The sequence below is a fragment of the Tauraco erythrolophus genome, chromosome 3, assembly GCF_009769465.1.
Source record: "Tauraco erythrolophus isolate bTauEry1 chromosome 3, bTauEry1.pri, whole genome shotgun sequence".
NCBI lineage: Eukaryota > Metazoa > Chordata > Aves > Musophagiformes > Musophagidae > Tauraco > Tauraco erythrolophus.
In genome coordinates this window covers 11,776,090-11,920,268 of record NC_141467.1, presented here as the reverse complement: position 1 = coordinate 11,920,268, position 144,179 = coordinate 11,776,090, and the positions used below count along the sequence as shown (strand labels likewise).

At 43.4% G+C, this 144,179-nt stretch overlaps 1 protein-coding gene across 1 annotated transcript; it reads left to right on the top strand.

Annotated features, from left to right (window-relative positions):
* The first annotated feature begins 27,260 nt into the window (after positions 1-27,260).
* MBOAT1 (membrane bound glycerophospholipid O-acyltransferase 1) lies at positions 27,261-85,633 on the top strand. Its single transcript, XM_086609007.1, has 13 exons — positions 27,261-27,350; positions 50,650-50,795; positions 51,323-51,400; positions 55,079-55,174; positions 65,631-65,686; positions 67,988-68,042; positions 70,787-70,970; positions 72,332-72,524; positions 76,488-76,591; positions 79,373-79,437; positions 81,952-82,084; positions 83,288-83,439; positions 85,501-85,633. The coding sequence occupies exons 1-13, from the start codon at positions 27,261-27,263 to the stop codon at positions 85,631-85,633; spliced, it is 1,485 nt and encodes a 494-aa protein (XP_086465133.1).
* The last annotated feature ends 58,546 nt before the right edge of the window (positions 85,634-144,179 follow it).

The window sequence follows — 144,179 nt, the reverse complement described above, 5'->3', positions numbered from 1 at the left end:
GAGGTTCCGCTTAAACATGAGGAAGAACTTCTTCCCAGTAAGGGTAACAGAACACTGGAACAGGCTGCCCAGAGAGGTTGTGGGTATCCATCTCCTTCTCTGGAAATGTTCAAAACCTGTATGGAAGCTTTCTCATGTGATGTGATCTAGGTGGTCCGGCTCAGGCAGGGGGATTGGACTAGATGATCCTTTGAGGTCCCTTCCAATCCTTAACATTCTGCGATTATCTTCTTTTCAGGACAATCTTCCATGGGATTCTTTCAGGCAGATACCTGAAAAAGCCAAAGTCTCCTCTTTTCCAGTCTGAGTTTTGATCTTTTTGCCTTGCTCCACTCATGATTGCCGTCTTGGGTTCACCTCTTCTGAAGCAGCTACTAAGCGTTAGTGAACCTCTGCTAAACAATTGCAAGCTGTGATGTTTCAAATGTCTTTTCAGAAAAATTTCACTTTCAGAAAAACTGTATTAGAGCTATCCTTGACCAAATTTCAAGTCTTTGCTTCAAAAAAAAAGCTTACCATAATGTTTAAAGACAGGCTGTGCTCCTTTGCCTTGTTTCTCAAGTAGTTTAATAGTTCTGCCCAAAAAAAGCCACGTTGAGGTCATCATTGTGGAATTTCAGACCAAATGATTTAGCTTTTAGAAGGTGACAGATGATTGAAAAACTGGGTCTGAGAATGAGAAATGCTGGATAATCTTAAACATAGGCACGCCTACCCTCTTGAACAGTAATATATAGACATTCCTTATGGAAAGCGATTTGAGACTAAACATGATGGATTGCAGTAAAGTAACAGCAGATTCTGCTTTTGTGCAGGGAATACACATTTGGGACATTACTGGAAATAATCTAAAATGATTCTCCAAGCTTCAAATACAGTTTGTGTCCTGTATTTCGCCTTTTTCGTCTTAGTTGAATTACTATTTACTCAGAGTTAAAAGCAAAAAAACACCCAACTAAGTAACTGAAAGGAATCAACCTTTTTAATCTAAATGCCTAAAATCTGGGCAAATTCATTAACCATGTTTACACTTAAAAAATTTACAGGCATTATAATGATATTTTATAGAATGGAGATCAAATTTTAAAATCAGAGAAATGAAACTAAACTGACTTCCTTATTCCGTAATGTCTACTAATAAGGTGATCTGAGAATTTAGGAGTGAAATGACTCCTATGAGCAGCGTGTGATCTAGTTATCGGGTGTATTTACTCAACAGTTTCTGGAACCATTTACAGGACCATCACCTCTTAATTTATAAAAGGCATCAACCTTGAAATGTCACTTTGCCTTAAAAAAATTGTTAGATATGAGCACAATCTTTTTTACCAATGAGCCATCCCTCCTATTTCAGTGGTTACAGGTAAAGCAATAGATCACCTAACTAGACAGGGCATACAAGTAACATAGCATAGTTCTGTACCATCTTCTCCTTATACCTGTGTAGCATCCAGTAATACTAGTTATCAAAAGAATTTTGTGGTGAAGTGATTGCTTTGGTCATATGAGCTTATTTTTTCAACATTAACGATTATTTGTTTTCTTAAACTGTTGGCAGGTTCATCACAGTCTGTTGAAATCCCACAAGATTCTCGATTTTTTGCATGCAGTCACGTATTTATGTTACAAAAACCTCCTGTATATATCTCTACACTTGTTAATGTGTTCCACTTCTATACTTCACTACCTACACTGGTAAACATGTAATTTTGATTTGCAGCAAATGATACAACAACCATCATGCATACATTATAGATTTTGTATGTCAGCACAGTTTTGCTTCAGGGAGGATTTTGGTGAGAAACGTCAAGTCTGACTATCTACTTGAGGAGATGGAAGTGTGCTACGCCCCATCATGGAAAGACAAAAATATATACTTGATCTTATGCAGAGTAGTTATCAAAAGGTGACTTCAATCACCCATGCTTTGCAGGATTAGGGGATTGCCTACTCGCTGGACTGTTGGCCCTTCTGTTGCAAGTTTCTGTCCCTTCCTTTTGTGAGATTATAGCACACCTCACTGTTCTCGCCCACTGAGAATATGGCCCAGTGCAAGGGATTTCACTAGGATTGAGAAGATATGTGCTCTCTTCCTCTATGGCCAGTTCTGATCCCTTCTGTCAATTCAGTCCAACTTTTTACACAAAGAGTTAATATTAGCCTCCTGCACCATATTCTCACACAGCAATTGAAACCTTGTTCATCTTCATCAAATGCTATTTAAAACACAAAGCAACCTAAAAGAAAGCTGCTCTCAAGCATCTAACCCTAAGTCTACTACTCAGACCTTCAATCTTTAAGTTCTTCCAGCCTTCGTACAACTGAACCAACTACCTTCCAAAAGACAAAGCAATCCTCTTGCAATACTCAAGCCTAAACAACTGTGAAGAGACTCTGCATCCAGAGGGGATTGCTTGCCTGAGCTCCCGGCCTTCGGAGAATGCAGAAATCCAACGCACGCAGCATGGGAAATAGGATGAGCTAGAGATGCGCGCACATGAGCAGGGCTACGACATTATTGGCATCACGGAGACGTGGTGGGATGACTCCTATGACTGGAGTGTCAACATGGAGGGGTATAAGCTTTTTAGAAAGGACAGGAAGGGGAGACGAGGAGGGCGTGTTGCTCTCTACGTCAGCAACCGGCTGGAGTGCGTGGAGCTTCGCCTGGGGTCGGAGGAGGAGCTGACAGAGAGCTTATGGGTCAAGATTAGAGGACGGGGACGGATAGGGGATGTTGCGGTAGGGGTCTGTTACAGGCCACCTGGCCAGGAGGACAGAGCAGATGAGGCGCTTTATAGCCAGATGGGAGCAGCCTTGCGGTCACAAGCCCTGGTCCTCATGGGGGACTTCAACCACCCAGACATCTGTTGGAGAGACAATACAGCAGGGCACAGGCAGTCCAGGAGGTTCCTGGAATGCGTGGACGACAACTTCCTCCTGCAGGTGATAGAGGAGCCGACAAGGAGGGGTGCCATGCTCGACCATGTGCTCACCAACAGGGAGGGACTGGTGGGCGATGTGAAACTTAAGGACAGCCTTGGCTGGAGTGACCATGACACGGTGGAGTTCAAGATCCACAGGGCAGCAAGGAAACTATACAGCAAGCTCTGTGCCCTAGACTTCAAGAAGGCGGACTTCGGCCTCTTCAAGGACCTGATGGGCAAAGTGCCGTGGGAGGCGGCCCTGGAGGGACGAGGGGCCCAGGAAAGTTGGTCCACATTCAAGGAGCACCTCCTCCAAGCTCAGCAAAGGTGCATCCCGATGAAAAACAAGTCGGGCAAAAAGACCAGGAAGCCCGCGTGGATGAGCAAGGAGCTCCTGGACCAACTGAAAATGAAGAGGATAGCCTATAGAGGGTGGAAGTGGAGACAGATAGCCTGGGAGGAATACAGAGAAGCTGTACGAGTGACCAGGGATCAGGTGAGGAAGGCTAAAGCCCTGAAGCAATTGAATTTGGCAAGGGATATAAAAAGCAATAAGAAAAGCTTCTATAGGTATGTAGGGGACAAAAGGAAGTCCAAGGAGAATGTAGGCCCCCTCCGGAAGGATACTGGTGCTCTGGTTACCCGGGACATAGAGAAGGCTGAGGTACTCAATGATTTGCCTCAGTCTTCACTGATAAAGCCTCTTGTCTTACCACTCAAGCAGTGGAAAGAACTAGCAGGGACTGTGAGGATGAACCACCGCCCATTGTACTTGAAGAGCAGGTTCGGGAACATCCGAGGAACTTGAAGGTGCACATGTCCATGGGACCTGATGAGATCCATCTGCGGGTCCTGAAGGAACTGGCGGATGAAGTTGCCAAGTCACTGGCCATTGTATCTGAGAAGTCGTGGCGGTCTGGCGAGGTCCCCGATGACTGGAAGAGAGGGAACATAACCCCCATGTTTAAAAAGGGGAACAAGGAGGACCCGGGCAACTACAGGCCGGTCAGCCTCACCTCTGTGCCTGGCAAGGTCATGGAGCAGATTCTCCTGGGAACCATGCTAAGGCACATGGAGAGCAAGGAGGTGGTGGGTGACAGCCAACATGGCTTCACCAAAGGCAGATCGTGCCTGACCAACTTGGTGGCCTTTTACGATGGGGTGACAGCACTGGTGGACAAGGGTCAACCAACGGATATCATCTACCTGGACTTGTGCAAAGCTTTTGACACTGTCCCGCACGACATTCTTCTCTCTAAACTAGAGAGGCATGGGTTTGATGGATGGACTACTCGGTGGATAAGGAATTGGCTCAATGGCCGCACTCAGAGAGTAGTGGTCAACGGCTCGATGTCCAAGTGGAGACCGGTCACGAGTGGCGTCCCTCAGGGGTCCGTGTTGGGCCCGGCCCTCTTCAACATCTTTGTCGGTGACGTGGACAGTGGCATGGAGTGCACCCTCAGCAAGTTCGCCGATGACACCAAGCTGTGTGGTGCCATTGACACGCTGGAAGGGTGGGATGCCATCCAGAGGGACTTCGAAAGGCTGGAGAGGTGGGCTCTTGCCAAACGCATGAAGTTCAACCAGGCCAAATGCAAGGTCCTACATCTGGGTCGTGGCAATCCCAGGCACAAATACAGACTGGGCGGAGAATGGATCGAGAGCAGCCCTGAGGAGAAGGACTTGGGAGTACTGGTGGACGAGAAGCTCAAAATGAGCCGGCAATGTGCTCTTGCGGCCCAGAAGGCCAACCGCATCCTGGGCTGCATCAAGAGAAGAGTGGCCAGCAGGTCGAGGGAGGTGATACGCCCCCTCTACTCTGCCCTCGTGAACCTCACTTGGAGTACTGCGTCCAGTTCTGGAGCCCCCAACATAAGAAGAACATGGGCCAGTTGGAGAGGGTCCAGAGGAGGGCCACGAAGATGATAAGAGGGCTGGAGCACCTTTCCTATGAGGACAGCCTGAAAGAGTTGGGGCTGTTCAGCCTGGAGAAGAGGAGGCTCCGGGGTGACCTTATAGCGGTCTTCCAGTACCTCAAGGGGGCCTACAAGAAAGATGGGGAGAGGCTGTTCAGGAGGGCCTGTTGTGATAGGACAAGGGGTAAGGGTTTTAAAATAGAGGGAGGTAGATTCAGGTTGGATATTAGGAAAAAATTTTTTACCATGAGAGTTGTAGAACACTGGAACACGTTCCCCAGAGAGATGGTGGATGCTCCATCCCTGGAGACTTTCAAGGCCAGGTTGGACGAGGCCCTAAGCAATCTGATCTAGTTGGAGATATCCCTGTTCCTTGCAGGGAGGTTGGACTAGATGACCTTTGAATGTCCCTTCGAGCCCTAACCATTCTATGATTCTATGAACTTCTGCTCAGGAAGCAATTTTCTGTGAAGAACTGGAGTAGGGACCCCAGTGATGCTTCCTGCTCATTTTGTGCTTTATTTTTGTTTGGTTTTGAGAGTGGAAGGCCAGTTCTTAATCTTGGGTGCCTGTTTGTCTCTACACAATTAATAGGAAGAGCTGGGGTGTTTTGTTCACAACATAGATTTCACTGGGTGGCACAGGAATGGCTTCTGAGCACACAGCTACATGGCCGGTGTCTAGGCTGAGGATGAGTTTGTGCAGGTAGGAGGACCCAAGGAACTTTTTTTAGTTTTAAGAGGCAAAAAGGCCCATTCCAAAACATGCAAAGGATCTCGCCAATCAGAATTCCACTGCGCTAGCATTGCAAAAGGTATCAGATCATCTATCAAAACACTTGCACTGATACAGTTAAATCAATTCTCCATACATGTTTTTGCATGATTGCCTGTTCTACTTCTTCAATTACCTTTTTTGCTTCTGGAGTAGAATGCGTGGTGCAGAAATGTTTGAGTCCCCTTTTAACAACTCCAGAAGTGGTTGTAATTTGGAAGATGTCAATCTCAAACCCAATTAATCATTCCTGCTTAGTTTTGGGACATCATTCAGGGTTTTTACTTCAATTTTCAACTGAATTGGTTGTGGCATTATTGTTCGATCTAGCACTTTCAGGCCTAAGTACAACCATGGCTGTTGATGTACGTTCTCTGGAGCAGTTACCAGGCCGTGGTATTGTAATGACTTTTGTGCTTCAGTCTCCTTCTCAGTTAGCCTTGTCTGGGGAGATGCAGCTAATAAGATGTCATCCATATAATGGTAACAATAACCTGATGGAAATGCAGCTCGAACAGAGCTCAAGGTTTTTGCCACTAACCACTGACAAATAGTAGGTGAATTTTTCATACCTTGTGGTAAAACTTTCCAATGATAGCTTTTGGCTGGTTCACTGAATGCACTGTGAATGCAAATGCACTCCATGTACTGGTTAGCAAGAGGCATAGTAAAAACACCAGTCTTTTAAATTCCTGACTACAATTTCCCATTGCTTTGGACTCATAGTTGGTGAAGGCAACCCTGGTTGCAAAGCCCCCATTGTTGCCATCACTTCATTGATCTTTTTTAAATCATGTAGCAATCGCCATTTTCCTGATTTCTTTTTGATCACGAACACAAGTGTGTTCCAAGGACTGTGAGAGGCTTCTATATGTACTGCTGCCAATTGCTCTTTAACCAGGAGGTGCTGGGCTGTGAGTTTTTCTTGATTGACGGGTCACTGCTCTACCCAAACAGGCTTTTCTGTTAACCATGTTAATGCCAGTGTGGGCTGTGTTACGCCCTGCAACACAGTGACCCCTATCAAAAATCCATTGTAATTTTCACTCCCCATTTTCCGAGACAGTCCCTCCCCCACAAATTTAAGGGTGCTGTTGTCACATAGGGTCTAATAGTAGCCTTTTTTCCCCTCAGGATTATTAATGAGAACACTTTTGGCAGTGTATCCTGTCACGAGTATGTGTAATAAAACATGTTATATATAAGTTTCCGGAAACTTCAGTAATTGACACAGAGGATACAAGGGATTTGTGCTAGTGCGCTGCTTGTGCTTCCTTGGGAAAGGGGCAGACTGGTCAAATTGACAAAGGCTCGAGGTAGCCCCCCGTTATAACGGATTTGTGCTGGTGCGCTGACTGTGAGGGTCCCTGCTTGGGAAAGGGGCAGACTGGCCAAATTGAGAAAGGCTCGAGGTAGCCCCCTGTGTCCTCTATCGACACAATATCATGTCTTAATGTGACACCCTGTCAGAGGTTAGGTGCTAACAGAGCACGATGCTAATGGAGATATTCAGGGAATTCCTGTTTTCTTACTTGTAGCCTCCTGTTTTCTCCAAAACTCTTCAGAGTAGGTACCTCTGCGAGACACATAGGGTAACAGGAAGAGCAATACATCATCCATAGCTAATTCAAGCTTGAGCATTGACCGTAAAAGTCTCTGTCCTTAGGCTGCAGTTGCATGCACAACTTGAGCAGGCAGATGCTGTCATTGCCACCAGAAGAAGCAGTCCTGCCTTTCACTTATCATTTGTTCCTGTCCCTGTGCTACTCCCCCCTCTGCTTGTGGCCAGGGAACTGATCTGCCTTAGAGCCAACTGTTATTTGATCTGTTTCACTGCAGGGCTGCACAGAATTTTTTTGTTTCAACACAAGGGAGAGAACAATGTGGAGGCAGCGATGATTCAGGTGCCTGGAAAAAAGGGAGCTCAGAGACCATCAGCTCAAAGAGTTCATGAAATTCCAGCCTTTTTCTTGACGGTGCTTCACTGGAGTTCAGTTAATGATGTCAGTTGAATTTTTGCTATGTTTTGCCATGTTTCAATTGTTCCTCATCTACGGGTGATCTACACTTCTTCCCAACCCTCTGGGCTTTTCTTACTACTCCTGCTTTCCAAGGTGAGACCCGCAAGAGCACTGAGTTTAGGAGGACGTGGCTGTCACAGCTGCCTACATCCCAGACAGGACAGTGGAGTTTGCTAGTCAAAGAGAAAATTGCAACTAATGAGATCTCACCTTCCACCAGTGAGAGCTCCAGCAAGCAGCCTTAGCTTTACGGCTTCTGCCCCATCTGCACAACCAGCTCACACAGGCTTCCTCTTGGCTGAACCACACCTGAACAAATTGTTTAACGCTGCATGTCTCTATTGTGGTGACTATAGATGGGATCTTAACAGGGCTGATGTATCTCCTTGTTGTGGCTCTGGGCTGTGCTTAGCTTGCTAGAGTGCAGCTGAAGATCCAAGTTTCCTCAGGGTTAGTGGTAAGAGCTGAACTAGGAGAGACCAGCTGGCATTGTCCCACTCTTCAGGACTCCTCTGCATAAAATGTGCCTACGGGTGATGACTCGAGGGAAGAATCAGCTCCAAGTGCAGCTGGGACAAGCAGCTACAGGAGCAGCTGTTGGTTAGGCTCTTAATCTCAGTTTTAATGCACACTTATCTTTTTCCTACATTTCTTCTTATTATTTACTCAGGTTGGTCTTTCTCCAAAACTCTTCTCACCAAACCATGCCATTTCCTGCCACCACTTCATTGCAGCTGACTTTGCTTTGATCTCACCAGTCTTTGTCTCTTTAAAATAAAAATAATCTCTTTTTAACTGAGTGTCATTGCACTCTGTGGACACTATCACAAGGGCAAGGATTACAAATATTAGAATAGTTGACTGTTCAGGTTGTGAGTGATAGTGGTGAGATGGGAGGGACTTGGACAAAGATGACAAATATGACAAAGATGAGCAAATCTTTCGCCAATCCTCTGGAAAACTTTCATATGCAAAAGCAGGGGAGCTACGATGTGATTGTCGAGGTCTTAGAAAATGATCATGCTTGGGGAACAGACTGTTGTGAGATAAGACATTAATGTAAACCTCTCTGCACTCCGAGTAGGGAACAGTGTCTATTGTGATGCAGTCTTTGCCCACAAGGAAAACCTCTTTTCAGGTTTTCTGGTCCCTATGTTCCCAGGTTTGAACACAATCTGGTCATGCTTATAGATTTTAGAGTTCGGTTCTCAAAATGATCAGTCTTGCTATGCATCTTTTACAAAACCAAGGAAGGCATTTCAAGCCCATGAAAATCCTCACTAGCCAGACATCAATATTCTGAGTTCGAAGAGGGTAGCTGTTGAAAGAAGCATATACTTGCAAAGTATATTATTATTTTGTCAAGGTCAACAAAAGGGAAATGCTTCTCTGATTCTAGATTTTTTTTTTAAATTTTGTATAAAATATCTTTCTTATTGTAATCAGAACAAAGATAAATAGTGTCTCAGATTTAAATTCTAAACTTGGCACAATAGAAAATAGAGGCTCGTGCTCTGTTTTTCATAAATAATTCAGCATTTCAATTTCAGAAAATGTATGATGCAAGTTGAGTTAGCTGTGCTGGGGTTTTGCATTCTTGTTTTGGTCCTCAATTCACTTTTATGTCTGACTCATCTGGGAAGATCTTGTCTTTCTGGGAAAGAGCAGCAAATCCCTTGGGAAACAGCAGATTTCCTCAGATCTCACCTTCATCTGATTTTGCAGTATACTGTTTCTAAGCTTGTGAGACAGATGGGAAACCTTAGGAGCTTGGAAACTTTGGAGAGTGTTGTACTGAGATTAGTGAGATCTTCACAAACTAGTCAACAACTTCATCAATGTTGTATCAAATGTTACGTCTCTTTGCATTCCAGGAAATACCACAGGTAAATAACGCAGTCTCTCAGAGATACAAGAAATCTCATTTTTGAGGAAAAGGGCAGCAAAGACAACAGGATAATTGCATACCCCTGATTTACTCCATGGAGTAGCACTACTAAAACACACAAAAAGCCTGAGGACCATTATAAAACGTGCTCTCTGAAGATTGCTTTTTTGGTCTAAGGACAGCCAGAAGCCTCTGAAAGTGTGCCATGCTGCAGAACAAAGAGCCAAGCATCGTGTGTGTGTACCTGACAGGTTCACATGTTACTGATGGAGGATACTGGCATTCACTTAGCAGAGAGTTGCCGAAGCAGAGAAGGCTGCCAGGACATGAGATGTTTATACACGTCAGTCTCCTGCTTGAAGCTGAACTATTGCCTTACTAGATCAAGTCAGACATGACCTTGAAATGGAAGGGTCATGACAGATGGCAAGAACAATTCCCTGTCAACAAATAGTAGATTTTGGTTTTCTTCCAGAGGCACTGATCATAACCTTATGTCAAGGAATGACAGAGTATCTGAACAATAGAGGTCAGTTCAATAAAAGTCAGGAGCAATTCAACCAGTCTACCAGTTTTCCAAGAAAAAAGACTCTAGTATCCGACCCGCCTGCCCACCCTGGACAGCCCGCTAAATTGGAGGGTGTTTGCTTAACCTCTTCAGGGACCTCGCCGGCAGCACAATGAGTCATCCTCCCTTATATTAAAGTTTCCAGAAACTTGTATTAAAGCAATAAATTTTAATACTGATGCTCATGACAGGATACAGATTCAAAGATAGCCGGTGATAGGGACTGACTGCAAAAATAGATTTGATTTAAAACAATATAAAACTAGAACTGATCAGTAATAATCCTAAATAGCTCACAAAATGTTAGTACATAAATGCGCATAACACAGAGCTCTCACCCAATAGGCGTTCCAATTGGGGGAGTGGAGGAGAGGTCCAGCCCGTCGACTGATCCCAGACGTTTCAATGGAAGTCTTCGCCCCTAACATCCTCCTTCTCTTTAATCATTTTATACTATTTCATTACTTTAAGGTGGAGCTTTGAGTGAATCTAGTCATACATATTACAATGACATTATAATGAGCAAAGTTCAGCTTTAGGGCACGATCCCACCATTGTTGTCGAGGAGGCAGTCGCAATGCGTCTTTCTTGACAGCAGTTGTGCTGTTATCTTCCTCTTTATCTCTGATAACAGGGACAAGCCGTGGTGCTTCCGAGCCACTCTCCTCCCCATTTCAGGGATATTGCACGTTCCATCCAGCCAGATGCAGGCCTTATCCATTCCCACATCTGTTCCCGTGCACTCCGTTCCTGGGAATAGCAACTGTGTGTCACCTCAAAGCTGCTCTAATATTACAGCTCATTGTTTAAGATGTAAGCTGAACTTTGGGGGACAATATTCTCCCATTCCCCCAATTCCTGTTATTTTTCTACACCTTACCCACACACGCTTCCTCACTTCACTGCCAGTTTAATTTTTGTATGCTACCGTGGTGATGCACCTTAGTTCCTCTAGGCCTGGAATTAAAAATGGGCTAATTTGTGCTTTTTTCTGTAAGAAAGAGAGAAATAAACAAAGAAACCTAGAAGCAAAAAATTTCAAGTAAGGTTATCTGTCCAGAGACTTAAATGTTAATAAGAAATTAAATTATATCAGGGGACACTTCTGGACATGGTTTGGTTTTGGGTTTTTTGGGGGTTTTTTTACCTCTTAAATTTTTAGATCTGTTGCTGGCATAGTTTTGATCCAGAATAACTACTATTCTCCCAAAGCATTTCTGGGCATAGTTCAAGAGTCACTGTGGGCCCAAGCCCATTCCTGATAAATTATTTGAATGTGGCCACCCTGTTTTGGAGGGCATTACAGAATCCAAATCCCACATATCCTACTAGTTCACTCAATGACTTGTGTTTTATTAGAATGCTAAACTGCAATTCCTGGAAAGAAATTAAAACTTGATATTAATACCAAGAGAGATGGAACATTCCCCATTTCTTTTAAGAATTTATTTCTTTTAATCATTTGAACATGCTATCTGTTTCAAAGTACACCACTCCAATTTCCAGTCACTGATTGGTTTTTTTTCTGTTAGCCTACGATCATTCAGTACTGCCTTCTTCAGAAGATTCTTATACACTATAATCAAACCTGACTTTTATAACAGATTGTGTTATTCAGGTATCTGTTCATAAGGCATTTTCTACAGCTCTGTGATCAATACCACTGCTTTCTTCTGTATCAATACCCATTTTCAATATCCTTTTAAATAAGGAGAGCTAACGCAGTTATGCATACTTCTAGTGTAGTCTTAGTTCTCAACTCCCTCCTTCCTACCATTTCTCTCTGCATTATTTTCCAAGCAGTGCCAATTCTCAGCATTGCACTTGGAGACTTTGTTCAGCTACTGTCGCCTGCAGTTCCTACAGAGTCCCTGCTCTCCAGCCTCCCATGCTGTAGGCAGAACCTCTGTTTCTTATGCAATTGTATGTTTGGCTACAATTTGTTTGAAAATGTCGATGCAATCCTTGAATGACACACGGCACTCTGCACAAATGCTCTGTCTGCTCAAGTAACTCAGGCAAATCTGTCTTGTCCACAAATGTTACGGGAAGTGATATTTACAGCCTTGAAACAATTTTATTATTTTCATTTAATAATAATCACAAATATAATAAAGATGTCAGACTAACAAGGCCCTGCAAAAGTATCTTTCTCTCCACAGCAATTCGTTGACCATTATTTTCTTTTTTTTTTTGATTTATTGAATTTTTATTCTACACTGGGTTGCTATCTCTTCATCCATTTTCCAATTATTAAGCATTTCTTTGAATTGTGTCCATTTTGTTGTTAATATGGGATTTTTTCTTTAAAAATAAATAAATAATTCAGCATATCTTTAAGGAGCTGCTACAAATCAGGTGCTTAGTGATGACAGTATGGAAAAGAGAGGGCTTCAGGGAGAACTTATAGCAGTCTTCCAGTACCCAAAGGGGCCTACAAAAAAGCTGGACAGCGGCTTTTTACAAGGGCGTGTAGTGATGGGACAAGGGGCAATGGCTTTAAACTGAAAGAGGGGAGATTTAGATGAGATCTAAGGAAGAAATCCTTTACAGTAAGGGTGATGATGTACAGGTTGCCCAGAGGAGTTGTGGCTGCCCCATCCCTGGCAGTGTTCAAGGCCAGGTTGGATGAGGCTTTGAGCAACCTGCTGTAGTGGAGGGTGTCCCTGCCCATAGCAGGGCGGGGTGGAACCAGATGATCTTTAAGGTCCCTTCCAACTGTGATGTGGGGGGGGGAGGTTCTGGTGGCAGGAGCTGGCCACCAGATCAGACTCCCATCCCCCTCGGGGTTCGAGCCAATCAGTGCCTCTGCGAATTGCCCTATTTAAGTTGGGACAAAGGAACCAGAAAAGGGTGCCTTTGCCCAGGAGCGAGGAGAAGGGAGGGGGGTGCTGCCCCCGCTTCCTGGCACCTGGCCAGGCGGCTGCCCACACCGGGCTGGCACCACCTGCTGAGGATGGCAGTGGCGGAGCTTCTTGGGGAACTCGGGGAGAGCCCCGCTCCCGGGCTGCCCACCAGGCTGAGTTCACCCAGAGAGGACTGAGATTTGAGAGAAACAGTCACACAGACACCAGATCAGTGAAGATGGAATGGGACGAGGTGTGCCAGAGCTGAGTTTCCCCTGCAACGGGTGGTGAGACGGCAGGTGGCCTCCCCTGCAGCCACGACGGTCTTTGGTGGAGCAGAGACTCACTCACAGTCCGTGGAGAACCCACATCGGAGAAGAGATGCCTGGGCTTGAGGATGGTATGCATCTAGAGTCAATGGGACAACCCCCATTAGTGGGGTATTCTGTTTAGAGGAGATGCCTGAGCCTGAGGACAGTCATGAAGCATGGGCACAGGTAGAGATGCATTTAGAGTCTGTATAGAGATGCATTTAGAGTCTATATGACAACCCACACCAGAGCGAGTGGCAACAACTCCTTAAGAATCCGAGACTGTGGTAAAGCCCACACCAGAGCAATCCTATGGGAAGGATTGCATTCTGTGGGTAGGACTCACTCTGGAGAAGTTTGTGGATTTTCCTCGTGAGTAGGAGATCCACTGGAGCAAGCGAAAATGGTGTAAGGACTCCTTCTCCTTTAAGAAAGGAGTGGCAGTAACAACATAGGATGAACTGACCTGCGCTCCCCCATTCCCTGTCCCCCTGCGCCGCTGAGGGGAGGACATAGAGCCGGGAAGGAAAGGAAAGGGGGGTGGAAAGGTGTTGTTTTTAAGATCTGGCTTTGTTTTCTTTTTATCCTCTTAAGTAACTGGTTTTGCTTGTCTTTATTCTTTTAAGTAACTGTTAATAAATTGTTTTACTTTAAGAAAGTCGAGTCTGTTTTGCCCGGGACCATGGTTGGTGGGTGCTCCCTCTGTTCTTGTCTTGACCTCAGTTCTTTTATTATATTTTTCTCCTCTTCACTTTACTGGAGAAGGAGTGAGAGAGCAGCTGTGTGGAGTTTAGTTGCTGGATCAGCCTAAAACCACGACACCAACCTAAACCATTCTACGATTCTATGACTTTCAAGGTTCAGCATCATCTTCTTTGGGACAGATTTCTGTGAGTATGGAGTGGTTTCTCAAGATTAGAAAAGCCTTAATAAAGGAATGTCTTGAGCAAGTTTCACTGTAAACTACAAGGGGATAATGTTAAATTGAGCTATCTGGCAACAAAAATAGTATTTGAAAATGCAGATATTATTGAGGAGAAGCTTTGCCTGGCAAGTTCTGTATTCTCACCGAAGTCTTTTATAAAGTATCCATCTAATTCTAAAAAGCAATGTATTAGAAAGAAAAAAAAAACACATTTTAACCTAAGTAGCAGTTGATGAATATGACCGGTTGTAATTCTGGAGTAAAGCCTGATTGTAAGTCTGGAGTAAAGTAGAAGTCAAAACTTTTATCTTCATCTGTTCTGATATATCAAACACTGAGCAGAGCCCTCCATGAAGTTCAAGGTTCTCAAGTTTCCTTAGGCCAAAGACATACACATAGTTTATAAAATCAAAATAAACAATTAGCACAAACCGCTTTAAAAAATGGCCAATCCATTTCCATTTGTTATTAGCCCAGCTGGTCAACTATTTGCTTCTCAACATGCCTGCTAACCATCTAGAAGTTTCTACTGTTATACTCCTGACCATGTATAACATAAAACATTCACTTCTAACTATTTACAATAGACTTTCCTCTATACACTTTAGCTGTTAAATAGACTCTTGAAATATTTGCTTGGAGTAATAAGTATTTTCAAGTATGTAGTTTCTTGCTTTTCCCATTCACAGTCTTGAATTGAGAAATGAACTTCAAGAGCTAAAAGCTGGTCAATTTTACTTTTCCGCAGTGAGTCACTTAGGCTAACTCCTAAGTTACAGAACTTGCATACATGGGGATTTGGGACTGGAGTCCTGAGTGTTGCTCTTTTTCAGATACTGTGCCACTGCCTCCTTGTTTCAATGGTCCCACAGCTTGAGTGTGAAGAAGATGCTTCCCATTGGTAGGCACAGTGGAACAGCCGAGCTGGAACCACTCTTTGCATTTTTCAAAACAACACTTGGATGCATCTCTCTGTTTACATGGCAGACATAAACTGCAATCCTCTAAGGTCTGAATTTAAATCAAAATCATTACGCTGCTTGGTTTCCAGACATCAGGGACCTCTCCCTAAAAATCTCAGGCCCTAAAATCAGTAGCAGCATTTGAAAAAACTCACACAGCTAGAACATAAGTTGTCCATAGTGGCACTCGGCAGTGAGCTAGAGCAGTAATCTATGAGACATAACTGCAGCCTACCTAAAGAAGATAAATTCAGGTTAGATCAGGAGCCTGAATGCTTCCTTACAGGGATAACTCAGGCAAGCAGTAGACTTCAATAGAAACTACAGGAGCTCAGTTACTATGTAATGGCCATCACCCTTATTGTCGACCTTGGCTACGCATGGGATGAAAAAGGAGATCTTTCATTAACTGTATAGGAAGAAGGCTGTCGCTATAGCAGATCCATATCATACTCTGTCAGGTAGAATGCAATTTGTCAGTTCCTATGTAGCAAATTATGATGATATTGGTTTAAGAACATGTTTGCAAGCAGTCAGCTGGGAAAGTGCATTGTACACTGGCCCATCTGTTACCACAGTAATTGGGTCATCCAATTCAGAAGAAGTTGTTTTGCCTGTACAAGTGACAGAAGCAGTGACCTCCTATGAATAAAGCCTGTATCTGACCAGGGATTCTAACAGTGGGGTAGAGGAAAAAAAATATTCCTACGGAACCAACTGGCATGTGTTCAGCTGAGGCTCTGGAGCAGGTCTAATTGCACCTCAGAAATGATGCTGAAGGAAAACAAGGAAAAAGGTTCTGACAGTTATTGCTACAGAGAGGACTGCAACCTACTTAAAGGGAAAGTTGCCAGGACTAGCTGTCTTCCTGTCCAGCACTACAGATCACCAGCTTCAGCACCTTCTGGTAACAACAGGTACTGTCCATGTGAAAAAATAATACTGAGAAGGTACTGGTGTATTTCAAATTTTTAGGGTGGCAATTTTTATTTGGAGTTTCCATTTTAAGAAGATTTAATTACAGAGTTGGTTTCTGATTTCAAGATAATCAGACTTTTGGTTATAAAAATTATGAAGTTAAAACATCCATTTTACCTGTTCATGGGAGAAGAGTCAGGCCTTCTTGTACATTAAGCATTCATTATCTCAGGGCAATTACCCATTAGAATAAATTTGCTAGGATTATAATTCTTCTCTATCCCTAGCAATTTTAAGAGCTAGAGTACATGCCTTTCTTAAAGTTAGGCACTAGTCCGAACAAGAAATAATTGCTACAAAAACCTTATGCTACCTTATCAGAGTAGACTTTTTTCTGTCTTTAACCTCTAAACCTTTTGATTTTCTCTTCTGAGACAAGCCCCATTACTACATGTACAGAATAAGTTTCTGAGAGTTAGATGTCCATGATGCCTTGGCCGCCTCTGCAGTACCAAGTCAGGCAAGAACTTTTTGTAGTGAAACTCAACAGCTTCTCATTGACATAGACATACGGATAATATGTAAAACAAACTGAGAAACTTCCCCTCGAATGTAAGGCAACTTATAGCCTAGTTTGACATTAAGCACCAAAAATACATACTTATTCTCTGAATGAGGTCCAAAACTGATTTAGTGGAAAGAAAGCCAAAATAGGAAGACAAAAGGAAAGTTGAATCCTCCTAAAATGAAGCTTCATCGTACTTTCCTAGTAGTTCAGACTTTGTGACCATCAGGGTCACTTCTGGCCTTATAGCCACTGCCAGCAATGCGTAAGTGGAATTTTCAGCTACATCAGCCATTTCCATCAGTTCTTTCACACTGGACTTTAAACTTCCCTGAAGTAATTAACAGTCATCACTTGAACAAGAAAACAGTTGCTGAAAATCATTAAAGTTTGACTTAATCTAGCAGACTACATCACTACTGATCAATCCTTTCCTTAGATGAGCCTGTAAAATGTGCAGTGAACAACGTCCAGCACATTTCTGCCAACTTGTGCAAAGGGCTGGGCATTCATTGCTAGAGATGAGTGAGCTGACTTTTGAAAGAGGAGCTAAATGATAGGACTGAGGCAGACAGGGTAACATTCAAACATCTTTTCAATACATGGGATCACATTATCCATGTAACATCAAGCTCCTCCATGCAAATAATCTTTGTGTACTCTTCTGTTGCACCGTTTCGATGGCACTTGGAGGCCCACCTTTCCAGGCATCCACACCATCTTAGCCCTATGGGAAACGCATGCTGTCTGTTATGAGATTGGTCTAGTTGAACCACTAATAAAACTAAATATTTATTTGGATGCCCAGCTTTATAGTAGGGCAGATGACTGCTTTTTTTTTTATTTTCCTGTGCTGCTTAGAAACCTGGAATTTGTTCATGTACAGTCACTTAATACTGCAGGGACAGTACTCTCTCCGAGCAGCTGCTAAAGTAGACACTGCTCAACATCTAAATTGTTTTCCTTAACCAGGTCTCCATCTTCCTACAGAAGTAGCCTCGCACTTCTGGGACAGCCAGAAGGTGTGCCAACATCCATGGTAACTTTATAAAATATCTGCAGAGAGATGTGATTGAAAGGAGACTTTGAAGGTGAAGGTCTCAGCTTCTCTTCCTTGTAGTAGCCACAACCTTTCTTTGATGATCCTGGCTTGAGGTAGCGACACGAACTGATCCACCCAGGAGGGTCTGGTGACTGCCTTTAAAACATGTTTTACGGATCAGCCAGCAGGGGTCCTGCCTTTGCCAGTGACGAAAATACACATAGAATCATAGAATGGTTAGGGCTGGAAGGGACCTTCAAAGGTCATCTAGTCCAATCCCCCTGCAAGGAACAGGGATATCTCCAACTAGATCAGGTTGCTCAGGGCCTTGTCCAATCTGGCCTTGAACGTCTCCAGGGATGGAGCATCCACCACCTCTCTGGGCAACCTGTTCCACTTAAAAAGGTCTCATTGTTAATTGAGTCATGTTCTTTCTGGTGGGGCTCACTGGGCATTGAATTCACTCCTTTCCCCCATGCATATAAATATTATACTCATAATAATAATCACAGCAGTAATACATTTATTATGTTTATTATCACTGCATCAAGCAGCTGTATTCATGGAGGAAGACCCTATTTTGCTGGATATTACACAAGCACAGAATAAAGCAGGTGGCCTTGGCTTAAGGACCTAATGATCTAAGTAGGAGGCAGGATTCAAAGCTGGATATAGACCAGCTGGCATAGGAGGCCAAGGAAACAATAAGACAGCACTAATCAGTGAATATGCCGTGATCTCAGCATAACAACTCAACTGTTGACAAGCTTTCAGTAGAAAAGTGTTTTTCCCCCTTTGGAAGAAAAAAAAGTTTTAAGCAGCAATTGAAAAGAGGATGGTATATTAATCTTGCATGTTTACTGGGGTCAACTCCTAATTGTAAAAGGGCAAGTTCAGAAGAAAACCCAAGAGTCCTCATTTGAAAATCTAACATAAGGGCTAACACTTGTCTTAGCGTGGACAGATAGACAATGGGGAACCTAGAAAAGGAAGAATGACACAAGGCGGAGCAAAATAGAACGTGCAAAAATAGGAGTGACATGTTCAAAGAGGTGAGTTCAGGAAATACGCTTTGCAGTAACATTCTGATTGGCCAAGGGCAAATTTAGCAATGCTGCAGAAACAAACATTTCAGTAATCATACAAGAGACAATGAGAGCCTGGATGAGATTTTAGCTGAGCATGTGTTGACTAGATCTCCACAGGTATTCACTCAAATAGAGTAATGAAGTATCGATTTAAAGTAGAAAAAGGCAATTTCTATGAAACAGAGAGATTAGCAAACCTTTACCACCCATAATTTCTTGTACTTACATAATTAATACCTTGGTCATCCTGAATAACTCTCATCAACTTCAAATCATATTTATCCCTAATTTCTTTTTTCCTTCGGACATTATTTGAAAAAATCCTGACTATCCACAACTAGAATAGTAGCACACACAATTAGACCTCTTGAACCGTGTACTGTAGGACAAAGTGTTAAGTTAACACTAGTGTTACTAGAGATCCTATACATGGTGCAGAGCAGTGGAGTTAGCTAACTGTGTTATTTGATAGCATTAGTGGACAAAAAACTTTGTAGATCTTGGCTCTCTAAATGCATGCATCAGTACTGAATGATTCCCGCAATGTAATTTAATCTTTTTCATGAGACTTTTAAGTAAGGGCTTCTTTGCTTATATAAATTTAATTTTTCTTTATATAAAATTGTAGTATTACACCTACAGCTTTAAAAACACAATAGCTTTCTGCTATTGCTTTACAATAGCTTTCTGCTAACTGTAAGTCTTGACTGGTTTCAACATCTTTTTTTCCCACCTATTATATTTACTGAAAAAAAGGATTTCTGGGAAATAATTACAATATAAGGAATTGGAACTATTTCTTTAACTTTCTGGCAAAGTTAAAATTACTTTTCTCTGTGTCCTACAGTTTTTCCTCTAGATGGTAGAAGAGAACAAACTTCAGATACTCACACTGTAACGACTGAGATGAACTAACGAAAAACAAAGTTGTCAGTGAAGTACAATGCAAAGAAGCTAAGAAATCATGCTATATTAAATTATCTTTGTGTTCTGTTTTCATTTGACATAAGTAAGAAGAGTTATGCTGGATACACTGATGGTTCCTAGTAAACTTAAACCTGGAATTTTGAAGGAGCATTACTATCAAAAACTTTCAGGCACTACAATTTGCCTTTACATGACTGTTCTGAAAATCCTTTCTTAAGAACACAAACATCATTATTTAATATTTTTTTAGTATAAAACATTATTTCAATACTCCTGGACATCTTCTGTCTTCTTTATAAAATCTGTCTCTTGATTTCCTTAAACGTAGTTGAACTGAAATTTCCACATGTCCAATAGTTACTGCCTGGATCCTGAACTATTTCCATGAACCTTTACGTTTTCCATATTAGTTATGAGTAATTCTTATTAAACTTCAATTTTCGGTTTCTCATCTTGTAGAGAACAAAATACCCTTCCAGGTTTTTAGTTTCAAGATATATTACACAGATTCTTCTACATCTCAAAACGTTCCTGAATGAAGAGTAGTAGAGCTCACAAAAAGATCCAGTATAAACCATCTTCTTTTCAACCCACTAGTAAAGGGAAAACATAATTCTTCGATATTTACATGTGCCTGCCTTATGACCACTGGTTTTATTAAAGTCAAGAGACTCCTCTCAGCAGCAGAAAAAGAAACTAGGCTGCACAATTATCTCAAGTCTAGACGCAGAAGGCCTCATGTCAGTAGAATGAATCACAAGCTGTAAAGTGATTTGTAAACCTGTTTGTTGTTTTCTGTTGTCTTAAATTTTGCATCAATAGATCCTAATTCACTATTATTCGAAAATATTAAAAATCATTATCTCGTGATCTCTGAAGGAGGATAAATGAGCAGATAACATGATCCAGGGGCTGGAGCACCTTTGCTACGAGGACAGGTTGTGGGAGCTGGGATTGTTCAGCCTTGAAAAGAGAAGACTTCGGGGGGACCTAATAGCTGCCTTCCAATACCTGAAGGGAACTTACAGGAAGGCTGGGGAGGGACTTTTTACAAAAGTGTCCACTGATAGGACAAGGGGAAATGGGTTTAAGTTGCAAGAGAACAGATTTAGATTAGATCTTAGGAAGAAATTCGTCAGTACAAGGGTGGTAAGACTTTGGAATAAATTGCCCAGAGAAGTTGTGGATGCCCCCTCCCTGGAGGTGTTCAAGGCCAGGCTGGACGGAGCCTTGAGTAGCCTGATCTAGTTGAGAGGCGTCCCTGCCCATGACAGGGAGGTTGGATTAGATGATCTCTGAGGTCCCTTCCAGCCTATGCCATTCTATGATTCTATGATTTTCTTTTGATGATGGTGAAGGCTATCAGTGCCTTCAAAACTTTAAAGACACGTGGATATATAGATGTTATCTAGAAAAAAATAACCCAACCACTTTCTCAGTTGCTTAGATTGTGTTTCTTGCAATGTCACGTATCTTCTAGATTTGCAGTTCATCCACATGCCACCACAGTCCCTATGCTTGAGTTTCAAATGTCAAAAGGAATCAGGATTTGAAAACAAACCCATTCCCCTTCACTCTGAAGCAAAAGGAGCACAGGAGTAATTTCTAGCTCAGCTCTGGTGAGTTTGATTCACGCACACAAGATACCTTATAGGCACTTCTACATCATTGTTTCCTTAACTGTGGAATCAAATTCTTGGTTTTTCCCCCTTCCTCCCCACCTTTTTCCAACCTTTTCTGGATTCTTCCAAAATTAGTGTTGGCAAGGCCAGAGTTTAAAACACCTGTGCAAAGACCAAAGGGACTTTTTAGTGGCAGACTAACATTTCTATTGATGAGATCATTCTAGATGTCTTACAACATTGCCACGCTGTGCTTGGGTGCTGCACAGGCAATCTTCATTCCTATGTTTCCTAACTACTGCATGACTGTCTTTGTGACTTCTCTGCAATGTCCACTGAATTGTCTTGTACTGTTTAAATCATAAACCAAAACCTTCCACTGAAGAATAACACTCACCATATGGAACCGTATCAATCAGGCAGGGTCAGAAAACCACAGACTGGTAGAAACTGTACAGCAAACCATGAAATGAGTGGACACCTAGGTAACTATGATATAATGGAGAAACTATAGCTATTGTACAGAAGCTATACATAACAAATCCATTAGAGTTCTCTGAACACTAAGGATGATCCGGTCAACAAAGTATATCTGTATTTCCAGATTATTGGGGGTAAGGTTTCACACTCACAGAAATTAAATAATCACAGAATAGTAGAGAATACTCCATCCTGGATTAATAGCTGTTTAAAAGGAAATCAATAAATGATGAGAATAAATTTCGAGTTTGAAATTGATACGAAGGAATCTGTCCTGTTGAACACATTGAGTTTTTTGAAAAGGAGAGGAGAAGACAAAGCTAGCAAGGATATGACATAATTCAGGATAATCAAAGCTTCATTATAGAGTTGCAACAGATTTCACAATGTTGTATTGGGCAATTTAAAGACTGTTAATATTTAATATTGATAACTGTAAACAGGAAAAAGCAACTCTTAATTATACATACACGTTAGGCTGCAAATTACCTAGTACCTTTAAGAATATAGACTTTGAAATCACTGGAGATGGTTAGGAATTCTTGGTAAAGGAATACAGAACAAAACACATAAATCTATAGTCTCTCCCTTTCAAAAATACAAACAGAAAAGGGTGAAAAGGAAGAACAAAGACACCGGTAACTTCCATATAATGAGAGATTAACTAGACTCCTCAGTGAGGACAGGAGACAACTCAGGGTGTATGAAGTTATGAATAGCATGGGCAAGGTGACTAAGTAATGATTACTCACTTATTTCTCACAGCACAAGAACAAGACAGCACCCAATGAAATTACAAGGCAGCTGCTTTAAAACAAACCAAAGGAAGTACTTTTTCATACAGCACATAATTAAATAGCGGATCTCATGGGATATTGTGGAGGTCAAAAATACAAGTGAATTCAAAAAGTATTAGATATGTAACATAGGCCCATCAGTGGCTATTAAACATGATACCCCAGATGAAATTTCCATCTTGGGCAGTCCTGACAGCTAGAAACTGGGAGAGTACAAAGTAAAAGGATTGCTCTGTATTTGCCATGTTTCTTCTATACCTTGTCTAAGCATCCACAATTGTCACTGTCAGAGAAAAGAGGCCTAAATGACCTTTTGCTCTGACAGGTTATGGCTACTTTTACACCTTGTAGGTGTCCAAGGGGACAACAGACAGTGACATACAATTTCCATGTGCAAATTAGTTTATAAATCAAATAGGGCAGTGGTGCAAAGATGCTCAAGATGGGTCCATTCGAGCATGGTAGAGTGTAGGAGAGTTTTCAAGTCTAAGCGCAGTGTATCATGAATGTACCTTTAGTGAGTCAGTTTGGGTCCAGGAGTGTGCTCTCAGTTGGATTTAGCCCTTGGCTCCATGCAGTGCCAGTTCAAGTGTCTCTTATAGCAGGGCTTCCCTTTCCAGGGGGACGGACTCTCCATAACGCACTGCACTGCTGGCTCCATACATCTGTACTACCCTGCGACCCAGCTAGTAAAGCTCCCCCGGAAGGAGGTGCACCAAGACTGCGTTGAGAAGACATCAAGCCAAGCTCTTCTGCTGACAGCTCAGGTTTGAAGGCAGAACCTATCTTCTCCTTCTTCTGGGATTGTACCAGCCTTCCATGACTATAAGCTGCAGAGCTGACAGTATTTTGCTTATGTGTTTCAAAGCTACTAGCTAAACAAGAAAAGGAGCACCAAAATTCAGGAATAGTAGTTTTCAACAGCAATCATTTTTCTAATAATAATTCCACTTTGCTTTCCCCCTGTGTCGCCACTCACAGCTTCTCCTAGAATCATAGAATCATAGAATCGTCTGGTTGGAAGAGACCTTCAAGATCATTGAGTCCAACCATTCACCCTGCACTGTCAGGGTCCCTAAACCATATTGCTCAACACCAAATCTACATGGTTTTTAAACACCTCCAGGGATGGGGACTCCACCACCTCCCTGGGCAGCCTGTTCCAACACTTCACAACCCTCTCTGTAAAGAAATTGTTCCTGATATCTAACCTAAATTTCCCCTGGTGCAACTTGAGGCCATTCCCTCTCGTCCTGTCATTCATAACGTGGGAGAAGAGACCGACCCCCATCTCCCTACAACTTCCTTTCAGGTAATTGTAGAGAGCGATAAGGTCCCCCCTGAGTCTCCTCTTCTCCAGACTAAACAGTCCCAGCTCCCTCAGCCGCTCCTCATAGGACAAGTTCTCTAAACCCTTCACTAGTTTTGTTGCCCTTCTCTGAACCCGCTCCAACACCTCAACGTCCTTCTTGAAGTGAGGGGCCCAAAACTGGACACAGTACTCAAGGTGTGGCCTCACCAGTGCTGAGTGTAGGGGGACAATCACTTCCCTGCTCCTGCTGGTCACACTGTTTTTGATACATGCCAGGATTCCGTTGGCTTTCTTGGCTGCTTGGGCACACTGCTGGCTCATGTTCAATCGTCTGTCGACCAGCACCCCCAGGTCCTTCTCTGCTGTGCAGCTTTCCAGCCACACTTCCCCAAGCCTGTAATGCTGCAGGGGGTTGTTGTGGCCCAAGTGCAGGACCCGGCACTTGGTCTTGTTGAATTTCATACAGTTGGCCTCGGACCATCGATCCAGTCTGTCCAGGTCCCTCTGTAGAACCTCCCGACCCTCAGGCAGATCAACACTACCTCCCAATTTAGTGTCATCTGCAAACTTGCTGAGGGTGCACTCGATCCCCTCATCCAGATCATTGATAAAGATGCTAAAGAGAATAGGCCCCAACACTGAGCCCTGCGGAACACCACTGGTGACCAGCTGCCAGCTGGATTTAACTCCATTCACCACCACTCTCTGGGCCTGGCCGTCCAGCCAGTTTTTGATCCAGCGAAGCATACACCCGTCCAAGCCATAGGCAGCCAGCTTCTGCAGAAGAATATGATGGGAAACAGTGTCAAAGGCCTTGCTAAATCGAGGTAAACAACATCCACAGTTCTTTCCTCATCCACTAAACGGGTCATTTTATCATAGAAGGAGACTAGGTTGGTCAAACAAGACCCGCCCTTTATAAATCCATGTTGACCGGGCCTCATCATCTGACTGTCTTGTTCATGACGCATGATAACACTAGGGACGATCTGTTCCTATTTCTCTCCCCAGTGCTTTCATCTTAATACTATCTTGCCTTTCTTCTCAAACTTCTGTCCCACCTCCTTCTTGCTGATACACTTCCCTCACCAATTCTGTCTTCCTAACCAAAGCTCCCTTTGCTTCTGTTCCTTTATATCTGCAGCCAACTTTGCTCTAGTTCCCTTCACCAGGTTTCCTGTGGTAACCCACTTCAGAATTGTCATCTTCCTCCTTCTTGTGCTCTTACTCCTGGCTTTTTCCATCTGTCCTTTTCTCTTTCCAGCTGTTTTCTGGAGCAGCTGTTTCCACCACCGCTCAAAGCCCAGATGGCTGAGTACTGACTGTAGAGAGACAGGCATGCTCTTCTCAGTTCCTGTGCCGGAAGCCATGTGATATCCCACTTTGCTCCTATGGTGGCAGCAATTAGATAGAGTCCAGTCACTTGGAGGAAATGTGAAGGGCCGAAGAATGCTTATGGTCTTCAGAGATATTATATATTGACCTCCTGAGTCTCCACATGGGTTATGTATGGCTTTTCCCCCAGAACTCTTGCAGTTGGTCACTCCTGAGTAGTTTATCAAGGACAATGAAAGGCATGTCCTTGATTCCAGCAAAACTACTACATCTAAAATTGAAGCCACCATCTCAGAGGTATAAGGTTTCTACAGTGAAAAAGCTTTGAGAATATCTGTAGTGTGTGTGTAACAAATCTCTTTTATTCTATTCCCAAAAGCAGGTCAATGGTTTTAGCCGAAGCTCAACCAGCAGCCTGACTGTGGCAGGCACAGCCAATGGAAAGTTCCATCCAGACAGTTTCAGGCTGGCAAATTTTAAACAACTGGAAAGAAAGACTTCTAATGGAAAATGTTAGGAACTCTTATGCATGGCTACCCAGTCCTTCCAAACTGCTTACTTTCCCTACTTAAAGTACGTGTGTGCTTGTATGTATATACATTCATATATACATATTCAAATCGGCATCACTAAAACAATACTATTAAGAGAACGTTGTTGCTGTAAAACTTCCCTGCCGAACAATTTTTGCCTGGGTTTTCCAGCACAGCACTTGCTTGCACAGTATAAGCAGGACACCTTGAACACGTCACACTACCGTTTTTTAAGCCACTACTACAGTTTCAGCTACCACAGTTGGCAATTATTTGAAGAAGAGAAAATGATGGGCCTATCAAAGAGCCTGAAACTGAACCTGCAAAGAACCTTTGAGGTATTTCAGGTTCGGAGCATGTCAGCAGCATGAGCTGGACAGAAAGCTTTGCGATGTTGCCTGAGCTTTCCTTGCAGCACAACACTACACTGTCTGTGGCAAGTGTAAGAACAACCCTTCTGCAGATAGGTGATCTTGGCAGAAGTACCTTTTTAATGGCCATATTTCACTTAAAAGACAAACATGTAACTTAAAACTCCTACTCCTTTTTCCTTATTTCCCCTATCAAGGAAAAGTCACTATTTCTCCAAATCACGTGCATCTTTGCTTCTAGCAATGCGAACTACAGGCTGAACGCTTGGTAGTTGTCCATTAAAAACATCAGTACTTCTATGAACAATGACTGAAAAGAACTTATCGGTGTTAAAAAAAAATAAAAACCTACAACTGTTTCAGTTGTGAAACTGCAGCACTCCTCTGCTTGGGGCACTTGTGAACTTGTGCTCGGCCCTGCAGCTGTCACAGAGGTTAGCGCTCCTGAGAAGCTGGGTCAGGGAGGCTGGTTTCGGCGGTGCCTGTCGGTGCGCACTGGGCTGAAGGAGCTCACCTGGCGCACGGTACCGGTACCGCATCAGGCGGGTGCTCCGCGCCCGCGCCGGGCCCGCTCGCCGCCGCCACACCCCCCCGCCGAGCCACCCGTGCTGCTCCCCGCCCCGGGGCCGAGCGCTGCCACTGCGGCGTTAACCGTTCTGCCCTTCTCCCGGCCGGGGCTGCCGGGGCGGGGCCGGGGGGATCCCCGGGAGGGGACGCGCAGGATGTTTTTCACTTCCCGTAACAAACGCGCCGCCGCAGGGAGGGCGGTCGGGACTCCCTCGGGATGGAGCAGTTGCCTTCCAAATCCGAATGCGTTATCACTGAACAACGTCACGCGCGGGCTTGGCCGCCTGTCCGTCCCCCCCAGCCTTCTCCCGGGGGCGACGGGAGGCGGCAGCTCAAGCCCCAGGAGTGGCGAGAAGCTCCCGGCCCGCGAGGCCCGGCCGGCGCGCGCCCCGCCCCCGACCGTTGGCGGCGGCCCCCGCCCCTCCGAGCGCACCCTGCGGCCCGGCGGCCGGCGCGCGCGGAGTGGAACGGGGTGGGCGGCACACGCAGGTGCACGCGCGCCGAGGTCGAGGGGGAACGCGTGGCCGGCGAGAGGGGCGGTGTGGGGTGGAGGGGGGGATGCAGCATGGCCGGGCTGCCCGGCGTCCCACCCCGCCCCACCGGCTCCACCGTGCTGCAGCCGCTGAGCGGGCTGCTGGGCATCCCGCTGGACCAGGTGAGGCGCCGCGCCGGGGGGGCGGCTCTCGTGTGTGTCCCGAAGCGGGGTCTGCCGGTGCGGGGAGGCTTCTCTGGCGGAGACGAGGTCGCTGTTCCTCCTTCCATCTGCCAAAGGGCCTCGGGGGGGGGGGGGGGGGGCGCGGTGCAGCGCAGAGGCACCGTCCCCCGCGGAAAACCTCGGCGTAGAACCGCGTTTCGGCGAGGGGAGGGCGCGCGGCGGGGCGCGGCGGGGCGAGGCGGGGTGGCGGGAGGGTCGAGCCGCGCAGCCCGGCCGGGCGGGCTGGTTGGTGTCACTGGGAAAGCCTGTTGTTTCTCCCGGCAATGCCCGGCGCTTTCCTTGCTCTTGCTAGAAGTCGCTGCTGCTGGATGCTGTAAGCCGCGGTGTTGAGTGAACTGCGGCGAAGTTTGAAACGTTTCAGTAGTTCAGGTGGTGCCTGCCGCTGGTTAACTGTCTGGGAATGGCACTGTGCGGGAGGGCGGGTGCAATGTGGCCTGTTAGAAATCATTGCGTTCAGGCTGCTTTTTTGGCTATAGGTCTGCAGAAGGGAGGCATAGAACCTCTTTCAGCCGAGTACGAGTGCCTGATGAAGTTGCAGAGCGCGTATATGGAGATGCACAAACTGCACAGGCACGCATACCTCTTATGGGCAATTGAATTTGCATGAAACGCTTGACAGCATACTGTATTTTTTGGCTCTGGAGTTGTCTGGTTGTTTATGGGCTCCTGGATAAGCTGACCCCTAACAGGCAAAAAACGTTGCTCCCCCACCGCTGCCGTTTCTTGTCTCTCAAGCCTGCGCGCACCTGCTGCCTTCCTGCGTTCTTTCGGCAAGGAGGAAGTTAGGTCTGGAAGTTTGTGCCGACCAGAAGAAGTCTCCGCCAAACTATTAGGAGGTTGGACTGTGCCCTAAGAAACCAGGGCAGCAGAGACGTGCTGGTAAACATCAACAGAAGATTGAGATTTATTTGCTTTCCTCTGTTTGCAGTGTTAGCTGTAATTTTTTACTACTGTTTGTTTTTAAAGTTGAGTAAGAAATACATCATTTTATGGATTAAACCCCTACACCTAACCATGCCAGTTTTTCCTGTTTTAATAGAAAACAGGGTTTTTTAATGCAAAAAAAGACTTCTGTTGCTCAACACTAAACCAGTCAAATAATAAAGGCCTATAATTATGTATAAGCTAATAATTTAGGAGAAGGTACATGAATAGTGATAGCTTCTGTTTTGAGATATTCCATGCCATGATTGATGAATATGGGAACACCAAAGGAACCAGGAATAGCAAACGTTTACTGTTCCAGCTTGTTTGTGACAGCATGGTGTACATAGAGCTTTATGCTCACTGGGTCACCGAACAATGAAGACTTGACAGACTGCACTTTGTCTTTCTGAGCTTTCTAAATCTTGTCCTTCTGTTCAGCCAAGGTGATACAAAGATGATGTTTTCCATGGAGGAAATTCTCCCTGTGCTTTTCTGGGCTGGTAGGAGTTGGTAGGGATGGGGAACTGGGATGCTTATGAGTCACCCAGGATGTTTCGCTGCATCTGGTTACATGCTGTGTTTGTCCCAGGGCCCCGGTCTCGTGGGTGCTGATAACAGGCATTTGTGTGCCTGTTGGTTTTCCGCTTGAGCCCACACCAGTAAACAGAGGAGGCATGCTCCAGGCTTGGAGGTGTGGCTGGGCTGCGTTAGTGGGTGTGCAGATATAGGTGCTGTCCCTGTGAATGACCTCACTGGCTCCTGTGACATGGAGCAGTGCCAGGCAGCAGGAAACCCCCTTTCTGTGTTTCATTTCAGAACTGCAGTGCAGCTGTGCTGAAATGCAGGTTTCCTAACCTGAAAATCACCTTCCCACCCCTGGGTTCCTGCTTAATTGTCCCTGTGAGATTATGCTATCAGTCATTTAAAAATCTTCCCCACCCCTCTTGCCCCACTGCAATGTGCTGGACCATGCCAAGCATCAGGGATCTCTGCTGCCCCGGGGTCGGAAATACCCAGATTGCTGCGCAGAAGCGTTGCACCACCACTGTGCCCTCAAGTGACATGAGTTTCAACTCCAACCTTTAGTGCTTACACCCTTGGAAACAAAATAAAACCACTTTCAATGCTTTCCCAGAGCTCTTTTGCCAGGTGGGTTGGTTACCTTCCTCCTTTGAATGAGAGGGAGCTTTTGCTGAGGGGGGAAAAGAAAAGTTCACTCACTCCTCTGTGCAGAACGGAGCTCTACATAGGAAAGACTATTTCGCTACATACGAATCCCACGTATCCCTTATTGCGATGCTAACAGGCTGCCTATGCCTTCCACTCAGTGGGTGGGCTGCAACAGGGGAGATAGTCTCTGGTTTGTTGCTGTATGTCAGAGTCATCGTGCTCAGCCTGTTGGATGGTGACAGCCTAAATCTCCCTCCGGTTCATGTGGCTCTTGGTTATGCATGGCTGGCCCTGAGCCTTCAAAAGTGCCAAGAAGTGCCCGGAAAGCTGGAAACCGAGGTGCACAGGTGGAGCTTAGACCATCCAGATTGCCGTTATATGTGAAAGTTATGTGTGTCTGCCTCTAAGTGCACAGAGGACTTTTCCCTTCTTTTACAGAGGTGTTTTTCCATGAGGTCTGTGCCATCAGAGAGATTTTAGTCTATGAGAAAGACCAGCAAAAAATGTTGAGCTGCAGATCTGAAAAATAAACGTCGTAATAGTTACCCTTTCATAGCAGGGGCAGAAAAGCTGTAGCAACAGTAGGTGGAAAATGTTTGTCATCTAATAAGCAGCTATTGTATCACTCTTTATGGGAAGCATAGATGAATGTGAAAATATTATTTTTCACATTAGTTGTTTTCTTCATTTAAAAAAAATTACAACTTAGGTTTAAAACCAGCACAGGATTACAGAGAGTGCAATTCCTAGCTGCCTTGTGTACCTGGCACACTGTTCATGTTTTATTTAGTAGATAGTGTACTACATGAGAACATAGTGACGTTTTCTGCTTTAGATGTTAAAATAATCCTGATGTGTCTGTGTATTTGCATGTCTCTCTAATGGATGATTTATCTTTGAATTTAGCTTTGAAATATTATTTTTTAAGAAGTTCTTTATTAAGTAACAAGATTAATAAGCTTGAAAGAGGATGAAAAGGCTCTGTGTTCAGTTCATCCTCATGTCCCAGGAAAGCAGACTTCGAAGTTTAGCTGACTTGCATTCTAAAAATATCTGGCTAGGTAAATGACACGCCTCCAGTAGCACTTGGAAAAGAGTTTTGGGGTGTTGTTTTTTTTCACGTATGCCCCTAATCACTGATTCTGGAATGTCATCCATCCAGTATGCTTATACAGTAATGTTTGGCAAAGTATATATTTTCTTTTGTAATATATGCCCTAAATCACTGATTTTGAGACATCAAAACCCTTGGTATCCCACATTACCTATTGCCTTGGAAGTAGCAGTCTAAACGCAAATCCTCAACTGCCGTATAGCAAATCTTACATTTTTACAGGCCTTACCCTGACCTATGTCAGACAGTACCAAGTTTGTTGACTTTCAGGGAAATATGTTTTGTGTTCAAGGGCACTCTCAAAAAAATAAAAGTAGTATCAGCATCTTCTCATGTTTATGTAGCAGAGTTTCTAACTTCAGTGTTTTCATTGATGAGGCCAGCTGTGTTTCCCCAAAGGGTTAAAAATGTGCATTTAAACTTAATTTTGCATGCTTTGGCTGCTGGTTGTACACCTTGTTTTTAATTTTAATCCTTTCATTGGAGCTGGTCTGCACGTTTATGTTTTGGCAGCAGTTTAAATCAAGCGCGAACTCTAGGGGGGGACTGTGGGACATGCCTCTGAGTCTTGGGATAGTTGAAGTATTAGAGCTGTCTTCCCACCATTCCTTGAGTTTGAATAGCTCTCTGCCCAAAGCATGCTGATGAATTAGTTTAAAAAGGAGAAAGAAGAATATGTATATTTTTCCTTTTACAAAAATCAGCATGGATTCTGATCCCAAAATCAGAGGTTGTTTTGTTAAATTTCACATTTTTCAGCTCTTTTGCTGTTCGACTTCAGTTTTACTTCTCCATTTTCTGGCTTAGTTAGTCCGCAGGTGTGTTAGTCTCAAGCCTGTTTGCATGACTTCTCTAATCCCCTTTTTGGGCAGTGGAAAGCCAAATAAATATTAGTTTTCTAGGAACTCAACAGTCTTACGCTGGGAGCTTTGAGATTCCTTTAATAGTTGTCAGTAGAGGCATTAGAATATGTAATGCTGGGGAAGAAAGGTAATTTGTTACAGATTGAGTGAGATGACTGAAGATGGAAGTTCATCGAAGATGTAAGTGGGGTCAGTATCTGATTTTTACCTCAAAAAAACTACTCTAAGGCAAAGCAACAAGTGTCCATGTTTGGTATGAACTATGCTACATTTTAATTTCCTAATGCCAGTCATTTTGCCATTGCAAATTCTATGTTTTCATTTTAAATTGCAGCAGTACTTCTCAGATTTAATGCCTCCCTGCTTGACACCCTCAACTGCAAAAAAATAAAGCTGTGTAACTTAGTTATTTGAGAAATAGAAAAACTGAATTTTGAAATCAACATCTTAAAACACATTTATAGAGAGATACTACTTTGGTTGCCAAAACCAACTTTAATTTTTATATTTTCTGACTTTTGAGTACCCAGATTTTGTAAAACTATGGTACTTAAAAGAAATCTTTAGCTTTTTACTATAATGCCATGAAGGACATAGCACTTCATTTAAAGAACAGAGGCATAGTCTTGCTGATGCTGTTTTGGGTCCCCAGTTAAACAGGTGCCTGCAAGCAGGGCAGTTCATAGTGCTCATGGGCAACTCAGCATTTCTGTGCATTTAGAGCAAATCCACTCTCTAACTTGTTGCGCCTGCTTGTGCAGGGCTCAAGATTCTGTACAGTCCTGAGACAGAGGTATAGTACTTTCTAAAGATTAAGATTGTCTCCAAAGCATTTCTTTCTGTTCAGGTCAGCTATTACTAACAATTGCAGTAATACACATTTTGTTCTGCCTTGGAAATGCATGCTGCCCTTTTCAACGTATTCTCACTCAGTTTGGCACTGCAGTCTTGAACCTCATAGCTGATGTCTTCGATACCACAGGTGTAAATATTTCCACATCCCTCATGCCTTGAAAACAAAGTCTGGCCTATTAAGTTTTTCATTTGGCAAGGGACAAAAGTGCAACTGGAATCAGCTGCTTGCAATTTTCCCCCTTTTAATCACTTTCCTTCTCAATTGTGTTAAATGAGATCTGGAAAAATAAACGTTGAAGTGCTGCATAAAGTTTCCTGAAACCTCTCTGCACATTAATCACACCAGCACTGATTCAGTGGTGCTCTGCAGCGATTTTGAGACAATATAAAGTAGTGACAGAGTCTCTCGGGCTTCAGCCTCGGGATCTGGGCACTGAGCAGAGATGGCTCTGTGCTTTCAGGGAAGCCCCTGATGCTTAAGATTTGCTGCACGTTGGCCAGTCTGGCACGGTATTTAATGCCCTGGCTGCTCCTTGGCTACTCTTACGGCATTGCTCGAGGTAGACTTGCCAAACCGCCAACAGTGCTGGTAATCCCTGGGCAGGGGAGGCTGCAGCGCTGAGCTTGGCATCAGCGCAGAGGTGAATCTGGCCCTCTGTGCTGGGCAAAACCAAGTAACAAGTCTGATGTCAATGGGCTGCATTTCTCTTTGAAGTGAAAAAATCCCTCTGTATGTGACCTAGTAGTTGCAGTTAACCTTGAGGGTAGCAAACCTCATCTCCTGCATGCTGGGGTAGTCTAGTGAGGTTACTTAAGGAGGGCTTCTTAAAAGTACAGCCTCATGCATAAATTTCTACAGTCCTTTACTAACAGTGGGAGTGTTGATGCTAATATGCAGTTTGGATCAGTAGCGAGCTTTGGGAATGAATCTCCTGACTGTCCCTGCTTAGCATGCTTTGTGCATGAAGCAGCCGCAGAGCATCTGTGCAGGGTGGCTTTCTGAGGATACGGAGCCGAAGGATGTGCCCTGGGAGCCTGCGGTGCTTCAGCTGCTGGAGGGCATGGAGCTCGCAGCAGCTTAGCTCTTCTGGAGTGGTACCCTCCAGACAATGAGTCGAATGGCTGTGGGGTCCTCATGCTCAGCTGTTTTGCTCTTCAGACCCGCTTCTGCTGCACCACGGCACTTGGTAAGATAGGCGTAGTGGAAATCTGACCTTCATTTGGTAGGTTTTTTCAGAGCATAGCGCTGGTCAGGATTGTTTGGTCACTTCTAACAGTGTAGAATCCAGCCTGTTCTGTGCGGGCCTCAGCTGGGTCAGCCTGTCCTGCCTCTGCCAATGGGTAAGGAAATTTCAAGCTTAAAAAAAAAAAAATCTCAATATAGGTGCAGGAAAAAAAACTTCTAAAAGTATTTTTGAATCAAACAAATTGAAGCACTTACAAATTTCCAAGGAGTTTGTTCTCAGTCATTCCTCTAAGTTGTAGTAAAATACCCAAATGAAAAATAATTTTTAAACCAAAAGTCAAAATATTAACTAGACAACTTTACCAGCTTTGAACAGGAAAAGGTAGTCCTTACTCTGAAAACTAGTAAGAAAATTAGTCAGTCTATAGCATGATTGTTGCTGTGCTACCTAGCCCTATACAAAACAAATACTAAATATTAGAACAGTTCTTCATTTTTGATTTCCCTCTGTACGGATGCTTTGTCCAGGTGGAGTTTGAGGACGCTGAACATGTACCTGGTGTTCCTGGGTGGCTGGATAATGGAAATTTTGCCAATGTCTTCCTGTGCATAAAGTCTGCAGCATAGTGGGTGGGATGCTGTCTGGAAGCATGTGACCTGCCTATCTAGATGACTTATGCAAAGGGCAGATGTACCTGAGTAGGTGTATCTACGTGGTAAGTCCCAGACAAAAATTTGGCAATCCTATGGAATAGCGACTTTAAAAATTATCAATCAGTATCAGATTATATTCTGCGGTCTTCTGGTTCAGTGAGTGAGTAAGACTGGAAAAATACTCCTTTGGATCAGTCTTTTGGATTGCATGCAGAATACTAAAAAATTAAATAATGATTTTGGGCCAAGAAGGAAACTTCAGCTGCTGGCTGTCATGCACAGGTTGAGTGTTTGCTCTGCAGGCCCTGGTCTTGTGACAAAAGCTCTAATTGGACTTGAGCAATTTCTTTGTGGTTTCTTGTTCAAGTGCAGTTTGGTACTGGTATGCAGATAGGGCAGGAATGGGGAAGGCAAAATAACAAGGCAGAACTCAAGACATTTGGGGACCCCTGACTCCCAGCATTTCTCAGATAACTTCCATGCTGGTTTTCATGCTCATGCATCAGTTTAAAATAAAACTTTAATTTTTAAAGGACTGCTGAGTAGGAAAGATTTAATTATTAATCCTTACACCTAGCTTAAATGACATTACAAACAGGTGAAAGTAGGTTTTCTTCCTGTTATCAGTGCAAGGGAGTGTTAAAGAGTAGCACAGTATTGACTTTATCTTGTGCACACACACACGGAGGGCAGGTTCGAATCACTGACTCCTACAATTAGCAGTAAGTATTTATACCGGCAAATTCTAGCTGATAGATCAATGATCAATCTGTTTGAGAGAGAGTTTTGGCATTATTTTGTTTGCTCACAAGCAGAGTTTAAGTTGTCTTACATTTATACTTCCTATGCTGCAGGGTGTCTCAGAGTTCTTTGCCAACTGTGCTGTTGGCATGGTTGCTGTTTCACCTATTGAAGGTGAAAAAACAAGTGTAGACCAACGGTTTGGAGACAGTAAGTGGGAAGTTAAAGGACTTAACTCTGAATTAAATCCAGCTTTTGATGGCAGCGTTATGCATCCACAGGGAGTTGTAGGCACTGTTAACACCCGCAGCTGTTTATGCCTTTGTGTATGTTTGTGTTTATGCTAATTCTCTTGAGGCAAAAAATTGTGGTCTGTAGTTGCCACAGCAACAATAACACTGTGCTAAGTGTATGGGTGGTTTTTGCCTATTTTATACAAGTATGTTGAAAGTGTAGGCATATTGCTGTGGTACATTGTGAAATATGATAGACTCTTAAGAGAGGAAACATTTGCTTGTTTTTTATTCAGAGAATGTGACTTTGATTTAGTGTTACCTTTATTGCTACTTCTCTGCTAGGGCACTGATTCCCAATTGCAAACGTAATGTTGCAGAGAGGAAAATGGACTCGGCAGTTTGGAAAAAGAAAGTTTTAGAGATGTTCTGCTGATGCTAACCAGTAAATAAAATGAGGATTAGAACAAAGAATGGTCCGGTGTAGAAGGGAAATGAGTGACATAATTATATTTCTGTCCCATTGTAGGTGCTCTTGTGAATTGAAAGATGACTGTGGCTCTTCTTTGCTGTGAAACTAGAATGAAAATGCGAACAAGATAAAAACTACAGGGTAGACTTCTTAAACATGCAAAAGCAAAGTGAAGGAATTGAGTTATTTGCTTTAGAAACATGACTGTTAAGAGGGATCATGGTGAAAGTATGCGTGAGCAGCATAAATTAAATAGGTCTGGGACGACTTCGCTTCTGTCTCCTGGTGTTTCTCCGTGTGAAGAGAGAAATGTGATAACATTGGAAGGCTGCAGATTCAACAGTGATTAAAATGAAGGTCTCTTTGATGCAGTTCACAACTGGACTGTGAAACCTATTTCAACAGAATGCTAAGGCCGAGAACTTGGCCAGAGCCAGCAAGGTCTTGGATGTTTATATGAAAACATGAGTAAGACACTTAATAGCTTAAAAGGGAAAGCGTTTGGAAGTAGGTATTCTTTTGCCAAATCCTTTCAGGGCCCATCCCCTCTGCAGGCGCTGGTTTCTTGCAGCTCTGCAGCTGGTGTTGCTGATGGGTTGGGGATCTGAAGTTGCTGCTGGCAGTCCCAAGCGTGGCTGCTCCTGTTACAGGTGAGTGGCTCTGCTACAGTCATTGTCCACTCCCAGGGCTTGACTCAGTGCGGGATTTATTGCTGGAATTTCTTCACACTGTGATACAACAGAAAGCAGTTCTCTGTAGGGAAGATCAGCCAACACCCAAGAGAGGTCACTTCTCCAGCATCCCACTTTCAAGGAGCCCAAGCTACAGCTATCCTTGTGTCGGTTTATATAGAAAGTAACTGCCCCCCTATATACCTTGCAATGTATTTCCTTCTTGGTTATCCTCTTACTTCTTTGTTCTGATTTTTAACTGATGGGTATTTTTTTGTCCATATGCTGAGCTTTTCCTCTTCAGTTCATGCTGTGTATCTTTAATGCTGTATTTGGGGGTTTCATCACCTGCATGTTCTCTTTGAAGAGACTAAACCAGCAGGTGTCTGGTGTAGTCTGCCTCCATCCTTTGAAAGGATTCTGCTATCAGTAGTCTGTTATCTTACTGTTTATCAGTCATACATTTTACGTGCACTATTACCTCAATTGCCTAACTATCTCAGTCCAGCTCCCTTTTTGTTTTTGGCCTGGATAGAATTGAGTCAGGGTTTAAATTATTATTAGGAGAAAATTGATTCTGTATCTGCTGCCTCTTTTTTATTTTTCTCTAATGTGTCAGTTTTTGAGCGTAGTCACCAATAAGGGCAATGTACCAGACCACTTTAGAATACCTTAAATGGCAGGTGTGCCTCTGTTTCCTGTGTCTAGGATCGGGACTTTGCAATTGCCTGAACTGTTTTTGCCTATGAGATGGTGGTCTCGTTTATTTGCTGGCAGGTGGAATTACTGGCTTGTGCGCTGGAGAGGCTTTGAGCAGTCAGTGGGGACCCAGGTCCCTGGTCAACCCCTTGGAAATCTCCTCTCCCTCGTCCTGTATAAAGTACGTGCTGTTCATTTCTCAGGTGCCTTCCAGCGTCAGGAATGCTGGTGTACTACCACTATCTGTGCTTTAGTGATGCAGTAGCAGTGGGAAAAAGTCCATCTGCGTTTTGAGATATCTTAAGTTTGCTAAACATCAAACCTGAAATGCTTTCTCAAAGTGCTTCTGAGATAGCTGGATGTTAGTGGTACAAAACCTCGTGACAGAAGGAGGGATGGAAGTAAATTTTGCAGGCTAGCTGTGCAGATCCTGCAATGCCCTAGTTCTTTTAAAGCATGTTTTTTTAGGCTTTAAGTGTAAAGGGCTTGTTTGAAAGGAAAGTTATAATTATTTATGCAACTTAAAGGATTGTTGAATTTCTTTTTCTTTGGCTGTGTTTAAGTTCATGGGTTATTTTGAGAAGAGCTTGGAGTTTCTGGAAGTTTGTTGCTCTACTTTGTTTCTTGGACAATAAGTTGTCTGTCACCACATAGTAGGAACATTACTGTAATCATTCTAAAATGTAAAAGCGTTCTTTTCTTTTTTTTTTTCCCAAGATGTTAAAGGGGAAAAATGAGACTTATTCCTGTTGCCTAATGATTGCTGTCCTTTGTAAAGGAAAGCAAGTTCAGGTTCTGCTATTGCTGACTCATAAGCGTGGCAAGAATACACCTGGAGAAAAATATAATACTGTGGCCTAAGTAATACAAACATGGGTGGTTTTTTGTTTTTTGTTTTTTTTCTCCTGATATGGCAGTTATCTTTGGAGAATATCAGCATTATAATGCAAAGTTCTGCTGTACTGCATGCAAATAGAAGTATGGAACTCTAGTGGGAGATATATAAAGAAGGCAGCATGTTTTTAATAAGGCAAGCAAGTTAAATCTTTTTTCTTCAAATATAGTATAGTGCAAATGAAATTAATTTATAGCAAAATCCAAGTATCTATTCTCTTTTTTTTTATTGTTTACTTTACTTTACTTTTCTTTATGCTTTATGTCAGTTGGTGAACTGACACTTGCTCATGCTCTGGGTTTTCCTGTTAGCTTTTGTTTTGATTTGGTTGCTAAGTTTGGAAACCAGGAAATCTTTTTTTTTGTTTTGGTTTTTTTTGAGGAGGTAACCCCTGAAATTCATTCAGCACATGACTTTTTGGAAAGATACTAATGATATCCAGATATTTTAGTTAAGTGATTCTGTGAGATGTTTGGCTTGTGCCGAATCTTGAGCGTGTGCTTGTTATCTCAGAGTTAGTTGTTTTCAATAGTGTCTGAAGTCGAGTGCCTAAAATTAGACATGCTCTGAAGTTCAACTTCAGAGGTATTTGCTGTAGACATAAGGCGCTTGTAACACACACATAACTAAACAGCTGGGGCTATGTTCTTGTCTTTTTTCATGGTTCAAGATCTAAAATAATTGAGCATGAATTGAGCATGCTGCAAATTCTGAGCAGAAATAAGGAAGGAAAGACCAGCCACAACAGGATATTGTAGCTGTACACGTTTTATTGGTGGTTTCTCTTCCTGCCATGGTTCTAAAGGGATTAAAAATAAGTCTGCAGCCCACATGAATGAAGGCTAGATAAGCGGATTTTTATATTAAACAGCATAGAGCAATAATTTGACTTTTAAACTGTGGAAAAATAGGGAAGAACAGTATTTTATGACACTGAAATCTCATGATTGTAAAAGTGAGTATCTGAAGTTGGCAGTTACGGAGGCTTGCTAATTCTACACAGTCACTGGTATACCAAAGGAATGAAACAAAGATAATTGTGCTTGATTTGCAAAAAAAAAAAAAAAAAAAAAAATAAATAAATCATACACAGCTCTTTGGAAGTAGGCTAAAAAATGAAGGAAAAAAGCTATCTAGAAAATTTGCTTGCCAGCAGAATCAGGGGCCATGGTGGAAATGGGGGACTTTGCAAGCAACTGAAGAATATAAAGTTTTCATTGTTTATGGAAACAGAGTGAGTTACTAACTGTTATGTTTGCAAAGATAATTGCCAAAATATAAACTGAAAATGTGATTTTTCCAGTCAAATAGATGGCTCTGACTAAAGTTTACTACTAAAAAGGGTGGTTCTGTGTATATTCCCTACCCTTGTGCCATGCTTCTTTTTCTTCTTTTGTGAAAAAATTCATTTGTTCATCTGCATGTGTTGAGCTGACTGAAAATTAACTCTACAAAAAAAAATCTGAGCAGATTCACTGCGGATTTTCCCTGGCCCTTACATAAATATTTTGGGAACCTATCTGTATCTTCTTCTGCCTGTGAGGGAGTTCCATGTTGAAAGTTAGCTGGGAATGTTTCTGTACCTCTTTTAGCAAATTCTGTAGTGCCACGGTGTTGGAAAAGGTATGGTGGTATCTGAGATCTGTGCCCCCAAAATTGCTAGGTTGGAGCATGGACAGAAGAACATAAATCTTCACCTCTCCATGTTGATGTATCCTGTACTTACTGTTTTTAAGCTCAACTGAAAGCATTTTCATTGTCATTCACAAAGGTTTTCCTTCCCTTCTTCTGCAAGTACCATTACTGGGTGTTTCAGAGATGCAAAGCTGCTTAGAGAAGGAAGAGGACAGGAAGAACTGAGGTTTGCAGCTCGTGCTTGCGGAAGCAGGAAATTGGGTGTGTTTGACTATACCCATCGCGTAGGAGCATTATTACCCTAAAACTTTTCCACACATATCTGGCAATATATATTTTTTTTAATTTGTATTTTATTTCAGTGGCTTGAGGTAGGCTTAGTTTAGTGCAGAATACGAGCTTCTGGAATATGATACCATTTTACGGTGTCTATAAGTGGTAAAGACAAAAAGTGGAGCACCAGGAACTGTGGGTCATTTTTAAAAATGTAATCTCTTGCAACCAAATGGAAGTCCAGTCTCACAGTCCAGAGATATTTTTTTTGCTTCTGTTAAAGTTACTGCGTGTAATATGGCTACCGTTCATTTTTGCGAGTCTGCAGTGTACATTTCTACATCTAAACCTACTTATCTAGATTACTTTTATAGTAGAAGTACCTGTTTTAGACTTGTGACTTAGGATTAGGTGAATTGCAACCTGGAATTGCTTTTTTTTTTTCCCCTATTGACAATAAAAGAAATTTAGATGGACTAGCTCAGGTATCAACATCAGTGTTAGGACAGATAAATTCTACCCCTTCCTCTGGCAAAGTCCTTGCATGAATTAAGGCATATCTTAATATGCTAATTTTTACAGTGCCCTTCTTTTAAGTTACTATGAGTATGACTGAGCGTTTAAATACAGGATGTTCCAGATTTTCAATGTGTAAGGGCCTAATAAGTTTTTACATAATACCATTGTGATGTCTGAAAGGTTTAGTCTTTGATCAAGCCACTTAATTCCAAGGATAATGTGCCTAAATTTAACACAATCCTGACAGTTTCTATAGCAGGGGAAAAAAGCCCACCTTTCTTTTGGTTTAGAATAGCTTGTGAAGTTGGAACTTTTTTTTCCCTTACTGATGTTTGTTTCTGTTGTGTGCTTTTACTGGGATATCACTGGGATAATGGGAACAAAAGCGCTCTCTTTGTATTGGTGTGTATTTTTAAAGACCACTGACACTTTTTTCTATAGAAAAGGAACTTAAAATAGAATTGCACAGACACTGCAACAGCAATAATGGGGCAAATTATTTTACAAGAGCCGGTTCCCATACTAGTGAAGGATTACACTTTAAGCCTACTGTTTTATTTTCAAATTGATGAATATGTTCAGGCACAAGGCTTTCATCTAGCCTGAAAGTTAAGCGTGTTTCTGAATAGGGGCTTTAGAAATGTTGCTATAAGGATCCTGCTGTTCCTACATTCATGCAACTCCCATTGATATTTGGGGAATATAATTTACATTGAAGCCACAGAAAGACATGCCAGGAGGGTGAATGGGTATGCACACATATATCTTCATTGTCTTCCTTCTTTGCATTTTGAATAAATCAGTTACATACTTGTGTTGACTATGCAGACAAAGTGAAAAAGGTGCTTGACTTGCTGTGCTGCGTTCTAAGTTTTAAAAATAAAACCTTTAAATCTAGGGGGAAAATGCAGATCTGTGGTGATGCTACTCTTAGTGCTGCTACTTTGAAGTTACTTAGTGAAGAATACAAAAGTAGAAAGTGGACTGAAGTATCCGGAGCAGTTAGTGCTTGGGGCTGGTGAACTGGAGCTGGATCATGCCTGATGAAACCTGTCTTTGTCCTGCTTCTTTTTTGTTGCTGACCCACTGTCTGTGATGGATGAGATGACGGTGTTGGAGAGCAGGGGCTAGACAATGCTCTTGAGAGGGTGCGTAAAAATAATTGTTTGGGAGCACGCATCAGGTCTGAAAAGACCAGTTGGGAACAATATGTGTTATCCAGGAGAAAAAGATGGGTAACTGTTGTATTTAACTAAAGATTATGAAAACTAAGGATCCAAGCTCCAGTTAGTTGCATGAGCCTTACAGGTAGCGAAGAGGAGAAGCAGGGCTGTGGTGTCCCCACCATGGGAGGTTCCTAGAGTTCTAGGGACTTTCAGAGGAGGCTTTGCAAGTACTCAAGTCTCTGCTTTGTTGTATTTTACTCTCCTGGAGTTGCTGAGTTCCTTGTTTCTGTTCATTTTCACTTCAGCATCCATCTCCTAACTTTACATACGCTTGAATTGAGTCATCTGAGTGAGAAGAGCTGGAGTGATGGAATTGTGCGATGATAAGGTCAGGCTGTCCCCTCTGCATCAGTATGAATCTACCCATAAGCAAGGTACAAGGTGCCATCTCTCCTACAAGAAGTACAAGATCCCAGTGACTTCCTACTTCCTCTGGAAGCCTTTGGAAAAGCAAGGCTGGTAGTCCTGGTGTTCATTGTTGGTTTTTTTTCTGTCAAAATTCCCATTTAGATAACGACATTTCACTCTTCTTTTTCCTTTTCTCATTAAAATGTCCTCTGTACTCTGACCTGCTGGTTGTAGTTCTGCATCAGACGTGTCTGCCATGTTATGCTATATAATGCTATATAATGCTATACCTGCACAGAGGTATGTCAAATTACTCTTTTTAAAGTACTCTCTTTGGGTTAAAGGTACTGTAATAACTGTGCTACCTCACAGTCTGAAAAGATGAGGCAGCTCTCCTAACAACCTAAAGGCATTCTGGTTTAAAAAACCCACTTGAATGACTGAAGGCTCCTGCTTGTTTGATTTTGTTGCCTGCTGCTTCTATTACGGGTAGCAATTAGTGCTGGCTATCTCAGGTACAAGGCAATTTCCTCATGCTATGTTTTGGCATTGCTGAGAGAACAGTAATTAGTGCGTTACTGGTAACAGCAGAACATTGCTGCACACAAATGATCACTACTTAAACATCTGTTCAACATACAGAGTCATTACAGTTCAGTGTAAAAGCTGTTGACAGCAAGCTAAAGCTATAGTTGGATCGGGTCCACATGTTAAATTTATCAGCCATCAAAGGTAAATGTATGGGTGTGTGACTTAGTATTATGATGTAGATCTGACTTCTCAAGCTTACTTTTGACTTAAATGTTTCTCTTTTAAAATTTCTGATGACTCAAGGCTTAATCTCTTCTATAGCTGTATTTGTGTGTCCTGCTAGTGATTATTCTGCTTCATAGAGGTAATCCAGAAAGAACATCTGTTTTAAGTTTATAGTCTAAATCATGGAAGGATATTTGACCCTGTAAGTAGGGAAACAGCAGAATTTACCCAGGAAAACAGCCCAATAAGCCTAAATACTGTCAATTTGGCATATTCTACTTTACCAACTCCGTACTCCACATGCAACAGCAACAAAAAAAACAGGGCTATGAGAATTTAGTGCTTCTTCTGAAGAGGGCAATAATCTTAAATTAGTCATGCATATATGCCTTTCTCTCTTTACCTTTCCTATGAGAAAAATTCTATTTTCAAACTTTTTGCTTCTGCTGCCTGAAAATCTTTCACAGGACTACAACACAGAGTCACAGAAAAGAGGTGTTTTGGTATAATATTGGAGACATGACTTTTCAGTAGTTGCATCAGTATTTCTCCAATGTAACTGAATTTGCCTCCTCTCTGATCTGTGCTGTTTGCAATTCACAGTGCCTGGATGTAGACAGAAAATACAGCATCTTGCAAGTGGCAGTCGATTCTGAATTCTTCATAAATGGCTGTTTGTACTGGCTCTTGGTGAACTGGGTTCTGTGCAAAGTGATACCACTGTGGGCAACAAGGGGAGCTGCACGGATGATGTTATGGGAATACTCTTCATTAGTGGAAGCCGAAGTGAAAATTCTAGCAGAGGGAAACTTGACATGGTTTGTAAGGGCGATATCAGCCCTCATTTTGGGGATGTTTGTCACCTCCCTGCGTAGAGTTAAGTGATCTCTGTAGAGAATATTTGCCCTTAAGGTTCATAAAAATAGTCTGGAAGATCAAAATATTTTGAAAAATTTCAGTTAAGTATCAGATATCTTTGAGATGATCTGATTGAAGAATATTCCATTTCTCATTTGTAACACACCCTTTTAAAATATCACAATTTGGATGTTACGAAATGCTATCATAAGAGCAGGTCTGTTTTTCAGCATCAAAGTAGTAACATCTCCAGTGAAGTGAACTTAAACATGTTGCTTGCCAGGTGTCATTGGTCATATGTGCAAAATAATCTTTTAAACAGAGAAAAGAAGTTATTGTACCTCTATAGTTCTCGTGGTTGTTTGCAAGAAAGACACCATCCTGGACGATGGGACTAATCTCTGGTGAGGTGGAAAGATTTATTATGGCATGTCCTTACCAAGATACTGCCCAAACACTGTTGTACTCCACAGACAGTGGTTTGACTTGAGGAGGAGTTGCTGTTGTTGACAGTAGTTTCTATTAACATGGTTCCTTGTGTTTTTCGATGAAAACAGCTGTTTGGTGATCTGCATTAAGTTAATGAATAAAGGAGAAATTCTGATTTACCGGATAAAAACTTCATAGCAGCCTCCTAAACTAATGCTCAGTAGCTCATTGGTAGATAGCAGCAAATACACAGTTTCTTGACCAGGGGCTGTGACTTCATCTTTACGTTGAGCCACCATGAGAGGCCTCTGTTTGTACACTTTCTTTTGTTCAGCAGATAAAATGTAGATTTAAAGCCTTATTCTCTCATTTGGCTGATAAATGCAAGGCCTGGAATAAAAGTAGAAGTGTTTTTGCAATATCTATGATCTGAAGACAGTCTCATCACCTGCTGCCTGTTGAAGTGGGCATGGACCTGAACGTTAGCTGGGGGGATATTCTGGCAGCCTGACTGTGCCATAACACACTTGTACCTCTGTCTGTGAGCATCTATGAGTGTGCAGCATGCCTGCGTTTTATCCAAAGGCTGTGTGTTGTGGGGGACACATCAGCACCTTGTCATCAAACAAGCGAAAAGTTAGCAGTGTGATGATTTTTTTTTTTTTTTCATAGTGAATGAATTACAGCATTAATAGGAATTTTGCTTACAGAGGGCTGTCCGGTTTGGCTTACAATCTTAATTGCCTTTTGGAGTTTGGAGAAAACTGCATGGTCAACTTGCTATATCCTCCTAGATTTTTGGAAAGTGAGATCAGTTTTTCTGCTAGTGTAAGGGAGGAAAAGTAGAAAAGCAAAGTATTTTTGTGGTCAAAACAATGCAGGATATTTCTTCCTGATAGTTAACTGTAAGGAAAATGTTAAAAGCACTAAAATAACAGGCTACATGCTTAATCTTACTTATTATCTCTTCCTAGGGTGTGATCTAGTAACCCTCAAATGTCTATTACCACTTCTTTAAATAGGGAGATTTGCAGATGTGAGGCTTGTGGGATGAGGGCAATTGGAACTTCCAGAAGTGGGTGGTTAGTAGCCTACCATGAACTGTGGTGAGTGGTGACCAAGGCATTTGTGATGATTTGATGGAAAGGTATAAAGCCAGGTTTTGCCTCCTTTTGTATTTTCTGTTTCTCATCCCAAGAACTTTTAGCTAGGAACAGCACTTTCCATTTTCTTCTCATAAGATTTTTTTTTTTTTTCCCCAGTGTGTCAAACAGCACGTTTATCTGTCTCCTTTTGGAAATGGCTATGGCTCCATGACTTTTCTGTTAGAGGAATTTGAGAAATTGCTACTTTTTTTTTTTTTTAACCTCCACAAAGGAGCCAGTTTGTCCCCAGAACTAAAGGTGATAATTTTTCCCACTCAGTGTTATTGGCAGTGATTTCATGCCCTCTGAATGCTGAGATTTTGAGACACGTGATTTAATACCAGGAACTTTGGTTTAATATTTGGAACTTTTATTTTGTAACTTACCAAATGGCTGTTGCTAAAAGTGCCCACTTGCAGATGGTTAATGGGACCCAATAAAAGACGGAGGAAAAAGTTTTATGATTTTCCTCTGAGAATGGTTAGGAAGTTGAAGAAATGACTGTCCCATGTGATACGCCCTGCCTGTTGATGGAAATGACTGAAAAGGTAACTCCAGATGCCTTGGAGTTAGTGTTTCCCCTTCCTACAGCACCAGTCCAACATTTGCCGAGTGGGTTTCACCCTATTAAAAATGAGAGAAGATGCAAAGGCTCGAGGCATATGGAAATAACCTTTTATGTACTTCGAAGGCTTTTGATTTTAGCATAATAGTGTCGAGGGATCTTGAAACTGTTACGTTTGGTTGTTCTTGTGTCAGCATCATAGGTGCTTGGTTGGTTGGTTTGACCTGAATGCTAGCTTCGTATAAATCTCAGATTTGCAGCCTAAACATCACTTTTAGAGAAACTGCAGTTGTTTTTTTTTTTTCTCATTGTTTGTACCTGGTGTTTACATGTTCTGGATCCATCTGGCCTTTTAAAGTTGAGACTATTAGATATTAAAGAATTCCTTAACCAGACAACAGTAACCATCAACCTAGTTGGGCTGGAGCTGTTACAGATTTTCTCTCTCCAAAAGCACAGGTATCTTGTTTCTGCATTGCAATGCTGTCTTTAGTTGGCTGTGACTCAGATGCAGGTCTTCCAGATGTCGCTGCAGGATACTGTGACGAGGCTGCCTTTCTGTTTTCCAATGTTTAATCATGGAAAATAAAAGCAAGATAGTATCTTGTTCTGGCAACATACCATGTGGTCTGATTCTAATTTGATTACATCTTACTCACTAGAGCATGGAAGAAAATGATGGTAAAAAGCAAAGGTGTTCCTTTTCTGCTAGCAAAGTTGAAACCAGATGTGAAAAAAAAAAAATGATGGCAACACTGAATGGATGTGACTAGCTAAAAACATGGGTTAAATGACTTATAATGGTGGGTCGGAATGAGAAGGGTTAATTCTTGGGTAATGTCTTTTCTATTTCCTTGTTATTTTTGTGTGTATTTGCCCTCAATTTACTGTTTACAAAGTGTTTTTAGCAACAGTGGAAATAACCAAAAGGGAATAACATGAACCCTTTTCTTTTTGGGAAGGGAAAGGGAGGAAAGTCTGACTGTTACTTCGCTTGTGATGCAGTTCTTAAAGTCTTAGGGATCTGTTTAATTAGGTAGCTGAAATATGTAGAGTGAAGAACAAAATTGAAGTTAAATGGAATGCAATAAAGTCACTGTCAGATGAACTGGCAGTCTTCATGTGTACATGTGAATGCTGCATGTCTTTAAAATGTTGCATATAAATAACTAAATAGAGGTGGTAATCGTATGAAAAGTTATCATATCTCTCTATTACTCTGTGGAGAACAAACCAGATCTGGTCTGGTACCAAAGTTAGTGCTCAGTTTTAAATACACTGAGCTCAGCCTGCCGGGCAGAACACATTTTCTTAGCACTTGGAAAGGAGCACCCGGGTTTTACTGGTGCCCTGACATTTGTCTTACGTTCCTCAAACCCAAGAAACAAACAACATCCCTCCCTCTCTTCGTAACAGGCTATAGTTAAGAGAAGATCTGACCTGTTTTCTCCACCCTCTCAGATTGGCTCACGTAAACACAGAAGGGGCTAGTCTGCAGAAATATTCTGCAGTTGCTTAGCACCTTTAACAGTCAGTCTTGCAGTAAATTATGTGCTAGACCTTGCAATGAGCTCTGCATGGGTAAGTTTGATCTTCAGTCTGAACCCTACAGGAATCAGAGGTCACCTTGGTGCATTCAGATTCTAAGTGCAGGCTTATAGGTCAACAAATACAAGAAATATTCTCCAATACTATTCTGCAATGGTTTTGTCCCTCAGGTACCAAATAAGCCATGGATGACAGAAAGGTTTTATCAGTAATTCTTGTCTTTACCTGGGTTTCTTGTCCATTGGTATCCCTCTCCCAACCCCTCTGCTGATGAATCCTTTAAAACCCATCCTGTTGTTTGTAGTGTGTGTGTGTGTATTACTGTAAATAAACACAAAAAAACCCACCCTGAAAGCCTAATGGTAGACAAAGAAAAACAAATGCAGTGTGTTGTGTTTGGGGCAGTGCTGTTTGTGAGAAAAACAGGACCATGGAGGAGAGGAACTTGGAAAGCTGCTGAAGAGCTATGGTGGCTGCAGTTCTGAAGGGAGGGCAAAGGCACAAATGTTCTCAGCCAGTGAGTGAAAGTCTTCTCTTTCTGCAATTCAGACTGTGTTGTTTTTTGTATCTAGGAGTTGATATCCCAACCAATGCACTGGGTGCAGCCTTCTGACTTCCTTTGTGCTATTGTGGTAGGTCACTTAATGTTCATATGACACCCAGAAATCCTCATGTGTGTTTGTGCCTCTTCGATACCATCACTGTCTTTTATGGATCCAGAAAAGAAAGGTTAATCTTCAGGTTTTTGAATCATATCTGTAACTTTTAATGGTGTGTTGTAGACATTCCTCTGTAAGGTACTTTCTAGCTTAATTCAGTATAAAAATGGTAAATGAAAACTAGTATTCTGAGGCTATTGCTTGTTGAGTACATTGAATCTGTGATGTTTGAGTCCTTTGCAGAAACAACTCTTATAAATTAAAAGCTGATTGAAACTTGAGACTAGTGTGTCCTTTTGCTTTTATCCTGGTACAAGGCTTTACCCCAACTCTTGCAGAAACAATGCAGAGAAGAAATTGTCTTGGTTAACTTGCACAACAAAATGAAGATGTGACAGTGGGATGGTTTGGTGTACCCGTGCTAACTTTGATCCAAGTAGCACGGGTAACACGTGTTTGGAGGAATTGATAGTGTAGGTGCATGCAACAGCATATGTATGCAAAGCTGCTGTGCTGTCTGTCATATGCCATATGTTAGCTTGCCATGAAGTCTGCTGCTTGCTTTCTGCTGCAGTTACCTGCCTTAGCTGTGTAAATGCTATTACAGGTGTGTCTGCCACGGGATCTTGCACTTTAATTTTTCTGTGCGTGTGGCCCTCTGAAGTCCCAGCATCTTTAACATCTTGAGCTGAACATACAAGAGCTGGATGAAAGTCCAAAACAAACGCTTGCTTATCTTGATGGATTTTACTGGAGTAAAGCTTCTATGAGTGACACTGCACAAAGAGGGATATTGTATTTTAAACGATCAGCCACATCAGGTTTCTTGGGGTCTCCACACTTTTCTTCTTTATACTGAATCAGAGGGGCTCTGGGTGCCACAAAGTTGAGCTGCACTGGATGTTCTAGTGTGACCCTAAGCAGGAGCAGGTTGAGGTAGGATTAAGGTTCACTCAGTTGTCATTAGTGAGTTGGCATCCATCAGCTTTGGGAACTTGCTTAGAAAGGCTGCAATCAGAGTGGTCCCGTAGCGAATGTCCTCTCTCCAGCCATTCGGCGGGATCTCTGACTGTGGAAGGAAGGGAAGGAGGAATTAGTGTTGTAAGTGTAACTGTGGGGTAATAGAGCAGGTGAGAGTTGGGGATTTGTACTACAGCATCTGGGTTTTGTGCGACCAGTGCAATTTTGTTCCCTTACTTTTTAAATCTTGCATGGAAAATAAGAATTGTCTTATTTAAATAGGGCGTATTGTCTTAATAAGACATTGCTAATTACTTGCTTTTGGGTATAGTTCTATGATACTGTCTGTTATAAATGCTGGTTACTTGCATGAATAAGAACTAAATCGATATTATCTCTGCTTCAAAGAACTAAAATTCAGCATATCTAAATATTTAAATTATTGCATTATTCTATTGCATGGCTGTGCATCACTGAAACAAAGAAACTGCAGTGATGTAGCCAACAAACCTTTACTCAAACCATTTGCTTGAACAGCACCGTGTTGGATGTAGTTCACCAGAATAAAAGCAGTTTGGGGCTGTTAGTATCTTGTTAAACATACTGTAAATGTTTTTGACAAGAAGCCTGGCCGAATCCAACCACCTCTGGACAGCCAGCATGTCAGAGCATTTCCGAGTGAGATATATCATCCTGTCCTGGATTGATAGTTTTGAAGAATTCTCTAATCCAAGTGATCACTTAAATGTTGCTGCCTGTTTAGATTTGCTCAGTCTAGGATGACTTGCTGCTGGAGACCTCAGGGTGATTTTTTTTCTTTTTAAAAAAAGACTGCAGCTGAATAAATTAACTCCAGCTTTCCAGGCTGGACTTACAGATGTCATATCCTGATGCTGTATTGCTCTGTTAGAGAGATCTCCTGAGCTCTGTTGTTCCTCTGACTTCTGGGATTTTTGCTGAGACTGTCAAAGAGAAGGTGACTTGAAGGCAGCTTGTTGTCTGCTTTGCTCTGAGGACGCTGAAGCTTTTGCTTCTCCTGTGTCTGATAGGAGTAGCCTCTTGCCATGGACTGCTTGCCCTCCACGTGTACCTGTTCTGTGCTCCTGCTGCCATCGCTGCCTCCTCGCAGTGGGGCCGGCCCACTGCCCACACTCTGTAGAGACACGCAGAAGGCACAGAGCAGTTGAGAAGCGTTTTCCTTTAACTGCATGATGGTAGAGCAATCTTGTTTTCCTTGCGCTCCTGAACCACAAAAGAAATGGTCAGTTGAAAGGCCTTCGTGGAGGATGCTGTGGAGTGGAGCGTTTCGACTCAAGAAGGCTGTTTGGGTATTGCTTGTGGAACAGCGTTGCAGTGAGATTGTTGATTTTGCCCTCGTTTTGGTGTTTGTGGAGAATGAGAAGCACCAGGGTGGTGCTTCAGAGGCCCCATGTGCTTCCTGACCTCTGCCTTCCACCAGGAGGGCAGAGAGGGGGTGACGTCCCCTGCGCCTGGGTTGGGCTGGCGTGCTGCTGGCAGCGGAGCGGAGCCCTGTCCCGGGAGGAGTGAGCACTGCTCAGAGCCCGCCTGAACCTCAGGTGGCTGGAACCTGCTCTGCCTCCTGTCTGAGTTTCCAGGTGGTACATCCTTGTTTAGGACCCTTCTGTCGTTACCCAGGGAAAGTTACTGCTTGGGCTACTAAGTGAGAGTGCTGGAAAAACAACAGACTCCTTGCTCTCACTTTTTCCCCCCCCTCTTTTCCTGGCTCCGCTATTTTGTCATTCTGAGAATGGAGAGACTTCTTCCTCCCCTCGCCTCCAAGAATCACAACCATTTTTTGTTTTGTTTGTCTTTTACAGATCAATTTTGTAGCCTGTCAACTGTTTGCGCTTTTGGCTGCGTTTTGGTTTCGTGTTTACTTGGGTCCCAGTCATGCCAGCTCTGCTGTTCGCCATGCATTTGCCACCCTCTTTGGAATATATTTTGCTGTCTTCTGCTTTGGGTGGTGAGTATTTAGTCACTGTGTAGACAAGGCTTGGGTAAAAATATTTTTAAATTTAAATCAGCTTTTCTCGATGACATCTTTTTAGTCTTAAGGCACTTTCTATGTTATCCTAACAACAAAACAAAAAAATTCTTAACCAGCGTAATCATCCCAAACTCTCAAAGAAAATGAACCATGGAAGTGTTTGTAAGTGAAGTATTTAATCTGTGGCCTTTGTTCTGGAAGTCAAAGCCATACCAGTCTGCTGTGAAGATACCTCATTTGGAAAAGGTGTGTCCAGTTTGAATGTGCACTTTGAACCAGGCTGCTCTTTCTCTCAGTGAAACACGTTAACAGTAGCTTGTCAATAAGTATTAATCTATGTTGGATATTCAGGCTATAAAGATGTTATTGTAATAATCCATGTTTACTAGTACCATATTATGACATCACGTTTATGTCATTTGCATGGAAAAATATTCCCTTGAACTGCCAGCCCTTCCAGGTCACACAGAAATTATCTAAATGCTCACTTTGTTGTCTTGAAGGTATTCCATTCATCTTTTTGTCCTGGTGATGATGAACTATGGCATTATGAATATGGCGAGTATTCCCAACATCCACAGGTGAGCTGATGTGGCTGCAAGTCCGGAGCTGCCCTTCTGACAGCTTCTTTACTTTCATGGAGAAGCATGAGGCTCTTTTAGGACCACCTTCTCTTCTTTCCTGTTTTTCTTTCCCAATTTCTTGGAGGAGCTTTGTTCATTCAGTTGCAGAAGCAGCTGTAATCTCAATTTGTGGTTTTTACATTGATATATTGCATATCCCTACAAAATTGCTGGCCTCGAAAGTTGACTTTTGCAGGCTTAAATAATTTATGCCCAAACCTCTGTTTTCTTAAACATAATGAAGTCATATTCTCCTTGGTCTTGTGTCCTTGAAGATTGCTTTTGATAATCCTTTTTAATGTGTTTTCCCCCTTGCTATTTGGCCTTTAGTATTTTCCACTTGTTCTTGAGTTAGGTAGTTCAGATGATGTCACTGTGGCAACTTAATTTGGTGATCTATGAAATTAAGTCTTGCATTTGGTATTGGGCTTTGAGCTTGAAAAAGCAGAAGTTACCAGAAATGTCATTGCTTTGAAGCAGAAACTTACGGCATTGTCATGAGAAGTTCTTGGCCATAGAATCTTTCTTGTCCCTATGCAAATGTCTCAGAGGAAGGAAGACACCCAAGGTTCCTAAAGTGCTGTATCAAATGAGTGCCTTCCTGGCCAAAAGACAAAAAACACTTTTGTATGAAAGTGAAAACTATGTTTTATATAAAGATGTAGCTATGTCTGCTTCTTTCATTGACTAAGAGGAAGTTCATCTGGAAGAACTTACCTGCTCAGTCACTGAGCCTTCTTGTGTGGGTACCATGTTAGAGTTAAGCACGTGAGAGTTTTTTAAATTGTGTAGATGGAGTTTTCCGCTTCCCATCAGTCTGCACAAATAGGAATTTTTATTTGTAAAACTGCTACTTTATAGCAGGCTAGAAGGACGAGCTGGCAGTTCTTCCCACTTCTTTACTTTTGTGTTGGTCTCCCTAACAGCATGTGGTTAATACTGTGGTTTAGGTGTGTTACAGTTGATTGCTGTCTGTGCTGTGTGGCTGTTTCTGTAGCTGCTGCTGAATGCTCACATCCACATCGATCTGGGCTGGGGAACGGAAGCCGTGTCTCCATTTGTCTTCAGGGCCAGGGCTGTCTGAGGATCTGATGCTCAGATAATCATCTCCCCTTCTTCTTTATTACTTCCTGAGGCGACCCCTCTCTAATATCTGAATGGGAACCATCACTTATGATTTATCTAGGATTGTTTAGAAATATAAACAACAGGCCTGTCTGTTGCAGTCGCTAACATTTTACACCAGCAAGATGGGTATTAATCAAGGAGTTTTTTTCCATTTCCTCACAGTGCAAAGCCTAGATGTCCAAAGGTAATTAATATTTATTTTTTTTTAAAAAGTAAGTGAACATTGTTTATGAAAGAAATGCCAACCAGAGATCAGAAGGAAAAGGTGCTAAAAATATGTATTACTCGTCTCCTCTTCATTGTCCCTTCCCATCGCTTGGGGGAAATAGAGGAGTTACTCGTTGTGGATCAAAGGAACCAAGTTTACAGAGGATATCATCCGATACTTACTTATGTCTTCCTAGACAAGTTGAGGTGGTGGTAGGGAAACAGGCACAGTTTCAACAGGAAACCCCCTCATTCTTACTGTTTAGCCAGTTAATTACAATGTAAATAAAATAACTGTACACTGCAGCACAAATTAAACCAGTTCAAATAATGTCACCCACTGCTGTGAGGTGGATGTGTGTTGATTAGAGTCAGCGTGGAATAGCAATCCAGCTGAAAAACCTGAGGAGGCATGGGAGGATTGGGTTAGGACTTTCCTACTGTATTGCACCAGCCGTAGCAGTGAGACTCAGGTACGCATTATTAATTTTGGCAAAATAACAGTGTATTCAAGCTGCTTGAGAATAAACTTGAAAAATGCCAATTTAAGGGCTGGACCTGTCCATCCAGTGCGAGAGCACTGGATCCATCATAGTGGGGCTCCAAGACTTGGCTTTTTCTCCTCCCAAAACGCAAGTGGAAGTGGACAAATTAAATGAAGAAACTACAACTAGCTAGTTTAACCTGTGTGCTTCTTCTCTGGCTCTTTCCTGCTGGTTTGCTCTCTGAGACTGCCAACCTTCAGGGCCTATGCATGGGCAAACTAATCCAGCATCAGAAACGCTGCTGGCTGCAGCTGCAATCGCGGACATCTCTCCGTGCTTGTCCCCCTTTCAATCGAGGTACTTCACACTTGAGCATTGAGGCTTATTTCAGGTGCTTCATCCCATCCATTGCAGTTACGTGTCTGAGGTGGGTGACTTGCCGTTGGAGGGATGTTGATGTTCTCTGCTGGTGAGAGGGAGCCCAGGGACCACACTAAGGCTGGACTGGATGACTGACTGAGACAGAATAAGATAAATTCTGCTCTAAATCTCCTGAAGAAGCTGTCAAGCCCCCTCAGTCTGCTTTCATCCAGCCATTTGCTGTGGGCCAGGTGAGCTGCAGGTTGCCTTGCGATCTATTGCTGTCATTTGCACTGCACTTTATTAGTCCTCAGGGAGGATAAACATGTTTCTTTTAAAGCCAACCATGATTTGGCAAAGGCCTGGCTCGTTTTCAGTCACCTGGGGACTGTTCCTCTTGTTTGATTTCACCTTTAGATCCCCTCCATGATGAATTTTCCCATGGGTCTGGGGGATCCCATGTGGCAGTGTGTGCCACCAGCCTGCCTGAGGTCTCATTCTTCTGTAGGTCTTTGCATCTTCTCCTCCACGTGGCTGTCTTCTCCTGGTGTGGGGACACCAGTAGACCTGGTTCTGACCTGTCCATGTGATGCAAACCTTTCATTCTGGTGTCTCAGCTCTCTCTGTTGCACTATCTAGTTTTCCTCATTTGTCGGTCTTGTTTCCAAGTATCCATCTGCTTCTTACCTCCTCAGTATCCTCTTTCTTGCTCGAGTAAATACAGGGAGAAATTAGTTGTAGGAAAGGCAGAATCCGCCCCACGTAGATACTGCAATGCCTGCAGTCCTCAGACAGTTCAACTCTTCAGATAGAAAGAGTCATGCCATCGTCCTGCCTAACATAATTTTGTGATCATCATGGAAAAACAGAGTGAATTTGTCAAGCTCCGCTTAAGGAATGCTTCTTCTGGAAAGGGGCATCTTTCAGCATTTAAAACTGGCAAGATTAGGCTACGTGTCTTTATCTGCCTTTATACAAAATCAGGAGAGAGAAAATATCTTAAACTTGAAATATTTTAGTTTCTGTTAGATCTGGGAAAGAGTTGTGCATGTATATGAAGAACATTTACAAATAAAAAAGTCAATGGGTGACTTCAGCAACACACGTATAGTGTCATCTGGTTTCAAATACTTGAGTCAGAAATATCAAAATAATATGTGGGGGTGAGAACTCTGAAATTGAAATGCCCAACTTGAAACGACCCTATTTCTCCTTTTCTTTTTTCCCCACCCATGGTGTGAAGAAACACATGCGTAACATTTCATCTGGGTACACAAAACCCTCAGTCCTCTCTGAAAATTTCTGCCAGATCTTGTAATGTAGCTTCAGACTTGTTAACAACCTACTTTGCAAAAAATCAAACTCTGCCCCTCAACAAGCCCAAACCTAATTTGAATGGTTCTGGTTTTTGTTCGTACTTGTGTTAGTAACTGTGTTCTGTATGTTATGTTTTTAGGTACTCCTTTGTCGTAGCTATGGGATACCTCACGTTGTGCCACATAAGCCGAATATACATATTTCATTATGGCATTCTCACTACAGATTTTTCCGGGTGAGTGAGTCTGCAGGCTGGGTCCTGTGTCGGTTAGTATAAGTTAAATATAGTACGTTTCAAGAATAATTTTTATGTTATCTGGGGAGTGCCTGCATTTGTTTCCCTTAAGCTTTTTGTAAGACTTAATTTTTTTTTTTAAGGGAAGAATAAACACTGTGTGGTTGGGTTTTTGTGGGTTTGTGTTTTGCTTTTTTTTTTTTTTTGCGTTGACTCATTGTTTCTGCTGTTTTCTTGCAAGGCGCTATCCAGTTAGGAAGGTAGAGCTTGGTTAGCTACACTTCCACCTCAAGCACCCTGGGAGGATAAGTCTGCACGTTGCTCCCTGGTGCTGGAGGAGCCCTTACAGGCCTGGCAAGCAGCACCGCTGGTGCTCTGGTCCCTGCTGGGCTGCTCTCCTGCCACCTTACTTGGCACAGCCATTGTCTCCGACTCATCCTTTTCCCCTGTTCTGATTTATCTTGATGCCCCAGTTGGGAAGGTGTTTCCCACTCCAGGCTCTCCATCGAGTGGGAGGGGAGGACTTGGGCAGGGGGTGAGTGTCTGGAGGAGCTGGGAGGTGGGTGGGTAACCTGGGCAGAGAGACACAAGATCAGCTTTCAGTGTTGGCGCTGGTCCTGCGGGTTCTCTCACTGGGGCAGGTTGTGGCTGCTTTTTAAATAGTATAGCTTTTTATATGCTATGTATTTCTGTGGAACAGTTTTTTTCATATATACTGTAGTCTCTGATTTCACTGAAGCAGTAGAGGATGCTTTGCAAAAGTACAGACAGCTAACCCTATAGATTTTGTTTACGAGAGGAAGGTATGCTTTTGCATAATTTAAAAACAATGTGCTAATATGTATTCTACTTGTTTAATTTAATGTCTGAATGAAGAGTAATTAGTAACATATCACGAAAAAAATTCTGTAAACTGGCACAGTAAGTTGTAGATGCCTCTTCCAAGCCTCTATCGTCTTCTAGGCATAGAGTAGGAAACTGAAGGTCTTTGCTGTCTGTGTGCATGTGTGTCTGTGTGGGATGGTGGGTTAAAACATTAAATTTCAGAGGTTCGGGGGAAAATTCTTCTGAGACTTCTGAGTTTTCTTTTTTATTAGAGGAGGCGGCAGAAGTAGCAACTTACACATGTAGAGAAATTTAGTTCTATATTTTTTTCCGCGGTTCTTTTAATACACAAAAGCGTCTCCTGAAAAAGCATGACATACCAAGAAGCCTATAAATGGGATTGGAATGCTATAGCTGTGTGGGTATGAGACAGAGACAGACAGAGAAATGTGAGAGAGCATGCTTTTTCTGAATAGTGCATTCAGAAATGCAGTGTGAGGCATGTTAGCTGTCTCCCTCTGAAGACATTTAATAAAGATCCAGCTGAGACTGGGAGTGGAAGAGGAATGGTGGTTGTTTATATTAAGTCTAGGTAGCATTTTCTGCTCTCTTGATGAAAAAGGAGCTACTCTTATGTAATGATGAGCTTGAGGATAATAATGGTGCTGAAAGAATAATACCTGAACTTACTGTGTTATTTGAATATTTTTTTGTGTCGATGCTTCAAAATGTAAACTAATTCCTAAACTTCAGTCAAACATAAAACTGCCAAGTAGTGAACAACTGGAAAATGTAGTATGGGTATGAACTACATCTTCATGGTATATTTTAAAAACTAACAATAAATAAAAATATTGTAGTGGTATTAATAAGAACTTGCAATCCAAAGTGCTGAAACCCAGGTCAGCCTCATAAATCTGTCTTAAAACCTGTTTTCCTCAGCTGTAAATAATATGTGCCCACTGAGGCTTTATGCACATACCTAAAGAGATGTGGTGACCCCGAGAGACAAAATATACTCCCCGACCATAGCTTCACCATGTATGAGCAGTAGCTGAACCTCCTCTTGCTTGTTTTAATGCACATCAGATAGACACATAACCAGTTCTAGTGCCATCAGCTTTCCAGTGTCAGTTCTCTAAACTGATGAGCCAGATGTTAAAAATGTTTCCCAGTGTGGATGCTGAAAGCCGGCATACCTCATTTGCTCTCTTGACCTGCTGTGTGCACTTAACAGCTTGCATGCATAACCCTTTTGATATGTGCTTGCAAATATGGGGTTTTTTAGTTCTTTTGTAATGGTTGTGCTATTTGTTTGGAGTCCCCTCGTTTGAGAACACAGCTTGTAAAATGCAGGTAGCAATGGAGAGAACAAGATAACTTTTGAGTCATGTGTTAAGTAAACTGGAAAATGGAAGATCAAACTGTGACTCATCATTTCAAAGTTAAGAAGTAAGGAAAATTCCCTTCTGGTGACTAGTTAATTACTTGAACTTGTGCAGAGGGTAGGTTTGGTCACTGACTCCCACAATCAAAACTGTACTGAAGCTGCTTGCAACAGTTTCATGATTTAAAAGCGATACATTTCATGTATTGCTTAGTACTTAAGTGAAAACTCCATTATTTTTTTTAACTATGTGCCAGGTTTTAACAAAAAAAAATTCCATTTGGCTACACTTGGATAAAATATATATACTTTTTTAAAAAAGTAATTAAAAATAAAGCTCTTTCATTTATACTATTTCACGAAAATGTGGTGACATAGTTTAGGAATTTTCTCTTGACTACTTTCTCAAAGAAAACTACTCGTCTTTGAACACTAATTGTAAAATAAATGAATGCTGTGCTTCCCCCTTAATTCAAATCAGTCTTTGAGAGAAACATGCATATTTTATTTTGCTTGTTTTGCCGTGGCATTTATACATTGTACCTATGAAAACTAAATCCTAACTCTTTCTCTCTCTCTCTCTCTTATTTCTTCTTTATGCTAAGAGGATTATGCTGGTAAGTTGCCTGGTTTCTATACAACTTGATAAAAGCATTAATATTAACATATAGTTTGAAATTTTTTTCTTTATATTACAGGCTTAGACAGAATATAATAATATTATGGCTTTAGGGAGAAATTAGTTTAAATCAAAGGATATTGACTGGGATTTTTGGAAACTAGTAATAGATATGGTTTCAATCAAGCAAGCTACATGAACAAATGCCATATGCATATGATCATCTGGACGGGATTCAGAGGAGCTCCTCATCCATATGAAGTTGTGTCTGCTTTAATCCTTTGCTTGATTAATACCATAGAGCTTTTTGGTTTTCTCTTTGAATTCTTGCACCGTCTGAGGAAAATTTCCTAATACTGCAGCTCATTTGGTGAATGTCAGGGAATGATCGTGCATATGTGAGTTTCTTGGTGCCATTCCTTATGGGAAAGAAACTCAGTTTGTGAAAATCACCTCAGACATTGAGATTGCTTTCAATCTTCTATTGGTGTTAGAGAGACCAGAGCTGAATTATCAGGGAGCCTTGAACAGGTTTCTTCCCTACAGATGTCAAATATGTACCTCTTACGTGAAGCGTTTTGGTGGACATCACTCTCCAGAAGAAATGGATGTTTTTCTGTGTTCGCTCTATCCCAAATGCAGAACAGCAGCAGCATTTCAGCAAACTGCTGAGGAAGGGATGCTTGTTGAAAGAGCCCTCTCAAAAAGCCATATAAGCTGATGCTTTAATGACAAGTGTCACTTCAGGCAGTGGATTTTTGTCAGGTGGTCAGTGCTTTGTTGCTGGTTTTCCCTTCTCAGTGGCTGAATATCAACTACAAAAGAAAGGAGCAAAGGTACCACAGCTGTTTTTTACAAAGGAAAAACGTTTCTTGATGGAAATTAACATAGATGTACTGTTACTGTGTCAAAACTCAGTGCAGAACTCCTAACCAGTCCTGCAAGTTCAACTAGTTATTTTTATTTTATTGTCTTTTAAATGTATGAAGTGCAATACATTCCGGCAGCCGTAGTGACTTTGGTCGGCAGCAGGTTCCCAGAAGCCACATGGCAGTGTGTGTGCAGGCTGAGCCAGGGCTCCTGGGCAGTTTCCCATACTCGCCTGCTGCCCTGCTGGGCGTTCATCCCCTTCAAACCACGCTGAGACCACTTACCATGGCTTACACAGGAGCCCTGCAAGAGCCACAGAATGGGAATTAGCCAAAATTCAAGCAGGTGGTCAGTACTAGAACGCTCCAGGTGTCTAGTGCATCCCAGGACACTTCTGTAGAAGTAAATACTCTTTTAAGTGAAATGCTTTGGGAGCTTTGACCAGAAAAAACATGGGGTTGCTCTGGAGACATGAGCACGTTTAGTGAAATGTTTTTCCTCTGTGGGCCTCAGCACTTCTTCGTTTTGTGGTCGGAAGCAGAAGTCGGAGCCTGCTGCCAGCGAAGCCGTTGTGGCAGCTCTGGCTTGGCGATCCCCTCAGCCACACAGTTAATGCCATAGCATAGTGCGGCTGTGGGGAGTTCTCATCGTGGCTTCAGGGCTAAAGAGAGAAACCTGAAATAAATGTTGGCCGTTTTGGAGTCTTGTTTGCAATGAGCCTTTGGACTCCATCTCCCCTCTTAGAGAAATCAGGTCAGTGGAAACTATTTCTGGCGAGTGTGTGCCAGACTCCTCCACAGGATTACCTAAGGTCATGCAGACTCTGCGTGGTGAATGTCTCTTCTCTCATAGATATTGAAGCTTGCTGGGTGCAGAGCCCAGCCAGTGATACGGGGAGGATCCCCGCAGCGGGCTACAACCAGTGCTGATGGCTTTAGTTCCACTGGCCTGTGCTTCTGGGCAAATTTATTAGGTTAGGGCAAGCCATGTTTAAAAATGGCATTGACTGGTAGGTTTTCATTTGGAAGGTTTATTTAGGGGAGTAAAACCCTCTGTTGAGCATTCTCTGTAAACTGTTGCATCTTTGTCTTGTGTTATTTTTCAAGGTCTCTAATGTAAGGTAAAGATAGTTTGTTTTGGGTTGTTTTTTTTAATTTGTTGAAATTTCCTATTTCATACTCCCTGGGTCAATTTCTTCTTTTTTTTCTGAAATGAAAAGTTGGCCACTAAACACAAGTTTTTTGTAGGAGTTACAGTGCAGCTACAACCTGAAGTTAAACTCTTAGCCGATATATAAAACATAGAGGAGGGGGAAAAGTCACACCACAAATCAAATTCCATTTTTCCGTGCTAGTTTGTAACTAGTGCTTAGTAGGAGAGGTGAAGAGGAGGGGATGTGGCATCACCGCTCCGCATGTGGCTGCGAAGTGATTGGAAGGTGTTCAAATGTGAGAGAGTTCAAGCGGCTTAAGCTTCTTAAATGTGTTTTATTTTAAATGCTTCCTTCCTAAGGGTAGGTCTTCATGCATCATCTGTAAGTGCAAGTATAGGAGGTAGACTTTCTTTTTTAATTCAACCTAGTAATTTGCCCCACTCCAACTTGCATCTCTCAAAATTTGGGAGAAGGGCAGGTCATTGGAAGTTTTATAGTTTTGTTAACTCTATTGACTTTTTCCAATGGAGTCTAAGGTTTAAAATATTATCATGTCGGAAACAGTTGACTGTGTGTGATATGACGCTGTTTTGTATATTAACTTACTCAGTGTTTTATTGCTGTTTAAAATTAGGGCTTGTGTGAAATGCTAAATAGAAATGACAATTCAATACCATGGTATTGCCAAGTTTTAATAATCAAAACTCAAGTTGTATTTAGGAAATGATAATACTATTTTTCCCTCTAAATTAAATGTATTTTTCTTATGCAATTTTTAATATTGCTTCAAGATTTGCATCCTCTTGTGTTACTCTGCAAATATGGGAGAAAGGATTATTTTTCATTCTGAATAAACAAAAACAGTCTTAGACTTGCGTTCTGTGTGTGTGTGATGAAGACAGACTGGTGAGTGCCCAGGGAGGGGTGAGACAGGTGTGGGTGTGCAGAAGGTGGGGGCTTCCACACCCCAAAGGGGTGCCAGAAGAAGGGAGAGCTCCAGTACTGCTGTTGTTTTGTTGTGCTCTGCCCTTTCCTGCAGCAAAGGCTTGGTTCCCCAGTGAGATCAAGGCAATGCTGGAATGGTAGATGGGTGAGGGAGGAGGAGGATACTCCCTGTTCACCTGAAACCTTGCTTACTCTTTGTGTGAAGCATTTAATGATATCTGATACTGATCTTTTGAAAGATTGAGAAGGTGTCATCCTGGTGCCACTGTACAGCAGGTTTTCACATTCCCGATTAGGATATGGAAGAGATGCAGATGTGTAATATGATGATAGCAGGAGAGAGAACTGAAGGTACCTCAGATGCACTTTGTGGGTCTCCCTCCCTCCCACTTGCGGTGTCAGGAGTCACTTTTGTGCTCACTTGTCTTCTCTGGAGTTGACATTTGAGGGAGGCAGACCATCCATCTTTTCTGATTAAAATGCTGGAGAGGCTGACTTGTTCTGCCGGGTTACAATGTTCCATCAATGAGGCAATGAACATCTAATACAGACCAAGAGAACCACTCTCTTCTCTGTGTTTATATGTTGTATGACTTCAGTGCAGGCTGGGCTTCTGCCTCCCTTGCTTAATCAGCACATCAGAGTTGTTTGCATTTTGGTTCTCTATGGCTTACAGTGGGGGGCCCAAGTTTTGAAGAGAAGTGTCTAAATTTAGGCACTTAAAGGCATACGGTTTTGGCTCTGAGCCCGAGGTTTAAAGCTACTCTTGGCATCAAGTACTTGCCATAAGAAACACATGCAACAAATTGGACCAATTTGAAACAAGTGTTAGTGTTCACCCATAAAGCTGAAAGGTCAAGCACTGACAAAATAAAAAAATCTGTGTTTATTGCAGTAGAACTGCTACTTCACTGACAGCCTCTGTCTCTCTTAAGGATTAAAAAAATCTACTTTTTTGTATGCTTCAAGGATTGGGACTTATGTATCTTTGTAAACAAAGCTAAATTTTCTCTGAATGGGAAAATCTACTTTGAGAAATAGGATATTGAAGATAATGGTGAAAACACCTTATAAATAACTTTTTATTCCAACTCATCTTTCAAGAAAATTAGAATGACTATTTAACAATATTGGAGTTATCTGGAAGTGAAAAATCCTTGTTGCATTCGTCCATTCCTTAGCTGCAATCAATGGTCTAGGTGACCCAAGGAAAGCTGCTGTACAAACCCTTGTGCTACAGTTGCATTCCAGATCTGTGTACATTTAAGCTTGTTCAGGATTTTATGTGCAAGCTTTTTTACTGACACTTCAAATAGAGACTGCTAAAATGATAAAAATAATTTCTGATTAAGAAATTGGCTGATATTGCATGTTCTCTCTTCATAGAATCAGAATTATAGGATCGTTTAGGTTGGAGAAGACCTTGAAGATTGAGTCCAACCATAAACCTAATACTGCCAAATCCATCCCTAAACCATGTCCCTAAGCGCCACTTCTACACGTCTTTTAAATACCTCTGGGGGGTGGTGGCTCCAGCACTTCCCTGGGCAGCGTGGTCCAGTGCTTAATGACCCTTTTGGTGAAGACATTTTTCCTAATATCCAATCTAAACCTCCCCTGGTGCAACTCGAGGCCATCTCCTCTTATCCTATCATTTGTTACTTGGGAGAAGAGACTGACACCCACCTCGCTACAGCCTACTTTCAGGTAGTTGTAGAGAGCAATAAGGTCTCCCCTGAGCCTCCTTTTCTCCAGGCTAAACAAACCCAGTTCCCTTAGCTGCTTCTCATAAGACTTGTGCTCTAGACCCTTCACCAGCTTCATTGCCCTTCTTTGGACACACTCCAGCACCTCAATGTCTTTCTTGTAGTGAGGGGCCCAAAACTGAATACGGTATTCAAGGTGTGGCCTCACCAGTGCAGAGTAGAGGGAGACCATCACTTCCCTAGTCCTGCTGGCCCCACCATTTCTGATACAAGCCAGGATGCTGTTGGCCACCTTGGCCCCCTGGCCACACTGCCAGCTCATATTGAGTCAGCTGTTGACCAACACCCCCAGGTCCTTTTTCTGCCAGACAGCTTTCCAGCCACTCTTCCCCAAGCCTGTAGCATTGCATGGGGTTGTGTCACGGAATGACACAAGGTCAGACCAGTATAGGTCAGTTCAATGAAAGTCAGGGTCAATTCGACCAGTCTACCAGTTTCCCAAGAAAGACAAGACTCTTGTATCCAACCCACCTACCCACCCTGGGCAGCCCGATAAGTTGGAGGGTGTTTGCCTAACCTATTCAGGGACCCCACAGGCAGCGCAATGGGTCATCCTCCCTTATATTATATCAATGATAAAGTTTCCGGTAACTTATATTAAAATAACAAATTTTATTAGAGATTCTCGTGACAGGATACAGATTTGAAGATAGCTGATGATAGGGACTGACTGCAAAAACAGATTTGATTTAGAATGACATAAAATTAGAACTGATCAGTGATAATACTCAATAGCTAGCAAGATGTTAGTAAGTAAATGCACATAGCACAGAGCTCTTACCCAATAGGTGTCCCTAGTGGAGGGTAGGGAGAGGTTCAGCCTGTCAACTGATCCCAGACGTTTCGACAGAGAGCTTCTCCCTTAACATTCCCCTTCTCTTTAGCCATTTTATACTTTTTCTTTACTTTCAGGTGGAGCTTGAGTGATTCTAGTCATACATGACATTATAATGAGCAAAGTTCAGCTTCAGGGCACGATCTCACCTTTACTGCTGAGGAAACAGTTGCAATCCATCTTTCTTGCACCGGACACTCTTTATCTCTGATAACAGGGATGAGCCGTGGCACCTCCGCACCACTCTACTCCCCGTCTCAAAGATATGCACATATTCCATCTGGCCAGATGCAGACCTTATCATTCCACGCGCACTTTGTTCCTGGGAACAGCAACTGTCTATCAGCTCAAAGCTGCTGTAGTCTGAGGCAGCAGTTGTTTAAGATGTAAGCTGAACTTTGGGGGACAATATTCTCCCATTTCCCCAATTTTTGTTATTTTTCCACAGGTTATTGTGATCCAAGTGCAGGACCAGACACTCAGCCTTGTTGAACCTTTTACAGTTGGCCTCAGCCCATCAATCCAGCCTGTTCAGATCCCTCTGTAGAGCCTTCCTACCCTCAAGCAGATCAACACTCCCACCCAACTGGGTATTGTCTGCAAGCTTACTGAGGGTGCATTTGATCCCATAGTCCAGATCGATGATAAAGATATTAAACAGAACTGGCCTCAGTACCGAGCCCTGGGGAACACCGCTTGTGATCGGCCACCAACTGTTTAACTCCATTCGCCACCATTCTGTGGGCTGGTCATCCAGACAGTTTTTACCCAGTGAAGAGTTATACCTATCTAAGGCATGAGCAGCAAGTTTCTCCAGGACAATGTTGTGGAAAACGATGTCAAAGGCTTGATTAAAGGCTTAAAGTCAAAGACTATTAAAATTTAGGTAGGCAACATCCACAGCCTTTCCCTTATGTTGTCATAGAAGGAGCTCAAGTTAGTCAAGCGGGACCTGCCTTTCATAAACCCATGCTGACTAGGCCTGATTACCTGGTTGTCCTGTTTGTGCCATGAGATGGCACGCAAGATGATTTGCCCTTAGAAACTGTATATGGACCACAACTAGCCCTGGAGCCTCTGCCTATGAGATACTGGTTAGTGTCCCCATGGTTTGCCTACCATATTTCTTCTTACATACCTCTGAATGCTCTTGGCTGTGTCCTTTACCCTCATGGGGACCAGCTCCTGATGCCACCAAGCTGAGTTTTGCCATTTTTCTATTCCTTACTTACAGCAGCTCGCGTTTGCCTACGGTGCTAAGAAGCTCTGTAAAGCTGGATACGGGAAGTATAACCAGCCTTATTGAACGTAGCGGCTATTTCTACACCGCTTGTTTGGTTGACCCCAAAGCTGCTGGGTGGTTGTAGCCTGTAGACATGGCTCAGGTACAGCTAGCTCATGTTCGTGGGAGGCTTCAGATCCCACATGCCCAAACACTCCCAGTTGGATGGTACAGCTTGGACAGGCAACATGTCAGTTGCATGGCTGAGAAGTGAGTGAGGAAGCTGCTGTGCTGACAGCTGTTTTGGTATTTGTATGTAGTCCTAATTGACAGGGCTATTCATGTGGGGAAAGAAGGATGTGTATCTGCAGAGTTGACCGTTTTTTTTTAGGGCACTGATGAGACAAACTACAGGAGGGTTCCAGTAAGAAGAGCCAGCGTTTTGTTAGAGTGGCATCGCTGTATTCTAGTGTTGCATCGTACAGGGCTTGAATTTGGTGTTTGCCTGAAAGGCAGCCCAGTGGGCTGCAGAAGCTGGTGTTTCCTAGCAGTGTGATTTCTTCTGAATTACAATTTGTACTGCTGTGGGATGGGGAGACATAAAATAAGGCTTTGTGCGCACATGGCAATTAAAAATTCCAGTGCAAGTTACTGTGGGGTTGTTTTGATCCCAGGCAATTGTCTTATGCCTGAGTTCCTCCTTCAGTTTTAATTGGATGTTTTCCACTTGTTGCTAACACAGTTATGCCTTTTAAAGAGGTAAAGACATTCAGTAAGAAAGTTGGAAGTAATTTGCGTTGCAAGATGTCTGACTTGTTTCTGTCTTTGTTATAGTCCGCTGATGATAATTACACAGAAGATCACAACGCTTGCATGTCAGTTACATGACGGTAAGGAAAGGAATCTCTTCCCATGTCCTGATGACAGCCTTTTTATTCCGGCGCATTCTGTGGTTGAATTATGGAGTGGGTGAATGTAGTTCAGCGAGTTGCTCTAATTGAAGAAGAGAAATGCTTTGTGGAGGAAAATGAGAAACTTCAAGTTTTGATTGGTTCTCTGGGATTAAACTGTCTTTGCAGTAACAAAGACAACTGTTTTTTCCTTTGGATGCTCTCCTTCCTTGGGGCCCAATTTGGATTTTAGCTTGCACCAGTATCTGCTGTTAGATGCTACAGTGCATCTCCATTAAGCTCTCTGAAGCTGCTCTTGATTCTCAAAAATCAAAAGTTATATTTGATACATAGGTTCAGTCATTAATGTTAGTGTAGCAAAAATACGCTATCGCTGATATATTCAGTGCATATTTGTCATATTATCATATGACAAATTATTTGTCATATTATCATATGACAAATTTGTCATATTATCATATGACAAATTATTTGTCATATTATCATATGACAATATTTGTCATATTATCATATGACAAATTACTCAGTGATACTCCATGAGTTGTGAGAGATAGAATTCAATAGCTCTTTCCCAGTGCAGGCAGAAGGGCCGTCGCAAGCAAAATAACATTGTCTTCAGTCTGGTGCTGTGCTGTGACAAAGAGCACTATTATTTCCCAGCAAAATGCCTGTGTCTAGTACAGTGCAAAGGCTGGAAATGTCAGTTCTCATCAGTCACATTATTGCTTGTGCCTCCTGACGTTGCAATGTGAATTTCTGATGGTTTGAGGCCCATTGCATTATAAGCTGTGGATGACTTGAAGAAGTAGCCTGCTATAGAGTTGTTATGACCCAGGATTCAGGTGATGGCCACGCTGCAGGGTCTGGCATTGTTCGTAAGCCCAGTTTTCACAAGTGGGTCTAATGCTTTTAGCTGGCTGTAACAGGTGCAGCTTGAAGCTTGGCTGATTGACCTTGTCATTGACATTCACGTTGCTGGGGCTTCTCTGCTTCTGTTATTTAAGCTGGCCAGCTCAGATGTCGTTTCATGCAGCCTAGATGCACACCTAGAATATTGAAGATAAATGAACAGACACAAAGGAAAAGATAACAGCAGAGGCAGGGCTGTTTTAAGCAAACCAGAAATCCTGCGGCTTAATGATGGTGGAAAAGGCTCATTACATTGTGAACATCCGTATATGGAGCAGTTGATCAAATGGAGGCAGCTTGCAGTTCAAGCATTAGTGACAAATCTCGTTTGTAAAAATTTAGTGCAGCTGCCCATAAATGGAAACAGACAAACAAAACACCTAGCCTGTTAAGTAATTAAGTGCTTAATTGTCTCCCTGGAACTCACACCCTTCCAGTATTTACAAAGCGAAGTAGTGGAGAGAGAATGGAAATGAGCAGTCTTTTTTGGAAGTGGGTTGTGTGTGTGTGTGTATCGGTAATTATGGCCAGTAGTTTTAGAACAGCAGTGTTAATTGATGCCAAGCCCCTGATCTTGCGAAGATGTATATTTGCATGCTCAGCATCGAGTGCTGTGACTCATCCCGTGGCGAGTTTTCTGTGGAAGCCAGTGGGATTCCTCGCAGTAGGCGCAGCTAAAGCTTCAGAGTGAAGGTTTTGAGATATTTGCAATGAGCAACATCTGTTTATGCACTGGCCATCATACAAGGTTTTTCCATAGTGTTCCTGGGACAGCAAGTCTGTGCTCTACCTCTGGCCCCAAAGGTCTCATGCTCTCAATAGGAGATGGCCATTCCAGTCTGGACTGTGCATGATTCCAGATCATCACCGACGTGTGTTTAGGCTTGCTCCAGCAGCAGGCAGCCAGGCTGCTCCTTCACACCAGTGAAGCTTCTGTTTCCCGAGCGCCCATTTCTCTTCCACTGCCCGCTCCTCCTGCTGTGGAATGCTCCATTTCTCACCAAGGAGCCAGCGGGAGACTTGTGCTTCAATGAGCCATCGACTTCTGGGAACAGAAGCCCAGGACTGTTCGCTGGGGGTCACAGCCATTTGGTGACATTGCAAGTTGCGTTGTCTGTGTGGGAATACCATGGCTGCCCTTGCTGAGAAAGGGAGAATGAGGTAAGGAACTGGGTAAAGAGGGTAGGGTAGAAGATGAACATGCTTGACCTAAAAGTTAGGAATTGAACTTATTACAACAGTCTATGACAAAGAAATCTTGAAGCTTATGGCTTTAGGAAGTTATCTGTGGGATGCAAACATAAGGCTTTGGGGGTGGCTTTCACTGTTTAGCTTTCAGAAGGATCTGATGTGACTTTTCTTTCTCTCTAGGAATAGGTCGACAAGCTGAGGAACTCACTGCTGAGCAAAATCGGCTTGCTGTAAAGTAAGAATTTAATTCCCCTAGTGTGTTCTGTTTAATTTCATCTAAAGAAGTTTAGGGTTTGGGTTTGGTTGTGTTGGGTTTTTTTTGCCTTTGCAATGTCAGGACCAACTTAACGGCCCAGCCATGAAAACGTTTCCTGCTTCTTCCCAGTCCGTGATCAGCCAAAAGTCCTACCTACTTTTTTTTCATTTGTTTGAGGAGTTTTGGTTTTGTAATGCTGCTGTCAGTGCCCTCCTTACACAAACATAGCTTCTCAGCTATATTTCTTATTTCTTCAATCCAGAACTTTGGCTTTTATCACTGGTCAGTAAAGCAGTGAAGTACTTGGCAACATCTCATTGACTTGAATATGTGCTCCACATGCAAACAAAACTAGTCTTCACTGGATCAACTCTTCTGTATTCAGGCTGAGACTGATTCTTTGGCTGCTGTCTTCATCCTATCTGTGATATGTTATTTTTCCAAGTAGAACACTCCTCCTCTGTCAGCAAACCCACTGCATAGCGAAAATCCATTTTGGTTTCACGCCGACACTTCAAGTACTGCTTTTCTTTGACATAGTTTTGGACACTGAAATTTTATTTTTCCTGTCTCCCTCCCTTCTAATCCTTCGTGTTATGTGAATAGTCTTCTCATTTTTCAGAGGGAGACAGTGTGTTGATCATATGGTTGAGCACCTTTTTTTTTCTATTTTGTCTCTCAGTACAAGTGCAGGATGCGGATAAATTCTTTTTTTTTTTCTTTTAGAAGAATTAGCGTTACAGAATTAGCCTTAGAGCCATAACTACTTTTCCACTGTGAAGTGTTTGTTTAAGAACAAGGAAATTATTTCCTTCATTTCCAAGGAAGAAGATTCAGCCATCAGAAAATTTGCCTGTGACCTTTTTAAAGTGAGAAGGGAGTAATTCCTTGAAAAGCAAAAATATAGGGAGACTCATATAACTTTTGCCGTGACCCGTAGCTTTGTGTCTATTTTTAAAGCTCACAGCACAAGGGTGCATTTAAGTGCACTGGGCCCTGGTAACCATATGATTCATTCTAGTGAAATTCTCACCAAACAGGCTTTCCCCCCCACCTTGTACAGTACATGAGCTCATGGTAGAAAAGTACATGACAATAGCTCAAGTGCCAATGGCAGACAAGTCATAACTGAAGAGTTATAAATCCCCTTTGGTGATACAGCCTTTTGTCTTCCTTCCTGTTCTTGGTCTGTTTTTGTTTCTCTCTCATCCTCTGTACATTCCTTTGTGCATTGCTCATGTCTCCCCACCCACCCACATGCAGAATCTAAGTTGAAACTAATGACTTTATTTTTAATCTTACTGTAGAGCTCAGAAGCCCAAATCATGGACCTGATTTTGTAGAACAGAAAGATGAGCCTTACCCCAAATTGTTTGCTGCATCTTTCTGTGAAATGCTTTCACCAGAGAACATATCATTCGGGCACTAACATCTACAATAACCAGCAGGGTGGACACAGAAAATCCTGGCTAAGCTAACTGTTTATTCAAACTAATTCTGCTTCAGAACAAAAGTAGGCAACAGCAAATGTTTAACTGTTGCTTAGTTTTTCTGCTAGAAATTTATATTTTGGTCTGAAAGAATTTAAAGTGGATTTTGGTTTATGTGTGTCCATCTGCGTCTTGGCCAGGAGGGTCCTGAAGCACTGTGCCTCAGTTTCTGTTCTCATCTGGGGACTCCTCCTTTACTTGGACGGTGACCGTTAGCACATTTGTGGAGACCACTGTGTATCTCAGTGCAGAATTTGGATGCTGGCGCTTTCTGCCACATCCATAAAGCAAGCCCAACCATTGACAAATGATGCTAGCGGTGAGATACCTGTGCATCTTTCTTTTCCGTCCTACTGATCTGTAGCAAGGGCTGTGGATCTTCATTTTACATTTACATATCCCACAAGGAACTTGTGGGATATGCACTTGCAAAATGGAAATAATGAACACAATGGACTTTCTGAATTTCATCTCCAACTGTCTTCTGATTTGTGTTTTTTTCCCCTTAGTTCCTTTTCCTGTTCATGATGCAGTAAAGGCAATTGCTTCCTTTATTTGCACGGTAGGGCAGAGCGCCTCTTTGTTCCCTTCCTCTGTGTCTCACATCACACTTCTCGTTTTTCAAAAGGCTGAACTGAAGGGTGAGTGACAGCTCCTCTCGGGCCTGAGAGTCCTGGTCTTAAAACGCTCCCTGCGCTGTGGTTTGCAGAACAAGGCAAGGTACTGCACTGCACAGCGTGGTGAAACCAGCGTTGCTCAGCTTGTGGTCTGCCAGCCCTTACTGGTCCCTCACATACCGGACAGATGTCCAAAACCAATTACCAGCTGCTTGCTCCTGGTAGTGCTGGCCTGTTCAAAATGCAGAAGTCAATTTGTTTGAGGGTGGGTATTTAAATTTATGACTGTTTTTACTGAAATGTTTCTAGTAATAAGATTACAGCCTTTCGAATCAGTAGCAGCATCCATTCATCTGTGCCTGAGCACTTCCACGCTACCCTTGCTCTGACTGCCATCTGCCATACGTCACTGGGATGTAAGAGAACCTGTGCTTTGTCTTCTCCAGAACAGATACAATGAGCTTTCAGCTGGGGGGAGAGTGGTAGGATGGAGTTGGGGACTGAGGCTGACAGTACAACAAAAAACATTCATGAATGCCCTTACTGTGTTTTACCTTGTGGGTTTGTTTTTTGTTGTTGTTGTTGTTGTTTTGTTGTGTGTGGATGATTTTCACAGGACAATACCTTCCTTGCTGGAGTATTTAAGCTATCTCCTCAATTTCATGAGCATCATAGCTGGGCCTTGCAGCAATTACAAGGACTATATAGCCTTCATTGAAGGGAGGCATGTGCACATGAAACTCTTAGAAGTGAACTGGAAACAGAAGGGTTATGACAGACTTCCTGATCCTTCTCCAACTGTAAGTTTTAAAATGACGATGATTTATTGCAAAGGACAGGAGAGTACAGCTTTGTACATGATTCTTATAATCAAAAACTAAGAAGAAAAAGCATTTTTTGATTATTTCCCCAGTAAACATTATGGTGTTTTTTTTCTGTGAAGTGGCTGCTGTTTTTATCACAGGGTTGGGAGGGAGGAGCTGGTGTCTTCCTCTTGAATTCCCCAAACACGTTTGGCTTGCAGAACGGGTCACTGGTTAGTGGGTGTCCTTTGTGTAGTGATGGGAACAGTCTGCAGGTTCTAACAATGAGTTGCAGTTCAGCTCCAATCAGAAGAAGACATGTCAGGGAAAAAGTCAAATTTCACCTGTAGCACAGGAGATGTGAGAAGTACGTAAATCACGGCTAATCAGAAATTGTAGCTTGTCCTGGTGCTTTGCAAGAGAATCTCACACTTTAAGATGACTTGGAGGTCATTTTTTCACATACAATTAACACTAATTTTATTTTCTTTTTTTTAATATTACTTAAGACATTTTTATAAAATGACCTTCTTATAAGGCAGCACAACGTAGCATGAGAACCAGATTCCTCTCTCTTACCTTAAGGCGACACTGAATGTGTAGCTTTGTGAGCATGTGCAGAATGTCTCCTCTGAAATTGAGTATGTGCCTATACACACCCAATTCCTGTTGTATTTCTGCTGGTTTCAGTGGTGTCACTTCTGCCTTACATTAATCTGACTGATGTCAGAATAAGGCCTGTATTGTGCTAGATACAAGTCAGCAGAGAATATTAAAATTATTTAAAGATAATTGCACGTTAATTTATTCCTGAATATAAAGAAGATAGAAAAAGAGTACTTGGAATCAAAAACGCATTGTTGTTTCAATAGTATATTGCACTTTTATTAGTCTTTTGAGAACGTAAGTCAATTTTTACGTGATACCCAAGTGCCAGATTTACCTTTTTAATTATGACTGTATCAAGGAGAGTTTACTCGTGATGTGTATTTGAAATCAAGCTTCTAACTACTGGGAAGATTTCTCCTCTACATTGGAGGATTTAGGTTTTTTGTTTGCTTTCTTGTTTTAGAACCTTCACTAACTGATGTAGGAGTGTCTTGTGAAGTTCATCACCAATTTTGACTTCTAATTGTTCTTTATATCTATATATAGTTAGTTCAGTAAAACAAATTAAACCAAAGCTTTGACTGTGGTGGCCTTTTCTTTGTTACCTCTTCTGAATCAATTATTGTCAGCTTTGTCACTTTATTGGTTCTTGAAGCACATTAGTTTTGTACGTCATGAGTACTGCCTTTTTTTTCTCCCCTTAAGCAAATGTTTCTAATTAATGTTTCATTGTCGTTTGTGCTTTTTAGGGAGCAGTGATGTACAAGCTGTGTATCACCCTAGTATCTCTCATTTTATTCTTGACGCTTACCAAGAACTTTCCTATGGCATATATTATTGATGATGAATTTCTTGATAAAACACCCTTCTTGTCAAGACTTGGTTACCTGTATGTTGTAACACAGGCAGCAAAACCAAAGTATTACTTTGCATGGACGTTAGGTAAGTCTGGCTATATCGCTTATTTTTCTGGGTAACAAATAAGTTCATAAATGGAGAAGAGGGTCTGAAACATTGAGGGAGGGGGGTGGGGGGAGTAGACCCTAGACCTCTACTTTCCATGGGAGATGTACACGTGTTCCTGTAGGCAGTGGACCCTGTTGAAGGGGGGAGATGTCAAAGGTTTTGAAAAACGTGTAAAATCTCTTCTCGCTTGTCTGACATCCCCTGCCTCTGGAACCAAATCTGCTTTTCAGCTTCTTGCCAGTAAAGTCAATGTAACACTTTCTTCTTACTTAAAAATTTGTAATTATACCAAAATATTTTTTACAGGAATTCTTAGGGAAAAAAAGTTTACCACCTCTAAACTTAGATTTGTGTGTGTTCTTCATGATTTGCCTCTTATATCAGTGAGGCTGGGAGGTTAAAATGTGTCATGCTGGCTCAGGCTTTACAAGTACGTTATAGTGCAAACAGACCTCTTCCTTCCTCAGGACATCTTTAGCAAATGCATCAGTATTAAAAAGCTGTAGTGCATGTTGGGGGGCTAAAGTTAGGCTTTGCCTCTGAGGCACTATGTGATCCTGTACACACTTGATCCTTTGAGCGGTCAAGAGAAAGGATTGGAGAACCGTGGGGAAGGTGGGGAACGAAGGAGGTGATGGGAAGGACCCAAGAATCTCTGCAAGTAAAAGGAGAAGAGAAGGAAGAGGGCTCACTATAGAGAGAAGCAAATTTCTTTTACTGGGAGGCAGCTAGTCTGGTGATCAAAATAATCTTTTTTGTATTTTACCTTCTTCCTTTAAGAAGTCACCTTTCACATCTTGATGTGAGGAGTCAAATACTTCTAGGCCAGGCCTAGAAGGATTTGACCTTCAGTCAATTGAGAGACTGAATTTTTTTGCTGGTATTAGAATCATAGAATGGTTTGGCTTGGAAGGGACCTCAACGATCATCTAGTTCCAACCCTCCTGCCATGGCCAGGGGCACCCTCCACTACAGCAGGTTGCTCAAAGCCTCATCCAACCTGGCCTTGAACACTTCCAGGGATGAGGCAGCCACAGCTCCTCTGGGCAATCTGTTCCAGTGCCTCCCCACCCTCATTGTAAAAAAATTTCTTTCTTATATCTAATCGAAATCTCCCCTCTTTCAGTTTAAAGCCATTGCCCCTTGTTCTGTCACTATGTACCCTTGAAAAAAGTCCCTCTGCATCTTTCTTGTAGCCCCTTTAGGTACTGAAAGGCTGCTAGAAGGTCTCCCCGGAGCCTTCTCTTCTCCAGGCTAAACAACCCCAACTCTCTCAGCCTGTCTTCATAGGAGAGGTGCTCCAGTCCTTGGATCATCTTCATGGCCCTCTTCTGGACCCTCTCCAACAGCTCCATGTCCTTCTGATGTTGGGGACCCCAGAGCTGAACGCAGCACTGCAGGTGGGGTTTCACAAGAGCAGAGTAGAGGGGCAGAATCCCCTCTCTCGACCTGCTGCCCACGCTGCTTTGGATGCAGCCCAGGATACAGTTGGCTTTCTGGGCTGCCAGCGCACATTGCCGGCTCATGTTGAGCTTCTCATCCACCAGCACTCCCAAGTCCTTCTCCTCAGGGCTACTCTCACTCTGTTCTCCACCCAGCCTGTCCTTGTGATTGGGATTGCCCTGACCCATGTGTTAAAAGACTTTGTGTATAGGGAAGATCCTGAAAGCCCAGCCAGCAACACATACACCTGAAACTGGGGAGAGTGTCATTGAGCTGGGATGGAAAGCGCTAAGGAAATTGAATGCAAGGCCGTGATTAAACTGCTAGGAATAAAGCTGACAGATCGAGGGAAGACAGCCAAGATTGGCATGTGTGGGATGGGAAAGGCTTTGGGATAAAGAATTGCTTGCTCAGAAACTTATTTTTGTGACATTCAATGACAAATCATTGCCTCCATTTTTTCTGGCTTTATAGTTAACTAAAAGTTCATTATCGAAGAGATAAACTGAACATGTATTTGTGATATGACTAAGTCATAGAGGCTGTAGAAGTATTAAACAAAGGAGGGGTTTTGGGAAAAGCACGCATGGCATACTGGAGGGCGAGGTCCCTGTTACTCACATTCCAAATCCAGGCAGCAGAACAGCGGACACTTTATCCTTTCGCAGCATGGCTCCCAGTGGCATGGCCCAGGGCATTATAAAAGTGCCTGCTGAAACGGCCGATAAGTGCTTCCTGTCCTTGGAAAAGGACAGTCGCACTGTTGCGTGAGAGCCGCGCTGCTAAATTCCTCCAGATCCACAGCGAGATGGAAAGCTTGGCTTCTTGCTGCGTTAGCAACAGTCATGGGAATGTGGCTGCAAACCCAATTCAGAGCTGTCAGTGAAACCAATTTGGGACTGAGCGCCTGCATTGCAGGAGCTGCGAAAGCGATACGCTGGAGCTGTTCGCGTTAGCAGGGAAACCTCTGCTGGGCTTTGCGGAGATTGGGGTTTTGTAAGCGATTCAAGGGTGGACAAGCACGATTCATCTGCGCTTCACGCCTTGCTCTGCAGGCAGCAGCTCAGGAAACGAAATGCTGACGGGTCTGCTGTGTTATTGTGCCCCTGGATTTCTGGTTTCTTGCTTTTGGGAAAGAACCACTAAGCGGTCCCTGGCAGCCTCGGAGCATGGAGGAGCAAATCCAGGATTTGCTCTGGGGTTACCCCCTGCTCTGGGGTAACGGTTACTCACAGCTCCAGTCTCTGAGAATGGACAGGTCCTATGGGCCTTGCAGCTTGTTACTGGTCTCATAATAAGACACTGGCGCTTACCATAAGGTAAATTGAATTTCAGAGATGTTGGGTTTTTGTTCGTTATTTTTTTAAAACAAGGAGAAAATTAAAACGCAGAGGCCTTTCTTTCCGTCAGTAAAATCTAGCTCGTTTAGTAAAGTGGAACATAGAATGGAAAGTTTCAGGTTAGAGAAGGTTGGTCATTTATTTATTTATTTATTTATTGTTACTTGCCTTAATTAGGTTCTCTCCCTGGTTTTGGGCTTTGGGATTCCTCTGTAAGCTTGTGCCTGTCTTCACAGCGTTTACAAAGCAAAATCAGTTTTCATTCTTGGGAAAGAAATGCTGGCCTTTCCAAAGCGTAACTTAACAAGGCTTCTCTTTTGTAAAGAATCTAGCAGGAAAAGCCTTACCTGTATTTTTGCTTTCCTTTTTCTTCCAATAATCCTTGATGTTGGCTGCACCTAGTGATCCAGAGGCAACAAGTCCCTCCTGTTTTCTTAGTTCACTGAGAGAGAGTTTCTGGCAAGGTTGTATTAAAAGCAGGATCTTGAGACCCAATAACGCAATGGCTCCGCAGCAAGGCTGAGAGGGGAGGTGGTTGACTGGTGCCCTGGGAAAGAGCAAGAGTGCATCACATCAAATGCCTACCGTTACCCAAGCTTTTATTTGTGCTTAAAGTAGTTAAGTCTGTCATTGAAGTGGCTCAATATTTGATTTGTAGAGGTGATGAGGTACTTAGGGAGGCCCTGAGCAACAGGATTAGCAAAAGGCTTTGTCTGTGGAAAGTCTTAATTAAAACCACCATGTTGGAACTCAACAGAAACAGTAAGCGTGTCTTTGAGACACTACAGTTTTTCTGAATTCTGGGAAATGCTGTGACATCTCAGTAGCCTTTGAGGAAAATGCTAATTCATTTTATGGCAACTCTTGAGTATCTATCTCAGATTGATAATGAAGGCAAAATTATAGGAAAAATTATTTCTATCCATCATTATTTTATTTCTTCTGTCCAAGGAGTAGCTAGTCTTTCCTCTTGAGGAAATTACTCTTGTGGTGCCTTATAGCAATGCCCCTTTGCCAAGAGGAAGCTTTGCTTTGAAAGAGAGGATGCTAATTGCTGTAAATCTGGCTCAAATGTGTGTTTAGTGTCATACTGACTTCCAAGAAAACGCGGATCCTCCAGCAGTCTGATTTGACCCATTTTGCTTTGATATTGCAGCAGATGCAGTCAACAATGCAGCTGGTTATGGATTCAGTGGAGTTGATGAGAGGGGCACTTTCCACTGGGACCTGTTGTCCAATTTAAATATCTGGAACATTGAGGTGAGTTAAAGGAGTGGCTGCATTGGCATAATTATAGAGAAATGGGCATGATACTGGGGAGAGGCTTTGCTGGAAGGTAAATAAGTCCATGCCACTAGGCTACCACTCTTTAATGTGGGGAGGTTTTGTATTTTATTTGTTGGGCAGAAAAAAAAAGCATCTGTCATGCAGTCTTCGTCGCACTCTGTATTCAGGTTGTGTTTCTAAATAGTTTACAGAGGGCTAATAAATGATTAATCAGATGTTTAATAAATGAGCAGTAGATTGCAGATTGTGGCTGAGTTCAGCGGGTCAATAAATTGCTCACAGCTATGATTCTCCACCATCTGTGGTGTATTCTGTTTATTTACTTCTAACAGTCTCCCACTTTTGTAACCCAGTTGAGATGGGAGGTGGTGGTGAAAGAGGCCACCACGAGCAGGCATCGCAGACACTTGCGAGGGCTGGGTCCCTGCACGTGCCTGAAGTGCCCCTTGTAAATGGAGAAAAGCAAAGGTTAGAGAGATAACAGGTACAAACTGAGCAACCTGAATGGAAACTGGCAGGGCCACATGGAGCTTAGATGGCTGCTGACCAGCAAACCAGGCTGTTTCTCAAAAACATCTGTCATGCTTGTTTCTTGTGACTGCAGTATACTTTTAACATCCATTAGCCTTTTGTGAGCTATTTATGTTTACTTCTCTAATGCAAAAGATGGCCAATATCATTTGTTTGCCCCTAAGACTATTGCGTGAATGCCAGTGAGATGTGAAAATATTTATGTGTCTAGGACTGCTTTCTAAAGGCTTCTTTTCTTTAGAAGTAGGAGCTTCTCCCTGTAATTCTGTAGTTAAGATTTGTAAAAGGAAAAGAAGATGAAAATAAGTTGACTGCTTTATTGCTGAATAATCTGTGACTAAACAAATATGCTGTAATAGCTTTTCTCAAAAATGAAAGAGTCCCTGTAATTCTTCCTTGAAAAATGTTGAAAGATGCCAAAGCTGGAAGTATCATTTTACGTTCTCTCTTTCTCAACATAATTTCTCTTTTTTTTTAAACCTTAATTAATCCTCAGTATACACCTCTCCTTAAGCAGCACAGAATACACAGCCTAGAAATGCTTTATACTCTTTGATGATGACAGCACCCCAGATACCACTCTGAGATCCTGAATCACTATCTGATTCAGTTTTGGGGCAGGAGACGATTCCTACCTTGATGGGCTGAGGCAGTTTTTGCTTGAAGGAGGAAAGTGAAGTGCAGCCAATGCTCTTTAGTCAAGCCAAATTAAGAAACAGGAGCCTTTGCTCACTGTACTGTATGACCTCTCAAAGCTTTTTTCCTTTACTGGTCACACAGTAGAGGTCAGGGTAGAGAAATTATTTCCAGAAGCATAAAACAGAGTGCTCTCCATCGATTTGATCATGTGTGCAGTAAAAAAAAAAGAGAGGCTACAGAGACCATTACTTTGGGTGAGCCTTGAACTGTCACTTTATGCACCAGTTCTGGGCATTGAAATTTAAGTGTGACTGTACAGTGCGTTTTAAGCAGGTATAGCCACCTGCATATGTAAAATGGCTTAAGAGCTGGGAACTTGAGTGAGTGCTAAATGTGGCCAAGAAATTACCTGATCTGTAGCGAAGATAAGCACATGATAGGAGTTGTGAGGGCATTAAGATCTGATGGGAGCTAAATGCTCGTGGGAAACTTGAAGAAAGCCTTGGCAGCATGTGTATTTTGACAGCCAATGACTACTTTCTCTCTTGGTAATGTAACAGGGGAACTTAAAGGAGGCCAAAAGAGAGTGACAATATTAGTTGGAAGAGAAATTATATTTTTCTTGGCTTCTCTTGGTGCAGTAATGCAATTAAAATATGGCAGTACTGCATTGTGAATTGCTAACAATTTTAACTCTTTAGACACAGGGATGAAGTGCTACCCTTCAGGATTCTGCGTGGAAGTGTCAAAATATCTGCATGATCCCTTGGAAATCTTTGCCTTTAATGCATCTTTTCAATGTGTCCTTCCCTTCAGCTGATATGGGAAAATAATATGGTGTCACTGAATCATGTCCCCACTTGGTGAGGAGGTCCTCAGAGATTCTGTCAGCAGACGAGAAATGAGGAGAAATGGGGACAGGGAACCACCAGAGGTGAAGCCAACCAGGATTAGGGGAACTGATGTCAGATGGAGTCCAGCAGTCCCCTAAAGCTGGGGGAACTGGTGCTGTGAGGAGGTACAGGTGGTTCTCCTAGGACTCTGGAATCCACTCTGGTTTATCAAACTGGGCAGTGAGCTTCTAAATCTAGTCCCAAATTGGGTTTTTTGTCCATGTTTTTCAGTCTTCCCCCTTCCTTTTCCAAATAATAATTCATTTCTTTTAGTTTTTGTAACACTTGAACAGCACTCTGGGGAAGTCCAGACTGCATAATGGGTGGCAAGATAACCTTTTTCAAAAATGAAGCTGTTTATGAACTGAAGGGAAGGCCAAGCATCTAAAACAAGAAAGCTTTTCAGATTTCCCATACTTTGAAAAATAACCAAACATTGCATTTAGTTTTACAAAACAAAGTGAGATTTTACTTAGAGCAACTGCCAAGTGTTAGCGGTGAGTAATCAGCCCTAGTTAATGTCCTTCCCAAAACATATTAGGGTAACAATGGACTATGGCACAGTCTTCACAAGAGAAGACTTCACTACTAGAATTAGTGCCTTCTATTAATTAGTGTCCTCTCTAATTTAAAATGCAAGTATTATTTTGCAGATTTCAGTGCTAACATTTCATGTGTACTTCTTTCTTAGACTTCAACAAGTTTTAAAATGTACATTGAAAACTGGAACATTCAGACAGCTGTCTGGCTAAAACGGTAAGAGTAATGAAACAGTAACGTGCTTGTGAGACCCCAACACTAGACAGCCTGGAAAAACGCTGACTGGTGAATCTCATAAATGTATAGCCTCTTGTTCTTTATTTTCTGCATCTGTAACAGTTGGTGGAAGACAAAGGTATTTGGTGCTGTAAAGTTTTATTGCTGCAAATGTAAAATGCCCGCATTTTATATAAGAGCAGGAAAGCCATAAACGAACTGTTCGGATCTTCCATGTTAAAAGGTAATAGTGTTTTGATGGCAACTTTTAGGCTGCTGTTTGCCTCCGTTATTCTTGCTGTATTGTTTCACTTTGCTATGTTACATTTTCCATACGTATTAGTACCAGAGGTGGGTCTCGCTGTGTCACTGGGATCCAGTTCAGTTAGAACTGGAAAGAAGTCAAAATCTTCAAAGCCTCAGTGTAGTCCAGTTTGGAGTTACCAGAAGATGCTTGCCAAGGAGTCCCTGTTTAGCCTATGGAGAAGAGAAGAGACCTCTTATAGCACTGAGAGGATCTGATTTTAACCCATGACTGTTAAGGCACATATAAATACTAGCGTAAGTCCAAATTTTGTAGATGGAACTGTCTGCTGTTACTTGTTACACTTTTCGACATGATTAAAGCTCAGCGTACAGTTTATGTGGTGTCTGAAATGCAGGCACAGATTTATTGTAGTTATCGTAACTATTTTTATTGTTAAATATATACATCTTGAAAGTCAATGTCTACTTTTTTTCATGGTTCAAATGATCTCCCTGGTAAGAAGTGGATTACCTTGACTCGTTTCTCTTGAACACATTTCAGATAAACCTCATATAGTCAACTAGACCAGTTAGCGTGTTCTTGAACTGATACCGTTCACTTGCGTCTTTGGAGTAAGATTTTGGGCTGTTAAAGTTATCAGGAATCCCCTGCTTTGCAATATCTTACAACACTCCCTGCAGTTCCCAGCATCTGCCAGATAGCAGTGCCTAAAAATACCTCCGTTCACCAGTGCAGGGTGGGGTCGTTGGTCTTTGTCCTTTAGCTCACTCTTGATCTACCATCAGAGTTTTGAAGTGTGATCTCAGACAGAGAGATAAAGGTGAAAGAGAAGTCTTGCCTGATGTTTGCCCTGTTATTTATTTAAATGCTGTGAGCACTGGTGTCGTGGTTTTTGGACTGAGGGTCGAGACAAGAACCAAGAGGGAGCACTCACCAACCATGGTCCCGGGCAAAACATGACTCAGGCTTTCTTCATAAAACAAAACAATTTGTTAACAGTTACTTAACAGGAGACATAAGGGAACGAAACCGGTTACTTGAGAGGAGAAAGAGAAAACAAGGCTAGATCTTAAAACAACACCTCCCCACCCCCTATTTCCTTTCGTTCCTGGCTCTGCCTCCCCCCGGCGGCGCAGGGGGACAGGGAATGGGGAGTGCAGGTCAGTTCATCCATGTTGTTAACTGCCGCTCCTTTCTTAAAGGAGGAGGAGTCTTTACACCATTTTTCCCTTGCTTCGGTGGATCCCCTACTCACGAAGAAAAAGTCCCCAAACTTTTCCAGCGTAAGTCCTGCCCGCAGGATTGCAATCCTCCCCATGGATCGCACCAGTTCGGGCTTTACCAGTCTCGGCCTCTTAGGGAGCTGCTGCCACTCGCGTCAGCGTGGGGCGTCCCACGGATTCCAGATGCCTCCACGACCTTGTCGTGCATTTTCATGCCCATTATTAACAGTACCTTGTCGTGCATCCCCTGCTCCACGACCTCTCCTGGGCTCAGGCATCTCCTTCCCGATGTGGGTTTCTCCACGGGCCACGAGTGGGTCTCTGCTCTGCCAAGTACACCCTGGCTGCAGGGGGGCCGCCTGCCATCCTCACACCGATTGCAAGGGAAAACCTCAGCTCCAGTACCCCTCCTCCTGCTCCATCATGACTGACCTGGTCGTTGTGGTTGTTTTCGCTTAGATCTTAATCCTTTCTGAGGGAGCTCGGCCCGGCGGGCACCCCGGGAGCGGGGCGCTTACCGAGTTCCCCATGCGGCTCCCCCGGCGCCATCTTGAGCACATGGCGCCGGCCCGGCTCAACCTAGCCGGGCCCTCCTGCTCTCCTAGCTCCTGAGCAAAAGACCGCCAAAAGCCCCTTTTCCGTCCCTTTGTCTCAACTTAAATAGGGCAATTCGCAGAGGCGCCGATTTGGCTCAACCTCCCCCGGGGGGGGATGGGACTCAGATCTAGTGGCACAGGGAGCAAATCCCCTCCCCTGCCACCAGAACACCCCCCACACATCAAACTATCACAACGGGGAATATTTGTACAGGCACTCTCCAGATACTCTGCATAAAGCATGGTTACTCTTTCCATCTAACCCTCCATCTGCTGAAGGGAGAGTGCCTCATGCCCTCATCTGTAATGGAGGCAAGACCATTAAGAGAAGAGTAAGACCTCAAAACCAGAGAACGGTTTGAAGTGGCATCCAGTGCTCAGTTGTATTCAACCTCTTCTTGTTTTGTTTTTGTTTTTGTCTTTGCAGCGTTTGCTATGACAGAGCTCCCTGGTACCCTACGGCTTTAACATTTATCCTGTCAGCCCTGTGGCATGGTATCTATCCTGGATATTACTTTACGTTTCTCACTGGAATCCTTATCACACTCGCAGCCAGAGCAGTATGTACCTTTCATTCTTCTCTTCTAAGGCCGATGCTAGGTACTATCCAGCTGTCAACTGCAGGGACCACCCTGACACAGTCAAGCAGCTTGTCACTGCTGTGAGCCCTCTTTCCTGCCTTTGAGGGCTTGATGTTCACTGACACTTTGTTCTGTACTGATGATAATTACAAAGTCCCCCCAGCAGTTATAACCAGCACCAATTCTGCCCATGCCGCAATGCTGTCCTTGGCTGTCGGAGGAAACATTGCTTGTGAGTGTGCGGTTGGTAGCACCACTGGCTATGTCCATGCAGTCAGATTAGCTTGGGATTCAAGGTTAAGCTTGATTCCAGACTTCTGCTAAGTCATGTTGCCTATATAGCTGGTGTATAATCAGCTCTGACTGCAGTCTTTCACAAGAAGCTGTCATGGGTTGAGCATTAGCCCAAACTTGAACTCTTTCATGTGGATGCAATTGATGCAGTAAACTGGTCTCTGTGTTTATGGGCCTCATCTTGGGCAGAATCACCAGACAGGACAGGTTTCATGTCTCACTGTTGTTAAATTTTTCACCACTGATCTTTCGGGCTGAAATAGCCAGTTGTGCAGAGCTAGGAAGCACCACCATTGTCTTTCACAGTTTGACTATGGATAAATGACCAGATCAATTTGAAAGGTGAATTTAACTAGTGATCAGTATTGACCGCTATGGCTAGAGCAGGTCGCTGAACAAACAGTCTTAACATGTGCTTTGCCACTCATTTATGAGGATTTCCTAAGTGTGACGCTAAAGCAAAATCTCTAGGGAGCAGCACATGCTTGAAGATATAAACACATATTTGTTCATTTAGAGTATAACTTTGTTTTGCCATTGATGACTGATAATAAATCAAAACCAGGAGGGAGGAAGATCAGATCATAACAACTCCCCTCCACAAAGATACTGTGCCAGATACCTAGCCTGAGAGTCTGCTTCCGTGATTATGACAGAGGAAACTGGGGGACACTTCTCTGTTTGCCTCTGGTTGACTGTGGGATCTTGAATATGCCAGTCACTACACTTTTGTCTTCCTACTTGCAGTGCTTTCTAACCGGTGCATAAACTTTTCTGCGATACTAATGCTGATGATAAGTGGAGAGTCATACACTGCAATGTGTCCATATGACTTTGCCTAAGAAATAGATTTATATGATTTTCTGTTTGCCTTTCGCTGACCTACAGATAAGGAACAACTGCAGACATTACTTCCTCTCGTCAGTGCCTCTCAAGATAGCCTATGACGTTGTCACCTGGGTTGTCACTCAGCTGGCTGTGTGCTATACTGTTGCACCATTTGTTATGCTGGCCGTTGAGCCCACAATTAAGTTTTACAAGTAAGTTCTCTCTTCTTGACTATTATTCTCCAGACTAGCACAGGCTTTTGTTAGAAAACTCAAACTACACTGAAAAGCAGCTGGCATTTCATCAAATTGGCAAGGAGTTCAAACAGAATGTTTAATATTGTGTGAGAGGTGATTTTTGCACTCCTTTAACTTCATGAGATACTAATAATACCAAGGCAGAGCACTTGGCTTCTACTTCTCAGTCTTTCTGTGGCCTAGTGTGACTTTTCATGTATTCAGTTTCCTTTTTCAAAACAGTCAAGTCTCAACCATTAACAGTGGCCAAGGCTGGAGAGGTTAAGAATTACGTGAGTTGACAGTTAGAAGGACTCGGTGAGAAAAGACCAGATTTCCAGCTGCCAAATGCATAGAACAGGAGATGTGATCGGTCAGCAGGAGATAAGGAGAGTTCCTGGCAGAGCATTACTTCTTGAAATGAGCATGCTTTTCTTTTTGAATACTTCCGTAGGAAGTGAATACTTCCCTAGGTTCTTAAAAATAAGAAAGCACTGTTGTTGCAGAGTGTATTGGATATACTCTAATAAAAATAATTTGAAATAGAGAAATTGAGAAAATAATTTGGAAAGGGAGACTGAACGACATTGTTTTACTTTTCTTTCATTCTACAGTGAACTGTCAACATAGAGTAACAGGTTTTGGTTAAGAAGACAGACAATTCCTTTAACATAAAAGGCATAAAACGAGTAGTCGAGATAGCTGCTGCCAGTAAGTCTGTTTGAAGGGGGTTGGATTTTGACATTTTCTATGCCTGTTTCTTAAAACATTTGATTTCAACACAGAAAACCTACCATATCAAAATGACTCCAAATCTTCTTAGTTTTGTTAAGATGCTTTCCCAAATACCTTGTTAATAACTAATTTTTCTATCTTTCAAGACAAAAGTAGCAAACAGCAATCAGAACAAAAAAAAAAGAAAAGACTAAAATATTAAATGGATTTATACATTTTCCCTGTAAGTGAAGTTGATTCCCTTTGTGCTACAAAAGGCCATTCCATGTAGTAAATATTAATGTAATTCTGTGAAATTATGCCACTAACATCAAAACTACAGAAATAAACACATATAAAGAACTTGCTTGCACTGTGCCAGCATCCATGAAGGCAGAAATGTTACTTTTACCGACGTTCTGAACAAAGAAAATTATTTTTCACCCTTGCCCCGAGTTGGGTCATCACCTTAATATTGTTAGTGACTTTGAACATAGTTGACAAATTTAGAGACTGTTAAGCAAGGAAATTTGAAGCACTGCACACCTAGAAGTGGTCTTAAGCACCTTACAAGGATATCAGAACTATGGTAAGAAGCATAAATGAGACCATAGAAAAGTGCATCTCTGTAGTCAAGAGCTGGACCATACTGCTCCCAAATGTGGTCCTCCTCAAGCTGCCAGAGCCTTGTGTAATTGCTTTAAGTATTTTTTTATTTCTGTTCCATCTTATGTATGCCAAATTATTTAAAATAAAAATATTTGATATTTAATAAGATAGCAAATTAAGATATCTCTGAGTAGTTGCCTTCAAAAACATAACCCTTCTGTAAATGTCATTACCTGACCTTCTCCAGTTAAAAGTTAAGTGTTTTGATTTATTTCAGATCTCAGCACTTGGAATGATTTTTTTTTTTTCTTTCTGTCACTTTTTTTTTAAAAAAAAAAAAACTTGTACAAGTTTTATGCCCTAAGCATGAAGGATGTTTCTTCAGATGGTAGCCTTGTATACTGTAACATTGAGAGAGATGGGCTGAATAAGTCTGGGGTTGAATTACATGCGTTTATCTGAGCTGTCAGACTTTGGATTCTGGAGTTTGCTGATTGATTCCTTGCGTCCTTAATATCCGCGGCAATGTTTTCATCGATGCCAGCGGATACCACATGTGTGAAATTCAAGGATGTATTTTCCTGCTTTCTGGGTCAAGTTCATGCTTTCTGCATTCATCCCTTAGCACTAAATTCTGCATGGACTCACTGAGGTTGCACAATTCATGTTATTACCAACGAAAATATAATATTCTCTTTCTCCTTTTGTTCCCAGGTCTATGTATTTTCACATGCACATTCTAAGCATCCTGGTGTTGCTCGTGTTACCAATCAGACCTCAAGCTTACTCCATAAGAAATCCTCAGAATGAGGTCATGCAGAACTCCATTAAAAGCAAAGACAAATGATGCCTCCAAAGAAGATTGCCGACATTGGGAAATCAAGCCGTCATTTTGGAAACGAACAAAGAATAATGAAAATGGGTGGCATGAGGGTCGAAGTAGAGGACAAGTGGCGTTTCTATTGTTTATCTTGAAATCTTACTGTACAGAGCAGAAAAGAGCCTGAATGACTGTATTTCAAATTATTCCAGTTAACAGAGATTTTACATGCAATGTTTACAGGCTCATGGGGCATTTTGATTTTTTTAATGACTGTTTTTATGAAGTGTTTTTATATATTTAAACTTTTTCACACAGAGAGGCATTTTTGCTCTTTCATAGAAATATACAATTATTAATCAATGATCTTGTGACTAGAGAGACAGGAAGCAGCTAGTAAAGAGTTAGATGAGCTGCCTGATAGCCTGGCGCTGTGGGCAGCTGGCAGGGGAAGTTTTTCATCTCTTGGCTATGGAGAGAGATGGTGCAAGTAGAAGACTATGGGCATGAGGTTCCTCAAGGTGCTGGCACTGACTTCTGCCCCAGCAGGGAGAAGAGGAAGTGGGGGCTTTCCCTGGCCATCCCCAGAGCAGGGACTGCAGCCTGAGCTTGGCAATAAGGGTATTTCATGTCCTTCAATGTGACATCTGCTGGTAATGAGGGCGAGACAAGTCCCTTGGGAATAGGTGTCTGGGAGCACCGGCAACTGGCTAGGCCAAAATCGAAAGCCAAGTAAAAGCAAAACAAACAAAAAATCCTTGAAGGGGTTAAGAAGGGACATAGACCCTATGATCTGTAGAGTTGTGAGTCTCTAATGATGCAGCTGGTGCTCATTGCTACGTCAGTGGTACTTTGCAGTTTTAGAGTGATGCCACGCTTCCATTTTAGTATCAAAATAACCAAGGAGCCATGCGGGTTTAGTCTTTTAAAGATTGCAATTACGGTTGAATCTGAAAAAGATTTGTAATGGATCAGACTGGATCAAAAACATCCCGTCTTGTGGAGGGGTTACTTTTCAGCAGGATAACACTAATATGAAACCTGAACAGTAATTATCGTAGTCATAATAAATTATTCTCTACAAAATATTGAGATGTGATATGATCATCACAAGAGTCAAGACAGAGTCCTTGTATGATCTTGACGTGTGATTTAGGCTGTTGATGCAAGTTTCCCTGCTTTTAAAGTCCTTGGCTTACAGGAATGTTTTGAGACTTAATTTCTAAGAGCTTGTTGTGCATTGAGATAACCTGTTGCAAAATGCTGTGTTGAGTTTTTTTATTTCACTTTTTTTTTTTTTTAAATCCACTTATCCCAATAAAACAGACTGGTACGACATCAAAACCAACTAAAACATTTTTTTTTAAAATGACTGTTTGCAGGAATGTTTTTATCAGGATTTTGTAGAAGCAATTCCCTTCCAAAGTATTGGTATTGCTTTATGATCATTTAACTGTTGTGTGATTGAGCAAAGAATCTGCTGTTAACTGCACTCTGATTTTTCTGTCAGATTAAAATTTTGCAGAATCCTAACATTTTGGGAAGAAACGAATCAGTCAAAACAAGTTCCAAAAACAGTTTGGTTTTTTTTTTCTTTTCCCTCTTCTCTGGTGGGAAGTTTTTGTCCTGTGACCACCTCATTATTTACAGCATAGTTCATGCAAGAGTTTATTTGGTAATTTATTTTGAAGACAAGATGGGATTAAAAGGTTGATCTGAATAAACACATTGCTTTGTGTCACTGCCTGGCGTTATTAACCACAAACATCTAATGTGAAAGCAGGTGAGTGGGTATGAGATCCCTCCACACTTGTGAGGGGAGATGTTCAGGTCTGCTGGATTTTGCAGACTAGCTGGGCTGTACAGCCTGCTCCTGCTGAAACGGAGGCAAGATGACCCCTTTGTGATAGCTTTGTCCTTATCTGGGCCAGTCCTTGTTTGTCCTTGTGTGTGTTTCCTCCTTGTTGGCATCAGCCTCAGTTGCATCTTGGGCATCTAATGCTTCCCTCGAGCTCTGGCTGCACCAGCACCACCTGTCACTCATGGGTAGGAACCAGGGGTGCATCCCCAGGGAGAACAGGTGATCTTTGAGGTCCCTTCCAACCCTAACCATTCTATGATTCCATGGTTTGGGTGCTGCTGGCCATGGCGTCCCATGGGCTGAAGCCAACCTGTGTTTACCTCCCAGAAACCAGAATGAATCACTACAAACGTGGGCAGAGCCAGCCTGATGAGCATCAACTCCGGGCTTCAGCAAGCCTGCAGAAGCCAAAGGTTTCCAGCAGGTTGGCTTTAGCACCTGCTCTGGGAAATAAAACGCCCTTGATGGGAGATTGCGAGTTTGTATCTGCTGCTCTGTTCCCTGAGAGCTGCCTGCACAGCCTGTGCCCTGGTCTGCAGCCCTTCTTGAACTGAGTAAAGGGAGGAGAGGTTTTATCAGTGGAGTTTCTTTTCTGGTGTTTCATGTAAGTGGAAGTTGCATAACTCTAATGCCATCAATTTCTGTTGTGGTTTCAGCTTCTGCAATGTGATGAATTAGTCAGGGCTAATGAGCAAACTTACTGTCCTGTCACGTCTTCTCAGCCTGGACTCTCTGGAAAGAGGAGCCCTGGGCTTCAGTGAGAACTGGCCGTGTGGATTTCATATGGTATGTTACATGAATGAAAACTGAAATTGTCTTTTTGAAATGTTGCGTTTGCAGGGAAACTTGCTGGTTGAATTAGTCTTTGGGGGGAGGAATGAAATTATCTAAAATCCTTGTGGTGCTGTGTTACTGTGGAGTAGGCAGCTTACCTAGACAAACATGGCAGTCCTGCAAAGCTAACAGCGTGGATTTAAATTGCTGTAAAATATTCCTTTGAAAAAAAGGCTGGTAGCTTTGGTACTACGTTTTCCAATCCATTGTACTGAGCCACCTTCTCCTTTTCTTCTCAGGGGCAGAAAATTTGGTTTTATAGAAGGACTGCAAACAGCCACTACTATTTAGAGACTTGTTCTAGTAGCATGCATCTACTTTGCACAGGAGTATATAACTCTGAGAGCCAAAGTAGAAATTCAGGTTGTGAGTGTCACATTAGGAGCTCGAGTACTGGCCTTGCATTACTTGGCCTTTACTTGAAATACTGATTTGAGGGTGTGCTTCAGTGATTAAAATACATGGTTGCGATTACCAACATATTAGTTTCTAATCCCTCTCTGACTTCTTTGTGCTGCAAAAAGCTGAGGACCTGGAGCTCCTAGAGAGGTTCTGAAGACAAAAACAGTCTTGATGATTTGTAAGAGAGAAATAGGGGACTATGAGACAGAAAAGAAAAGGGTCGATTGTACTGGATTGACAAAGGTTGTATTTTAAATGTAGGAATGCCAAAAAGACACCACCACCATCACCCCCTTAGATTGAAGGCAAATTCTAGCTGTTATTTTTCAGCACATTTGGCTGCATTAAAACTAAACTAGACATTGAGGCGCACTTAGGAGAGAGGACTGAACAAAGAGTAAAACTTCATTTCAGCTTAACTGCGAGTCTGGTATGTAAAGAAGAAGTGGCTCAGCAATTTCCTCGGTGGACTGGAAGTGCAAAGTACTTTCATTTACTGTCCTGTAAGCTGTCCCCCTCCTTGAGTACATTCCTGCATGTCCCCTTGGAGCATGCCAAGCAGTGGAGGCAGCACAGAAGTGGGATACAAGGTAGGCAGATATTTTTCCTCCCTTTTTGTCTACTCTGTTCTGCATGAATACATTGCACATAGCTGAGATTTTTGCATCACTTGAAATGAGGTAGGCAGGTAAGAAGGCCATAGATATTTACTCTGTTGGTAGGTGTTTGCATAAACCTGCACTTACCTCACTGTACGTATAAAAGCAGGCTCAGCAGATGAGATCTGGATCCTTTCTTAAAAATTATGGGTTGAAATCCTAACACCTGAGGAAATCTAGTGGTAAAATTCCTGTCGGTGAGGTCAGTGTCTCTGATATTTCATAGAATGGTTTGGGTTGGAAGGGACCTTAAAGATCATCTAGTTCCAACCCTCCTGCCATGGGCAGGGACACCCTTCACTACATGAGGTTGCTCAAAGCCTCATCCAACCTGGCCTTGAACACTGCCAGGGATGGGGCATCCACAGCTTCTCTGGGCAACCTGTTCCAGTGCCTCCCCACCCTCACTGTAAAAAATTTCTTCCTTAGATCTAATCGAAATCTCCCCTCTTTCAGTTTAAAGCCATTGCCCCTTGTTCTGTCACTACATGCCCTTGCAAGAAGTCCCTCTCCAGCTTTCTTGTAGCCCCTTTAGGTACTGGAAGGCTGCTAGAAGATCACCCCAGAGTCTTCTCCAGGCTGAACAACCCCAAAACCTTCATCTCCCTGTCCCAGCCCTGGGGACTTCAAAAAAATATTCCACTGGCTGTAGTAGTAAAGGGACTAACTGGAAACTTGGCTTTAACATTTAAGAGTGTGTTACAAGGGTTGCCTATGCTGTGCATGGACAGGAGAATAGCATGTCTCTCTCCTTATTCTTGCCCAAGACAAAGTGACATGCACAGTTGCATATTAAAATGTCAATTATCTTTTGAGGTACGATTCTCTTTCCTTATGTCACTGAACTTCAGTGATGTACTTCAGCTCTCAGGGGCTAGAGATGTTCCACTGCCGTACAAAGTGGCAAGCCTTGCCTGACATCTCGGTGTGCGCACGAACACACAGTACGTCCTTTAAAAACCTATTCTTCTGTGAAGCATCAGCCTGCTGCTCCCTTCCTACTTAAGAGATGACAGTAATAATACGCATGAAGGGTTTGGATTTGCTCTGGGTGGGAACTGCTGCCTTCCGAGCGCTGATGTGACATGAAGTGGCAGTGCATTTGCTCAGTTAGGTTTAGACATGGTGCCCTCTGCGGATGGCCGCCACTCAGGTGAAGATCCAAGTCTGCTGATCAGGGGGGGACACACCGCAAAGGCAGAGGTTTTTGCAGCAGCACAACCAGTCTAAGTGCGAGACAGCTGGTGGTTTTCATGTGTGCAGTGACAAACGTGCTTTGCTTTGGGGCAGGAGAGCGAGAGAAATTGAAGCCCGAGGTAGATTGGAAAAAAAATACTGTGCCCAGCAGCATTGGGAAACGCATTTGGAGTGTACCCAGGCTGAACCAGTAACTGTGGGACAGGGTGAAGGGGAGCAGTGCCAGGGCCCCAACATGCTGAGCAACCCTTGCCTTGTCCAGTGATGGAAACTGGTACTCCTCTTCATCCGAAACATCTTTAGATTGTCACTGCTGCTCTGAGACACCGGGATTTCTCTTTGTTCATAAAGATATCTATTTATTCTTGCCTTGGTGGCTTATATATTAGGGCACATTAGTTTTTCTGCTTTGTGTTTGAGAAAGATGGTGTTATGTGGCTATTTTATGTCTGATCAGGGAGATACACAGCTAAAGGCAACCTCAAAAGATGTGGTGAATAATGTGAGTATAAGAATAGATAACAGATATTCGAAGTCTGTTATTTGCTTTACCTGTCTGTGACTCTCATGTGGGCATTCGTAAATGACACCTGATGTGCAGCAGGTGATGCAGGTTTCCCCTGGAGGTGTCTTGGGAAGCAGCTCAGACAAAAAAAAACCAACCACCTTTTCTGACACCCACAGGCCTCCTTGGCTGGCCTGGTCCATGGCTCCCCCAGGGCAGCCGGGTGATGGGCTGCCCAGGCTGCTTTGGGGTAGCACGGGGTGCCATGTGTCTCCTCCCATCCTGCGGACACATGTGTGGTCTACAGTGTGCATGTGTGAGAGAGAGAGAGAGACTGCCTGCAACTTCAGCCTTCAATATGCAAACGCTTGGGTACGTGGAGTAAGAGACGATCCTCACGCAAACCGTGAGCAGAAAGACAGGTCACTTTGGGCAGCGGGCAGCAGAGATAATTGCATAGGTGGAGAACTGCATGGCACTGATGGAGGGGACCGCAGCCTCATTAGCTGTCCCGCTCTCTGGGTATATCCGTGTGCCTGATTGCCAGTCCTGGCTGTTTCCAATCCCAGGCTGGACCCTCCCATGCATCCCCCCACCCTTAAAATACAAAAAGCCATCAAGAATCGTTAGTGTCTTTATATTAGCCCTCTGATCTGGGCACCTTTGCCTTCAAGCTGTTCCCGGCTGCGAAGGCCAGAAAAGCTTTTGGAAACTGTGGCTGCTGGCGAGACTGTTTCCACGCTGCGTCCAGTCCCCTGACGTGTTTTGCGGATGATGTAAAGCCACAATGGGTGTGGGAGCCACGGCGGGCATGGGAGCTTCCCTCTGTCCTCACTCCCTTCTGCCCTGAGCTTTGGCTGGCAGGGCAGGCAGTGGCAGAAATGGCCGGAGGACAGGAAGTGACATTATTGGTGGCTTTCGGAGAGCTGGCTTCAGCAGAGCAGTTTTGTTTGCAGCCAGCGACGTGGTCCCAGCAGCATGCTATGGGCCTGCCTCAATTAGACTTCTTGACTGATGGCCAGTTTAATGAGCCTACGTATAGAGGGTCATTCAACGTGACAATTATACCCCTAAATCTATTTGCAGCAGGGCTCGAATAACCTTTTGCGCACAGTTCTTCATAAAATGACTGTCTGATTAATTAACATTAATTTATCCACTGTGTGGAACCAGATGCTGTCTGTATGGAAGCCTCTGCTCTGATGTGCAGGCACCGCGTGAACCAGGAGAATTTGGGGATGTGAATGGCTCTGATGTTGTTTAAAGCCTCTCTTTTACATTTCCATCCCCTGCACTCTTTCTCTCTGTCTGTCTCTCTCTCTCTCTGGTCCCAGTTGATTAACATTCCAGGGCAGCATCATATAACAGGGGGCGAAATTCAATTAATTGAATATGAAATATTTATAACCCTACTCTATGTGTCTATCAGAGAAGGGTCTTTAATAGATCTTCTCATTAGCATGGACTGGTGACTCACTTCTCTGCTTTCACAGTCATTAGAATTAAAATCCAATTAATCTAATGTCCCTGTGAATATTATTAAACTATTTGAAAAACTGCGAAGAGGAGATATGAGGCAGGGGGTGAGGGGCTAAGAGAAGAAGAGGGAATATGTCTTGAGCTTATGAAGATTCATTTCTTCTCTGTTAAACACATAGTCCGGAAAGACTAATTCCCTGTTTTCTGGAAAGTGGATAGCTAATTCTTAATATCCAAAGCTTGAGAATGGAAAAATAACTCGCTTCCTACAAGCAGAACAGTTTTGTCTTTGAACAGGCAAAGAAATGCCCTTACCTCCTGCCTTTCAGGTTGCTCCTACTTCTTGGGTGCTAATGTTGGCCTGAAGTGGAGAACAGATTTCCACAAGGTAATTTTGGGGCTCATTCCTAGGTTTTCAGCAGCATTCAGCTGCCCTAGGCTGTGGATCTGTCACTATGGCCAGAAAGCCCCGTTATCCATCCTGGGGACCGTGAGGGCACTGCGCGTCCCTCCTGACCCTTGCAGGGAATTTCCTTTCTTGTGGGAAGGGAGAGGCAGGATGAGACCATACCTTCCCGGAGCAAAAACAGTGACGGCATGTCAGTCCCCAGGCTGGGGAGTGCTCCTGGACTGTCTTGTACAGACATAGCCTAGAGGACTATTTAATTGTTAAATATCTTTGTCTCTTCAGTGGATAGGGCACTGACCTCAAACTCGGCAAGGAGGGATCTTAACCATGAATTTAACATGCGAACTTTGAGCAGGAGGCAAGTTTCTAAATTGAATATTCCACTAATGGGAATGACTTGAGGACAAAATCCTTTAATGACTTAAAGGAAGTCAGAGACTGCTGCAAGAGCATGTAAGTCAGAAGAGAAATGTTTCTGAGCTGGAAGAATATTCTGGATATTGAGATAGAAAATGTTCCTCTTCTATTTTAAAAACAATAAGCTCAAACTTTTATGGATGTATGTTTTTTCCGGTTTTGTTTGTTTGCTTTTCGGTTTAGGTGGAAGTAGCCTATTCCTTTGAATACTGACCTTGTTGTTTTTTTTTCTGCATTTGAAGCTTAGTCCAAACGTTATCACAGAACATAAATACACAATAAAATACAACTACTATATATCCCAATGTCTTTATGAAGCCTTATAAAGCCAGAATTCAGAGAGACTGGACATATTTCCCCTGTCACAGAGGTAGAACCCATGGGAGACACTGAGCTGCATAGTAATGCTGCTGTACGGACTGCGAACCAGAAGCAAGGAATACTTCTACATATCAGGGAGAGGTCAGCCTCGGTCACTTCTTTCCTTCAGCACATCTCGAGTTTTTGTCACCCCTGTATCGACCAGTTCCAATTTAGTTATCTAGTAAAAATGCAGGCTGTGACTGTGCGGTCCAGCTGCTCTGGACTCGATGCAGAAAATAAATCACAGGTGAAGGTATGTATTTTTAATTTACTCAGGGAAATCTATGCCTACTGTGCCCCTTTTCCATTATTGTAACCCCAAAAGTCATCTAGACCTTTTTCGAGTTGCTTAATTTACTAGTAATGAAAATCTCATCAGCACTTTGGTTTGGTGCTCATCTGCAGCGAGGATCTGAAGTCAGACCCAGCAGAAACGTATTCCCATTTGTAGTAAATCGGAGTGAGAAACCTCTTAATTCAACCCACAGCTTTTCAGGGAGCAGAAAGCAAGGATGGAAAATCTTAACCCTCTTCGCTCTGGAGAAACTACAGCACCTGAAATGTGGTGGCACCTCACAGGACAAACCCAGAAGGCCCTGAGGGTGCACTGTTGCTCTGCTGAAAGCTGGTGCCACTGCAGATGCTGCTGTTTGGGCTTGGTAGCGTTTCATACCTGTTTCGTCTATCAATCTATATCTATTTATTTATTGCTGGTGACCTCCTATGAACGATATAGGGAGGTGGCTGAATCTGAACTACAGGCTTTAGATTTTATTATCTAAGGCTCTAATTGGATTAACTTTTGATCTTAGAAGAGATTGATTGTGGCAAAACTCTTCGGTCTAATCGAATTAATAGAAGAAATGAGTTTTTTCTTTTCTGTAACTCTGCGATTTTTCTGTAGCCGGTCACTAGATGTTGCCTCCAGTTTATTCTTCCTCTCTCTGCCATCCTAGCCAGGGATAAACATGGGAGCCCTTCTCAGTGGCTTCCCTCTCCGCTGGTCCCTTTGTCTCTTCTTTATGGTCTATGTCCCAGCATAGGCTTCAAGCCCCAGTCATCAGGGACAGATAGTGTTGATTGCCCCTTTCCCTGGGATCTTTGCAGCAGGAAAATACAGAGGAAGGCAACATAAAATGCACTTGTTCTGGGCCGTGAAGATTGTGCTCCCACTTTCTGCTGGTATGAAATGACTGCTGCTGCTGAAGGGCAGTGGAAAATCAAATCTCTGGGTCTTTTTTTCAATCTTCTGTAGTCCCGTGCACACTTGAGGTGCTGTATTAATCATTATAATTTCTTCCACATTGCCACTTTGTCTGCAAGCTTCCTTTGAGCAGTGTTTTCTGTTTTGTGCTCTCTTCCAGCAAGCTCCAGCTTTTCTGGAAGTGGCTGCCTGAGCTCTTTCCCAGAGTGAGGATATGCCAGCCAGAGCATCAATCCACTTTTGTTTTCATTATGCCAGCTTCCTGTGAAGTTTTCAAATTAATTTTAATGCCTCCCTCAATTTTAAGGCCTATAAAAAGACCTTGGTTCTGCCTGCCTTGGTGAACTGGGACCTGTTCAGGAATCTGGAGGATGCTTTTGCCTAGGTGCTGGGGGTAACCGTTTCCTCTGCCTGCATTCAACGTGTTCCTGGCACTATTGGTCTGAAAACATCCGGACCATCCCCCTGGGTCAGAGGATGGAGCTGGGCTTCAGATGTCACACCCCCGCCCCATGCTGTGCTGGGTCAGGCAATCCCAGTAGGGCAGTCCTGAGCCTCATGCCGTGTCCCTGTGCTCAACTGGCTTGGTGGAGCTGGGGTTGTTCTGCAGAAGCCCAGCCGAAGCCGGGTGAGAGAGTGCTGAGGCTGAAGTGACAAGTGACGTGGTTTTCCTATCCAAGGTCAAAAAAAAAAAAAAATTTTTGAATAAAGGGTGTGTTCTGTGTCTGGACTGCAAGTCATAGAATCATAGAATGGTTTGGGTTGGAAGCAGCCTCAAAGATCATCTAGTTCCAAACCGCCTGCCATGGGCAGGGACACCTTCCACTACACCAGGTTGCCCAAAGACTTATCCAGCCTGGCCTTGAACACTTCCAGGGATGTGGCATCCACAGCTTCTCTGGGCAACCTGTTCCAGTGCCTCACCACCCTCAGAGTGAAGAATTTCTTCCTTAGATCTAACCGAAATCTCCCCTTTCAGTTTAAAGCCATTGCCCCTTGTCCTATCACTACCGCCCTTGTCAAAAGCTCCTCTCCAACTTTCTTCTAGCCTTTTAAGTCAAAAGGGTGCAGCTTATGTGGTTTTATTTACGTTTGCTTTAAACTAGCTGCCTGTGCAGTAACGTAGGCCTCCGTGTGGGCTCAGAGCTGGCAGAGGTGAAGGGGCATGAGGACATCCTTAGACCCGGGAAAGCTGTCCGTGATACTTGTTAAGCTTGGGGTCTATGATTTGTGGATGCTTGTGAGTCTGTGAACAGCTGTCAAGAGCCCTGCGTGGAAAAGGCAAATCTGATGTTAGTCTCACATTTGTGATTTAGGCATCTTTGCTGCCAGTGGAGAAATGCTTAGTGTCCCACAGATCAAAAACCATAAGCTCATCTTGGGGCGAGGTTGCACTGGGCACCCCTCTTCTGCTTTTCACTTAGCTCTGCTAAGTATCTTTAACAACTCCCCTTTTTGATGAAAGAAAGGATGTGTATGGTAAAACCATCTGGAAAGCATGTCTTGCTTGCAATGGTTTGCTAAGTGTGTGCTTCCAAGGGACACCCTCTTCCTTTCTAAGAGCTGTCTCAAGGTGACAGGATTTTGGGGGACAAACCAGGCTGCAAAGAAATAACCATCCTGTGCCTCTGGAATCAGAGGTCTATGTCAGTGGAGACTGGCCATGAGCTGTAATAAGCCACAACAGAGCCAAACAACATTCAGCCACTTTGCACTGGATAGAAGTCACAGAAGCAGCGTAACTTAGGTTGGGGGAACCTCTGTAGGTCAGGTGGACCCGCCCCCCTTATTGCCGTGTGGGGCTGACACGGGGACAAAGGGGGAAAGGGCAAAATAGTGATGAATGGGTCCCACAGCTGTCTTCCTGTGTCTAGTTCTCCGTCGCTCACAGCAGTAAGGGACCCTGTTGCTGAAGTCAGCAAAGTGGCACTACTGGAGCATGGGTGTTGAGTGGGAGAGACCAGAGGAGGGATCCTGCCTCTCCCCTACTGCCAAGAACCTTTCACAGTCCAAGTGTTTTAAATGACAGAAAGAGAAGAAACTTCTAAAATCTTTCTATTCACAAAGAAGAAAGAGAAAAAGCTGCCAGTTTTCCTACCGGCTAAAGCCTTGCAGTTCCAACTCAGACATGACCTGGTGCATCAGGAGGATTTCCCCAGTCAGATGGTGAAAGGAGCTCCTCTGCCAGTGCCCACTATCCTGCCTAGGCTCCACAGCTTCAGATAAGGTGGAGACCTGGGTGGCTGAGAGACAGCCTACTTATTATCCCAGCATCAGACTATGAATGAAAATACCTTTTCAGCCCTTGCGTTATTACCCGTACGGATGGCACCTTTAGTGCGCGCTATTCATCGCTATAATAGCTGCACCTGTGTCTAGCACGCGCGCTGGCGCTCTGGCAGCTGCGGGCTGTAATTGCAAAACATTATTTTCTGTTTCTCCCTGAAAGCTTTTTTTTTTTTTCCTTCTTCTTGTTGCCGCAAAGGTCCATTTATAATGACTGCAGACCTCTTTCTGCAGGGCTCCCTCTTCCTATTACACCTATTTTTATACATTGAAGTTCTTCAAAGAGCAAGCACATGTGCCATCTTATGTGGGTGCGCACCCCGCAGCCTTCACATGCCTGTCCAGCAGCACCCGGGGCTCTGGGCAGTGGGCTTTTATGCGGGTTGGCATGGTGGCTCCGAGATGATGAATTCATTTGTTCCTTGAATATTCTGCCCCTGGGTGCCCGCATTACTGTGAATCGATTTAGTACTTTTGGGCCTGGATTAATGTGAATGGCGATAGAGCATGCATGGGAGGGAGCAGGGGGATACCCAGATCACAGCTATCAACTCTTAAAAATGAAAAATACAAAAACAGAGTGCTTTTTTTAAAAAAAAAATGTTTGTTTGTTTTTTTGATTCTCAGCTATCATGTTAAATTCAGTTCACTGAAAGGCAACCAGCTAGTAAGTGTTTCAGGTTCTGCCTTATATAATCAAGGCTGCAGCAAGGAATTTGAAATGTGTATTGACGCTGGCTGTTCTCTTACCTCCTGCTGTAATGAATTCATGTCTACAGACAACAGACACAATTATTATGGAAATTACACACACACACACACACACACACACACACACACACACGAACACAAACACTCAGAGGAAAACAGCAGTTTTTTTCCAGAGCTCTTCCTTTAGCTCCTGGGCTCCTAGTCCAGGCCTGGGCAACTGACCGGGCACAGCTGGTGGCAAGATTGTGCCCACCTTCTTGGAGAGCTGCTGGAGGACATCACCCATGGTCCACCCCAAGCAGCTGGGGTTCAGCTGGGGCTACCACTGCATCCCAGAACCGTGTTCTAAGGCAGAAGCTTGAAAACTGGGTGTCCAGCTCAAGGCTGGACAGCGGAGCAGCAGTGCAGCAGGTGATGTGAGACACAACCAGGCACCTAGTCACTCTGAGCCACGTGCTGTAATTAATTTAAATCAATAAACCCCAGATCCCACCAAGGGTTCAAGCACAAAGCTTGATACTGTGGTGAAGGGGACCAAAGAGGGAGTGAACAGGACTGATGTGTTGGAAAGTTGAGCGATCCGTGCCCCTTCCCCGCATTTTCTCCGGGGCTGCAAGCCTCTCAGCAAAATCCTCCTCTTTCAGCTTTACGTCAGAGAGACGTTTTCAGCCAGAGGCGTCATAACCCCGGGCAGTGCGAGGCGGAAGCACGGACCCCCCCCGCCAATACTCCGGTGCAGTGTCGGTGCCGGAGGCGCGGGTCAGCGAGGACGGGACGAGGGCGAGCGGCTGCCTCCGCGCTGCCCCAAAGCTGCCGCCGGTGCCCGCCGGTGGTTCCGGCAGGTGGCGGTGCTCCCCCAAGAATCGGCGAGCGGAGTTAAAAAACTGACGCCAGAAACGGCGATTTCTTTGCAGATCGGGTCGCAAAAGCAGATGAAAGCGAGGGCAGAGCGCTTGGCACCCTCTTTCATTTCTGTCCTGCTTTTTCACAGGGAAACGTAAAAATATTCATCTTTCCTTTTTCTGTGTGTTTTAAATAAAAAAGCAACCCTGAAGATTTCCTTTCTGTGCCTGAAAGTAAAAATGAACACATCTTCAGCTCGCTAGCACGTTAGATATGAGAAGGTGCGTATATATTTTCGGCATTGCCAACCACTAACAATATACAATCACCCCTATATTTTGCAGGGGATGGCAAAAGGGGACTGATGGCCAAAATCCTGCAGCTTGCACACAGACAGATTTAGTTCTTAATCTGAGGCAAAAGCATTTGTTTTTCCTCTAGCGCCAAAGACAGGTTATGCAGCTTTTTCTAATGCCTCAGGTTGTGTTTTGTTTATGTTTTTTCTTTCCTTTGCATAAATGTTGGGAGGCTTTATATATATATATTTATATTTTAGTTCCGTAACATTATGGGCTCTTCATTGCTTGCTCTTTCTTAGTGCCCCAAAGGTTAAGGCAAAGGCAGGAATACAGTGGAGGCGTTTCAATGAGGCAGAAAAAAAGCCTCACAAGAAAAATTGTCCAGATAACGATACATCTGAGTGCTGCACACAAACCCTGCTGGAATGCCCCAGCTTGATGAGAGTCGCTCTACCAGGAGCTAGAAAATGTTAGTGTATTGAAGGTTTGGGTTTTTTTTAGGGTAGTTTATATGGAAGTCTCTTGAATTCAAACATTTTTGGTGTGTGTGCATACGTGAAGGCTATTCTGCATGTGCAAATGAAGTACTGAAGGGTCTGGATGGTGGCATGATGCAAAGCATACTTTGTAAGGTGATGTGTGTTTCGTGGGTGCCTGTATTTCTGACTGGAAAGTGCTAGTGAGGAGCATTTGCAAACATTGCCTTTTCTTCTAGGTCCTTTGAAAGAGGCACCCAAAGTTCACTCTAGAAATTTTCCTGAAGAGGCCAAACATCTGTGAGGGAGAAGGCTGAGAGGTCATGGTCAGCTCCCCTCCACCTAGCACATTGTCTTTTTCTTTCCCTGTGAATTCAGCAGGTCTGGGAACCTCAGAGAGGAAAGCCCTCTGTGCACAAAGCCAGCGCAGCAGCAAGGGGTACATCCGCTTGTCTCCGGAGGCACCCCAGACCTGCAGCCGAGATATTCACACATTCTGTGCCTCGGGATGCTTGGAGGCTGTTGTGAGCCTGCCAACATGGGTGTTAGCTAATGCTACCTGTCTTGGACAGCAGACTAAAGCCATGAAGTGCTTCCAAAGAGGCTGTGGAGTGGCTGTCACAGAGCAGCAATGTTTTGTTGCCAGGCTGAAACTGTGATGTGGTGCACAGAGGACGTGGGTTCCCACCTAGTCTTGTTCATCACCATGCCCCTCAGCCTTCCTGGCTTTTTTGCTTTGAAAGAAGTCATTTTATAAGAGGACAATGCTGAGAAATCTTCCTTGTGGTGAGGAACATCTTCATCTGGTTTTCAGAAACTATACTGAGTCTTTGAACTTTCTCCTATTGCTGCTTACCTTTTTCTGTATGCTGGGTAATTCAGTTAAGGGAAGCCATAAACATAAAATTCAATTGCCCTTGAAAACTTTTTTTAAAAAAATCTATTTCTTAATTAAGAAGTTAACAGCAAGACAGAGCGAAGCATTGGGTGTAATGGTTTGTGTGACCACAGCTTTTTTGTGCCTTTATTTCAGAGAGGAAATCTTAAAGGATGGATGAGGCACAGAAAGTTTGGTCATGATACAACAGTTCTTACCTTCACGTCACTGGCAAAAAACAGCTGTTACCATGTCAGTTGTGAAACGATTTGATAGTTTCAAGTTGTGTTTCTATGGGACGAGTTTCTATTCAACAAGAAAATACCAGTGAAACAGGCGCTATTGCTAATGGTTAGAGAGGCCAGAGATTGAACAGATGATGGAAACTGAATTTCTTTCTCATCTAGCCTTGTCGACACTGCATGAAAAATAGAGCAGGCCCTGAATCGGGAAAACAGCTTCATCAAATTTTGAACTTTCAAAGTTATTTTCATTGTGCAGGGACCAGAACGGACTTTTTTTAATTTCTCGTGAAATAGGCCAGAGCATCCTTTAATGAAATTTGTGAGAAGAATAATTCTTGAGATATTTAATTTACTGAAAGTAATTTTTTGTCAGAGAGCAAAACCACTCAGTAATAACTTTGGTGTTAATTTTGTTAAAAATGATGACAAATTTTTGCAAAAAGGAGGGAAATCCTGAATCCTGAAAAATGTCATTTTTTCCAACTAAAATGTATTTAATGAAAAAATTCTCTATTGTTTCCAGGTGAAAAATGTGTCCCAACCATCACTGAGTGATCATTTGGGTTTGAGTTTTCTAAGCTATTCTTTTCGCATGTAATAACTAAAATAGTGACACTGGAAATCAGATCTTTAGCTGAGGTTCATTTGAACTCTTTGCAGTTATCTTTGAACATTTTTCCAGATTTTGAAGTGCTTACACCTTTTTTTTTTCTTCCCCCTCCCCCTCCTCCCCCCATTACAGCAATACCAGCAGACTTGAGCAAGGATTAGGATCCCATTGCGAGCAGTGTTGGACAAGTATGTAGCAAGAGCCAAGTGCTGCCCTGAAGAGTTTTCCAATCAACATAATGAAGTCAGATGACTTTTGGGAGTGGGAGGAGGCAAATGGATGCAGAGACTCTTGTCCAAGGTCAAAGCCGGGATGAAATCCAGGTTTTCCGGCATCCTTGTCCAAGGCCTGACTCACGACTGGCTCAGGCTTTCCCACTCTGACACCTTCAGCATTTTGCAGTTGGGTGGACTTTTCCTCCAGCCTTCCCTCTCATTTCACACCACCTTTTGGAGAGCCACCTCCTTCGCAGTCAGACCTGAGAGGAGATGGCTGAGAAGACAGGTCAGATGTCAGAGCAGACAGCTCCGTGACTGGCTTGTCAAGCTCTGAGCCCTATCACCAGCAGTTGCCGGAGCCAGATGCTTTCAGCGGGACAGAGAAGAAACCCACAGCAGGCAGTTATGAAATGGTTTACCCCTGGGAAAGTTTCCTTTGAACTGCTGTCAATTAAAGGATGACTTGTGGCCTCGAGCACTACTTTTTTTTTTTTTAATATTTACTATTTAAATTCTGGATGTTGTTGTTATCCAGACTTGTTTATGCTTGGTCTGCCTAATTAAAGCTAAAAGAGCTCCTCAGGGCAGAGCTCTGGTCTTCTTACATTTGTAAATTACCACGTCCCCCCTAAAATCATGCAGATTGTAATAAATAAAATAGCAGTGCTGGGTCCTTCTGGTTTTAACCAACCATTTCCAATCTGTCTGGTGTTGGTCAAGCACACAGCTTGGGTTGAGAACCTCTTTGTCCCAGATTTTAAAGCAAATGAATATTGTATTTGAAGAGAATCAAATCATATTCGAGGAGGTGACAACCATCTTAGAAATGTCCCTGTCTTTGTTTCTGCAGCCTTTTTGGTTTGGGCATCTGAAGCACCAAAACTTCCTCAGCACTGAAATTCAGTATCAGGAGCCAGACCTTCAGCCAGGATAAGTCAGGCTGCTTCCCTGACAGTGGGGGGGACTTCAGGGCACAGCACCTTGGGGGCTGCTTCAGGGTCACCTGCCAGACAAGACTTATTTCAGGGATGGCTTACAAAGTAGGGTGAGCCCCCCAGGGCAGAGCTCCAGGGAGGCCGTGGCCAGCCTCCTGCCTGTTCCTGGCATGGCGGTCAGCCAGAACGTGGTGGGAGAGGTGGGTAACCTGTCTCCTCCCCAAACTGGGTGAAGGAAGTGTAGCTCATATAGGGTCTTTCCTAAGCTGGTATTTCAAGTGAATTTGATACCACCTACCCTGGAGCTTGCAGGGTTTTTCCCTAAAGTCTGTTAACTGCTCTGGAAAGTGCTGGTAAACCTGATTTGTGCAAGAAATCATAGCAAATTGCTGGCAAAGCAACAAGGCCTGCGCACACGCACGAAGGAGATGGGTGCTGAGGGGGAAAGCAGCCGCCACTGCTTTCAAAAAGGACAAAGTACCACCACACCCGCAAGACTTGTCATCCTGCTGCAAGGCACACTTAACATCAAGGAAGTTTCAACGCTTTTATCATAACTTCTTTGGATCATACACCTCCACCACAATATTGTGGATGGCTTTTTTTCAAAGCAGGACAAAGAAGCAGCCTTTTCAGGGCAAGATTAGTTTATTTGGCATGGTAGTTCAAGTTGAATTTCACGGCGCTTGTCTGAATCTCGCAAATCTAGCTGTGAAGCAATCGAGGAAACCACATTGCAGCTACACAAATGTTGTGAATTAAAAAATACACCACCCAAATCCAACTCTCTGGTCCAGCCTTACTGAGAAAAATGAAGATAAACAAAACCTCATGTGAACTCTGGCCTAATCCTTGTCCCCAGGTCTGGCTGAGTTTGAAGATGAGTCATTTACTGCAGCAAGATGGTGAAAATGAGCATCTGGATTGGGTTTCTAGCATGCAAAAAAACACACTGTGCACACTGTGGTCCTGTGTGCTGAAGTAGGATGGAACACTGATTTTTTAACAAGTGGATTGCTGGAGCTTTTATCCATCGTCATCCCTTTCCCTCTCCTACAGCCACACAGCCCAAACTGGGAGAGGTCAAGCAGAGGACCTACCACTCCAGCATGTTCTAGCCTGCATCCTCAGGGTGTGTAGTGACAGGACAAGGGGCAATGGATTTAAACTGAAAGAGGGGAGATTTCAATAAGATATAAGGAAGAAATTTTTTACAATGAGAGTGGTGAGGCAGTGGAATATGTTGCCCAGAGAAATTGTGGCTGCTCCATCCCTGTAAGTGTTCAAGGCCAGGTTGGATGAGGCTTTGAGCAACCTGACCTAGTGGAAAGTGTCCCTGCCCATGGCAGCAGGGTTGGAACAAGATGGTCTTTGAGGTCCCTTCCAACCCAAACCATTCTGTGATTCTATGATTTTCAGAGAGAAGCGAGCCTGCCTGCCTGCTTGGGAATAGTGCTCAGATGCAAGCCTTCACCACAGATGGATGAAAGTGAATTTTCAGTTCACTAGGTGTGTTATTTCTACCCTATTTGAACCAGAAATATGTTTGTTTAAATATTTTCTCTGAAATGTCACTTTTGAAAATTTGCCTTGTAGCATTTCAGAACTAGTTCACTTGGTGATTTGTTTAATTTGGGAGCTAATTATTACAATTTTATGGTATGCCTTGATGTCAGTTATCAGAACTAGCTGGTAAGTAATACAAACAGTACAAAACCTGAAATTAACCACCTAAAAACATTTTGACATTAGATTCTCAAATTTCATTTCAAACCTCCAAAATCTGACCTCAAATTGCCAACACGTTCTGGGATGAAAACATTTCTTTTTAGTATCTTTTTAATGGGACTTTTATTGAGATCATTACTAAAAGATTAAATTGGCTAAAGCCTTCAGTTTTTCATTAAAAATTCACTCTACAATTCTGTCACCAATACCCTGCACCTGCAGCAGAGCTGCCTATGTGAGGTACCGGTCTCTATTGAGTCTGGATGAGAGGCTTGTGTCTGGGTCTTACACAAATTTTCAAGGCAAAATCCTGTTTAGAGTTTGATTTAATACCACAGTGTCTTTATTTTCGTTGACTTATCTGGGCTCCAGCTCTTCTCATTACAGATGAGTGCTCAGAAACTGTGCAAGTTGCTGCCTACTTATGTGTCATACCTGCCTGAGCCAAACCATGATGGTGGTATTAAATATGATATGAGGTATTAACTTGTAAATATGGTGATGGAGAGGACCAAGAGAGGGCTCTTGTTGTGTTACCACATCTCTTTTGTCACTCCTTCTGAGAGGAGCACAGAAGGAGCTGAAGGAGGGGGTCAGAAGAAGACAAGGTTAGGGCAGCAAGCCTCTAGGTCTAATGTTGAATATGGCAAATCTTGAGGTCATTTTAATTTCTGGTGGTAGTGACTTCCCTGCCATATAAATCACAGGTCTGCAGGAGAGCAGCCAGGTGCTGCTGTCAGGAGGAGATGGATGGCTGGTGGGGAAAGGTGGCCTCCCAGGTGAGCCTGGCTGGGCCAGGCACAGGCACAACGAGCAGCTTAAACTGCTCCCTGGCTGCACTGAGGAGTTCATGCCCACTAGCGGGTGAGGGGGGAGGTTTGTTCCCCGGGACCCACTCTGCTGAGCAGGTCTGCTGCTCTTCTTCACACCAATGCATAGCTTCATTTTTTTGTATAACAGGAGAAAGCATCAAAAGCGTGCCCACCTCACTCACCCTGGGGGTAAGCAGTAAGCTGTCCCGGGGAGGGGAGAAGTGCTTTGCTTTGTACCTGCTGTTTCTTATCTCCCAGAGTTCGACTCAGGGTGGCAAGGGCTGACCCCAACAGCCCAAGCGGGCACTGCCAGGGAGAGGAAGAGGGCTGAGGCTGAAGAAGCCTCCCCAGCAGGCAGCTGATGCTGCTGGTGTCCAGGCAGGATGCACATGGGAAAAAGCAAAGCTGCACGCACCCCGTACCTCCCGAGAGCCACCACTGCTCCTGCTAGCCTGGCATCCAGAAACCCTTCTCGACTGGAGCGAGAGCTGGGGCGAACCCCGGGATGGCTCAGGCTTGCAGATGGCGTGCATGGCTCGCGCAGAGGGCTGTTGCTGGCCCTTCGCGTGGGTCTCCTTGTCACGGGACAGCAGCAGGGTGGCGGGGCTATACTTCACACCGTCATGGCCCTGGTCATCCCCTCCTATCTTGGGTCTCCTTGCCCTGTGCTGAGTAGAATAGCAGAGTGAAGATAATGATCCTCATTTATATCAGTTAAGATCTCAGCCCACTCTGGAATTTACTTCATTAGGACTGTAGGCTGAATTTATTTTCATTTCTCCTACACTAGTGCCTTGCTGCAGTGTAACTGAAGCATCTCTTTTTAGTGTACTGAAGTACCAGAGTTGTCTCTTCTCATTTCTTTTAACCTTCTTCAAGCTTTCTCTTCCTCCCCATTCCACTTCTCCTTCTCACTCCTCCGTTTGGAGGTTGTGTACCTGCTACCAGCCAGCCTCCGACGCTGGGCATCGTCTGGATCCATCGGCCGCTGGCAGCGGAGAGGCTGCCCGCAGGACCACCTGCCGCACTGGGTATGTCCCTCAGCCTGGGGGTTAAACCCTAATCTCGCCGCAGGAGACCGGCACCGCTCCCTCTTCCCCCAGCTATGGCAGGTGAGAGGATGCCATTACGCCTGGAGGGGTAAGAGGTGCTGCTTTGGGCTGAGGGAGGACAGAAAGCTCCCGCTGCCTCTAGGGCTGGGAATAAAAAAGGAGGATGGGCACGGCCCCGAAGATAAAAAGGAGGGAAGCAGGTGGGGACACTGAGAGCGGAGATGATGGCCCGTGTCCGGAGAGAAGCATACCCAGGTGCGGTGCGGTTGTGCCCGTCCTGCCCTGAACGGTCCGGAGCGGTGCTTTACGTCCCGCCCTGCTCCCCTCCCAGCAGAGGCCGGGCCGGGCCGTGCTGCCCGTTGAAAAGCCCCCTGCCTGCCAGGAGGCTGGGCCTCTTACTCCCGTTTGTGCCTTTAGAGGAGGGAAAGGAAGCGACAGGAAATTTTTTAATAGGCCTTTTAAGGAGCGCTGCCTCTCAAAGCTTCGGCCTTCCCGAGCGAGGGGCGCGGAGGCGGTGGGGACGCGGCCGCCGTGGCGGTCAGGCCCTGGGAGGAGAACCGACAGCTGCGACAGGAGCGGCGGCCTCGCGCGGGCAGCCCGTCTCCAGCGGGGCGACTGCCCGCAGGACCCCCCTCTCCCTCCTCCTTTCTCCGGGCCGGAAGGGGACACGGGTGGGGTTCCTGCCAGGCTTACCACGCGCTGCCGGATTGCTGCCCTAGGTCTGGTGCCGCCTCTCTTGCTCTTCATCCGAGCCCGGGTGCTCCCTCTGCTGGGAAAAGAAAAGAGGTGAAAACCAACGTAAAACGGGCAGAAACGGCCTGAAGAGTAACACACTATTGCGCTCTCCACTCGGTGACACAGCTGCACGGCCGTGGCTGCAGCAAGGTCATGGCCATGGACGGCCCGTGGACAGACACAGACAGGGCGGTGTTTTAACAGGCTTTCCTGTGAGCCTATGCTTTAAAAGAGCTGCAGGGCCTTCTTTTGTGACAGCCTGGCTTGAATAGAGCTTGCCTGGCCCCTGTGTTTGCCTCTAAGGTGGGACATTTTCCAAAGCCTGACCCTAAACTCTGTGTGCTGGGGACCAGTGGCTCAGCACACCCATCACTTCTTCTTCTTACACCTGGTGTAAGACCCTTAAAAGGAGAGACAAAGATTTCCTCCAGTGGGGGTGACCTCATGGTACAAATTGACGTTTTCATGTAGCACTGGTTCTGCATTATAACACTGGAAACACATTTTTTGAATAAGAGAAGCAACAAAGTTTAAATGTGTTTGTGCGGTGTCCAAGTGTGCGTCTGCAAGTGTGCCATCAGTGGATGGGGAGAAAGTGCCCGCCAAGCTCTTCATCTGTTTCGGAGGTGGTGGCAGCATGTTTGTTTCTATAAAGAGAGCTTTATAGACATGTTTCCCATCAAAGGGCAGCCCTGACTGCATTAATTCCTTCCATTGAAACAAACGAGTCTGTGGCTGGATCTGACTGCATGGCTTTCAAGGGAATTCATTCTGTACCTTTCATGTTAGTGATATCTGTGAAAAACAGGAAACAGTTTTCTCATCTCATTCACATAATAGATAAGATGAGAAATTAGCTGCTGGATGAGCATCCTGGGGGCTATTCATTTTGTCACAATAAATCAGGCTCTGCCACTGCTGCCTCCTGTGCACACGCACCACACACGCATATGTGCACACACAAACACATGCACACTCGCACTGTCTCCCTCTCAGAATCATCTTCTTACTTGAAAGCAGCTCTGCCTCTTTGCTACGGACTCCCTGATGTGGAAAGGTTTTCCTCCCTCAACTTCTTTTCCCTTTTGCTTTCTCCCACAGCTGCTGCCCGTGAAGTGCCTGGGCTCCCCACAGCTGGCTGCGTGCACCCCGAAATGGGGATGGTTTGAGTGGAGAGTGGATTTTCACCAGCACAACATGGTAGATAACCCCTCCTGCTCACCATCCTTTTCCCTTCCATGTCCAGACAGGAGCCCTGACACGCCATTGTGGTGAGCTGGGGGTGTGCCTGAACCAGTGACCTCCTTGGATGGCCTCCATGGCTTGACAGCAATGCTTTTTCTCCAGCCCGATGAGGATCACTCCATCCTTCTGTGCTGCCCCCTCCAAAGGCAGTGACCGACGCCATGGCCAGGTACCACCATAACCCATGGGTGACAGGCAGCACTGGCTTTCTTTTGAAATTTCTTTTTTCCACCACCTCACCTTTTGCCCACTTTCAGACAGTAAAATGAAGCCAGCATCAGGCAGAATTAATCATGTTCAAGAGCTGCAGTTAGTGTTCAGGACAAAAGAAATATATTCCCAGGAGGACGCTGGAGAAGGAGAGGGTGCTTTTGCCCTCCGAGTTATCTTCCTGCAGACCTGGCTTGGGAGGATGCTCACAGCCTTGGAGCAAATTTGAAAAAAGGGAAGTGCAGTCAAAGCAGAGGAGGGTTTTTTTTTGTTTGTTTAATGTTTAGAAAGCTAAAGAAGAGGAAATCAATTATAAGGCCTACCTGAATTTTATTTCCTCACCAAAAACCAAATTACTCAGCAAACTTATCGCTTGCTATTGCAGGCCTTGGTATTAAAGAAAACAATCAGGCCAGCAGGATTAATCTCTGACAGCTGCCTTATCTTTAACTTGCACCTTTGTTATTTTCTGATGAGCTTCTCTTTTTTTTTTGCTGCCACGTTGTACCATACCTCACTGGTTCCTTTCATTTTATCATCAGGCAGGAGCAGAGGACCTTTCAGTTTATTAAAAAACCTTTATTTGTGAAGAACAAAGAAGGGGAAAAAAGGCAAACAATGAGGTCAGACAATCTCCTTCTTGCCAGGAGTCACTCACCTGTTATTTAGAGTGTTATCAGTTGAAGGAGACTTGCATCATTGAAAATTGGTCCCTGACAGCATACTCTGTTAATGTGCACACCCGCTTGCACACGTACACGCTAGTATGTGCACTCACACTAAAGCCCCTTACGATTGGCTCACACCAATCTCCAGGCAAGGTCCTCTCCTGCCAAGGCTATAATATTTTCACCGGGGGAAGTAAATTTTTGTTCTGGCTCAGGTGCAGTGATCCAGGTCTGTGGCACAGGAATGCAGCTTTCACGAGTCTAGTACACTGCAAACAGTGTCCTCTGCCTCCCAGGAAAGCCTCTTGTCCTAAATGACCTTGTGCTCTGCTTGCAAACAATAGCCTTCCTCTTCTGCTGGGGTTGTTCACATGCCCCTCCAATTAAGCTTTGCTAATGAGGTTACTCAGGTAGCACCCAAAATTACTTTGTCAGGTAGGAACGTGTCCTTTCCCAAATGCAGTTGTCAGTGTTGTGTAGATGCTGATCCCCTTGGTGTGGGAAATGCCTCCTGCCTTTGTCCTGATGGTGAGTTTTGTTGTAAAAGTCTTCACAGAAGCAGGGGCAAGAGGAGCTCTGACTGAAAAATGGAGAGCTGGTTTCCCGCTCTTGACATAACAAGTCCAGCTTGCAGTCATTCTTTTGCTTCCTTTCCTCATGTTGAGTTCTGGACTTGTGGGATGTCAGCTCTTTAATGTTAGCTCACGAGTGAATTTGAGTAAGCATTGTTATGTTGGTCCCGCAAGGCTGAGAGCTGCACCTATAAAACAGAGTTATAGAAACAGACTTCTCTTTCTGCAGTGTAAAGAGCAAACCAGCTTTGAAGCTGTCTTTAAGGAGGAACTTGTTGAAGACACTGAGATAATTAGTGTCCACTTTATGACAGTGGCAATGCAATGGATTGTGTGCTCAGTAAATTCCTTCCACTCACAGCTCATCTTGATGTGTGTGTTACACATATATGTCAGTCTGGTCTTACAGTGTAGGTAAGTTAGGGGGTACTTGCAATTCCCATAGACTTAGGATTGTGGTGGGGAAAGTCTCTCATGAATGAAGGAACAGATCTAGGCGAGGATGGTCAGACGTAATGGACAATCAACAGGTAGAAGAAATGGGGACTCAGTTACAAATGTGTCATGAGATAGAGTTTTAAACAAGACTGAGAGCCAGACAGGTGATTTTTAAAGTCCTTTTAAGCCTCCTCTGTACAGTTGAAGGCTAGAAAAAGACTACGTGCATGCTGCAGGAGCTGTCAAGTTAATGCCACTGAGAAATTTTTCAGTATTGAAAAAGAGATAACAAGAGAATCAAGGAAACAATGCTCAACAAACAACCCATAAATAATCATGGTAAAATGGTGTTACTCAACTCTCACAAAAATTAAGAATGTCTAGAACACAAACATGTGAACCTATGGATGCACACCTTTACCTTACTGCCTCCGTGTGACCACAGACGTAGTCATGTACATGATGGTAGAAGACATGATGATGTAGCAGTATAAATGCTTTACTGGCAGGCGTTTATCATGCTGCTAAGAGTGGTGCACGGCATTCTTGTCCTTTGACTCTCTGAACCAGAGGACGAAGCAGATGGTATAAAACTCTTTCTTCCAGCACTGTGCCAATGCTCACCCTAGGGAAAAATAATATCTCTGCTGCCTGTTTGAGACAGCCCTTTACACCACTGGAGAGCAAAAATGCCTCAACAAAGCTTTTCTACAGGTAAAGAAAGCACAGTTGCAAAGGGCTGACATCTCATGCCCTTTCCTGGTTAGATGCTTTGGGGAGCTGGGTTTCTCTCCTTTCCCAGGTCCTGGAGTGAGTTCTGCAGTGTATTTTGCCCACGGTTTTGTCCTGTGAGCTCCAGGCAAGAAGTCTTCTCTGACACACTCAGCTATGGGAACTGAAGGTCTACAATTGTCGCTCACATCCAAAAGTGACCATGAATCACAGCTCGTTTATTAAATAGAAATATGCACAGATTCTAGCTAGGAGGAATATAATTGTCCATAAAAGGAGTATCTGTGTATCCAAACTGTGGATATACATAAAGAAATGCTTTTTGCTCTCATGATTTATTCACCTAGGTGTGTGTGTATGTATGTACACACACGTGCATTTAGACCGAATCAGCTGTATTATCTGAGACCCTTGGCTATTTTCATCAACTTGCCTCTGTTCTTTCTAGGTGTCTTCATTTCTTCTCCAGAAGCATTATTCAGTTTGACAGCTCAGTTCAAATCTGCAATGTACAAACCCGACTGAAAAGAACCTGAGAAAATGAGCAGAGACAGCCACACGAAGGGAGCCGGGGGGGAGGACACTAAAAACAGAGGAAAACAAAAGGTAGAGTAATTCTTCAACAAATGTGTCTTTGGGATCTAATGTTGTTGTGATTTTTTATTGGACTCCATGGGTTGTAGTTGTTTTTTGAGGTTGTTTTTCTTTTTTTGACACTGTGTCTTTGTCAGTGTCCCTGTCCTTTCCTCTTTAGCCCAAGAGCAGTCACGTATTGCAGTCAACTCTCAATATGAGCTTGAAGGATGTGTGAAGCCTCAGATATCTCCTTGCAAGGAAACAAGCCAGTGACATCCCGTAGCATGAGCATATGGAGATAACCTGGCTTACTTCCTTTCTTCTGACCATACCTACTTGATTCTTTCCAGTGCAGCAATACTCTACTCTTGTCTTTCCTTCCCTGGCTCTCCCGTAAACAGCACTGGCCTGAAGCAATTGTAATTATTTATTTGATTTCATTTATGCTGTGCACAATCTTAGATTACATTAGCTACGGTTAAAATAAAAACAAATCAAAACTCATATCCCCTAGTGAATTATACTGCCATGACAACAATGAAAGTAAAAGTATCCTCATCAAAACCTCCATTCTTAGCCTACCCCAATATATTAAACTAAAGCTTAACAAAAGAGACAAGTTTCACAACATGCACTGAAGGTTCACCACACAAGGAAGCAAATTCAAGAGCTGTAGGCCTTCTGCTGAGAAAAAAGCCATTTCTGAATGCGCTGCTCCAGGGACTGTCAGTTCAAATGCCTCAGCTCAGCTCGACGGTGGACCTAGTGTTGGTAGGCAGAGGTAGTCCCTGGGGGACGGGCAGGTTCAAATCACAAGGAGATTCAGAAACTAAGGCCTGAATTGCACCTGGAAATGAACTGAAAATTGGCGCAGCCTGTGTACCATCTGCGCTCTATGGTTTGTGTCTGAAATGTGGATATGTAAGCAGGCAGCTGCATACTGCAATTAGCTGAAGTTTCTGAGTGGTCCTCAGACGTAGTGCTGAGCAGACCACATGGCAGCGATCCAGTCTGGAGATGAGAAAAGCGCAGACAATGGCGACACAGTCCAACAGAACAAGAGGTTGAAATCTCCTCACCAAGCAGATAGGAGAAGGGGAAATAAACACTCGTAACTCCTGCTGCCTCTGGAACATTAACAAGTATCTGGAAATCCAGGAGGCCTTCTCCAGCCAGGCAACAAAGGGCAAGGGTTTCCTTCATCCAGACGGCAAGCATTACTTTTGCCATCTTCCTCAATTATTTCCTGCCACTGTTATCATTTTGATTTCATGTGCAATCAGCTCTTGTCTTCCAAGCCCTGGGTTTGGACTGAGCCTGAGAAAGCCAAATGTCTGCAAAACCTGAAGTCCCATGAAATAGGAGTCACAGAGCTGAATATCATGAATGTTTTGATGGCGTTGTTTTCCAGCACTGTGATGGTTTCTTCATGAGTATCACAAGCCATCTGTGGAAAAAGCAATACAATAACCTTCTAATAACCAAAAATACATTCAATTTTTTATTCACATGTCAGAACCTCTTGACCATAAAGTAGGTGGGTGCAGAATATAATTACTCTGAGGCATAAGCCCTGTTATGGACGACTATCTAAAGTTTGCCTCAAAGGCGGTAATCTCCTTGCTACAGTGAACAAAACCTATTTGAGGTCTGCTAGGATTGCCACATCCAGGATTCAGAAGTGTGGTGGATTTTAGTCCTAGTTATAGAAGTGAGGAAGACTGCAGAGACTTTTCTGAGGGAATTTTTGGGAGGAAAATAGTGACTCGAAGTTGGAAGCTGAGGCTGGAGCTTTACTGTTGGCCAAGGGTCTCACAGGTCTAAGAACCCAAGTATGCACTACCGCGAGTGTGTGAAGGGAGGCCAAGCAGGCTGGTTAAATTACAAGATGACAACTGCATCATCACGAACCCAATGGGTCTGACCTGCCACTGCATCTGTCAAGTTTTAGGCTGGTGTACCTCTTCCGAAATGACTTCTCTCTGCTGAGGCATCCCAGAGCATGGCATTGCCCTGGAGCTGTGTGACGGTGCAGCCAGTGTCATTTCTTGAGGGACAGAGAGCAATCATGTCCCTAGAAGAGGGGTGAATAAGTAAAATCTCTACACTTCAGAGTTTAGACAACACTGTAACCTAATGGCAGCCATTCATTAGCTGAAAGGGGTTTTAGCAATAAAACAACATGGAAACTTACGAGAGGAAGATTCACATGGTGAGCAGATTCCAGTTTTTGAAGAATGGTTGTATGTCAGGAGCGGTAATGCAGAAACACACCTTACTATATCACCAAGGTGTGAAAGGTTTGGTTAAAGTTGTATTTGCTCACTGTGCTAACTGAAATGGAGGGTATACTTCTGAGTAACCAACCCAGCATGGGATGCCCTGCTTGATTTTGTTCTGACACACCCAGCGTCCTGAGCACTGGCAGATAATTTCAAATTTTATGGCTTTGCTCGTTAGTGGTGTGTAAGACAGAATGGCAGCACAAGCTGAGGCTGTTGCTGACAGATAAAATAATGGTCTTTTTACTAGTGAACTGTGCAGATTTGATCTTGATTCACTGACAGAAAACAGCACAGAGAGCTGTGGGAGCCAGCTTGCACAGTGCCCTCTCTAGTACAGTAGTGGGGGAGACTTGCACTTCAGATTTCTGCTTACTCAGTACCAGCTTTGATTTTGTTCCTAGCACAAAGTGTACCTTGGTTCACATCTGCTGGTTCCTATTTATGCCTAGAAGACCAATGCAATAGTGTGCTACTGCACAACAAATTTGGTAGTCTTGAATGAAAAATTCTGTTTTGGAGCTGCGTGACTTCTGAAACCTCGGGAATATGCTGTCTACTGGGTCACCTACCTAACTAGATGTCCCAACGCATCAAATCACTTGACCATCGCGATCCAAGTTTTCTATGACTTGTTGTGTTGACCATGCCAGTCTATCTCGAGGGATTCCCACCACTCACTTGTCTTCCCATGCTGCATCAAACATCAGTTACATACCTTCATTTCCAAGACCTGTCATGGCTGATTGCCCAGCAAGCACACTCTGGGTCCTCACCATCTCTTACATACTTGCGAAATACCTACTTCCACCTCCAGCCAGACAATTTTCTGATCTCTGTTGCTCATTTGTTACATTTTCAAACAAGTGCCACTGTGTTTTCTTCCCTGCTGCCTTGTAAAAGTTTCAAACAAGTGTCTCTCTGTTTGCTTTCCTGCTGCCTTTTGTGCTCAAGATGCAGACCCTGCAGCCAAATCCAAACTTGCTTTATTATCTCTGTCCAAACTGCCTTGAAACTATCCTCTATAATGATATCTATAAGTGGCTGGACAACTGCTCGTGGGTGTGCTGGAGTGACTGCCTGTTCAGCTGACTACTATCTTCCTGTTATTTTCTTGTGTTTCCTTCCTGCTCATGTTTGCCTGGGGTCTTTTTTGTCCCACTAAGCCTTCACATCTTTGTAGTTCAAACTTGTAGTTTAGACCATTTTCTTGTGCTCTTGGACACGATGGTGGTTTATATCAGGTGGAGATGTACTGCTGGGAGAGAGGACGATCCCTGTGTTGCCTGTTGCTAGCCCTGGTTAGTGTGGGACACAGGTTCCTCAGTCCCCCAGCATGGCTGTGATGTCTCCTGATACTGCCTCTGGAGTCCAGCCCTACGAATTTGGGATGTAATCTGCAAAATTTGGAGAGGTTTTACAGTGAGGTAACACCATGCTGTGGCACAAAAAGGTGCAGAGTCAGGTCTTTCCCATGCAAGACAAAATGCATTCCCAGCTAATGGAGGCGCAGCCATGGCATATCAGCAGAAAATGAGCCCCTCTACAGATGGGGTAAGTGCTATGGGGTGTCTCTACCTCTGGCTTGAACCAGCCATGGTGGGGTCATGGCTGTCATGAACAACTCATACCAGGTCAGGAAGGGGATGGGGAGGGGAGGGGAGGGGAGGGGAGGGGAGGGGAGGGGAGGGGAAGGGAGGGGAGGGAAGGGGAGGGTAAGAAAACAAAAGGCATTTTTTTTTAGCTATTGGTCAAATATGTTTTAAAAATATAACTGCATTTTTTCTGCCTCAATGCAATATGGAAATTCTGTAAAAGTATTTTAAAGATAAGTACTAGTTAAGTACTCCTCAAATAATCATATTTTTCTATGAGCTTTATATTTCTCTTAAGTTAAATCCATTAGTAGATTAGGTTTTGCCAGCTCTATTCATGGATATTTGATCCTTGAATCCTTTCAAGAAAATAAATGCGTGGCTTTCCAGCTAATTAGCATAACATTAATAAAATGTGTAAGGCGGTCAGGATTGTCAAAAATCCCACACTTTGTCTTAACAAAGTCTGCGGGGAAGGTCAACAAGTACTTTGGGCTCATGGTCTGGGTTGGCCGGCCAGGGGCAGGGTCTGATGGCCTCCCCTTCCCTATTTTCCCCACTCCCCCGGCTTTCTTCTGCAAATCAAAGCTACCATCTGCTGTGACAAGTGTTCCCATTCACCTTTTCCCTCTTATCTGCTCCCTCGCAGGGAAGTGCTTGGGAGGCTGACAGGGAGGCTGACAGCCTCATCTCCCTGCTGATGCTGCATTTCTGATTTCATGATCTGGTAGCGGCAGGGGGGGGGGAGAGGCAGCATGGTAGGAGGGGGGAGAAGGGGATCACCTTGGAGTCCTGAGCGGGGAGGTGGAGGTGCTTTCTTCCCTCGGGGTACCCTGCCGTCCCCCAGCATCTCGCAGTGTCCACTTCTGGGTGTTGACCCCCTCGCTGTGTTACTCCCATTTTTGAGGCAGATGCAGGGAGGAAAACGACACACCTTGCTGATTTTCCCCTTCACCCTCTTTCCAGCTCACTGGTATTTCTCAGATGTTGAGAGGAAATCATTTGGGGGACTGAGAAGCTTAAGCTAGAATTTGTAACAGGGCCCAATAATTCACGGTGGTAATGACAGTGCAGCAGAAATGCTGGGGGTAAATATTTTTTTCTTTTCCACCCAGTCAGCTCATGCTGACACATCTGTGGTTGCATAGGTGTCAACAGAGAGAGAATTATTTTCCTGCATGAAAGATACCTAAGAGGAAAAAAAAAAACGACAGAGGAAGGGATAAGAAGCTCCTGTGAGTACTTTTTTCCTGCTGTAAGGGGAAAAAATAATTCCCTTTGTTTTGTTCTCTTGTCTGAATGTGACATTTTACACTGTTTCCATTCTATTCTTTCTTAGCCAATTTTAAAGGCTATGGCTATCTCATACAAGCATTTCTGTGGCAGGCTCTTGGCGACAGAGGAGGCTGCTAGCATAAGCAGGAGGCAGCAGTTCTGTCCCCAGGGCTTCACTGTTGTGGTCCCACAGTGCTCTTGGGAGGGTATTGAGTGGCTGCCCTCTGATTTCTCCAGAGTTAATGCTGCTTTCTTGTAGAGTAAATTTGATGCTTCCAGCATTTTGCACCCTTTGGGCCAAACCCCGCAGTCCTGGAGACTCCCTGCACAGCAGCACGATCGGGCCTTTCCATTCATTTGAAGCATTGGAGGGTGAAAGGAATTTGCAAGTTCAGTAAATGTGAACAGCAAAATGATTCTAATTAGAGGTAAAATTCTTAGTTACTGGTAGCTGATACAACAGTATCACTAGACTGATTTACAGGGCCTATAGATACTGGAAAATAACTCAAAGTGGGTAATAAGGTTGCTTTTGACATTGCTAAACTTGGCCAAGACTGACTATAGGTTTTGGTTTTATTGCCTTTTGAATCTTGTCGGTGCTTCATCTGTGGGAATATGTTGGTTAATGCTCCTTTCTGGAGAGCTGATACTTAACGTTTTCATTAATAACCTTGAGCTGATGTGAAAATGTTTAGTTACTTAAAGCTCCTGAAGACTGTGGGGAACTTTGCAGTAACTTGTTAAATTCAAGTGGGTAAATGGCTCAAAATTGAATACAAATAGTGAAAAAAGGGGAAGGACATCCATGGAAATAGTTTGAATAAATCCCAGGTGCTAGTGGGGCCTCCAGAAAAAAATAATGCAAGTAATGTGTGTGCTGGAGTCCATGGGCTTAAAAAGATCAACCCCATTTGTGTAATTATAGTGTCCTCAACCAGAGAAGGAAAACTAGTCTACCTTGCAGAACTTTCGGTTCATCTAACAAAAAAAAAAAAAAGAGAGCTTGAGATGAAAGGATCTGCAATATGAAAGGATTGAAGTTGGCTATGGAAGTTGTTAGAAATATGGAAAGATAATCTTGGAGAGAAAGAGGAAAATGCATAAAATCTAGAGTAGCATAGAGACTTGTGAGGTTCTCACAGAGGTGTGTGACACAGAGGATGCCTAAAGGGGAAGGAGAGCTGCACTCTGCATGGTGTTAGAGGTGATTTAATCTATCAGTGGTATAAACCCTAATGCTCCATAGCATAACTCAGAAGTTCGCTGTCTAGCTTCAGAAGACATTTTTCAAGTGGGTAAATTGTTTCATAACTACATACTATAAATTGCTTTGCCTTGTCATAGAGACTGCTCATACTGGTCTTTGTGGAGGCCCGATAGTTGCCTTCACTGCTAATCTGTTATGGGATATAATTACATATCTCTGTGCCAGACCTCTAAGAGTTCTCAGTGAATAAATTCCTTAAAAAAGGTTCCTAATATCCTGTCACATAGACGTCCTTAAAAATGGTATCAAGGGCTCCTGTCCATATACTTGGCGCTTTCTCCCAGTGCATATTTGTGTGGGTACAGCCACGTGTCCCCGTTTAAATGAGCTGGGAGGTCTGTATGGGAGGACACTGATCTGGATCCAATGCGTGCTTTTAAATAAAAGAGCCTTTCCCCAATACAACAAAATGCGTGTGGCTAGCACAATGTCAAAGTGCTGAGCAGTACATTTTCTGAGCATGAAACATATTGACAAAAATTCCCTGTCTCACTAGATGGGATTATGATAAAGTGCCGTGGCTTCATCACCATTACTGCTGCGCCGGGTTTTTGTCTGTTGAGTTGTTTAGGTTAACATTCGTAACACTGCCAAAAAACAATTCTCTGCATGTGTGTGCTAGAATATGTGGAAGTAAAGGGATGCAGGGTGGGAATGGAGTGAGCTCTGGCAGATGTGGCTCGGGTGGAGGGCAAAGCGTGAGACTGAAATGCCTGCGTTGCGAAGCACACATGTGTCTTGCAGTTCTTTGGGGGCACTGCCAGTGATACAGGACTTTGGCTTTTGATTCTTCCCGTGTGATGATGCAGACTGCTTTTTGACTGGACTTGCTTGTGCACTCACAGCAGCGATGGCTCGGTCATGACTCGGGTGGTCTAGCACATCAGCAATGATAAGGTGACATGAGAAGGTCTGACCCAGCCCTGTGGCTAGAGCAGAGGGAGCTGCTAGACATCTGCAAGCATGAAAGACATTTCTTTAGTCTTTCAGGAAGCTCCTTTACCTTGAACTGACTGAAAAAGGTGAGACTAAACTTTCTATGCTGATTAATAAAGCGTCTGTGGATGGGGTCCAAGCCAAACCTAACAGTCTCTATCTCTGAATTTCAGTTTGTTACAGCATTTACATTAACTTGTAGATAGTGTGCTCATAAAGCATTAATCTAATACTCTGAATTATGAAGCAGTTGCAGTTGAATTAATGTCTTGTTATAATGAAGCCTTATTTTGATAGCCCTTATGTTCAATTTCCCCAAAAAAATCTCCTTTCTACCTAGAATTTGCTTATCTGTTTTTTTAACGAATCTGGTAGATTCTGTTTGACAGAAAGAATGAGGTAGATTAGCAAAGGTATTTCACAGGCTTAGGCATGTAAAACGAGCTGCGGTACTTATTTTGCAATAGCTTCCTCCATTTTTAACCTGTGTCTCAAAGTTGATGTATTTTGGAAGCGTAAGCCGTAAGATGCAGATTACAGAAGATACATCCTGTTGACTTTGAATTTAAATTAGTTAGGCATGCAGTAGCTCACCTTGTGAGTTTAGGAAGAAGTCAGTTCAAGATAAATTTGGCACACATTTGCAAAGGTGAAACTGTAGGAACTGTCAGCCCAGCATCTTATTAGAAATACAAGTTAAACTCTGCTAGGACATCCTAAACTAAGGTGGCACTGGTGTCAGAATCCTATATAATCCTAATGCTGAATGTATTGAGGTTCAATTAGAATCATAGAATTGTTTGGGTTGGAAGGGTCCTTTAAGATCATCTAGTTCCAATGCCCCTGCCATGGGCAGAGACACCTTCTAGATCAGGTTGCTCAAAGTCTCATCCAACCTGGCCTTGAACACTTTCAGGGGTGGGGCAACTTGTCTAGACAACTACTTCTGCTTTCTGGTGGCAGTGAGACAGATCAGGACCTTCACACTTCTCTGTTGAACCTTATTCCACTCACTTTTCCTATGTGCATGAAATATTGGTGATTGAATTGAATATATTCATTCAATAGAATGAACTACATTTCAGAAAACTAAGATGAAGATCTTTGCCAAAAGGGAGTAGAGTCCCTGGCCACACTTTTAGGTAACCCAGATGAGACAGGATGTCAGCATCATTTGTGCCTGGCCCAGCTTTCAGAGGGTACAAGTAGTACTTTGTACATAGAGCAAATGTTTGGTAAGAAGTGACTTGAGATGTTTGAGGAGTTATATGCTCATTAGGTAAGTATGTTTCAAAAAAATGAAATACCTTTTCATGGTAAGAAAACAAAAAAGACATAGATTTGATATTTTTATTGCACGGAGGGGTTGCTGCACTAATGAACTGTGAGAACGAAGTTTGAACATTACAGTATTTGTCAACAAATTGGTTTCCCAGCCTGTTTTGTTTATCAGCTACTTAATTGATTCAGATTGTCAGTAAGGTGGAATTATGAGGCAGCAAATGGGGTACAACTGTGATTTTTCAGTGATTTTCAATGCGTCCCTTTAAATCTTCAGGTTGACTACCTCAAAATACTGCAGTAATTTTCAGCAAAGTAATTGGTTATGTTTACTAACTGCGGGAGAAAAAACACAGCTTGGCAAGTTAGTTTCGTAATTATATATATTCTTAATATCCAGATAAACTCCTAATCCTACTGACTTTTTTTTCTTCAGTCATATCTGTTGACAGTTGGCTCAAGAAGTTACTTGCATATTGTATACAAAGAAATAAATCCTTTTATCAATTTTCAGTTAAATGCCTTTCCTTTTGTTTTTTTAGCTCTTGTTCTTTCATTATGAGAAACAGAAGATTTGTGTAGCACAGGCTAGCGAGGCCCTGTTTTTGTTCTTCCTCTAAAGTAGAAGTCCTGTTCTTTTCAATTTCTCTTCCTATGGAAACTTTCCTCATATCGCTAATAATATAGTGTTGAATTACACAACAATGAACTGGAACAGGATGTTTCCTCTTGTGCAATTAGCTTCGATGAGTGAGTCTGCCAATACTATTGACTATCAATTGCCACTTTATATCAAGCACTTGGAGTTCAGGGTTCATGGATGGAGTAGATCGACACTCTTCCTGGTGGGAAAAGGCCAGGAGGGATTTTCTTATCTAATTTTGGAATGGATGGTAAGTGGCACTGTTGCAGGGGCGAAGTGCCAGCTTCTTTCAAAGAAGCAATTGTTGGACACTTTCTCAATAAATCATCTCTCGTTTCTGATAAACTCAACAGTGTTTGTTCTGCCTCTACTTTTCTCGGCAGCAGGATCAGGCTAAGCAACACCAGCACTATCTGAGCCTTATGCCTTTCTTAACCCCAGTGAGGGTGGTGCATGCTGTGGGAACCCCATGGAAGCAGTACTCGCCAGGCTGTTTGATAACACTACAGAGAGTCACGTTGGCCATGCTGACTCTTTGGAGTCTAGGGTGGCCGGGCACACCAGGTTTGTCTCGTGTAGAAGCATGCACACTTCCCGAAATAACACAAACCTGGTGAATGTGATGTTAGTATGACCAACACGCTGGGGTACAGTTATCTCAAGGCTTTCCTCAGGTTCACCTACCCCTTTGGTGGCCCTTGCTTCTTTTCTTGCTCCTGTTGTCTTTAGAAACACAGCATTTCTGAACCATCCCAGCCTCAAGCCAGCTCCTAGCTGGGGAACTCCCAAGTGTTTCCTTCTGCACCCACCTCCACCTTTCCCCCTCAGCCTGTGCCAGTGGCTCAGCACCACCTCAACCTCCATCCCTTGTCCAGGCAATATCCTCACGGTGATTTCCTTTCCCCATCACTCATGACTCTCTGTAGTATCTTGCTTCTCCACTGAATCTCACAATTCTTTATTTGCCTTGTATCAGGAGCATTCAGATATGCAGAACTAGTGCAGAGTAAACGTTTTGACAGATACTTTTCAAGAGTGTGTAGATGTCGTCTGGGCATTTTGTAAGACAAATAACACTGATTGTTGCGCTGCCTGCCAAAAATCTACCTTTGTGCAACTCTGTCCCAATTACAATTGCCCCATCCCTGGAAGTGTTCAAGGCCAGGTTGGATGAGGCTTTGAGAAACCTGACCTAGTGGAAGGTGTCCCTGCCCATGGCAAGGGGGTTGGAACTAGATGATCTTTGAGGTCCCTTCCAACCCAAACCATTCTATGATTCTATGATTCTATGATTCTATGATACTAATACCTGCTTCCCTCAAAACTCTTCCTGCTCATACAGTTGGTGAGGAGACTGCTCCTATTGCCCGTTTACTACTTACAGAAATGTCAAATGTAGTCTTGACTGAAATGTAGACATCAGCAGAGCCAGTTCTATGGCAGGCTTGTGTTAATGAAATGGGATTTTATTTGGTTTAACTTCCAATCGCCTTGGTTTTCAAGCAGAACCTCAGATCTGCTTGTATCTGACAGAATGCCTGGGAGATGGGGAGTTTGCTTTGTAGTCTGATTTTAGGCTTGAAATAGTTGTTGGTTTGTATCATAACAACAATAAACTTCCGTTATCCAGATACTGTTTCACAAACTTTTGATCTGACATGAGTGGACCAGTAGTACTGAATTAATTTAAAGTCATGGCTTCTGACTCCTATATTGTAGCTGTGAAGAAATGTCCATAGGATATTTTTTTCTTATCGACAGAGACATATTTGTGGCTTCTAGATTTCATCCTGATATACTGCCTTAAATACAGCACACAGAAAAGCATAAAGGCCAGAAAAGAAACACAAAAATGTTGCTATCAACCCCTATATGACCCTGGTAGAAGTGGCTGCGGGAGTGGCCCTTCAGTCCATTGTCTCAGGCTTCCTAGCTCTAAGAGGATAGTCTTCTAATGATCCCTGGAAAGAGTTATTGCTTAGAAAATAAGTGTGTGTGTATCTGTGTAAGTAAGAGAGAGAGAAGCAGTCAGGGAAAGATTTTTAAAATTAGTATTTTGTCTTCTGTAATTTACAGTAAATCAAATCAAATTATTGTATGAATAATATATAGAGATAATAATATAAATGCATGCTACATTTCCGTATCTGCATACCCAAATAAATAAAATTTGATTCACTCCCATAGTGTTTCTCATCCAGTTGCTGTAAAAATCTCTCTTCACTCACGTCTGTCATTAACATATCTAAAATATGGATATGCACCCAGACAGCAGTATCTAGGTAGACTGCAGAGAAGTTTCTGCTTTTCTCTGGCCTGTGGCAAAAATAGGTCTTTGACAACATGGGGAAAAAAATCACCTTTTGCTTTCAAATTTTCCCATTTTTATTTAACTGAGACCTGCTTTGATAATTTTGTTTTCTGATATTATTGCTTCTTCTTTCACCTCAACTTGTTTTTCCAGTAAATAAAGCAGAGCTGTGGAGAAAAGCAAAAGAAAGCATGGAATGAAGCAGGCTTTACTCACCCCTAATTTTGACATATATCTTGAGAGAAAGCAGTGAATGAATGAAAAAGTTTGTCCCAGAGCTGTCAAAGGAAAACGTTACTGGAAGTTTTTACAATTTTTGAGGAATTTGAGGCGTCACCACTTGCAAGAGAGCAATTAGCTGTGCTCACTTAGCAATACAGTGAACTGCGGTTTCTCTTTCCTGGCTGTTGACGTCACAATACTGGCACTGTTCAACTACTTTCTGAAATACTCCATTCCTAAGGCACAACATTTTGTGGGATCCTAGAAGTAATGATGATTTATGTAGATCAGATTTATTTTGAATGCCTTGATGAAACTCGTTGCTCTGGTACAGAGGTCTCATCTGATCCCTGCTTTTAACATGCACATTCCTCAGTTGAGAAACCCATTGTTCTGCCTTAAGCCAGTAAGGACACAGATTAAACTATCCAAAACCAAAGCACTTAATGGGGAGTAGCCTTCAAAACGAGTATGCATGTGTCTATGCTTGGGAAGGTGTCTGCATGTTGTGCAACTGAAATCATTGTTATTTGTAAAGGAGTGAGAATCATTACTTCTGAAAACAGAGCATGAGGGCGATGGCGACGCTGCGCTGTTCCTCTTGCACCACAGGCTGCACCACTGTGTACTAAGATCTTTGCAAAAGTACATGACCCAGGGATTTCAGTGGCCTTAGCGTCGCCAGTTCACCGATGCTGCAGACAGATGTGTGTGTATGCACACAGATTTTTAATGTTTGGTTACATATGTTTAAGCGCATGTGATTTTACAGATAGCACACATTTGTGCTTGGCAAATAAAAATGTTTAGAATGCAAAGTGTCCTTTACTGGACACAATGGGGAATATTAAACAGGAAACTATAAACTAGTATTATCACGTGCTGTTACTGCTTAATGCACAATGCCAGAAGATAAACTTTTCTTATGCTTCCCCTTGTCCTGTGATGTTTAAGATGTCCTGTCCACAGCTGTCCTTACCTTGCCTAATTCTGGCGTTACACTTGAAATCAACCACTTCCATTCTGAGGTGGGTCCTTGACAGTCTTTAATATGACAAAATGATTTGGGCTTCCTGTCATCCAGTTTAAATCACTTTTCTACCCACACATATAAAAAGCTCCATCGCAATCCTTGATGACCACAAGCAAAACATGGCTGGTCCCAACCTGACCCTCAGCTGCGCAGCACTGCATTGTCATCGTAATTGAATGGGATACATTTTCACTCTGCTGTATCAAATTGTTTTTGTGATTGAGTAAATGTGCCACTAGCAGTTGAAAATAAATGCTGTTAAAAAATTAGCCCAGAGGAACAGCAGCATGAGTGTGTGTGCTTTTCATATACATTTAGATACACCTATATACACACATACCTAAAACAGAAAGGTTGTATGAACAGGTCAAGTGCCTAGCTAAGATTAGAAAAAAATCTCCTTTGCTGCTAAATGGCATCCTGAACTCCATTTGCTCAAAGTGTGTTGTACATCAGAGAGAGTGAAAACATAAAAGCAATGCTGCAGACTGAGGTGTGGTGGAGGGTTTTCTTCCTCACACTTTCTACTTCTGTCAAGCCACCTGAGAAGTTGATATGAGAAGGGCATTTTAGAATAAAGACATTACTCTGACAGCAAATACAAATGAAATAAAATTGGCCTAAGGCTTTGATGCCAGAATGTGAATGGAGAGCTGAGACTTGGCAATGCGCTAGTTTAATACACCAGAGAAATAGAACTAGAATAATTTGCAATGCAGTATGATGAAAGAAGAAAATACAACAAACCCAGAGATTAAAATAAAGTTTCCAGCCTGTCTATATTCACATTTTGCACTCGAGTTGACCCATAAACATAGCAAGAGAAGTAAATGTGTAGTTTTCTCTTCTCTTGGAACAAAGCCCTTGGACGTGGGGCGATATCTTGTCAGGAGCTTGGCCCTCAGACTCCAGAGGGAAGGAACTGAGGGTCTCATAATTTGTGGATTAAGTCTTCTTTGCGGGGGTCTCCTAACTTTGGAAATAGCCACCACCAGCCATGTTAAGCCATTGTTCTGGTCACTGAACAGTCAAACAAGCTTTGTGGGGGAAGAGAAGGCATACTTGAAAGAAAGAAGGCACTCGTGGGACACCTTGGGCACGCCACTAATGCATTTTTTTTTCCTGTGCATGTGCACACACATCCCTAGCTTCCTCCCAATCTAATTACTTTCCTTAGTGTAAAAATTCTTAAGGATTATTTGGGGTTTCATGCTTGTATAGCATTTATAACTAGAAGCGTCCAGGTCCATAAAGGAGTTTCCTATGTGATACCACAATGCAAAGATGAAAAACAATAGCCAATGGGTTAAAGATTGAGTTGGTTCGCATTAACATGTGGGTCTGTTTATTTTCATATCCTCCAGAAGACATCATTTATTGCTCTCTAATGTTTTTCAGGTTTGACCCAAATATGAATTGTTTGATTATTTTTTTTTTTTTTGCAATAGGCATTTTGGCAAGAATTGAATTAATTTTATGGTATTAAGTCAGCTGTAGAGAAAAATAAATAAATAAATTGTCGAAGTATCAGAGCCAATTATGGGCACTGGTTCATGTGTTGGATTCTGTATTTCTCCTTTAGATATTTAAATTATTCCAGTGAACAGGCTCAGTCATTCCAAATCTTTGGATGTATTTAAACAGGGGCAGAGAAGTGAGAATAAAACAGAGATCTTTAGTTATATTTTTCTCCTTCAGAAATATCACTTTTTGTCTATGGCAGTTCAAACGCTTGGGGGGAAAAAAAGTAATAACATGAATGTTTGGGCTTCCCCTAGGCATTTTCCATGCTCTAGATATCCCCAGCATGGAACAGAGCGTCCTAGCTCACCACTGAATAAAGTCTCAAATATGCCCTTCCCCTCACTGGCTGGAGGGACTAATTTACAAAGAGATTAAAAGAATTAAATATAGCTAGCTTTGCTAAGTGAAGACTACAGTGGGACAAAAGAATAGCCTATAAATACATGGAAGGGGTAAATTCCTGAGGGAGGTGAATTATTTAGGACAATAAAAGTGGATTTAACTAAGAGTAATGGGATGAAACTAAGAATAGGAAAATTAGGCTGAATATATGAAAGAAATCTTTTTGATAGCAAGATCTATTTGGTCGTGGATGACTGTCCCTTGGGAAGTGACGGAAGACTCATCATTTGGTATGCTTCGAGGCAGGCTTTAACAAAACATCAGTTAATGCATTGTGGGAAACAACTTGCAGGGAAATATATGAAAGGAGTTAATAGCTATCGTTGGTCTCTTCAACCTTTCTTTAATATATCTCACCAAACCAAGCTCCCAGCTCAGTGCATTGACTTTGCCATCATCATACTTGGACCACATGGATCCAGAGATTGCTGTGAGAGAGCCACACCATCCCTGTCCCCTTGCCCGGGCAGAGGCTGGTAAACGTGGCCGGTTGTTCTCTTGGCATGGGTTTGGCAGGTTAGAGTGCAAACGATGGCTGCCTCCCTCTTATGGCTCCTTCTGTACTCTCAGGCACTGAATTATCCTTTCCCTACCAATTATCTCACACCACCCCATGGAGGTGCTGCAACAATTTCTTCATCTTTAAAACCCTCCAGCATGACTTTGTGTCGTGAGATCCCTGAACCTGCAAATGCTTGAAATGTCTCCCTCTCCTTCAAATGTGCATTGGGAAGATACTTATTGCCAGCAACAGCATTATTACATTACATTACAAATAATGTAAGAATTGCATTGCATTTGAGTTTTGCTGTTTGGTGGTGACAGCTTCATTTTATTTTTAGGAGTAGAAGAGACGTGGTTTCTGCAGCTAGCTGCAGGATCCTCGACCCTGTATATGCCTGTGCATAAGAAGGAGCTGCAGTACAATGTAGTTTGTACATACATTTATTATGATTAAAACTGCAATAAAGAGACATGAAGTCTATCATTTTAAAAGAAGTGGCACACAGAACTACAGTCAACATGGTTTTCTTGGTCATTCAGACCCTCAAAACAGGAATAACGTGTTGTGATGGAAAGGTGTGTCTTTCTAGATGCATTTGATTTCCATTATATTGAAGAGCTCCATATCGATGCTTTAAAATCATTACAGCTTCCTAGTTGAAATGTGAAGTATTTCTATATTACCCCTGCAAATCTCTCTCACCCAAAGTCTCAATGTGACCCTGTCAATTCCCGAGGACTGCATCACCACCCCGAGGGATGAACGCCCCACAGAAAGAGGGCTTTGGGAAGGATCAGCCTCACACAAAATGAATTCAGCAACTCCAGTTTGTCGTTTTGCTCTTCTTTTGCAGGGAAAAAATACCCACCACCGACAAAAAAAAACACGCTAGTGATTTCTTTTGACTTAAACTGGGCATTCAAAAAGCTGTTTTTATTAATGAATCATATTAAGCCATCAGTGAAAGGCTCCCTGACTCTGTTTAAATAACAGGCTATGATTCCTCCCTCCCGCACCCCCCTTCCCTTTGGCTCCACTGCTATTAATTGAGGAGTTTCTTTGTTTCTTTTCTAATGAAGCTAACAGAACACATCTGTCAGGTGCTTGTATTCTTCACCCGTCTATAGTATGTAATAGCCCAGCTGGAGGCTATAATGCTACACAATACCCCTGGCCGTTACAGCAACTATTTATTCCTGGGCTTTTCCTCAGATAGGGATTTGAAAAAAGTCTGAAATTCGGGCCTAATTGCTATTTACACAGCGATAGACACCTGTTCTAGCTGAGACACTGGCTCATGAATCCCACACCTGAGACCTTAGGGAAAGCGAAGGGGAAAATTTCAAGCAGCTGCCAGTCCAGTTCAGACACATAGTGCTTTTCTTTGCGATATGTACGTACAGGACATAAATTCGTGCCTACGTATTGCCATAGCTACTGTTTCATGGCCAAGCGTTCATTTAAAGGCTTAACATATGCTGATTGTGCGGACACACACATCCGGAAGGAGAGAGTTTTCTGCCTTCACTTCCACATTTTTTATTGGACACTCCCAAATTCCTTGTGCCAGGATTTCTTTCTCCAAAGATCGGTGGCTGCGGGTCACTGCCAGATGCTGAACTTCCACTCTCACCTCACAGAGTGCGGCACAATCGCTCCATTTTCCCCTTGTTTATGCAAAGGATCCTGCTCTTCCTCTTTGGATTTGTTCAGAGGAGTTTTTCTCACCTGTGCGCTCCCCAGGAGCAATAGTCCGTGGTGGCAGGGGCTTTGTTATGACAAAGCTGCTAACAGTGAGGACATGGTGTGAAGCTATACATTAATCTTAAGTTAGCAGCCTCTCTGATGCAGTTAAGAGCTCAAATTGATTAAAATGCTTAAAAAATGCTCAAATTGATTAAATGTTCATAAAACTCCCTATTTATTACCTCAGATGTTTGTCAAAGACACAGAGCTGAAGAAAAAGGTTTCTTTCCATTTCTCTTCTGTCTTGGTCATTGTCATTCTTCCTCCATATTTGTTTCTGTTTGGTGCCAAACAGCCCTGTGTTAGGTGCGGGACGGAAATAAAATATTCTTGCCCTGCCACGCTATCAGATGATAATATTCTCCACTACTGCCATGGCAGGGAGCTGGGCCATCTGCTTTTTACAAAACTTTTCCCTGCAGTCAGGGCAGGCCTCTGAGCTTTTTGGTCGAGATCTCTCTTTTGTGAAAAGACCTTTAATTCAGTCTGTTTCTTTAATCCGTCAATATTCTGTCATCCCGAGCCTACCTTTATAACATTCTTGTTTTGGGGGGAGGAGAGGCAGGAGAAAAGGTTGAATAATTAACTGGAAAAACTGGTTCTTAAGTCATGCAAAAGATATCTGAGAGCTCTTGAACATCAAATGGGAGAAGGGAAGGTGAGGAATAGGAAGGTTAATAGATGGATTTAAAAAAAAAGAAAGGTGAGAAAAGCTCACACAAGGGATGACAATAAGACTAACGAGCCAAGCAGAATATTCCAGAGGCTTTTAAAAACATACATATCAGAAACAGAAAGATGAGTCAAGGAGCCAGTGGAGCTTTTTAGATGGGGTGGGGTGTCCAGATTGGTGAGAGATGAAGGGGATACTGCTAATATTAATTATTTGCCGCAGGGCTCACAAAAGCAGTTCTGTAGCTGAGGACAGAAACAGAAATTCATTTCCCAGAGGAGGAAGAAAGAAGTAGTGAGTGATCTTAGGGTCACTCCAGGACAGGTGATAATGAAATTAGCGTTAATGAAGATTAGGAAGACACCAGGCCCAGATGAGCCTCCATCCCAAGATTATGAAGATGGTGCTGGTAATAAATGCTCCCTGCACATGAAGAGGAACATTAAAGGTAGAGGGAAATTGTGGCTGCATCTGATCAAAGAGGAGCTCTGGGGTAGTGATAAACCTTAACGTTTTCCTCCTAAAGACTGAAGTTTTAATAGACACTGAGTACCTAGGATCAGAGAGTTGTCCTGGTAATGCTGGTATTGTACCTTCTCCACCTCTGGAATAGCCTCCGATTAAAGGGAACAGGTAATACAAGACTGGCTATTTGTCCCTGTATGGCACTGGGACAACTTTCTTTCAGATGAAACCAAATCCTCAATCTCTAATAGAAACCAACCTATATATGCATACGTATGTGTATTTATACTCTTCATTGCAGACGCTGTATGTGCTTGTGAGTATAAAACACAGAAATCCAGATGAAAGTAAGAAAAATTGGAAATGTAGTCCCCCTTGCCAAGACAATAAGGTGATGAGGTGACAGCTCTGACCTACTGCTGGCTTATGCAGGGGTGATTTAGGAAGACAGTGTCTCCCACTGTAGCCTACCCAGTGGATAGGGACCCTGTAACTGTGTCTTCACTGTAGTGGCACTGATTTTGATCCCCCGATATAGTTTTATATTCAACAAGGGTGCTGCCAGGGGCAGCTTTGGGTATGTGCTGTCTGTTCTGCCACCTGTGTAGTCCCCCGAGAATGGGTATGTAGTTACTTAACATCCACAAAGAGAAGACTTTGAATCTGTGGTCCTTGCTGAGCAAAACTCCTCCTGATTCAGATCCCATGTCTAGCCGAATATGCAATTTTTCATTGTTTTTTAGATGCAATGAAAGGATGTTAGTGTCCTACTCGCCTCAGCCGTGCTTCATCAGCGTGATGCTTTTACAAGTCTGTTCTGGGCTTGCAGTTTTGTCCTCAGTACCAGACTCATCCACTGCTCCTCTCTATTAATGCCTATATATTCCTTATTTGACCTGGTTTTGTATATGAACTGTTTAATAAATTTTGGTTCTTAACACCCTTTGCATGTGTTTCAGATCTGATCACCTTTCTCCCCATTTCAGTTATCGCAGATGCCTTCATCTGACCTACAATAAGTTGGTCCTCAGGGCAATCCCTTGAAATGCCCTCCTACTATTAAAGGTTTGCAGAAGGTCTTGATTTTTTTTTTTTTTTTGGTAACCAGGTAAATTACTTCCCAATTGAGAATGAAAACATTACACTTTTAAGTAAATTGTAATAATCCTCTCATATAAATCATTTTTTTGTATGATGCTGCCCCAAAAGCTTTCTTGTTGCCTGGTTAAATAATGCTCAGTTTCCTTCCATTGGTTCTGGGTGTTATTTTTTTGATGATTTCTCTCAGCTTTGTTGGCCGTAAAGTTTCTTAATAAAGATACGCCTATGCCTTTAATTGGACTAAGCCCCACTGAATATTGCACTATTCCAGGTCTGTGTGGCTGGTATCTTCCCTGGTATGGAAATCAAATTTACAGCTGTGAAGGGTTTTTTAATAATTAGTTTAACAGTTTCTGATATTCACTTTGCTTTCCTTTGTTATCTCTCTACGACTATATCAGGAAAACGTAGTTTTCAGGTTGCCATTCCTGGTTCTATTGTCTTTGTCATAGGTAAAGCCCTTCTGTCTTATATATGCAAAGCGCAGGGTGAATAGCACTGGCCTCAGCAAATGTAAAGGATTTTTTAGGCAAGCAATGAAGTTCAGGGTGACTAGGCAATCTAGATGATAGCATCATCATTTTGATTTGACTCATTAACAGGTGATGAAGTTCTAGATATAAGGGAAAAAATCAGTTAATAGATTTTAAGTTAACTTTATATGAAAGCTCCTAGTTTCTGGTTGTTGGTGATCAGAGTAATTGGTGACGGTAGTTTATTCCCAGCTCTGGCTGGTTCTCAGATTTCTGTCTAAACTCGGCTCAATCTGAATCCCAGGTTACTTTCAACCTTTCCACTGTATTCTTTTTAATGACAAAGTGTGAAAAAAGAAATTTGGTCATTCAGAAATTTTTAAGTTAAGTGAAATGGTTTGCGAGGCTTACTCATGGTTTAAAAAACAGCCAATTCTGATCGTTATTGCAATATTTTCTTGATATCTTTGTTCATGTTGACAAACGCTTAGCCTCTGAGAAGTCCTGCTTATTTTCCACAGCACTACACCCAAGATAAAGCGCGGTTAGTTTTGGAGAGAGAGAATTTAATACTGTATACTCTGATCTTCCTCTGGGAAATATTCTCTAGACTAACACGTTTATGCCTGTGTATAATCTGAAATACAGACTATACATACATACCCAAACATATGTATATGTGTGCCTAAAAAAAGAGCATATAAATCCAAAAAATGGCTCTCCAGAAACTACTGAGACTGTTCATGGATAAAGGCCTTGCGCAATGTATGCAAAAGTACCAGGTTTCAGAACTTTTAAACTCAGCTCCAGAAACCGAGTGAATTAAAAATAGATGGGAAGAGCGTGTTGAGGGCTTCTCGGGCTGTGAACTCTTTGCAGCCAGGGCCTCACACCACCATGTGTTTGTACACTGCCTTGTACAATGGGCTTTCATTGTTTTGTCAGTGTCCTGGTTTTAATCCTGGGACAGGATTAGCTCTTCTTTTTAGCAGCTAGAAGAGCTCCGTGTTTTGGTTTTACTCAGAGGCTCGCTCTGAGAAGAACGCTGACAGTGCACTGATGTTTATAGTTGGCACTGAGGTCTCAAGGACTTTTCAGCCTGCTGGGTTCTTGCCAGTGTGCAGGAGCACAACAGGATAAGGGGGGAGTATAGCCGGGACAAGGGGTCCACGACTCTCCTTACGATTTGTACCTAAACTTAAGATTGAGGGCCAAACTGGCCAATCAGTATTCCATATCATGCAGCATCATGCCCAGTATAAAAGTGAGGGTCAGCTGGAAAGAAGGGCTTTTTGCCCTTCCGGGACTCTCACTTTTGGGCTCTCAGAGTGTTTTCTCTCTCTCTCGCTCTCTGTCTCGGGGCCTCCCGTTCATCCGGGATCGCAGTATTGACTTTTGTCTGTTTCGGGATTGCAGCTTCATAACGAGACAGGCCTCGGTCAAGGGGTGGTGAGCAATTACACCGTACATCACTCGTTTGTATATGTTTATCCTTGTACATATCTCTCTATATATATATTGGTAGCGGTAGTAGTAAATTGTTCTTATCTCAACCCTCGGGTCTCTTTTCTTTTTCCTTGTTGATTCTCTCCCTCATCCCTGGGGTGGGGGAGAGTGAGAGGGGACTGTGTGGGGTTTAGTTGCCAGATCGGCCTAACCTACCACAGTCTTAATTGGCACCCAATGTGGGGCTGAAGAATTCGAGATAAGGATGGAGATTGGGAAAGGTAACGGGCAAAACATGGACTGCACAGCGGTGAAAAACAGAAGGACCTTGGAAAGCTCAGCTTGTTGTGATTGGTGAAGGTATCAGGGGTGGGTTGTTTATGAAAAGCCTGTTCTTGTTCAATATTGTTTGCAAAATCTGTGTTCTTGTTGATGTAACTGAAGTTGTGCCTCAACAGGGAATCCGCAGAGGCGAGGGGTGGAATGTCATGGTTTGAAGTGGGGAGGGGGAGGTCCGGGTGGTGGAAGCTGCCTATCACACGGGACTCCCATCCCCCTCGGGGCTTGAGCCAGTCGGCACCTCTGCGAATTGCCCTATTTACGTCGGGACAAAGGAACCGGAAAGGTGTGCTTTTGCCCAGGAGCGAGGAGAAGGGAGGGGGGCACGGCCCCCGCTCCCGGCGCGGGCCGGTGGCCCGGGCCGGGCCGGTGCCCGCCCCCTCAAGGATGGCCCCGACGGAGCTGCTTGGGGAAATCGGGGAGAGCCCCGCTCCCGGGGCACTGTCGTGGGTTAGGTTGAAAACTTCCTCCCCCCCCCTACACACAGCCGGTCACTCCCCCTCCCCCACCCCCAGGAATGAGGGAGAGAATTAAGGGATAAACGGGAAACCCGTGGGTTGAGATAAGAATGATTTAATACAGATGATTTAATACAGTATAGATGCTTACCACCCCCTCGTATGCGAAGCCCATCTTGTCCCGAAAACTGCAAATCCCGGACGAACGCCAGGCCCCGAAATAGAGAGGGGCAGAGAGAGAGAGAGAGAAAAGAAAGAAAAAAACAGCAGAGCAACAGCGCAGCAAGCGCAAAAGAGCAAAAGTGCAAAAGTGCAAAAGAGCAAAAGCCCTTCTTCCCATCTGACCCTCGCTTTTATACTGGGCATGATGCTGCATGATATGGAATACTAATTGGCCAGTTTGGCCCTCAGTCTTAAGTTCCACACAAATCACAAGGGGAATCGTGTCCCCCTTGTCCCAGCTATGCTCCCCCCTTATCCTGCTGTGTTTCTGCACTCCGGCACACTGAAAAGTCCTTGGCAGCTTGCTATCAGCGTTCTTCTCAGAGTGAGTCTCTCAGTAAAACCAAAACACGGAGCTCTTCTAGCTGTTAAAAAAAACCTCTGTCCTAGCTAAAACTAGGACAGGCACCCACCAGGCCGAGTTCACCCAGAAAAGACTGAGATCTGAGAGAAACGGCCACACACATAAGAGGTCAGTGAAGATGGAACGGAACAACGTGTGCCGCGGCTGAGTCCCCCTTGCGAGCAGCCTCTTTGCAACCAGTTGTCGGTGCAGCAAGCAGAGACCCAGTCACAGCCCGTGGAGGATCCACATCGAGGAGAGATGCCAGAGCCTGAGTATGGTACGCATCTAGAGTCCATGGGATGACCCCCGCCAATGGGGAGGTGTTTTGTGAGAGGAGATGCCTGAGCCTGAGACTATTGTGAACCATGGGCACAGGTCGAGGTGCATTTACGCATTTATGCATTTACGCATCTAAGTCTGTATGGAGGCACATTTAAGGTCGATATAACAACCCATGCCGGAGCGCATTTAAAATCTGTATGATGACCCACGCCAGAGCGAGTGGCAACAACTCCTTAAAAGTCCAGGACTGGTAAAGCCCGCACTTGGGGCAATCCGATGGGGTAAGGATTTGCCTCCTAGCGGGTAGGATTCACGCTTTCGCCGTGAGTAGAGGATCCACTGGATCAAGGGACAATGGTGTAAGGACTCCTTTTCCTTTAAGAGAAGCGGCAGTAACAGCATGGAATAAACTGACCTTCAGTTTAGACTGAAGGTCTAAACTGCTTAGAGTTAAATGTTGGGGACGACTTGGTAGAATGTCTGTGGGTGAAAATCAAAGGGGAGCCTATGAAGGCGGATATTGTAGTGGGAATCTGCTACAGGCCACCATATCAGGACGGTGAGGCTGATGAACTATTCTTTAAACAACTGGGGGAAGTCTCGCGCTCACTAGCCCTTGTCCTTGTGGGTGACTTTAACCTACCTGATGTCTGTTGGAAGTATAACACGGCACTCAGGAAACAGTCTAGGCGATTCCTGCAGAGTGTGGAGGACAACTTCCTATCACAACTGGTCAGTGAACCGACTAGAGAAGGTGCTCCCCTAGACCTGCTGTTTGTGAACAGAGAAGGTCTTGTGGGAGATGTGAAGGTTGGAGGACGCCTGGGGCATAGTGACCACGAGATAATAGAATTCTCAATTCTAGGGGTAGTTAGGAGGGGGAACACTAAAACGGCCAAGTTGGACTTTGGGAGAGCTGACTTTGGGCTGTTTAGAAGTCTGGTTAATAAAGTCCAATGGGAGACAGCTCTCAAGGGTAAGGGGGCGCAGGAGGGATGGTTACTACTCAAAAAGGAAATTCTGGAGGCACAGGAGAGAGCTGTCCCTGTGTGCCAGAAATCAAGCCACCGGGGTAGAAAACCAGCTTGGATGACAAAGGAGATTTGGGAACATCTCAAAAGAAAAAGGGATGTCTATAAGTCTTGGAAGAATGGGCAGGCATCCAGGAATCAATACAGGGAGGAAGTTAGGGCATGTAGGGAGATAATCAGGGGGCGAAAGCCTAACTGGAACTTAGACTAGCCTGCTCCGTAAGGGACAACAAAAAGTTCTTCTATAAATACATTAATAACAAAAGGAAGGCTAAAGATCACCTCCAGCCCCTACTGGACACAGGGGGTATGTTAGTCACTAAGGATGAGGACAAGGCTGAGGTCCTTCTTTGCCTCAGTCTTTAATAATAAGGTTAGTAGTTCCCAGGTGAGCTGGACTATGGTGTCTGAGAGCAGGGAGGGAGAGCAAATCGAAGCTCCTGTGATCCAAGAGGAACGGGTCAAGGATCTGCTTCTTTGGCTGGATGCCCACAAGTCTATGGGGCCTGATGGTATCCACCCGAGAGTCCTGAGAGCTGGCGGATGTCATTGCCAAACCCCTGTCCATTATCTTTGGGCAGTCTTGGCTCACTGGGGAAGTTCCGCTGGACTGGAGGCTGGCGGATGTTACCCCCATTTACAAAAAAGGGCGGAAGGAGGATCCGGGGAACTACAGGCCTGTCAGTCTGACCTCGGTGACGGGCAAAGTCATGGAACAGATTATCTTGAGTGCTATTAATGAGCACATACAGGTTAACCGGGTGATCAGGCCCAGTCAACATGGGTTTATGAAAGGCAAGTCTTGCCAATCAAACCTGATCACCTTCTATGACAGGGTGACCCGCCTGGTTGACGAGGCAAGGGCTGTGGATGTAGTTTTCCTTGACCTCAGAAAAGCCTTTGATACAGTTTCTCGTAGTGTTCTGATTGAGAAACTGATAACTGCTGGTCTGGATAGGCACACCCTCCTTTGGGTTAAAAACTGGCTGGATGGCCGGGCCCAAAGAGTGGTGGTAAATGGGGCTAAATCCGGCTGGAGGCCGGTCACCAGTGGGGTTCCCCAGGGCTCAGTGCTGGGTCCAGTTCTGTTTAACATCTTTATCAATGACCTGGATGAGGGGATTGAATGTATCCTCAGTAAATTTGCGGACGACACCAATCTGGGAGGCTGTGTCGATCTGCTCGAGGGTAGGGAGGCCCTTCAGAGGGATTTGAACAGACTGGATCGTTGGGCTGAGGCCAATGGCATGAGCTTTAATAAGGCCAAGTGCAGAGTCCTTCACTTGGGGTATAAAAACCCCAAGCATCGCTATAGGCTCAGGGAAGAGTGGCTGTTGAGCTGCCTGGCGGAGAAGGACCTGGGGGTGTTGGTTGACTACCGGCTTGATATGAGCCAGCACTGTGCCCAGGTGGCCAAAAAGGCCAATGGGATACTGGCATGTATCAAGAATAGTGTGACCAGCAGGAGCAGGGAAGTGATCCTGCCCCTGTACTCGGCACTGGTGAGGCCGCACCTGGAATATTGTGTCCAGTTTTGGGCCCCTCGCTTTAAGAGAGATATTGAGCTCCTGGAGCGAGTCCAAAGAAGGGCGACTAAACTGTTCAGGGGGCTGGAAAATAAAACTTATGAGGAGCGGCTAAGGGATTTGGGGCTGTTTAGCCTGGAGAAGAGGAGGCTGAGGGGAGACCTGATTACAGCCTACAAATACTTGAGAAGGGATGGTGGGGAGGTGGGGGAAGGGCTCTTTACATTAGTGATGGGTGATAGAACAAGAGGAAATGGGTATAAGCTTAGTCAGGGGAGATTCAGGTTGGATGTTAGGAAGTATTTCTTCTCTGAAAGGGTTGTCAGCCACTGGAATAGGCTGCCCAGGGAGGTGGTTGAGTCCCCATCCCTGGATGTGTTTAAGAATAGAGTGGATGATCTACTTAGGGATATGGTTTAATGGGGATTAGGGACGGTTGGACTCGATGATCTCTAAGGTCTTTTCCAACCTAGAAATCTATGAAATCTATGAAATCTATGACCTGCACTCCCCCATTCCCTGCCCCCCTGCACCGCTGGGGGGAGGAGGTAGAGCCGGGAAGAGAAGGCAAAGGGGGTGGGAGGTGGTGTTGATTTTATGATCTGGCCTTGTTTTCTTGTTATCCTCTCAAGTAACCATTTTTGTTTGCTTTTCTCTTTGTAGGTAGCTGTTAATAAATAGTTTTGCTTTAAGAAAACAGCCTCTTTTGCCTGGGACCGTGGTTGGTGGGTGCTCCTCTGTTCCTGTCTCGACCCTCAGCTCTTTTATTACATTTTTCTCCTCTCCATTTTACTGGAGTGGGAGAGCTGCATGGGGTTTGGTTGCCGGATCGGCCTAACCCACGACAGTCAGACTCTTAGGGACGGTGGTAATGAAAATGGAATGTTTTTGAGGCATTTTTTGAAAATGCCTTCCCCTAGGCATTTTCCATGCTCTAGATAACCCCAGATTATCAGCATGTGAACAGGCAGTTCTCAGTGCACCACCAAAAGGTTGGAGCAGCTGAGTTAGGCTATCAGAGGCGCTTCCAGATGTTGTCCAACAGCATCCATTTGACCAATTATGTGGAGTAATAGTGGAGTCCAGATGTGATCAAGCTACATCTGAGTTCTCAGGGAAAGAAACATGCCTATACATGATACAGATATTATATGGTTGCTTGGCATATCCCAGGAGTTTATTTTACATCAAGCATTTAACCTCTTTTCCCCCCAAGGTAGAAATGTCAATATTGGATTTTCTCTGGTTGAATGAATGTGTCACAGCACAGATTAACCACTGGCAGTGATAAAGGACTTTCACTTGCCAAAACTAAATTTCTTACAAATGGATCAAAACAGTTTGAGGTACAGAAAAGAGTCAAGACGGGAAATCTTGCCAAATTTAGTCATGACAGTTCATTAAACTAATCTTAAAACCTCAGTGTATGTCCTTTATCTAGGAGCTCCTATTTCCAGCTGGTGGGAAGTACAGGCTTGAGTGTGCAATGTGTCTGTGTGTGCAAGTGCACACATACTTGGGGGTGAGGTGGGGGGACAATAGCTAACGAGACGGACAAAACTAGTATTTATCACAGCAGAGTTCCTCAAAAGCCCACTACTCTCTTTGGTTATTCCCATTTTCACAGCATAGGCTGAATTTTCCCTCTCACTCTCAGGGTAACGTTGCTCTTCCGCCATTTATTGTTGCACTTCATTAACCGCAGAGCTGTGTGTGAGGCACATGGGCTGCGGAATGACCTGGTCCCCATCAGCTGGGCTGGATGGGAGCTTTGCTGCTGGGGGAGTGCTGGCTGCCCCACCGTGCTGGCTGCAGCTGGTCACACTCCTGGGTGCCTCAGCGCCTTAGAAATACTGCTTCTTCCCCCACCCCATAAACTGAAATGACATCTGTTATTCCCACTTAAGAAATCTCTCTCTTCGTTTACATCGTGACACAGGTTGTTTAAGTTAGCTCAGCTCACCTCTGATTTAGCTCTTGCTGGAAAACTGACTTGCCCTTGTTATTTATTATTCTTTCAGTTTTTGTGCTCTCTGCAAAGCTCAATGGCAATAACTTTATATGTTCTTCTGGTTCACTGATTCTTTTTTTTTTTCCTTGGTATTATTTCAGAAGCCTTTATCAGTTTTCCACTTCTGTGATTTTTAAGTTTTACATGTTTATTGCCTGTTAATTACCATGAAAAGGGGAGGGGAGGAGAGAAAGGGAATTAAAAATAGGATATACATTCATCTGTTATTAATATATAATGGATAAAGTAATTGTCCCAATTGTTCACCACCAAATGTTAGCATTTACAACAGTGACTTGCAAGGCGATGTGTTACTGAAGTGTGGTGAATGCAGGATTCAAAGCCCGGATCTGCTTTCTGTTTCCTTTGACTTTACATGGCTCTGTTCACTGGGAGATAATTGCAAATGCAGGCATCTGGTAGGCAATGGAAAAGGATATACCAAAGAGCTGTGGGTGTGATTTTTCTGGGCTGTCAGGATACACATGTAAAATCAGAAGTGGTGTTCCTGGATATTAGAAAGCATAAAAAATTATCAAATATGTTAAAATTAGCAGTTCTATATAGCTTGAACTGAAGAGCTTCTAAAGGGTTGGCTGAGCCTTTCTTGTCTTTGAGTGGGGGTGCTCCAGTAAAGCAGGAGAAGGTCAGTATTAAAAGACTCCTCACTTGATCCAGGTGATTGAAATTACATTTAGCTGGAAGAAGATTCTGGGCCAGCAACATGAGAGTTGTTACTGGCATCAATACAGGCCAAAATGAGTATCAACAAAAACTATTTAATGACTAATTCATTTGTATTTTTTTTAAATAAACTTGATACCTTTCAGTGGTGAGATTTCAAGAATGATGACTGGAAGTATCTGTATTGTCATAGTCAGCATATATAAAGTGCCTGACTTGATGTTTGATCCATTTTCATCAGCTCAGAGGACTGTCATGCTGCAGAGGCCTGCAGCAGTCCAGCTGGATGGGTGGTGGAGCAGGAGCCGTGGAAGTTGCATCAATTCTTGTTGCAACCAGACCACGTCTTGGATGAAGTTGTCATATCTTAACTGAAAAACGTGCACTGATCTAAGTCAGTATGGCACAAGTAAAATGGATTTAAATTTTCTGTTTTGAATAACATAAAAGCAACAGTGTTATTACTCTAAGTTAGGTAGTGGTTGGTATGAATTATTGGTATAAACAGTACATTGTAATCATATTTTTATTACAGTAAGAGTAACAAGAGAGTCATACAGCCTGACAGATCCAATAATTTCATGGGAACTCAATATCTAGTTGATCTTAAAAGGATCTAGTAAGGATATTCCCGCCACTGAAAGGACAGAGGATAATTAACAACTGCAGTCTCTGGTCCTGGTGGTCTGGAGCTGGGTCAAAAGCAGCAAGCGGCCCAACGCCCTTCCCCTGGGTACTGAGGAGCACAGGAGGAAATGTTAGACCAACACCCTTTCCACTTAGGTTGTTGATTTTGGTTTTTTCTTTTTTTCTGTTGTGCTTATGTATCACATTCCCTGTCTATGTCAGGCTGACAACAAGCAGACAACTGTGGTACTAACAGATTGTTTGGGTAGTAGCTGTTCCTCAGAAGCAGTGATTTACAAAGTTTTACCAAAGTCCTGAAAATGGCGTAAGCAGGAAATACCACCCTGAAAGGTAGAAGCAATATATTTATTAAGGAATGCAAATGAAAATGTAAAGGAGAGGAGGAGATAGCCGATAATTAGGCGCTGCTCCAGGAGAGAGGGTGGGTGAGGACAGGGCAGCCATCGCAAGCAAAGCAAGAGGAAAATTAAATCAAGAAACTCTAGAATAAACCAAGAAGCCTGGCCCTGGAAGAGCAGCCAGGGCGACTGCTTCCATTGGACGTGTCTAGTTGAAATGGCCGGTGCGTGTTGCAGGATGCGGCAGGTCCCAGGTCTCCACATCTTGGGCAAGAACTTGAGCTAAGGGTGCTGTAGCCCAGTGCAGACCCAAGCACCTGGTTTTCTCCCTACAGGGGTGCAGGTGGTGTTGAGGAGACGAAGGGTCTCAGGGGAGTCTTGCTCCAGCGTGAAATGAGATCTAACTTTCTCTGATGTTGCCTAAATTAGCTAGAATTTTATCTTGAGATGATATTATGACATTTTATTCTTCTGTAGCTCCTTGCAAGTTTGCAATTGAATGTTTGACCCTAACTGAATGGTGCTCTTCTCCCTCCAGCTTTTATCCATCACGTTGCTTTGCAATGAACACCTCTGGAGTGGTATGTTGCTGAAAACTGAGGTATCCTTTACGGGGAGGAATCGATATAAAAGGCAGCTGTAACACCTGTTACCCAGCACAAGCTGTATCGGCCTCGAAAGCAGGGATGTGCTCTCTGCTAGCCTGCCCCACATGCCAAAATAACATCAGGGAGCCACTCATTGCAGACGTGAGGTAACACCTCTCCAGCAACGCCCTGGTTCCTTGACATCAAGATGCGCAGTTGCAGATGTCCCTGCAAGGCGAGGTTGGTTACCACCAGATTGTAGAGCCTTTCCCTTCTTATTTCCACAGGCTCATCTGCTTCTTGCAAGCTGTATCTGACCTGTGTAGCTCCTTCATGACATGCATGAAGGGTTTGGTGCAGGTCCTGCAATTGAACAAGCCCCAAGCACCATTCCTCCAAGGAGCTGCAGTGGTCTGAGTGCGTGGGGAGGTTTGCTGTGCCTGGTTTGCAAGGAGAGCCCTTCCCTCTCGGTGGCATCGACTCCGCTTTTCCATCAGCACTCAACTCACATGCAAAAAATTTATATTGATAACTTAAAAAGACAACATCAATGATTGGAGTCAGAGCAATAAAAGTGAAGTGCATGGGTGCTGCAAGGCTTCTTTCTCACTCCTTCGTGTTCTGGCTGCAGCATTCAAGCAATAGATTTAAATATAAAACAGATCATTAACGGCTGGCTCAACATCTGCTAATATTATTTTCCTTGCATTGTCTTCGTGTCTTTGTTTATCTCAGCACGCTACTTTGTGTTTCCCCTTTTATAATAAGGATCATTCCTTTATTTTAAAGTGCCGCATCAATTTTCAATTGCTTGGGCTCTTGGAGCCTCCCATGCTTTGCCCACATGCTTGCACAACACGAAGAGGTGGAGAAAAAAAGCAAATGCGAAGCGTGGGATGATTGTTGCTTCAAAAACCAGTAATTAAGAATCTGCTAGAAAAATAGCAACTGAGTTTAATAAGAGCTTAACTTAGCTGCATGAGCTGGACGGAGGGAGACTCCTGGGCTGTTCCACAGAAACCAAGCAGCTCGACTCTTTAGGAGACTTTCAAGTGACATTGAAGTGGATTCATGAAACCCCAGTAAAAGGCATTGTTCTTGTTTCTATTGGAGACATGACTTGCCTTTTTCTTGTCTTTTTTTTTTTTAAAAAAAAGATATTATAATAATCAGCATTGTAATGAAAATTCAGATGCAAAAAGTGAAAACTTCAGTTTAAAATCTACCCTTATACTAAGATAGCTGATTTGTATCAACAAAATCCTGGGCAATTCTCAGTTAAGCCCCAAAGCCTGTTGTTATTATAGAAATCCCCCTACCTCCATACCACAGCGCAGATGATACGATATGCAAAATTACCAGCTGTTCAGATATTCATAGAGTACTTAAGCTGAATTAATTGACGAGGACGGAGTGTACTTTTTTACCTTGAAATTCATCTATATTTCTTTTGTTCCCACTCTCCCAACTTCATACCTCTTAAAGTTCATCACATTTATCCTGATGAAAAAGAACTAAAGAGAGAAATTAGATCTGTAAATATCTGCTGAACATAACTTTCTGTGAAGCAGATGGATTTATAATACGGTATTGTATGACTAGAGTTGTCTTCTGCTTAGGGCTGTTTGAGAGGATCTCATTCCTCACTTGCCAGAGACGAATAAAGAGTGCCTTGCAAGTAGTCTTTCATTTTCTCTCCTCATAAGCAGGAGCAAAAAGCTCTTTTCCTCTTCCTAGACCTCATGATGACTTCCATGACCTCAAGAGGTCTTTCACCAGATAAGAGAGTTCCTGGTTGTCCAGGAGAGTCCTTATCCCTAAAAGAACAGGGAATCTCCACTGATTTTAAGACACTTTTATTTCAGGAAATGAATGTATTTCAGTACATGTTCAGTGCTTTATTGCTGGTACCAGGCTGGGAAGCACCATGATCCCCTTCATGCCCCTCACCTCCACCTGGGGCAGCAGTCTTGCAGTGCTAGCACCATCTTGGAGATAAATGCCAGAAGATGGCTGTAAAGCATGGCCAAACTCCCTTGCTACACCCTCTGTTTCTTAGAAGGTCTTCCTCTCCCTTGCCTGTTTTCATTTTCAGTGCTTGCTGGAATTTCACTGCAACTGGTAGCAATTACTGTACATCCACCCTGGAAGGAAGCTCCCACCAGTCTAATTTAGACACGGACTGTTTAGTGTCACCCAGAGAGATCTGACCAGTCTTTCTCTATGGTAACTTGTTGCTAGTTGCCGTCATTTTTAGGGGCCTTAAATTTGCAATGTGTGTGAGAGGTGACAGTAGTATGTTAATGGTGACTCTGTAAGTAAAAAACAAACTGCTCTGCTTCGGCATAACTATTTCCTTTCTACTACCTCTGTCATGCTGAGGTTTTACTTGGGAATAGCACATTTCCAAAAAGTTCAATCAATAAAATGTTGCCTCAAGTTTTATGACAACTGGTAGCCAGTGTATGCCACAGAAAGGTGCAATTTACATTATCCAGTGTGGCAGGATGGTTTGGCTCGAGGAGAAATGGGCCACTTGCAAAATCCATCCCTGGAGTGACAAAATTTGGAACTGTCTCTGGTGCTCACTCACCCTTTGGCTTGAGGAAGTATTGGAAGACCCTCCTTGGTGGTAACTTAAACATTACTTCATTGCAGTGAAATGTTAGAAGACAAATAGTAGTTGCAATAGCTCAGTAGTGATAACTCAGTAGCCTGGAAGTTTCCTTTGGGTATCTCACATGAAACACTTCAAAGGCTGAGGCACATCATTCACAGTATGAAGCAATAATCTGAAATACTGCAGATCCAGATGCTGACTTCCCACTGAATTAGTTGTAAATCACATGTATTTGTACTGTCTAAGTTTGGGCAAACAGCTCTCACCCGAGGAAACAAGTCACGCTCAAGTCTGCGTAAACAAACCCACACACCAAACTCATTTCACCAGGCAAAAGTCCACTTCTAAACCCACGTGGGGAGATCACACTGTTGACTTCCCTACATGGAGATGAGAAAAAGCTACGTTTCATCCCTGTTGAAAGCCAGGATGTCTTCAACCGTCACCCATCTGGTTGGTGTTTCATGATCTGCATTCACACCAAAAGTGGTTTTGGGTCAGGGTCACTGTTTTTCCGCAAGCAACCTACAAAGTGCTTAGCATGCATTTGAACAACGCATGGAAATGGAGGATAAGGTTCATCCCTCCATGAAGTGAGCCCAGGAGAAGGATCATCAAAGATCAGGTGGATCTCAAGCTGTTGGAGCCCATTACTGACATGAACAGAAGCCACAAAACAGCATCAGAAGCTGAGGTTTCC

Coding starts and splice junctions, on each gene's coding strand:
- MBOAT1 (XM_086609007.1), top strand. CDS start 27,261: ATGGCCGGGCTGCCCGGCGTCCCACCCCGCCCCACCGGCTCCACCGTG. Junction 65,687..67,987: donor TGCATGTCAGTTACATGACG/GTAAGGAAAGGA, acceptor CTTTCTCTCTAG/GAATAGGTCGACAAGCTGAG. Junction 68,043..70,786: donor CAAAATCGGCTTGCTGTAAA/GTAAGAATTTAA, acceptor TGATTTTCACAG/GACAATACCTTCCTTGCTGG.